A 101,021-nucleotide genomic window follows, 5' to 3' on the forward strand; every position below is an offset into this window, starting at 1 on the left:
CCTCAGCCTGGTCATGCCACACTACTTGCAGAGTAAGCCAGGGGACTGGAGTTTTTTGGTTTCTCTTTGCCTCTTGAATACATGTTTTTAAACACAACTACATGTTTTTATAAATTATCAAGTAGATACTTGAAAAGTTTTAATAGTTTCAAGAAAAACATAACGGCCGCAGGAAAACTGGGGGAAAAAAAGTTCTTAACTAGCAGGAGAGGATTTTATCCATTCTGAAAATGGTCAGATCTCCAACCACCAGTCAGTCATTCCCAGGAGCCTCTTCAGGGCCCAATATCATGTCTTCTATTCCTTTAAATAACACTTAGGCCAAAGCTCCTGCCACTGGAAATCCCACACTCAGTTTGGAGTAATTAAAAGAAATGAGAAACTGTAGATTTCATTAGCCAGAAATTTTCTAACTCATAGGGTTTGAATGTATTTAACAAAATGTGAACTACTTTGAAATATTAAAACATACTTTTGAATGAAATACACACACACAGTGATGTGGACCAGATACTGGTTAACTCACTGTTTGACAAGTCAGAAAACCAATGGTTTCCTCTGGTTGTTATTTGATCCCAATTGGGTTTTCAATTTTAGCAAACTTTTGGCAAATTATCCTTTTTAGATAGAAGTGAAATAATCCAGATATTCAAGTAACCTATTTGCAAAAGAACACTAAATGTTCTATCATAGAACGCAGTATTTAATTTTGGCTTTGTTTTACATCAAAACTTAGAATTTTTCAAATGAATGCAAAAAGGTCAAAATGCATTTGCATTCTTTAATAATTTAATGTATAAAGTCTGAAGCAATAGAGCTGATTTCGCTGATGCCCAAATCATGCCAGGCAAAAATACCCTCCCATATTTTCAGGGAACCACAGAGGAGATTGGTTGACAATTTAGCTGTTGTTTTAAGAATTAATAAATAAAACTGTAGGAAAACATGTGAGTGTTTAACTTGGCAGGAAAGATGTCTGTGTCCCTCACAGGGAACCTTGGCTTTGTCCTTCCACTGGCTGGAGAGTTCAGCTTCCTGCTGATGCACTCCCCAGGACACAGCAGAGATGGTTCAGTGACCTGACTCTCTGCCACCCATCTGGGAGACCAGGATTGAGTTCCTGACTCCTTCCTGCAGTCTTCAATTCACATACAAATGTAAAAAGGTGATCAATTGATTTTTTATAACATAAATATATATATTTTTTTATTTGAACTAATTACACTCATAGAAGGAATTATATTATGCATGTGGTTATTATCCACACACATCTATTATCTATTTAATGATTTGATGGTCAGAAACATCAGACAATGAAGCCTGGTGACCAGTTTAGTTTTCCTTATCTACTCTGCTTTAACTTTTTAAATTCTACATCCTAGTGGATGTTTCTACCTAGTATTTTCACTTTCTGAAACTTGTTATTTAGATTCAGTCACTTCTAATGTTACCTCTACATTTGGGGTGTGTGTGTGTGTGTGTGTGTGTGCTGTGGTCTGTGTGTGTGTGCCTGTGTATGTCTTTATACCCCTTACTTTACCTCTGTAACTGCCATAAAGTTACTCATTCCTTAACATACCCAACCTGTTGATCAAAAATTACTTGTATCAACTCCCTGAAATATTAGGTGCACTTCTACGTACATAAGTACTTTCAAAGGAGAATCTTCAGAGCTTTAATTTGAGTTTCAAAGAGATGTAATAATTTTTAAAAGTTAGATATACAAAAGCACTTAGAATAGAGTTACACTGTAAGGCAGCAAGTTTAAAGTAGAGATAAATAGCATTTTTTAAAAATCCAAATATGTCCAATGGCATCTGGAGGACATCTCTTTTTGTACTGTTTGTTTCTTACGTGAAATTAAAATGATGTGCATTTTTACTTGCTCAGATACCCCAAGTTTAGAATGGCTGCAATAATCTCCTCCTATTCCTTTAATCTCTCTCCCCGTTTTATTTCCTAAAACATTAACTTACTATGTTTTTAGTTATTTTATTTCTGACACATAAATTTATACAACCTATTGAGTACTATATGAGGGTTTTAATCAGTGTATATTGTGTAATATTCAAATCAGAGTAAATGTATCTATCTTTTTTGTATTTCAGTTTCTGAAATTCCAATAGCTCAATTATTTCACTTCATTTAATCTTCCTCAGTTGTCAACATTAACGCTGTGCTCTGTGCTAGTTAGCAGGGTTGGTATTGCGACTCCAGACAGCAACTGAATAAAGAAAAGCAATCCTGCTTCCTTTATCTCAGAGGAATTTATAACTTAGTGATGAGAGGCCAACAGGTGGGAAGTAAATGATCAGCAAATAACGGGACAGGGACAGGTGGGGTGAACAGAGATCCCAGCTGTCTTTATCATGTGCCACACAAAATGCAGGGTTGCTGCATCTTCACTGTCATGAAAACACTGTGATGAAATCGAAACTAAAATAGATTGCTGGGGCTAAAGAAACTCTTGCTCATTGATGTCAGCCTGAATCAAAAAAGTATACTGAGTTATCTTGGGGGAGTCTCTCAACAACTTAGAGTTCACAAACAGGTGCCACACACACATATGGATTTTAGGTACTTATCTATTTCAAATGCAAAGAGAAAAACAGGAGAGATGAAGACTGAAAGATCTTCCATCTGATGGTTCAACTCTCCAAATTCCGTGAATGGGTGAAGCTTGCCCAGGCAGAAGCAGGAGTCAGCAACTCTATCCAATTCTCCCACATGAGTGACAGGGACCCACCTACTTGGGTTATTACCTGCTGCCTCCCAGGGTACACTTCAGCAGGAAACTGGAATGGGAAAAGGAACCAAGGCGCAAACCCAGGCAGCATCTCAACTGCTGCACCAACTGCCTCCCAAAACTCTCTGTAATGCATTAATTTACAATGCATAATGATATAGAGATTTTTCTTGTATTTACAGAAATATATCTTAAAACACTTATATAATCTGAACATTCATAAGCATTCTTAATGAGTAAAGCAAAATTAACATCTGCCCTGTTTTTAAAAATCTGTTTCTTGGGTCTCAGTGTTGTTGTGCAGTAGGTTAATCTATCGCCTGTATCCCATATGAGCACTGGGAGTCCCCGCTGCTCCACTTCTTGTCCAGCTCTCTGCTAATGTGCCCAAGAAAGCAGCAGAATATGGCTCAAATGCTTAGGTGCCTATCACCCAAGCTGGAGACCTGGATGGAGCTCCTGGCTCCTGACTTCAGCCTGGCCAGTGTGACCCAGCCCTGGCCATTCAACTATCTGGAGAGTGAATCAGCAGATGGAAAGATCTCTGCTGTTCTTGCTGTCACTCTCACTCTCTCTCCCTTTCTGTAGCTCAGCCTTTCATGTAAACAAATAATAGTTATTTCTTGAGGCCGGCGCTAGGCTCATCAGCCTGATCCTCCATCCTGTGATGCCAGCATCCCGTATGAGTGCCAGTTTGTGTCCCAGTTGCTCCACTTGTGATCCAGCTCTCTACTTATGGCCTGGAAAAGCAGCAGAGGATGGCCCAAGTCCTTGGGACCCTTTGTCCACGTGGAAGATCCAGAAGAAGCTCCCCAGTTCCCAGCTTTGGATAAGCTCAGCTCTGGTCATTGCAGCCATTTGGGGAGTGAACCAGTGGATAGAAGAACTCTTAGTCTGTCCTTGTCTCTGTAAACCTGTCTTTCAAATAAACATAAATAAATCTTTAAAGAAGAAAGTTGCTTCTTGTGCAATGTCTTTTTCACAGAATCGAAAACCCTTGGGGACAGGAAACCTGTGTCCTACCCTGACCTCATCACTCTCACATAACCACAGGAAGCAACTTGTCTTTGGGGAAGACAGGAGCATGGAGAGTGTCCTCAATAGAGAAATGCAGCGAACACAGACAAGATCCTGCACCCCTTTCCAGAATAAATCCACTGGATTTTTTTTCCTGGATATTGATTACTGCAACTTCTGGAGATACAGTATGGTTATTTCCTAGGAGGGGATGCCATTGCAGGTTGAACTGTATGTCAGCACACACACACATACACACACACACACACACATGCACAGACAGGGCAAAGTCCCAACCCCACTCTGCCGGATGTGACTTATTTGGACATAAGGTCCTAGGTGATACAGTCCTAAAGATGAGGATGTGCCAGAGCAGTATATGCCCCTAGTACAATATGACTATTACGACGGAATTAAATATGACAGAATTTGGCAGCATCCCATAGATGGGATTTCCTGTGAGACTGTAGATGTAGATCAAGATCATGAAACAGAACCCAAGAAATGCCAGAAGTTCCCAGGCTAGAGACACAAAATACATGCTCTTCCACAGCTCTCAGAGGCAGCAATCAACCTGTCTATGTCATGCTCTCAGATCTGCAGTCTCCAAAACACTGAGATAATAAACCCCTGGCATTTTGGGGTTGGAGGGGTACGGTGGTGGAGCAGGGTAAGCCACTGCCTGTGCTGCAAGCAACCTGCATTAGATCTAGTGCCAGCTCTATTCCTGGCTGGTCAGCTTCTGATCCAGCTTCCTACTAACTGGCACCCTGCAGGCAGCAGGTGATGGCTCAAGTGTTTGGGTCCCTGTCATTCACACGGAAAACCCAGATTGAGTGCTCGCTCTTGACTTGGGTCTGTCCTGAGCCCAGGTATTGGGGCCATTGGGGAAGGAACCAAAGATGCAAGATCCCTTTCAATCTCTCAAATAGATTAAATTAATGAAAAGGCAGCTTTGCTGGAACGGAAGAATCATTTCCTCAATAAATTTATAGAGTCTAGTTAAACCCTGCAAACAAATTTCTACCCAATTACAGGTTGCCACCATCCTCAGTTTTATTTTTTTAAAGATATTTATTATTTATTTTTATTACAAAGTCAGATATACAGAGAGGAAGAGAGACAGAGAGAAATATCTTCTGTCTGATGATTCACTCACCAAGTGACCGCAACAGCCAGTGCTGCGCTCATCCAAAGTCAGGAGCCCAGATAATCCTCCTCCGGGTCTCCCACGCAGGTGTAGGGTCCCAAGGCATTGGGCTGTCCTTGATTGCTTTCCCAGGTCACAAGCAAGAAGCCGGAAGGGAAGCAGGGCTGCCGGGATTAGAACCGGTGCCCATATGGGATCCCAGCTTGTTCAAGGCGAGGACTTTAGCCGCTAGGCCACGCTGCCGTGCCCCTCATTTTTCTGTCATTGGCTGAGCTACAACTAAGTTTATGAAACACAATTAAGTCAGTGCTCACATCCAATTCTCCTTTTCCGGGATCTCAGAGAGGCCACAATGTCTCCAGGCAGGGCCGGAGCACACACATGCCCAGCCTTAGGAAGTGAGGCTCCAGTGCATGATGGGGGATGAGTGTGCCAGTCTTCCAGTCAGGTTGGACACTTCCAGACTGTGCCCAGTGCAAGGGATGAGCCTTGGGATGTGCAGGTGCACAGGTGTTGCTGGTAGTCCTCAACTTTGCTTTCTCTAGCTACCTACTAGTGCACATTAGCAGTATTTGAGTATCCTACACACACGTATCGCTTTAAAGAAATCTCTAATCTGAACAGCACGGTTTTTCCTTTGTCACACTATGTACTGTTACAGAAACTTTCAAAGAAAACAGTTGACCCGTGGCTCCATTCTTCATTTGTGTACAGATTTCTTCCCACATTAGGAAACTACATTTTTCCACCTTGACATTTCCCGGACTGGGGCTCCTCACCCCTGTGGCAGCTCTAGGTGAACCCTTGCCTCAAGAACCCTTACCCTCTTCAATCACCTTTACTTCCCCAAACCTCCTTTAAAATCTCATCTCCATTCTGAGAATCATGGCTACAACCACTCAATGCAAGGTCCTCTGCTTGAATCACCTCCACTGAGCAACATAGAGGACACCAAAGCTTTAGAGGCTCCAGGCAAAAGGTGTAAATGGCAAAGCAGATTAAGAAGAATTTCCAATTGCCCATTAAGAGCTTACCACTCTCACTCTCAAACCTGGAGCTGCTGTGTACAAATCAAACTCTTCCGATTTTATTAACCTTGTGGGACACTTGAGAATTGCATTCATCTTTTTTTTTTGATACTATTTAATTTTATTTTTGATAATGTTTTCATAGTTGGTTAGGGTCGGATGGATTGAGGATTAGGGGAAAGTCAGTGAGACCATTGTTTCCAAATTTTCTTTTTCTTCTTTCTGTATCTGGGGGAACAGGAGAGATAAGGGGAGAAGCCACACCCAGCCTCCCAACTGCCTCAGCACCCAGGAAGGGGGAACGGTCATCCAGTGTCATCCCAGGGTCCCTGATATGGAGCATGCTCCGAGGGTTCTGCTCAAGTGGTTTCGAAGGTTCTGAAATGCTGTAGGACTCACCATTCCAAGGATGAGGAAATCCTGCCAAGGTCTATTGACTGACGTAGTCCACCTTGGAGTCTCCAATCATCTATATATTTGCTGTCAATGCCTGTTTGGGGTAGTTGATCAATTCATTCTGTTTTCCTTCCATTGCTATGGTACTGGATGTCTTCTGTAGGTCCCAATGGACTGCCATATCCCCCATGTGCATCCAGGCATGCCGTCCACTGTTCCACCTCAGTCATTGAGGAGACTGTTCTGACACACGCATTGTACGGTCAGCAAGTACAGTGACCTTGTCAATGAAAATCCCTCAGAAGTCATTCCTCACCTACAACATACTCCCCCAGAGGTCTTCCCTCCCACATATCCCCTTGCCTCCCTCCCTGGTCAATCCACAGTTCCTGCACCCAGGAGCACATGGTTACAAATAGGTTACTGTGCTGGCACACTAGTATAGTTAACACGAATTTGGCATTAACCAGGCCCAGAATGCCCACCAGCTATTTGCTGCTTTTCTCCCAGCTGTGTAACACTTGCCTAGATATAAGGCAACCTCGGCCATTGCCTGTGACTGGGGCGGGGGGAGGGGACTGTATTCATCCTAATTGTTTAACTCTTTGCCATCCTAAGAAAAATTGCTGAAAAAACAAACAAACAAAATAAAACCCCCACCATTTTCCCAAGTAGATGCAGTTTTACTTGTTTTCATGAACAAATTTGACATATAATAATCTTTAAATCACATAAGTCACCTATAGACTTTTAAACTGGACTAGAACTCCAGTAGAAATGCCTTAATGATTTGTTTCAAAACATTCAAACTCAAAAGTGCAACACTGGGCCCAGCATGATAGTCTAGTGGCTAAAGTCCTCAACTTGTATGCACTGGAATCCCATATGGGCTCCAATTTGTGTCCCTGCAGTCCCGCTTCCCTTCGAGTTCCCTCTTGTGGCCTTGGGGAGCAGTGGAGGATGGCCTTGGGACCCTGTACCTGCGTGGGAGACCCAGAAGAAGCTTTTAGCTCCTGGCTTCAGATCAGCTCAGCTCTGGTCGTTACAGCTACGTGGGAAGTAAACTAATAGATGGAAGATCTTTCCCTGTTTCTCCTCCTCTCTGTAGATCTGATTTTCTAACTAAAAATAAGTAAATCTTAAAAATAATAGGGGTGGGGGACCAATACCTAGTCAGTTTTCTGTCTTCGCTTGTTGATGGGGTATTTCCATGCTGGAGGTGAGCCCCCAGGGGGAAGCGTTCTGTGATGGGACGAATAATGGTCATTTCAAAAGAGAGCCCCGGGTAGGCATTTATGTCAGTGTGTAAACTCTGAAGATGCCCATGAGCCAGAGGTGCAATGCCCGGGTTTGATTCCAGCTCCAGCTCCAGACTCTAGCTTCTTGCTAATGCAAACCGGGAGAGAGCAGTGATGGCTCAAACGATTGGTTTCCTGAATCCCATATGAGATCCAGATTAAGTTCCTGGCTCCTTGCTCTTCTCTCTCTCTCTCTCTCTCTCTCTCTCTCTCTCTCTCTCTCTCACACACACACACACACACACACCTTTCTACCTCTTTCTATGCATTTCAAATAAATCAATTAAAAATAAAACGTGGAACCAATGTTGTGTCATAGCAGGTAAAGCTTGCATCAGCACAATGCCAGAATGCTGTATGGGCTCTGATTCTAATCCCAGCTGCTCCCCTTACAGTCCAGCTCCCTGCTACTGTACATGGGAAAGCATCAGAAGATGACATGAGTACTTGTTGAGCCCCTGAACCCACATGAAAGACCCAGATGAAGTGTCCAGTGTCAGCCTGGCCCAGACCCAGCTGTTGTGACCATTTGGGATGAACCAGGGATGAAAGAGCTCTATCTGTCTATCAATGATCTCTTTCTCCATCTCTGCAACTCTGGCTTTGAAATAAATAAATAAATCTGTAAAAAAAAATATTCAGTGAAAACTTAAGGGATCAGCACAACGGTGGCCACCACTTGTAATAGTAGCATTCATCTCCAGGCTGCTCCTCTTCCTGTCCAGCTTCCTACGAACACACCCTGAAAAGCAGGGGAACATGGCCTAGAGCTTGGACCCTGGCACCCACATGGGAGAGCTGGATGAAGCATCTGCTTTGTGGCTTCAGCCTAGCCTATCCCAGGCCGTTGCAGTCATGTAGGCAGTAAACCAGAAGGCTGACTTTCAAATAAAAGTAAATAAATATTTTAGAAAGATTTATTTATTTTTGTTTAAAAGGCAAATTAACAAAGACAGAAGAAGAGACCAAAAGAAAGAGATCTTCCATCCACTGGTTCACTCCCCAAATGGTTGCGATGGCCAGAACTAAGCAGATCTAAAGCTAGGAACCGGGAGCTCCTTCCAGGTGTACCACATGGGTGCAGGGGCCAGAGAACTTAGGCTATCCCCTGCTGCTTTCCAGTTGTGTTAACAGGGAGCTGGATAGAAAGAGAAGTAGCCAGGACTCGAACCAGTGCCCATATGGGATGCTGTCACTGCAGGTCCACCCAGCCAGCTCCAAATAAATTTTTTTAACTAAATGTAAATTCAATCCCCCCCCCCACACACACACACACTGAGCAGCCTATTTTCTATCCTCCTCTGTGCACCTGCAAACAGGAACAGGAAGTGAAGCAGGATGTCAAGCTGTGCACCTGCTAGGAACAGGAAGTGAAACAGCATGTCAACTGGTTCATTCTAGCTCATTTATCACTCGCATTGCTCACACTGGAGTGGAGAATCCACGAATGTGCCCACAAACCACAGGCAATAGTGCTGTAGCCTCTTTCTGACCTCATTGCTGTGAAAAGCCCTCTCTCTGGGAATGTGAAAGTAATCTTTATGAGGTGCGTCAAACATACACACCCTTTTGGAATTTTATCAGGCAATCTTAGCACAGGGCAGGTCAAACAAACTAGGGCCCCACTGTGGCCACTGCCTGACCTAGGAGCCACAGAAACAGGATCCCAGCCCATATCCGTCTTCTTAGGGCAGGTGCTGGCTCCATTCAAGCAGATGGTGGATTTATGATTCTTACAGGCTCTCAACTTCTCAATGGCCAAATATTTGTACTGGACCAGAATAAATAAGAAAAAAGTTTCCTCAGTTCCCAAAGTTCTATCTGAAGTTTCAGGACACCTCAGCATTTAAGCCCTGGGAGCAAGTCAGGGAATGAACCACATTGTCCTTCTTTGCTCTGCTTTGACCGGTCCTCATCAACGAAAGGAGAAAGTTGGAAAGGCAAAGGCATAGTGAGGACACTCTACCTCTGTAGGTAGGGTAAGTGTGCTGGCTTCTTCTCCAAGGGCTGGTTTTTCATCTACTTGTGGAAGAGGTAGAGTTGAATACTTGGCATATATATTAGACTGATATATAATATAATATAATATAATATAATATAATATAATATAATATAATATAATATAATATAATATAATATAATATAATATATCAGTATTACCTTTATTGACACATAGGGACGCAATGGACAGCAACACAAGACAGAACAATCTTGGTAGAGCAACCAGCGGTTGCAGACAGGCTAACACTCATGCTCATCCTCTCCCTCAGCATCGTCTGCTGCCACCTCCTCACAATCCTTCTCCAGGTCAGCCATGTCCTCGCGAGCCTCAGTAAACTCTCCCTGCTCCATGCCCTCATCCACATGCCAGTGATTGAATGCATGCTTGGCATATGTGAGGTCAAGCTTGTGGTTCAGACGAGCCCAGGTTTGGACAATGCCTGTGGTGTTGCTCAGCATGCAAGCGGCTTGTGGGACCCTGGCCAGGTCTCCACTGGGCACCACAGAGGGAGGCTGGTAATTAATGCCAACATTAAAGCCAGTGGGGCACCAATCCACAAACTGGATGCTCCACGTGGTCTTAATGGTAGCAATGGCAGCATTGACATCTTTGGCAACTACGTCCCCATGGTATAACAGGCAGCAAGCCATGTATTTATTCCCACCCCACATCACTTTTTTTGTAAGCTCTTCAAGGCAAAATGGGCTCAAATTGAACATTTCTATTTGGAGCAGACAAATTACATTTCCAAATAACATTTCTGTCCCCCCAAAAATCTTAAGGCAAACAATTTCAAAGACAATTGAAATTTTCTCAAAAAGATCAAGGGGCAAGAAGCTCCCTTGTAACAGCAAGCAATGTATCTTTTCTTGAATAAAACAAAGGAGTCAGATGTTATACCAACACCAAACCCCTGTGGGAGAGACAAGGAAGAAGCTCCTAGTTCCAGATCAGTTCAGCTCCAGCCATTGCAGCCACTCAGGGAGTAAGTCAGTAGATGAAAGCTCTTTCTGTTTCTTCTCTCTGTAAATCTGACTTTCCAATAGAAATAAATAAACCTTTTTTTAAAAAAGAATAACCTTTTACAAAGAGCTAGAGAGAGAGAGACAAAGGGGCAACAGATATACAAATCTGAAGTTGTCTAATTAGGATAAAAATAGGTATGGCATCAGTGTTACTGGAGTTTAACATTGCCATTAAAAATAGACACTGATACCAAAAGATTCTGAAACTTTCTAACACTCAGACTTCTTGATGGAACAACTCCCTTCTTTCTCATTCTAATGTCTTTGAAGCTTGAAGTTTCCCTGAATCACCCCTTTAGCCATACTTTCCTGCAGTCTAAATTAACACACGCTCCCCAGTTTCTCCTGATAACCAAGTATTTTATGGAGCTAGTAAAATTTTGTTACTTGGAAACCTTTCTTTCAAGATAGTGCAATAAAAATTTTATTATGGCTTGACGTTTATGCCAAAAGGAATCCTGGATAATTTTTAAATGGTGTCACAGAACAAAAGCAAATTAGGAACCTTTACAAACAGTAATCCCCTCCTAGCACTTTCTTCAAAGTAGCACATAAAGCACTCTCATAAAGCTGGCTCTACCCAATGTCTTGCCAGGGAAGTTAGGAAGAAGCTTTCCTGCTTAAATTAAGAAACATAACCAATGCTTATGTTCTACCACAGAAGAACATTAAAAAGTAAACTAGGAAGACTAAACTTTTCATGGATCAGCTAGCTGTAACTTCTGAAAGGCGTATTTATTTGAATGGCAGAGTTACAGAGAGGGGAAGGGGGGAAGAGAAAGAGAGAGAGAGAGAGAGAGAAAGAGAGAGAGAGAGAGAAGCAAGCGAGAACTGGACAAAGCCGAAGCCAATAGCTTGGAACTCCATCCAGGTTTCCCACTTACGAGAGTAATGTTGAAGCATTTGAACTGTTTTCTGCTGCTTTCCAAGTCACATAAGCAAAGAGCTCCATTGGAAGTGGAGCAGCAGGTGAGATGCTGGTAGCACCTTAATCACTCCATTATAATGCCAGCTCCTTGTTCTGACAAGAAGTTGTTTCTTGAGTCCTCTCCCATTGAATTTATATAATACTGTCCTATAAAGGATGCTGATTCTCTAATGACTTTTGCAATATAAGCTATTGGGTCAGTTATTTGGTATAGTGGCTAAGCTACCACCCGACACTCAATGGCCCAGGTTCCGGTCCCTGCTCTGCTCCCCATTCCAACTTCCATGGGAGGTAGTGCTGGCTCAGGTTGTTGAATCCTGGCTCATCTCATCAGAGACCCAAATTGTGTTCTGAGTTCCTCGCTTCAGGCTGGTTTAGCTCTAGCTGCAGGTATCTGAGAAGTGAACCATTGGATGGACATTCTTTCAAATAAAGTTTTACAACTTCAAAGCAGAATTTTTGCTATCAATTGAACAGATGCGGAAGCTTCCTTTGGAGAGTAAATTTGAAAGTGTGCAAGTGCACATACATCCAAAGCAGGATAAGCCCAGCAATACAAGGCGAGGGGGATGTCCTTGGTTTTCATTTTTGTATTATGAAGTCTACATCCATCTTACTTAAGGCTAGTTATCTTTGATTTATGTCTTTCGGTAGTCAAACAGCCTCTACCTCCTTGCTCCCTCCCTCTGTTTCCCAAACCTTGTCCTTTAAACTTTAAATTCAAAACTTTGAATAACCAATTGAAACTGTTTTCTCTGCCATTTTATCAGGCAGAGAGAATGATCAAAAAGAGGGTAACAGCAGTACCTTATTCCAGCAGGAGCCCAGGGTGCACTCCGGCTGATCAACCAGAGAGATGCGTGTCTACAAGTCTACCCCTAGGTCTTGTGCTCCACCAGAGGAGGCACTTGGACAAAACCTCCAGGGACCAACTAAGCACTGAGTGGCCTAGGCCCCGCAAAGGGACTTCATTTCAGACCCTGATCCTTGATAAATTCCACTCCCCAGGCACAATGTCTTCTCAAAGAGTCCCTTCACCATCCTCAACTATCTCAAAAAGAAGGAAAAATTTAGGGGTCGGGGGTTCAGTCTAGTAGTTAAGACACCTGTGTCCCCATACCAGATTGCCTGGGTTCAATTCCTTCCTACAGCTGCCCATCACAGGGAGGCAGTGATAACGGCCACCTGTGGAGGATACCCAGCTCCCTACGAGTGCAGGCCCCTGGAGGCAATGATAACAGCTCCAGAGTTGGGTTCCTGCCACCCATAGAGGAGACCCACCTATCAGTTCCCAGCATCAGCCATGGTGGGGTGGTGGGCATGTGTGGGAGTCAGCCAGCACTAGATGGGAACTGCTGTCTCGTAGCGTCACCAAAACAAATGTTTTGAAAGAGGGAAGATGTTCTCTTTTAGCAATGAGCACCACTATTCATTCGTACCTAAAAAATCTCCACTCAAATACACTGTTGTGTAGGCGGTCATTGCAACGAGTTTTCCAAAGCTCTGACTTAGAACTACAAATGCAAAGTAACGAAAAATCTCACCCTCAGTTGCTAAGGATGCCTCTGCTTGGCCAAACTCTGGTCTCTGCAGCCATTGGAGAGCGGACCTATTTTGATGCTTTGATTGCAACAACTCTAATGGAATAAGGCTCTTCCACTCACCCCTGGCACGAATATTTTCTGCCAACCCACAGGTACTCCACACAATGGTCTTGAATGTGACTTCATGCTCTCCTTATCTTTCTATTTTTGTTACAGGCATAAAACTCAGTCTTGGGTCAAGCAGGGGTTTGATTCCTGACTCCAACATTTGGTACTTGTGGAAGCTTCAGATATTACTAAACTTTATGAACTCGGTCATCTCATCTAAAAATAATGGAATAATATAAACTTCCTGGGGGCTTATTGGTTGGTTTGAGCCCGTTACTCTAAGCTTTGGATCCAGTTTCCTTTTAGTGAACACTCTGGGAGATAGCAGACGATGACGAAGTGCTTGGGTTGCTGCCACTAATGGTGGAGACCCAGATGGAGGTTGAAGCTCCAGACTTTGACCTGGCTTAGTCCTGACTGCTGCAGACATTGGAGAAGTGAACCAGTGGATAGAAGATGTCCTCCCTACTGCACCTGCTAAGGAGGTAGAAAACAGTCATAAAATCCTGAAAGGAAAAACTATACATCTAACATCCAATATCTACTGAAGTATTGACTCGAAATTTTAAAAGACAATTAAAACATTCTCCAATGAAGCAAATTACCCTAAAAGAGTACTTCAGAAAATTCTTTAAGCAGAATGCAAATGACAAAAGAAAATAATCTTGGTACTGAATTCAGCAAGAAGAAAAAAAAACCCTGGGGGCCAGTACAATGACTCAACTGACTAATCCTCCACCTGCACATGCCAACATTCCATTTAGGCGCCAGTTCATGTCCTGGCTGCTCCACTTCCCATTCGGCTCCATGTTTATGGCCTGGAAAAGCAGCAGAAGATGGCCCAAAGCCTTGGGACCCTGAACCTTCATGGGAGACCCAGAAGAAGCTCCTAGCTTCCAGCTTCAGACCAGCTGTTGCAGTCACTTGGGGAGGGAACCAGCAAATGGAATATGTTTCTTTGTCTCTCCTTCTCTCTGTGATTCTTCCTTTCCAATAAGAATAAATAAATCTTTAAAAATGAGAATATGGAGAGCTACAACAGATTTGCTTTCTCCTTTTCAGTATCCCAAATTATGTTTGATGACTTAAATAAACTATCGTATGATGTGGTGCTCCAAGATATGGAGAGGAAATACAGGATAAGAATGTAGGGATCATGTCATAGTAGATTAAGCCTCTACCTGCATTGCCAGCATCCCATGTGAGCACCAGTCCAAGTCCCGACTGCTCCACTTCTGATCCAGCTCCCTGCTACAAATAGTAAGATACATAAAGTCAATACTCAAGGAATTCACTACTACTCATTACACTCATAAACTTGATAATCATCAAAAGATGCATTGAGAAAAACAATACCCAGGACTGATTGTCAGAAAAGAAGCAGGCTTGGTTTTCCAGAGTCAGTAGAGCCCTGGATTCAGATGACACAAGATAAGGTATTTGGACTGCCCTCTGTTATACTTCTCACCCCTGTCCCCCAACACACCCAGAATGCTGTGTTCCACCTGAGTATAGAGCCATCAGATACCTTAACATGAATACTTATCAAAGAGATGCTCTGCAACTAGTAGTACAATAATGATATGATACCTTCCACATATGGGACACTTGTATCTACCAGACTGCTTGTATAAATCACTATTAATCCTTAAAACAAACCCTTCAAGGCAGATACAATCTCAACTACAAGAGTTTGGGCCAGAAGGTAAACTTGTACCTGTGTTTCTCCACTCATTCTTTTGTGACAGTCTCAATAATTATATTGTGGTGTTTTTATTAGGGTTATTACTTCACAATGCTCTCCCTGGGAAGAGCTATGAGAAGAAATTCTGAATTCAGAGGGGAGAGAAATCACTGACAGGATTTAGAACAACAAGGCTGACAAACACCCAGAAGACTGTGTGGCTAGGAGACTGGGCTGAATCCACAAATACCCAAGGAAGAGAGATCGACAGAAACATTGATATGACTGCCAACAAGCAAGAGAATAGGGTGCCAAGATGCACTGGTGCTGAGTGCAAGGGCTTCCTGGGTGTCATGTAGCCAGGAACTCATCCCACATCAGAGTTTTAGCAAGCATCGGCTAGTGAGTAATTAAATGCTCCTAGATATAAGGGAACAAAGAAGCCATGTCTTACAGCAGGTTCTAAGGCAGTGTATGGGTCTCTATTCCTTTTCTAGAAGGTTCTTAATGTGTGTATAAACCAGAAACACTCTAGATCTGATCCTGGGAATTCCTCAAGTTCCACTGTTGTTAAAGACAGCCTTTTCTTGGAGAACAAAGGAATTAGGGACCTTATTTTGGTTTGTGCTAAAGCAGTGAATGCTTGCCACTCCACTCTGAACTAGTTTCTCTATCTGTAAAAATGGATGCCTAGACCCAGTGTCAAGTGAGAAATCCCATGATTCTGCAGAAAGTATTTTAGGGGCAAACTTCCTTCCTACCTTTTGGAAGAATATCTTCATCTCTGACAACTTGTGAGCCATCACTCTGTCCAGTCATCCTTGTGAATTTTAACACGTCCTCCCAAACGCCACTCTCAAAGAGACATTTTAGTGCTTGGTACTGGCTAATCATTTCAACCAATAACACTGTTTAGCTAGACCATTTCTTGCTGTTTTCATTTTTGTGGCCATAAACATGTCCTTCCACAACAGCCATACTTTATAGAAGAGGTATCCCACCAACCATGAGTGGTGATCATTAGTGGATATTGATCTCCATAGTACCCGATACAAGACTGGTAGAGTTGTGTGTCTACTGCCTACAGCACTGGAAGCTAATGTTAATTCCCCTCTCACCTACCTTATTGCTGATACTTTTCCCTGTACTCTGGGGTCAAGCCTCCTTTTTGGGTGTTAAGATTGGCCCCACTGCTTAATGAGACGGGGACTGTTACTCAAGTGTTTGCACATCTCGGAGAGGAAGGTATAACTGAAAACGAACTACTTATCACTGCCATATCAGGGCCCTGATTTCTAGTGGCAATGGCTGCTTTGTTGTTCACTCATTGTCTTCCCTTGGACATTTAATAAACTTTATCTAAAAGGGCTCAATGCTTCCTGTGTGGGATATTTGCATAGCATTTAATATTTAGCCAACTCTTTACAGTCCCACTGTTCATTTTCCTCCTAGAAACCCAACATAGTTCGTTACCATCATACTTTGCTGAGAATGGGGATGCTAAGGCCCCAAAACATACACAATTTAGCCACTGAAACCTTATCTAGCCTCATCTTTTTAGTCAAGTAACATTTTTAGTTTGTTTTCAAACAATTTCCCAAGCCTAATTACCCAGGCAAAAAAGATTTAACTCAAACTGGACAGGTATAGAGGGAGAGGAGCTCAGTTGTGATATATAATAAATGTGATAAAAGATTTTACTATTATTTAATATAAAAATTGGTCTTTCTCTCCCTTCAGTATCTTTTTTGCTTATCCTAATTATCTGCCAAATTACTCAATATAATGTGCTGTGAGCTTGTCCCATGATCTCGTGAAATTACCAGAGCAAAAAGATTCCAAGCAACTGAAAAGTTAACTCTCTGCACAATAGCCTAGTGGCTAAAATCCTAACCTCTTGCAACCTGGATCCCATATGGGTGCTGGTTCATGTTCTTTCTGCTCCACTTCCCATCCAGCTCCCTGCTTGTACCCTGGGAAAGCAGTAAAGAATAGCCCAAAGCCTTGGGACCCTGCATCCCACACGGGAGACCCAGAAGCAGCTCCTGGTTTCAGATCAGCTCAGTTCCATGTGGTCCGTTGGAGAGTATACCAGCAGACGGAAGATCCTTCTCTCTGTCTTGCTTCTCTCTTCTTCTCTGACTTTCCAATAGAAATAATAAAATAAATCTGGGGGGAAAAAAGGTAAGTTAAAAGGGAATGGAAAAAGTCACTAAGTGAGGTACAACTCCAGGACCTCTGGGATACAAGTCCCTGGTTCAGAAGCAACATGTCCTTTTGAAGAATGATTAAACATCCTGGGTGGCTGACGTCACTTGCAAATCAGGCCCTCCTCTCACAGAGGGGCCCTTCCCAACACACTGAATTCCCCCTTCCTGAAGCTCACAGTCACTCAGGAGTTTCTTCCTTCTCCAGTGCTTGACTTCGCTTACATGGGAAAACCATCTCCTATTGGCTAAGAAGATTTAAGCAAAACACTGCATTGCACCAGCTTTCTACCCTCTCTCTGCCCAATGTCTTCCTGTCATTGGGAAGAACTGCTAGCTAGTTTTTAGTGCATATTTTTCAAGATTATTCATTTACTTGAAAGAGTGACAGAGGTGGAACTAGAGATACACAGAGATAGAGGTGGAGATGGAAATGGAAGAGAAAGAGAGCTAGGAGAGAGAGAGAGAGAGATCTTCCATAAGCTAATCACCCCCACAAATAGCCCACAATACCCGGGTCTGTTCCAAGCCAAAGTCACAAGTCAGGAACTTCACGCGGGTCTCCCATGCAGGTAGCAGGGACCCAAGCACTTGGGCTGTCATCCATCCACCTTCCCAGATGCGTTAGTAAGGAGCTGAACTGAAAGCAGAAGAGGTGCTGTACTCTCAGGGCAAGGAAAATCCCTTCCACCAAGCTCCTCCCTGCTTCACTAAGCTTCTGACAGATGGGCCCCTGTGTCAGAAAGACCAAGGCAACATCACAATGAAAAGATATGGTAAGAAATAACCCACAGTTCCATTCACCACGACCGAGGCAACTTGTAAGTGTGAGGGAATGAACCTTAGGGAAGTTCAGATTCAACCACAGTTCTACTGTGTTTCTAGCTGTCTTTTTTCAGCCTTTGGCAGCCACCGCCCTGAAGATGCAACAGATCCATGCCAGACTTGCTCTTTTCACTCCAGGCGCTAGAAGCCTTATAGGTTAAACATCGTGCATTTGCCCCATTTTACACGGCATTGGTTGTCAATTCAATCTCCTTTGTCCCCTTTGTCACGCCCACTGGCACACTCCAATTTACTCCAACCCCCAAAGTCTCAGCTAGAATGCCAATCCTCCATGTTACATTTTCTCCCAACTCAAAACAAAGGAACCAGTTTATTCTTCTTGCTTAAAAGCCAGAATGAATCATGAGTCTCCTTTTTTGATAGTCAATGTTAAAAACATACTTACACATGAGTTTTAATAGGGAATAACTCATAAGTCAGACAATAAGAGGTTCCAAGAGCTCCACCTGCCTTACGGGGTCACGGTGTGATGAGCTGACTGCCTGGGATTGGCTGAAGCTTAGTTGTTTCTGATTGGCTAAAGCCTTGTCTGGCTACTTCCTACAGAAAGTACACGTCCTCAGTTAGGTTTCAGCTTATTTGCATACTAAGCTAGGTTGCAGCTTGTTGCTGCAGACTACTGTTTTTTGAATCTTGGAATTGCAAGAATAGTGCCTATTGCTAAGCAAATCAGGAGCAAACCACGTCTTGAGCAAATCAGGTGAAAATTAGGGGGACCAATTGCCCTCTTTAGGGTCTTGGTTTCTGATTTCCCCATGCACATAGTGTAACGGCTGCAGTCATTTGAATACAATTTGAATTCATTTGAATTTCTGTCTTCTCTCCTTTACTCAGTATCTACCAATTGAACTCCTGCTATGGGCCAGGTGCCATGCTGAGTACTGGCATCAGGTGGTAGGCAAAACAGAGGAGCCAAGACAGGTTCCATCTAACCAGTGGCTTTCAAACGTTTGTCTCTAAAATAGTTTGAAATGTTTACCCTCTATGTGAAACAAATAACAGCGTTATTCTGAATGAGTGTGGAACCTCAGTCTCCCCCAGAGACTCAACAAAATGTGTTGGGCATGCTTAGTTTTTCCTGTAGGTCTTCTGTTTTGCAATACACACCCTTCTGTAAGTAGACTCAAATTTTCTCCCATGTTTGCCCACTGTATACTATGTTTTGCCCTCTTCTGAACATGTGATCCTTTATACAAACTTGGGGCCAAGTATTTTGCAATCCCATCTGCACCACTATGAAGAGACATGTATTTTTAACATCTTCAAGCACAAATTGGGTGTGCTGTCAAGCTGTGAGTTCAGGTACTGGAATTCCTGCTCATGGGAGACTCACACTGAGTTCTCATCTCCTGGCCCCCTCCTGACCTAGAAGGGCCCTTTCCACCATGTGAGGCGTCTATTAGCAGATGGCAGCGTTCACCTGCTCCCGCTCCCCCAACTGCCTCTCTGATAAGAATGTTTAAAGTTCATGGAAAATAGAAGTAAAAGAGAAGTTTATTATTCCAAGGGGAAAAAAAGAAAAAAAAAGTGTCTGGGAATGGCAGGTACATCGTAATTATTTTTTGGTTGAATGAAGTTTCCTGTTACTCATGATTCATCGCCATTTATGGTACAGTGTAATCACACACACACATCTGGATAGCACACTAGATATACTGAGAATGTGCATGTCCTTAGCATAAAGACACCCTGAGATAGCGCCTCACTTCCCCTCTATGGCGTCAGCTCACTTTCCCCCTTGTTTGCAGTAGGACACATAGATCCTGCATGTTATCATTTCTCATGAATCAATATAGAGAAGCAGGAAATGAAGCCCTTCTTCCCCTTGCACAGAACATAATAGATGCTACGGTCGGCCTCCCGCTGACGAAGCCTCTGCCAGGCCTCCACCTGCTCTCAGCACCTGTGAGTTCACCACCAGATGACCCAGGTTCACAACCTCCCCCCGCCTTTTCCTTCACCTCCTCACCAATCAGAATGAGCCACGCCTGGAACTGACTCCACCTAGACTTTCAATAAAGTCACTCCCAAGTTACCATGGCAACAATCACTCCTCTGACAACACTCTGTCCCTCTAAATCTCTTTTCCAGGGAACAAATGTTCAGTAAGGGGGAAAAAAAAGTAACTGGAGGGCTTGAATCAGTTCAGTCGAGAACAGTTAAGGAGACAGAATGGCTTGCTTCCTACTTTTCTTCCCCTTGGCAGCTCCAGGGAAACTTCTGGAATGTCAGGTGGGTACAAGAAAAGATTTTGCTGCAAGGAAGACCAAAGCTGACAGCTCTGTTAAAATCAGAGCAAACAGACAAAGGCTAGAAAAGAGAAGTCATACAGTGGCCTAGAAGCTCAGGAACATCTTATACAGAGACGCACTAAAGAAGCAAGTCCAACACACTCATAGGAAAAGCAAAATGTGAAATCTGTCCCCTTTGTGGAAAGAAGCTAATACTGCCTGCTTTGTGCTGGAATCTTCGAAAAGAGATCGATTAACATAAAAATGCTTGTGACAAAGAAGTATGATTCAGACAACTATCAGATTGTATGGAATCAGGTCTCAACCAAGCACCCTGGACTCTAACAAAAAAGCAATCCCCTAGGACAAAAATTCACAAAGCATAGACCACCACAAGAAAATGCCCCTTCCCTTCACCCACATAAACACCCCACCACCTGCAAGGGAGAGGCAACAAGGAAAGCCAAAAGATCTCTTTAGAAATTACCATTGAAATATAGTTAAACTTACTGGGGAATTGCCTGAAAGGGAAAGAACAATAAAACCAGACTGTGATAAAAATAAACCAATGGACTGAGAATAAAACTCCTGGCAACACAAAATAAAATCATCTCTACTCCCAAATAAAAAGAATTCCCAATGAAACTGCTAAATATACTTTAACAGCTAGCTTTTCTTCCATTGCCTATACCTACAATGTTGTAATATACTCAAACAGCAGAATGTTGGAATTGTGACGATAGGTGAAGGACTGTATTATTGTAATTAGGAGGAGGAAAGAATGGGGAGGGAGAAAAAGGAGGGAAAGGGGAGAATCCCTATGTCTACCAAACTGTATCATGGAAAACAGTAACAGCATAAAATTAGGGGGGGAAAGCCATTGCAACATATTGGGAGTGTCTACCAGTCCATGCAATGGGGTGGTGACTGTGGGTCAGCACCCAGAGAGTCTCCTTGGGAGGACACAAAGTCATCTGCACTCTATGAAAAGGCAAAGCTTACGAGCATAAAGGAAAGATAGAGGAGGGTCCTGATCCAGTCCTGGCTGACACACTGACTTGTCCTGACACAGCCCTCTCTGCCCACTGAATACTCGGGCATCCTGGCGGGACGAGGCTGAAAGATCACAACTTCAGCTGCTGGGACTGAAGCTGGGGCCCCAGAGCAGACCACATGTTGAGTGAAAGCAACATTATCTTCTCCTTCTGCATTAATCTCCAGGCACAGGCATGCCACTACTCCTTTCCTGGGATGTAGATAACACAAGGGAGGCAACACAATGCATTTCTGTGCCCATATCTTTCATGCTGACCTGTGGTTGGAAATAAAATATAAAACCCTTCGTGCTTATCCTGCAGCCCAGAGTTCTGGCAATCGGTTAGCATCCAGCAGCCTCTCCCTCCCCGCTCCCCCTGGGCTGCCTCTTTCGCGCTCATAACTTCCTCTTTCTGAGCTGAATCAACCTCTGTTGGGTGATTGCCTAACCTGAAATGCTCCCCCCTGTGTATCTTGCAAAAGGGAAAAAGACACAAAATCCGAAGTTCAGAAGGATGTCCACCATGTTTCCGTTCGTGAGTGGCTATTTCTGAAGACCGTACAGCACGGTCACTCTTTCAGGCCCCCTGACGCCACGGTGTCATGAGTGATGCCACATCGTGGCATGGGCTGCCGCTAGTCTAACAGGCTTTGGGGACTGGATTTTCAGTTTAATCTTCCTTGCACCCCATATGCCAGAATAAATATATCATCACTTCATACATGCTCTCTGATTTACTCTAGCTTAGAACATGAAGTTAGTCAACAAGAAGAAACAGCTCTGCCAAAATTCAACAGTGTGTACACTTCAAAATGGCGACAAAACACCTGTAAGTCATAAAAGCAAAATTTCAATTTTACTTATAACAGGTAATTGTATAGGAAAAATATTCCTTAAATTCCATGCCATAGTCTATTCCCAAGGCAATTATTTAAAGTACTTTTATTCACTTTTCTATAGCTCATAATACTGTACTGTCTAAATTACTCTAATAGGCAAAATTATTCTGGAAAAATCTATCTTTTGATAAAAAGATACTGACTCAATGTCTGTAACCATGGCAACCAATTCACTACAAAAAAATGCAGTCTGTAGAACATATGTAATCAAATGCATTTTGAGAATGCCATGCTTAAAGAATATCATAATACAACTTCAGAAATGTTACATGTAGTTTCTAATATCAATTTAAGACCTACATAAATTTTACTGTCAGAAATTCTTACGTCAGCCAGCGTTGTAACAGAAGATAGAGCCACAGCCTGTGACACTGGCATCACATATAGTGACCAGTTTGTGTCCCCAGCTGATCTAGTTCCAGTCCAGTTCTCTAGTAATGGCCTGGGAAAAGTAGAAGAGGATGGCCCCAGTGTTTGGTCCCCTGCCACACACATGAGCAGCCTGGATCAGTCTCCTGTCTGCTGGCTTCCACCTGACCCAGTCCTGGTCGTCGTGGACATCTAGCGAATGAACCTAAAGATGGAAGAGCTCTCTTTCAACATAAATAAATCTTTTTCAAACAAAGAAATTCTTGTGACAATTTGCATTTTTTTTCGGTTTCATTTTCTTTCCCTATCTTGGGAAAGTGACTAGACAGAGCTATAAACTATGTCACATAAGAGTCTAGATTTTCATTTAAGAAGAGTGAAAACAAGCCTGAGCCAAGCTACTGAAGTGAGTCAGATGGAACTAATATTTAATTCATAAAGAAAACATCCATATATTCATCTCAAAATTGTTAAAGTATTTTCTTGGTAATAGTTTGTACTTTAGAACAAATCTCCTTGTGCTAATTCTGGCATTTTAAGCAAAGTGGCTGGAACGATTCCACACGGGATGTCTCCGCTTCAAGCCCTGGATGCCTTCAGGTTCCTTTCAATCATAGCGGCAGCCCCAGAAAATCCACCAAATTATCAAAGGAGCTAACAATTACAGCGGAGAATCAATAGAGTTATGTGCACTGGGAATGCCTTTGATTTACTAACACAGCAGAAAATGGGAATAATAGAAAACTGGTTTAACTGTAATTAAAGATACACTTCTAAAGTTACATCCCATGTATCACCAAGTGGAAACCCATCCCTTTCCCACAACAGAGTCTGAAAGCCTGTAATGAAAATCAGTGGTGGCTTCCCAGTAGCACAGATGAGGGGAGGGGACAGGCAATGCAGGGAACAGAGCACAGTTTTGTCTTGAAATGATGACGAGGTCTTAAAGAAATCAGGAAGAAAGTAAAGGTGGCAGGCTTCTCTTCTGTTTGCTTTCTGGGCTGGCCCACACTGAAGATTCTAAGAATACAGTTGTTTCAGAATGAGTCAGGTGGAAAACGCATGCAAGCAAGAATACGGGAGAACAACGTACGTGGTACTCTCTCATTGACTGATTCTTCAAGGATAATGCAGAATGACCGGACACTGCAAAGCACCCTCAAGTTTGTGAAGGCAATAGGGATCCTGTTCCTGTAGGTAACAATCATAGCAGTTTTTCTAAAAATCCAAAAATTACCCCATCTCTGATTTTTCAAACCAGTTCTTTCATTTCGTATTGGTATAAAAGATACACTCATTAGAGGCCAATTTGGAATCACGGATCTCAGAAAAAGCATGTTGATCTCCCAAGAAATATGGTCAATTAAATGCACATAGGAAGTGGGGTGTTAAAATTACCACTGCTTCACAGATGAGAAAATTACAAGCCTAACAGGATTTTCCTTTTGAGCTTGTTTCATAGTAAAGCACGCTTTCTACTATTGATTCACAATATTGAGATTTATGATGTTTGACCCGATAAAGAAAAATCACAAACTCTCAAGCTCTATATTATGTGACACAGCGCTCTTGCACCGTTACAATATTTATCCTATGTGATCAACTTATTGCTAGATAATATTTTCCTATGTATGCCTTGCTAACATTTATTTACCACTGTCCCTTATAATTCTGTATACAAGGCTGCAAAAGAAGATAGAAAACTCGGGTCATGGCCTAAAGACCATCAGTTTAGATGGGAGCAGGGAAAGGTGATAGACTAGCAAAAACGTGGCAAAAATGTATTAGGTTCCACAAGAGCTAAATCTGTCCAAAGTGATCTCCTATAGAACCAGCCCCAGGGGAAATGACAGCTCCCACTGCATCTCTGCTTATTCCGGGCTCCACCCTAAGGAGTGTAAGGAGTGTGTTTGCCCTCTAACAATATTGACTGTAGGGCCAGTAGCCAACTGCTAAGGACACGTTGCCTTAACATATAGGAAATCTCCCTTTCAGAGATGGCTAGAGCGGTTATGAGACCCTGGGTTTCAGGAAGATTTTTTTTTATTGTTTTTTTTTAATTCATTAATTACATTGTATTATGTGACACAATTTCATAGGTATTTGGGTTCTCCCCACCCCTCCCCAAACCCTCCCACCATGATGGATTCCTCCACCTTGTTGCATAACCACAGTTCAAGTTTAGTTGAGATTCCCCCATTGCAAGCATATACCAAACATAGAGTCCAGCATCTTATTGTCCAGTCAAGTTCAACGGCTTCTTAGGTATACCCTCTCTGGTCTGAAGACAGAGCCAGCAAAGTATCATCCCAGTCAATTGAAAGCTCCAACATACCATCAGCAAAAATTTACATCATTATGGAATTAATTGACATAGTAATGAGTAACCAATATGGTAAAGGTAAATGCGAGTTCTTAATCACCCTCTGTGACCACCTCATTGACATTTCAATTTTAGTTTATACACAACATATAACATACATAACATAACATGTTATACATAACATCATATCATCTTAAATTAAGGCAAACATGTGGTATTTAACCTTTTGGGATTGGCTCATTTCCCTTAGCATTATGGTTTCCAGTTTGGCCCATTTGGCCACAAAGAACTGCATTTTGTTTTTTTTTAATAGCTGAGTAGTATTGCATGGAGTAGATGAACCATAGCTTTCTTATCCAGTCCTCTGCTGATGGGCATTTTGGCTGCTTCCATGTTTTTGCAATTACTGATTGTGCTGCTATGAACATAGGAGTGCATGTTGGTTTCTCATAAAACAAGTGTTCTGGATATATTCCTAGGAGTGCTATTGCTGGATCATACGGTATGTTGATTTTGAGTTGTTTGAATGTTCTCCATACTGATTTCCACAGAGGCTGTACCAGCCTGCAGCTCCACCAGCAGTGGAGTAGGGTTCCCTTTTCCCCACAACCTCGCCAACAAGTGAAGATTTTTGCTCTCTACTTAACCTTAATAGTCGTATGTCATTTCAGAGAAAAGTTCTACGTGTTTTGTGAAACGGCTTGCTTCAGATTCCTGTCCGCCTTCAGGGACTGGCGTTGAGGCACAGCGGGTCAAGCCAGCATCCCCTCGCCAAGTGGCTGCTCTGCTTCCGATCCAGATCCTGCTGATGTGCCTGGGGAAGGCGAGGCTGGCCTGAGAGCTCTCCATCATGACCAGGAGGAAGTTCCTGGCTGCCGGTTCTGGCCTGGCCCAGATCTGCAGGCAACTGGAAAGTGAACCAGCAAATGGAGACACCTTTGCCTGTCTTTATCTCTCTCTCTCATCTGTCACTCTGCTGTTCAAATAAATTTTTGTTTTAATGAGAAAGTACCCACCTACAAAACAATTTAAATGCACAGGGAAAATGATTGAACCGCTTTGACGTCCCTTTTATAATGTCTTCTGGCTTGTCACAGCACACCTCGCCACGGCTTAACAGGATGCCAGGCTGTAGATCATTATTTGAGGACAACAAGATCTCTTGCTTTGCTAGTTAGAGTTAATGAAGTTACTCACACCTACAAGATTAAGTCATTTATGTTAAGTTTGAAACATATTGGAAGACTATATGTCATTTAAGTGTGTGTAATTGGAAAAGCAGTTTATTTTTTGGTAAACTGAATCTCAATCTTATGAATTTAGATATGTCTAGAACTAGGATTTTAATTTGAAAACTGTAAAATAGTTCATTGCTGATGAAGAAATCTAAAATCGTTAGTGAACTGTCCAGTAATTTTGTATTTATGAGTTACCGATGTTTAGACAAGTTTTGCTAATTTTATTATATGTTGTTAAACATTTACAAAGTTTAAGAGAATTAGGTGCACTGGTAGCCAAGTTAAAATATAGCCTTAAATAGTTAAAGAGACTTTATTAAATTTGTTGTTGAATCCATTGATTGTACTCTGCTTAATTTAGATTAATATAATCTATTGAAATCTAGTTAATCGCTAATAATCAAAGTAGGTAACACTTATTTACAGGTTTACTATCTTTTTTTTTAAGATTTATTTATTTTTATTACAAAGTCGGATATACAGAGAGGAGGAGAGACAGAGAGGAAGATCTTCCATCCGATGATTCACTCCCCAAGTGAGCCCCAACAGCCAGTTTTGCGCCGATCTGAAGCTGGGAACCTGGAACCTCCTCCAGGTCTCCCACGTGGGTGCAGGGTCCCAAATCTTTGGACCATCCTCGACTGCTTTCCCAGGCCACAAGCAGGGAGCTGGATGGGAAATGGAGCTGTCGAGATTAGAACCGGCGCCCATATGGGATCCTGGCACGTGTAAGGCGAGGACTTTAGCTGCTAGGCCACACCGCCAGGCCCCAGGTTTACTATCTTAATAACGGAATTTTGTATACTTTATATAAATACATATATTTGCATATTTTAACTTAAATTTGCAGATTTGGAAAAAATAGGTTTAAAGTTTAAAGTTTTAGGTGACTGAATATCAGTTGAATCTAGAATATTGGAAACAATTTTTGCTAAATAAAAAGTCCTCCTCAGACATTACAACAAATTCAAATAGTAACACACTGTTGCTATTCAGCTCCAACTGATACAAGAAGACAGCCTGATGAGCCGAAAAGAATGGGTTAATTTTCATCAATCAAAACTTTTTACTTTATCTCTCTTCTCATTAACCTTGTGATTTTGGGTCAGTTGTGTCCACTCACCTGAGCTCACTTTCTTTTTTAAAAGGACACAAAGAAGTCGAGAGAGACTGTCATGATGAGAAATTAATTCCACTAAGTGCATGTTGAAAAGTTAAGCTTGAGGTTGGGTTTTATAATCACAAAAAAATCAAAACAAAGATTCTGCTGTCACAGACTTGATACACGGAGGCCTTGCTGCTCATAGCATGCGCAGGCACACGGCCCTCCCTGTATTGCAAACCAGGACATTTTGGAGCTCTACTTGCCATGTGGCATCCCAAGGACTTACTTAATCATCTGATACACTTGGCACAAATTCTAAAACACAGATCTCACTATCCCATTTTACAAGAGAGATGGCCAACGCATAGCGCAGTCAGGTCAGCAAAGCTGGTATTTAGTTCTACTGTGCTACACATGTGTGAAGCTATAGCTTGCCCCCTACCCACCACACACTTCCTGCTAAAACTCTGAAGAAATAGAAATACCTATTGCTCCTATCACTAACATGGCCCATGTTTCAAGTTCTTCTCACAGGGACGGTTAATGTTCATGTAGTTCTGCCTTCATGATCATGACCAACCCTTAGGGAAGGGATGACATTGTTAACATCCATGCTTCCCCAGAGGGGTGATGTATCCCCCTGAACTGTCAGTATCTATGCTTATGTCTGATTATCTCAATGACTGATGGTGATTTTTCACCTATACATCTTTATTACCTGTGTAACAGTTGCCATACAAATAAAGCTGACGGATACTTAGTGAAGAAATGTGTGAGTGAATAGGTAAACAATAGATTCAAGGATCCAGCACACACAGGGTACTCTAGGCTCCACTCTGGGCCACTGCCTGTCTATTGGGAGCATTTGCAAAGTTAACCAGCACATGGACGGCATCAGGCACGTGCATGTGTTTGCATGTGTGCAACCATGTATATGCACATAACTTTGTATTTCTGTGTCTCAAATGTTTTAAGTTTAAGAAATAACCATGCGCCAAGTATTTAAAACACAAGGATATAAGCCACTTAACTGTAGCTTAACACTTAACACTTAACACAAGCCACTTAACTGTAGCTACTGTTTAGGGAAATTGGCAACTTTAACTTAGCAAATATTTTATATCAAAGTATCCTATTCTACTCCAATATTATTAAAATATCTACCTAGTAACCAAGAATAGTTCCAATACCGGGCAAATTACAAAGACTGATCACATAACCTCATTGCTGAAAGTGACCCTGTTCAACAAATCCAGCAAGAGCCCCTCAGGCACTTCTCTCTAAGCATCCCTGCACCACAAACCACGGCATCAAACCAGGACAGACACAGCTGGGAAGCCACAGCACCACCAGAGTTGGTTAGGGTTAGGTTGTGCTCTCATATTCACCAATTTCTTGTTATGCCTTACTGACCTGGGGTAAACGTAGGGTGATGATCAAATCATTAGAGTTTATTGGCAATAAGTCAGAATTGTGTCTAGTCATTAAACGTCATTGGCTGAGTCATAACTACCCAAAGTTTATGTGTTCTAGTAGTGGGGATTAGTATCAAAGGCAAAAGTGAATGCATACAGCCTCCCACAGGAAAAATCACATTATAGTAAGTCGTCAGTCTGAGCCCGAAGACAGTAACGTTGGTGTCTCTTAAGGAAATCAGGACACAGATACAGAGAGAAAGCCCTGCAGAGCAACAAAGAGAAGACCAGGGCCACCTACAAGTCAAGGAGGAAAATCTTAGAGGAAATTAATCCTGGTGATAACGTTGATCTTAGACTCATGGCCTCCAAACATGTGAGAAAATAAATCGCTGCTGGTTAAGGCCCATGCTCTGTACCCTTCTGTTAGGGCAGTCCTAACCAATTAAACACACTCCCATGTCATAACTCACGTAACGCCCAGAACAGTCATGCGTGACAATGCGATTCCCATTTTAGGCAAAAATCTGACGTTGCAGAGATGTGAAAGGACACCTCCAAACTCCATACACCATCCACGTCCCACTTTCTGCAAAAGACACTTGTCCTAAATGAGAACTCTCGAGAAGACCTTCATTTTGTGCTTCGTTCTTCCGCCTGCATAGTGAAGGGGTTCAACTGAACGTTCTAGCAGCTAAGGAGACTAAAGGTCTCCGAGCCAGTCTTTTGCATTGTAGAAGTTCAACTCAAACAACTGTTTTCAAACTCTAAAAGATATTATCTCTACAGATATATAATTGGGTTGAAATTGAATTTTGTAAAGGTTAGTTTACTTATTTAAAAGTCAAAATAACAGAGAAAAAAGGACACAGAGAAAGAGAAAAATTGACTACTTGTTAAGTCAACTTTTTGAACATTAACTTATTTATTTAAAAGAGTAACAGAGAGAGGGATACACGCACACGAGAGAGAGAGAGAGAGAGAGAGAGAGAGAGAGAGAGAGACAAGGAGACAAACAGAGAGAGAGAGATTTTCCATTCATTTTCCCCAGTTGATCACAAAGGCCTGGACTGAGCCAGGCTGAAGCCAGAAGCTTCATTTGGGTCTTCAGGAGTCCATGGACCATCGTCTGTTGCTTTCCCAGGCCATTCGCAGGGAGCTGGAGCAGAAGAGGAGCAACTGGGACATAAGCCAGCATGCATCCAGGATGCTGGTGTCATTTTACCCACGGTGCCACGGTGCCAACTGGAAATTCAGTATTTTCAGAATAATCATTTTGCTTACATAATTCAAACCTCTACTCAAATAAGTAATGAGAACAGTTCTGAAACATTATCACTGAAGTAGTTTAGAGAGAGATTTAATAAAGGTTGTATCCCTTTAGTTACTCCGGGGTTGTCCAGCATTTCCCAGGGTAGGTATTTGGTAAGCCATTTGGGATACCCTCACTCCATATCAGGGCTCCTAAGTTCAGATTCTGGCTCTGCTTCCTGACCAGCTTCCTGCTAATGCATTTTTCCAGGTATTTACTCATTTCTGAAATATTTTACAGGCCCTTGATTCATATGTTCTGCAAACTTGTAGTTAATAAAACTTTTTTTGCCAAAAAGTGGAAAGTCCATCATGAGAAATAATTTGTAATGTGATGGATTATGGCAGATTTTACAACTCTAAGGGTTGGAATGGTGAATCATTCAATGCAGATTTCCTATTAAATAAGGGCAGCCTGCCCAAGGGGAGGGAAGAAATAAATCTACAAACACACACCCCATCCAATCACATAAAGACAAATCAGCCTTCTGGCAAATCAAAGGTCTTCCTCTAAGCTTACCTTGGATTTGGCACCCTGCCCATCTTTACCAAGTCTCTTAACAATATACTTTCATAAACAGTTTTAAAAAGAAAAACCCTCTTTTTGCAATGTTCTTTTTTAAAGCAAGGAGCTCTTTAACTCAAGGAAGAAGATGGCTTGGAAAAAGGCAGGTTCATTTCCGAGTCAGCCACATGTAAACACAGGATTAGTGGGTGGGAGTGAGGTGTGCTGTGATGCATAAATAGAGGATTGAGCTCAAGTGGCACAGGCAGAAGCTTGGACTGCGTCCGGAGTGTCTCACACAGGCAGTGGGAGGGGAAATCCAGGTAAGATTCCCGACAACCACTTGGGAAGGGCACCTGCTGGAGGGAGCTTTGGCCTCCAGGTGCTCGCAGCCAACCGACAGAGAAGTCAGAGTGTCCAAGGGAGGGGAAAGTGGAATTTGGAGCAGGAGTTGTGGGATTTTCAGGGGCTTCCTGGAGCCCAGCTTGGGTAGTTCTGGCAAGTGGTGTATTCCCAAGCTGTCTCCTTTAGGAAACAAAATGTTGAGGAATGAGTGAATGGCAGGGGTTCTCAAAGCTGGCACAGAGACCCCAGGGGTCTCCACCTCAGTCCCCATCATCTGTTCGGTTTATCCCACCCTGACTAAGGCAATGCAAAGGCAGACAAGATCCTCTACTAAGGAGCCATAGCTCGGGTTACCCAGCGGCAATACGAGGCGAAACACTGGTGCGAAATGGCATTCAAAGATTAAGTTTCTGTTGGTGTAAATATATACATATGTATATATTGAAATGCAGAGATTTTTCATGATGTTCATTTTCATGAACTTTCTATAGAGCCTCTCAAATGCATGAACTTCGGAAACTTCTTGCGGCATCATAATCATATCTTTTTAACCCATTTTTCATAAACATTGGGAGATACCTTAGCATGTTGTGGCAATAAGGAAACGGCTTTCTTTTGCCTGCGTGTTTTAAAGCTAGAGTAGTTGCTCCTTCAGTCTCTAAGTATGTAGACTGGCTGTCAGACAGGAGAACCAGGGTGGCTTTCCTGATAGTAACAGAGATACTAACTGTCCCTGCAAGTCCCTCTCTTGATAAAGACAAGATATGGAGACAGTGATCGGTAAGACTGTGTGTGCCTGTTTGTGTGTGGGGAGGGGAAGGGGCTGATCCAAATTGCCCATGTGTCCTATGGTTAGCTTTGGGTTAAAGATGTTTTAATGCAGAAAAATTTCAGACCAGAGCCAGTTCAAGCTATGAATTTCAAAAAGCCATTCCAGAGCAGGAAGTTCATCCAGCAGGAAGTGCATTGGCCTTCCTGCATAATCTGTCATAAAATGCCTGTAATACATCTATTTACATCTATTTCATCAATAGTTCCAACCTGTAACCTGTGGAGCTGTGCTGCAGGGCAACCCAACAACCACTTGTACCACAAGAACTGTCAGTGGATTAATGAAACACTTCATCACCAATTTAGTATCAGCTTTTCAGGTGCACATCGGTGTCTTCATAAATAATGTAGAAAACCCAATGTTTGTTGATAAATTCAAAGTAGCTACTTGTGATGATATATTTCTGGACCAACTGATATTGAAAAAGTATCATTAGTCTCACATAGAAGTTCTTGATTATTTTTAACACTGAAAAATACAGTCACACGAAGAGGGCTGGGTGCTGTTGACTTACAGTACGCTTGAATGATTTGCAGAACTAAATTCTAGAAGACAAAAATAGTTAGGGACATTGCCGCATTCTTACAGGCATTAAATGTTCAATGTGTTATTTCTGCTTTTTTGCTCATGTCTTTTCTGAGGAAGGCACTTTGTGGCTACATACTATGACCCAAGGAATAGATGGATTTGGTAATTTGGCAACGTTTAGAGAAAAATCAGCTTAATGCTTAGCAAAGCTTCTCGGAGTTTCCTCTACCAATCATGAGACACTCTTAGAACCACGGAGCGATGAGAACTCACCATACATCTTTTGCAGAGATTATTGACTTAACTCAAACCCACACCAATATTAGAGTTAGATACCATTGTCCCATGTTTCCTTTTAGGCAGGTTTAGTGTTTGACTTTGTGAGAAATGCAGTTCTGCTTCCCACATTATGATCCCTTGCTAACCTTAGTACCTTGTTGGGGAGACCATCTCTGGTCTCCCCAACAAGCCGTTGAATTTGTCTGGGCAATGAGATGCTGGACTCTATGCTTGGTATATGCTTGCAATGAAAGAATCTCAACTGATTTTGAACTGTGGTAATGCAGCAAGGTGGAGGAATCCACCATGGGAGGGGGGAGGGTTTGGGGAGGGGTGGGGGGAATCCCAGTGTATATGGGACTGTGTCACATAATGCAATGTAATTAATAAAAAAAACCTTAGAACCTTGTTCAAGAGCCTCACTCCACTTCCCTCCCCTCCTCCTCACACACTCGTGGCACACATCTGACTCATCTGTACTTTTCTAAGAACTAACCGTGGAACACCAAAAGGGGGGAAGACTGTAGCAGAGAGGCACTCACAGGGTCTGCCGCACTGCATCATGAATCAGAATATTTTTGTGCCCTAAGGAGCATGCTCACGGAATCATCCACTAGAGGCCCACATAAAAAGTCCAAGGGTGATTTCATTGGAGGGAATCCCACACTGAGGGGCATCAGCTGACACGGAGTAAATACTGCTCTCGGGAGAGCTGGGTGAGGGTGGGGAAAGGCCGAGACTGGCAGGTTCCAAGTGAAATTGGGAATCACTCCACTCATCATGCATTCTTGAGTGGCAATGTCTACACGTGAACAGGAAGTAAGGGAAGATCCAAAAGCTTTTGTTCTGGACCTTTTTTTTTTTAAAGATGTATTTATTTTTATTACAAAGTCAGATATACAGAGAGGAGGAGAGACAGAGAGGAAGAGCCTCCATTTGATGATTCACTCCCCAAGTGAGCGCACCAGCTGGAGCTGAGCTGATCTGAGGCTGGGAGCCAGGACCTTTCCTCCAGGTCTCCCACGTGGGTACAGGGTCCCAAGGATTTGGGCCGTCCTCGATTGCTTTCTCAGGCCATAAGCAGGTAGCTGGATGTGAAGTGGAGCCACTGGGATTAGAACTGGTGCCCATATGGGATCACAGCACGTTCAAGGAGAGGACCCTAGCCGCTAGGCCACCACGCCGGGCCCCTGGATCTGTTTTATAAACCCTTTCGTTTCTCTGAACTTCAAATTTTTCATATTACACACTGAGGCACTGCTGTGGGAGTTGGGAGGGGAGTGGAAGAGGAAATAATCCCACAGGAATCTTCGTGAACCATTTTTTTGAAACATAGAGTTTAAAGGCAAATTTCTCTAGTTATAAGAGTATGTATAACTAATTATCTGATTTCTAACATTGAAATATAAACTTCTCTAGCTACAAGCAAATCTACTTCTAATTATTTTACTTTCTTCTATCAAATTTATTTGTTGCTAGACACATATCTGTACGGATAGCTGTGTGCCCTATGAGATCTACATCTCTGTGTCTAAATCTATGGGTCTATATCTATTGATAGATTAGTAGATGACTGGGTGGGTGGGTAGGAACAGAGATGAGGAAGTAACAGGTGGACAGGTAAGAAAGTAGGTAGGTAGGTAGATAAGTAGGTAGTAGATAGGTACATATGTAATTAAACAGGTAGGCACAGATTCAGGTGCGTAGGTAGGTATACAGGTGGGCACAGATTCTTCTGGATTCTCATGGGAAACAGCTTTCTGTTCCAACCTCAGCAGAAGCTCACTTGTGTCACATTCCTCCCTGCAGATCTTGCAGGCCACTCACTTCTTGTTGGTCCACTCTCCACGTCAGATTCACCATGGAGAAGATGTCCGTGTCAGCATTCCTGCTCCTGGTGGCCCTCTCCTGTGCATTGGCCAAAGACACCACGGTCAAACCTGGCACTAAGAAGGACGGGAAGCCCAAGCTGCCTCAGACCCTCTCCCGAGGTAGGAGTCAGCCGCTCGGGGGCTTCCAGCGACCACTTAGCTGGGCAAGACTTTCCGATTCTCTGTGCTGACATGCCCATGCTGAATAAAGGTGGCTGGATGTCTTTCTGACTTGATGACCATTGATGATGCTTTTTTCCTCAGGCTTTCTTTCCCTCTCAACCCATGTTTCAATGTGCCTTTCCATAACTTTGGGTCTGAAACTGTGGTCTCCTTATACACGTGGGTTCTTTCTGTTCTAGGCTGGGGTGACCAACTCATCTGGACTCAGACATACGAAGAGGCTTTATACAAATCCAAGACAAGGTAAACATGAAGACAGGCCTGGGGAAAAGCTCTCAGAGCACCCTCTAGTGCTGCATAGCCATACACACCTGTCACTCACTTGACTCATCCACTCTCTCTGATTCTTACAGCAACAAGCCCTTGATGATCATCCACCACTTGGACGAATGCCCACACAGCCAAGGTAACTTCTTTTTCCAAATAAGATTCCCCAAAAAGGAGCTGGATCCCTCATGTTTGTATCATCAGAACCCAACACAGTTAAATAAGATAGAACAGATCGTGTTTTAAAACATGAAAGCTTAAAGTCAGCTTTAAGTATTTCTAGACTTTGTGTGAAACATGGGTGCCTATTTTGAATAAACAAACCCTATGATTCAACTCAAATTAACTAATTCCACTTTCAGTCCACAAATAACGCATCAGGTAGATTTCCTCTGAAATGCAGCGTGGAGATTTGCACGAGTTAAACAGAGTAGCACAGTGCCCAGGGTTTCCCAGGTTCCCACAACAGCTTCAGTACGCCACTGTTACTGCCCTGAGGTTCTAATTCTTGAGCCAGAAGATCTGTGCTTCCACTTTTCCCTGGACACCATAGTCTCCACGATGCTGGCCTTGCCCAGATGCAACCTCTTCTCACGGCTTAGCGCTACTGTCTAGGGCCAAGCCCACCTCTGGGCTTGTCATGAGCACCGTAACAGCCACCGTCTGACCACCCTGCAATCAGTTATCTGCCAAGAAACCCAAGTGTGGTTGTGAAACAGAAACCAAACCTCACTACTCATGTGCTCGTGTGGTTTCACAACACAGCTGATCTTCAGGCCAGGCCAACTCTGGTTGGTGGCTGCCTTCCCTTTCAAAGAACCCTTTCCAGATCCTTCTCTCTCCTCTTCATCTGGCCCAGCCTCGAGTCATTTCTGAAGCCCCAGAGCTCACTCCCTGCACAGGGCTACCGCTCCTGCAGCTGCCTCTGTTCACAGCACCCGCCCTCCAAGCTGCATCACTACCTCACTGCCACATCACCTTTGCACCTGCTGAGATTGGTCCTGCTTTCCCCACAGCTCTTTAATCTCTAGTCTGGCTTTATTTTCTTTCACAGTGCTCAGTTCCACCAGAAATTATTGCATATATGTTTGCTTACTTACTTACGGTCTTTCACACAAGAACTTGACCCCTACGGAAATAATACTTGAGGGTTTTTTCCCCTCCACTGCACTTTCCCAGTGCAGAAAGAAGTGCCTACCAGGCTAGCAGCCATTCGGTGCTACTAAGTGTGTGAATGAATGATTAGAGTGATGGCATGAGTGTCCGGCAGAACAGAAAGGCAGTGAGCTGCGTTGCATTCCTTCATTTATCTGCTGAAAGTGCAAAGCAGAAACTGTATTTAAAATGCCATCCAACTTGGAGAATGGGCTGTGACCAATTTTCCTTATCTTATAGCTTTAAAGAAAGTGTTTGCTGAAAATAAGGACATCCAGAAGTTGGCAGAGCAGTTTGTTCTCCTCAACCTCGTTGTAAGTTCATTGGCATCGTGATTAATGCTTCCCCTGGCCACACACTCAGTGGCACCTCCTTCTAATCTTCCATCTCACCGACTGGAGAGAAGATAGGATACATCTATCAGTGATGTCTATGGTGTTATTTGGTCATGTACAATCCTAGGGAGTCCGAAGAAGACTCGCCCGTGGTCAGGATTGTTTCTGTTGCTGTGAGTAGCAGAAGCGTTCTGTACTTTGCACTTAACTTCCTGAGCCCATCCCCTGCACTCTAGGGCTGCACAAACCTAGCCATATCTCTTGTGACTTGGCTTCACACACGCCCACCTCACTACCACCTCACCGCCTCTCTGATGTGCGAGCGTTCTGTCTTTGCAAGTTCTCTCTACTTTTAAAGGCAAGGAAACAAACAAGAACTACCTAACCCGGGGAAAAGGCATTGGCCACAGCAATCAAGACGTAGCTTGGGATGCCTACATCCACATCAGAGTGCCAAGCTTTGTGTCCGGGCTCGACTTCTGATTGCAGCTTCCTATTGATATACTCCCTGGAAAGCAGCAGTGATGGCTCCAGGGATTAGATCCCTGCCACCCACTTAACCAAGATCCCAAGCTCCCAGCTTCAGCCCCGGTCATCACGGGTATTTGGGGAGTGAACCGAGGATGAGAGTTCTGTTTGTCTCTCTGCCTCTCGAATAAAATGGTCAGTGGCAGTGACCCCACGAGCTCCCCCTTTGCCCTCCTCTGAACAGGTCGCCCCCCAACACACCAGGAGCAGCCCACCCCAACAGGTGCTTCCTTGCCTCCTTCCAGGGGCTCCCCTTTCCCTTTCCACCCCTCCATAGCTGTGACTTGAGGAACCTCAACTTGACCTGCTTTCCATCTTTCACGTTCTCCATGGAAACAACTGTCAAACCCGTGTTTCATCCATCCCTATTCTCCAATCATTCCTTCATCTTACCCAAGCACGCAACCGCTTCCAACACATCCGAGACACAAACAGCCCAGAATTAGCTTCCACTGGCCATATTCCACACTGGACACCCCAAGATTCGGGACAGTCTGGAGCCTCTTCTCTGTCTGGTTCCTGCTTTGCAGTCAGAACAAGTGGTTTCAGGTTGGACTTCCCTCTGCCAGCGCAGGGAATCTCTGTGCTTCAATTCAGACTGTTCCTGCCATTTGTGGTGCCTCTACCCAGGCACAAGCAAGTGTTCCATGGCAAGACTCACTCTGCCGAGCTGACTATAGGGCTACCAGATGGCTCCAGGCCTGCAAGGCAAACGCCACCTGCCCTCACGCTGCCTCAGAGCAAATGAACCATCAGTCTGGGGAGCAACACCTCCACAGTGTGGTAGTTCACTATTTTGGCACCAATGAAAACACTGGGAACATGTGCCAGGCCTCTCTCTGGTGATCCAGCCCAGGGCATCTGGCATCTGGCATCTCCCCGCCTCTGCCCTCATGCATCCCCGAGCCTTTGTTCCTTCTGCAGCCCCTGACCACACAGGCAAGCACCATGCCTTCCCCCTCCGGGCCGGCTACCCCTCTTACAAAGGGATATCCTTTTCCTTTTTTTTTTTTTAAGATTAATTTATTTAATTTAGAACGAAAGATTTATAGAGAGAAAAACAGTCAGAAAACCTCCCAGCCTCTGTTGACTCTTCAGATGGCCACAACATCCAGAACTGATCTGAAGCCAGGAGCCTGGAGCCTCCTCTGGGTCTCCCACATGGGTGCAGGGGCCCAAGCTTTTGGGACGTCCTCACCTGCTTTCCTGGACCACAAGCAGAGAGCTAGATAGGAAGTTGGGCAGCTGAGACACGAACCAGTGCCCATTTGGGATCCTGGTACTTGAAGTGGGGGGATTAACCAGTTGAGCCAATACACCAGCCCCCATATAACTAATGTTTATTCACCATTTCAAACTTCTGCTAAAAGAAGGACTCAGGGAAACCTGCCCTGGGCTGGGCACTCCCAACACTTGCCCTTCTTCACTTCCTAAAAATTCACCTGCTGTCTCCTCAATATGAATTTTTCCTTTCTGTCCCTCTGTGCATTCCTTAAAGATAAGCATGGTGCTTGCTCAATCCGGAAAATCCTAAATGAAAATTAGCACACGGTTAGAGGCATGCTGAAGAGAAGTCTGTTTGCCCCTGTAATTTTTCTGAAAATGACTTCTGCTTTTTCTACCACGTCTATCTCCTCCTCCCTTATCTTCCCTAAAACCTGCAAACCCTCCCCCTCCTTGAGCTTTACTGTGTTCCTGTGTATCACACCTGTGAGTATCCCAGTCTCCCCACATCTCATCACCCATCTATGTTATCAACACTGATGCACCTGGTGACATCTGCAGGTACCTTGCTCCATAATGGACACACTCCGGGGTTTGCAGGCTTGAAAGTGGCTGAAGAGTAAACTAAATGCCAATCTGTTTGTTTCAATCCTAGTATGAAACCACAGACAAGCACCTTTCTCCCGACGGCCAGTACGTCCCCAGGATCATGTTCGTCGGTAAGTAAAAGGGGCTATAGGATGAAACACATTCTCAAAACAACACAGGCGCTGCCCTGTGCCTTCCTATCCCCTGCAGTTTGTCTGCCACTGCGCCACGGCCAAGGCCACTGCCACGCTGTAGCACAGGACATGATGTACCCAGACTACGACACAACTGCAAGTTCCACACTTCCATCAGAAAGTGGGAATTCTGTTTATTCCACTAGAGGACTTTTTCTCCTCTGCTCATTATAATTTCTTATTTTGCCGATACATCCAAGAAGGAAGCACCTTCCTGTTTAAATGCATAGATAATTTCCCTGAATACATCAGGTTTCTAAATGTTTAAGAGGTTCATTTTATTTATTTGAAAGGCAGTGTTCGAGAGAGAGTGATCTTGTATTGCTGGTTTATTTCTCAAATGACCACAACAGCAGGAATTGGGCCAGATTCAATCCAGGAGCCAAGAACTCCATCCAGGTCTCCCACATGGGTGGCAGGGGTGCAAGTGCTTGGGCCATCATCCACTGCTTTCCCAGTGTACCAGCAGGGCGCTGGATCCAAAGCTGAGCAGCTGCGACTCTCAAACTAGTGCTCTAATATGGCATTGCAATCTTAACCTACTGCACCATGTCAGACCCAAATGTTGAAAAAAAACAAAACAAAACAAAACAAAAACCTAGGGAACTGGTTGATCTGTGTGAGATATTTTTCTATTTTTCTGACATGGCTAATGACTATTTTCAGAATGTTAGGAATATGGACTAGGAATCGAATATCAAGGTCGCCAGGTTCTTTCTTCCCACTGGTGCTATTTCAGTGTTGCTCCCCAGCCTGCAAAGCTTCTTCTGCCTTCTCCATCTTCTCATGTCACCTAGTTAACGACCCAGTCATCGCTGATGAAGGTTCCAGTTGGGAAGCTTAGCTGTTTTTCTGCTTCTCTGCCATTGCCCCAAGACACTGCTGTGAGTTCTTGATTAGTTTTTGCTAAAAGGTCAAATGAACATGCCGTCTTTGGCTTTTAGCAGTCAGTTGGACTCAAGCTAAACCTATAGTTATATCCTACCTAGGGGTCAGCCATGTGGAACAGCAGGTTAAGCCGTGACTTGCAACACACCCCACAGCAGGGCAAGAGTTCAGGTACCAGCTGCCCTGCTCTTGATCCGGCTTCCTGTTAGTTAGTGGGCTTGGGATGGCAGCAGATGATGATATGTGTGTTCGGACCCCTTTGTGGGAGACCCTGAGCGAGTTCCAGGCTCCTGGCTTTGGCCTGGCCCAGCCAGGGCATTAAGGCCATGTAGGGGATGAACTATTAAAAGATTCTCTCTCTAAACCCTTCCACACTTGCACCCACCTTTTAAATTAAAAAAACAAACAAACAAAAAATCCATCCCAAAGCTGGGCACAGTCTATTCAAGTGATTCACCTAAGTGATTCATAAAGTTAACATTAATTACATAATACAGGATAGAAAACAAAGTGATAGGAGGAAAGGAGGAAGGCTGAGCTAAGGCACTCATGTACCAGATGTGCTTTGTCAGAACTTACAGAATCTCAGTGTTAGTAAGGAACAGGATAGCCATCTAGTCGTGCCTTGTACAGGGATGGGTTTTATGGCAATCTTGAATCCACACTCATTTCCTGCAGTCAGAAGCTCCAGCTCCAAGGCTGCCTGCTCCCCTGGCTTGGGTCCCCCACTCTGGCTGTTACAGTCACCTGGAGGGTCTTAAACACAGGTCACCCACGCCCCACCTCTGAACAATTCAATTCAAATCCAGTGTATATGGAGCTCTGCAGCTGATTCCAATGTGCAGCTAGAGCCAGGAGCCTTTTGCCGCTTAATTCATGCTTTAAAAGATTTATTTATTTTTATTGGAATGGAAGATTTATAGAAACAAAGATCTTCCATCCACTGGTTAACTCCCCAAGTGGCCTCAACAGCTGGAGCTAAGCCAATCTGAAGTCAGGAGCCAGGACCTTCCTCCTGATCTTCCATGTGGGTGTGGGGTCCCAAAGCTTTGGGCCATCTTTCACTGCTTTCCCCACCACAAGCAAGAAGCTGGATGGGAAGTGAAGCAGCTGGGACATGAACAAGTGCTGGTATGGGACCCCAGCACTTCAAGGCAGAGAATTAGCCAATCAAACTACCATATCAAGCATTAGGTTAATTTCTTATTAAGATGAGACAACTAAAGTTGGTCTTCCATCGTTGAATGAATCAATATCTGCCTCTTAAAACACCTGTGGGTCCTTGTCCACTCTTCTAGAATGACAGGTTGACCTTCTGGAACCGGCAACAGCATTTGCATGCATGTCAGTGGCTTTTCCTGGTCCCTTCCTCTAGTTCTTGTGTCTTAGATTCTACCAATCACCTCTCAGGGCAAAGTTTCTAGATCCTTCTACTATTTCCCTTTTGCATAAACATTTTCCTCTTAAAATACACTTTTTGAAAAGATAGATTTAGAAAAAGAGAATGAATGAGCAGAAGAACTTCTCAATCACTAGTTTAGTCCCCCAGTGCCCTCAACAGCCAGATCTAAGCTGGGTAAAGCCAAGATCCAGGAATTCCTTGGAACGCAGGAACCTAACCCAGCACCTGCTGCCTCCAGGGTGCACAGCGGTAGGAAACTGCATAACAACCAAAAGCCAAATAGCCAAAACGTGATCCCAGGAACTCCACCCCTAAAACAGACTATTCATAAAAGATAACTAGCTTTAAGCTAAGTGCAAAACAGGAAACAATGGGTGCCAGTCTAGAGGGGTATATGTATGTGTCAAAGGTCTACTGAATATCTTCAAAAGGTAACCAATTAACAATAAAAGGGAAACATCATGTGCTTAACGCTTGCATTCTTTCACTCATTAGACGTAACTTATTTTGAAAATCAGCACTGAATGTGGGCTTGTACTTATCTAATTGCTCTTGATAAAACTTGTCAACTGCAACCTAATCATAGGGGCTGGCACTGTGACATAGCGGGCAGAGCTGCCATCCACAGTGCCAACCAGCCCACAGGAGTGTTGGTTCCGACTGCTCCACTTCCAATCCAGTTTCCTGCTAAGGTGCCTGGGGCAACACTGGAAGGTGGCCTAAGTGCTTGGGTCTCTACCATCGGCATGGGAGTCCTGGAGGAAGCTCCTGGCTTTGGCTTGGCTCAGCCCCGGTCATTGCAGCTTTTTGGGGAGTAAATCAGAGAATGAAAGATTCTCTTCATCTCCGACTCTCAAATAAACAAACATTTTTTTTTAAAGCTGACCATAATTGTGGTAGAGAACATTGACATTTTCATCAGAAAAATGAACACTGCTCCCAAAATCTATATTCGCATTTCCACAAGTAGCATTACACAGCTGTCAAATACCCAGGTTCCGAACTTGGCACCAAGGGTAGCAGGTGAGGCAGCTGCCGGGCTGCAGGTGCGTCTGTGGGATGCACCCTGGGCTGCTTTCCCGGGATGTAGACACATGGTAGATCACACTCTGAGGCTCCTAGAGAACAGAGCATTCAACCCCCTTCTCTTTACAGACCCATCCCTGACAGTTAGAGCTGACATCACAGGAAGATACTCCAACCGTCTCTACGCCTACGAGCCTTCTGATGCAGCTCTGCGTAAGTGTCACCCCCACCATGGAGGCCCCCCGATGGCTGCGCATCTCCACCACGTGTAGGGACCAGTAGGGACCCCACTTAGTGCTTTGCTCTCATACCTTGCTGCTGTGAGAACAGTGATCTAGAGTCTGCACTCCGACACAGTAGCAACATCCCAGGTGACTCTGGGCTCTGACACAGCAAGCAGCTCCATCACTTGCTGGCTCTAATATTTTGAGCAAACCACTCAGCCTCACAGTGTCTAGTTCTTCATCCATAAGCAAAAAGGTAATAGAACTTGCATTGAAGGAAGTGTGTAAAGTGCTTGGCTTATTGCCATTGATGGTTTGTATTTCACCCACTTATAAACACTTTGTAGTAGCTACAGACATCTAGCAGCAAATACTTCTCACAAAAGTGGTTTAGAATTTACTTCTAAATCAGCCCAAACTGTCACCCGTTGATGGAACTTCCACAGGGATTTTCCGAGGAGTGTGGGCTGCAGAGGGAACAAATGAGAAGAAAAGCATTCACCAGAGAACTGGGCTATCACAAAAACACTTTCTAATTTACCTTAAGATAATCAACGATTTGCCCTACTCATTCAACACTAGAGAACAAAAGGCAGTCTTGGGGGGGGTGCACTGTTTCTATGTTGCTGGCATCTTAACTGTATTTTTCTACTTACTAGTGCTTGACAACATGAAGAAAGCACTCAAGTTGCTGAAGACTGAATTGTAGAGAGAACAATAGCATCTGTGAACTCTTCCTATTGGGCTTCGAGCTTTGGGACCAGAGATTTCAGAGGAGCAGAGAATACAGAAGTACAGGTGGACATATGCTAAAATTACATTTTTTTAAAAGTTGATTTCAAGTACACTTGTATGAAAATATTGTATGTTACCATGGTGAGCCATAATTTTCTAAAAAATAAATCCTTTTGGGGGTGTTCAGCTGAAGGTATTTTTTTTTTCTCAACATTATCTTTCACATAAAAGTTGTCTTGGTCACCAAATAATTGGATGCACAAAAGAATGCATTAGGAGGGAATAAACAAAACTAATCCCAACAGTGAGGATGGGAGATATGCATAATGATGGATCATCTCACAGCACTATAGGTTCCCAAGAGGCCACTAAGGTAGGCAAGAGCTTAGCCCGCAGAAGGGTCTGATGCCACATGCTGTAGTGGCGCAGGAAGACGCAGAAGGGCAGTCCTCAAGTCAGACCCCTGCCGGGAGACAGCCTTCACATACACTTCATGATGTATGCTTTATGATGGATTTTACCAAACTGAATGCTCTTGGGACAAGTAGCTTTCTCCTTTAAGAGACCAATTTTGAGGGTGAACATGAGGAATAGTGGTTAAAACACCATGTCCTGGGCTAGCACTGTGTAACAGGTGAAGCTGCCACCTGAAATGCAGGCATCCCATGTGGGTGCAAGCTCAAGTCCTGGCTGGTCCACTTCCGATCCAGCTCCCTACTAATGTGCCTAGGAAAGCAGAGAAGATGATTCAAGTGTTTGGGCCCCTGCAGCCACATAGAAGAGCCAGAAGACATGCCTGGCTCCTGGCTTCCACCCGCCCAGCCCCAGTCATTAGGGCATTGGAGGAGTTAACGAGAAGGATGATCTCTCTTTTCTCTCTCTAATTCTTCCTTTCAAATTGGTCAAATAAATCTTTAAAGAAGAAAATCAAAATGCCAAATCCTGTGGCTGGCAGGGTCACACAGCAAGTTGAGCTGCCACTTGGAGACACTCAGATCCCTTATGTGAGCCGAGAGTCCAGTCCCAACTGCTCCACTTTCCACCCAGCTTCCAGCTCAAGATCCTGGAAGGCAGTGGGATACAACAGTTCAAGTGTCAGGATCCTGCTAGCCACATGAGAGATCAAGATGGAGTCCCTGGCTCCTGGATTTGGCCTGCACCAACCTTGACTGTTGCGGCATTTGGGTAGTAAATGAATCAGTGGGTGAAAGACCTCTCTCTCTCTCTTTGTCATTTTGCCTTTCAAATACATTACTTTAAAAAAAAATGGAAAACATATCCTACATCAAAGTCCCTGGGTTCAATTCCCACCAACAGCTGGGAAGCAGCAGTGACAGCTGAAGTAATTGGGTTCTTGCCCATGTGAGAGGCCTGGATTGGGTTGCTGGCTGCCAGCTTCTGGCTTGGCCCAGCCCTGGCCACTATGGGGATTTGAGAGGTGATCCAACAAGTTGGTGAGAGTTTCTCTTCCTCTGTCTCTCTGTTTCTTCTTTTTTTTCTAAAGATTTATTTATTTTTATTACAAAGTCAGATATACAGAGAGGAGAGACAGAGAGGAAGATCTTCCATCCAAATATTCACTCCCCAAGTGAGCTCAACAGCCGGTGCTGCGCTGATCCAAAGTCGGGAACCAGGAACCTCTTCCGGGTCTCCCACACGGGTGCAGGATCCCAAATCTTTGGGTTGACCTCGACTGCTTTCCCAGGCCATAAGCAGGGAGCCGGATGGGAAGTGGGGCTGTTGGGATTAGAATCAGCGCCTATATGGGATCCTGGCATGTTCAAGGCGAGGACTTTAGACGATCTTTCTGTGGGGATCCTTCCAACTGAGCTGCTAGACTCTGAACTCCAACCATGGGAGAATCATAGGATCTGTGGTCTGACTGTGGAATGTATGTGTCAGAACTGGACCTCCTCAAGGCTATCTTGAAGCAATGCTTGGCATGCCCAGATGCACGTGGAGGATAAGGTAATCCACTGGGGCGTGCAGAGGACATCTGATACCGTAGTAGAGGAAGGAAAACAGAATAAATTACTCAACTGCCCCAGCCAAGCGTTGACAGCAAATATCTGGGTGAATGGAGGCTCTGGGGTGGACTGTGTCAGCAGTTGGACCTTGGAAAGAGTTCTTCCTTGGGTTGATGAGATCAACAGCATTCCAGAACTATCTAAACCACTCAGATGGAATACTTGGACCAGGCACCGCATTGGGACCCTGGATGGCATTGGGTAGCCATTCCCCATCACCGGGTACTGGGGTTATAGGGAGATTGGGTGTGGCTTCCCTCCTAATTTTCCTCCCTTCCTCCAGACACAGTAGGATGAGAGGTGAGACTGGAAACAGTGGTCTCACCTACACTCCCCTAGTCCTGACCCTTCCAACCCTGGTCAACTATGTAAACATCATCAAAAAAAACTTAATTAAAAAAAATAAAAAGCCTCCCTTGAGAAAGCATTAAAAAAATGCAGAACACCCCAGCTACAGGCAATGGCCTAAGTAGCATTGTACCTAGGCAAGTGTTAGTTGCACTGCTGGGAGAAAAGCATTTAATAGCTGGCTGGCATCCTGGACTCGGTTAATCTCAAATTAACTATATCAGTGTGCCAGCATAATCACCTGTTTTACATTTTTAAAAAAGATATGTGGGGGCAAACACAGGCACATCAACATACAGGGTCTAGGGACCCGCACATGAGTGTGTGTGCACCCTGGGATGGCAGGCAGGGCCCCAGGCTGGTACAGCACACTGCCAGAGGACCAGGCTTGAGGGTCTGCGGGCATGGAGGGCTGTGGATTTCTTAGAGAAGCGGGTCTGGAGATGTGTGAAAGGGAGGACTACTGAGGGAGAGCATGACTTCTGGGGGACTTCCACCAACCTGGCTACTGTTCTTGCAGTTAAACAAGGGGGCTAAGACTAGGTGCTTCACATGAAACTGGAGGACCTTTCAGAGCCAAACCAATACTGTCCATGTGGGAGACCTGAGCTGGGGTTGTTGGTATCAACCCCTGCCTATCAGCAAACTCAAAAGCCATGGCTGGGGGGCCTGCCTAGCAGTACCCACCAGCGAGTGTTGGAGGAGATGGTGGACGATGTTAGGCTGGCCCATGACACTAACCAGCACACCAGAAAAATGGGTCTGGGAGCAGATTCGGGGTTGAGGGGGCAAGTGAGCTCACCCTACAGGACTGTCATACCAGTTGGTTTGCTCGAGGGCTGGGGTGGTGATGGGCTAAGCTTAGGCATAAACATGGAAACAATACTCATAGGTATTAGGGTTGGGAATGGGCTGGGCTGGTCCAGGTTTTAGCACCTGCATGAGCACCCAAAAATTGAGTGTGGGATGGGTTAGGCTGCAACATCCACCAACATACACAAAGGTCGACACTGGGGGGTGGGTGGGACAAACTGCCAGGTAAGGGCCTAGCACCCACTGGCACATGTGAAATCTGGGATTAGGAGCGGGCCTGGTGGGGGAACTTGGGGAACTCCCCTGATGGGCCATCACTCGTGCTGATGAGCACTTGAGTCAGGGCTGGGTGTTGGTCAACCATGGCAGGGCTGCTTCACTTGTTGGCAAGTGTGAGGGTTGGCTCCATAGGGGGCAGACCAGGCAGGGCCAAGCCAAACCATAGCACACTGGCATGTGCAGAAGCCAAGATGGGGTGGAGGTCATTCTAACCTAGGTTAGGCTGTCACACCTACCAGTTTGCATGAAGGCCAAGGATGGGGGCGTTTTGGGCAGGGCTGAGCTACAGCACCCACCAGTGAGAGTTGGGTTGAGGGGCAGGACAGCCCAGGCCAGGTTTCAACATCTGATGGCAAAGGCCACACTGGGAGCCCTGAGCAATAGCCTAATGGCTAAATTCTCACTTTGCATGTACTGGGATCCCATATAGGTGCCGGTTCATGTCCCAATTGCTCCACTTCCCATCCAGCTCAGAGCTTGTAGCCTGGGAAGGCAGTGGAGGATGACCCAAAAGTCTTGAGCCCCTGCACCCACATGAGAGACCCGGAAGAAGTTCCTGGCTTCAAATTGACTAAGTGCCAGCCATTGCAGTCACTCAGGGAGTGAACTAGCAAACAAAAGATCTTTGTCTCTCTGTAAAACCTGCCTTTCCAATAAAATAAATAGTTAAAAAAAAAAGTCAAGGGCCCGGCGGCATGGCCTAGCAGCTAAAGTCCTCACCTTGAAAGCCCCGGGATCCCATATGGGCACCGGTTCTAATCCCGGCAGCTCCACTTCCCATCCAGCTCCCTGCTTGTGGCCTGGGAAGGCAGGGGAGGACGGCCCAATGCATTGGGACCCTGCACCCGCGTGGGAGACCCGGAAGAGGTTCCTGGTTCCCGGCTTCGGATCGGCGCGCATCGGCCCGTTGCGGCTCACTTGGGGAGTGAAACATCGGACGGAAGATCTTCCTCTCTGTCTCTCCTCCTCTGTGTATATCTGGCTGTAATAAAATGAATAAATCTTTAAAAAAAAAAAAAAAGTCAAGCTGGGTGATGGGTTATGCCTGGCTGAATTGGAGCAACCTTTGGCATGCACAAGATCTGTAGCCGGAAGAGAGCTGAGTTAGAGAATCTTCCATCTGCTGGTTCTTTCCTCACACAGCCATGGCTGTCAGGACTCGGCCAGGCAGAAGCCAGGAGCCTGGAACTCCAGCTGAGTCTCCCACATCGAGCCCAAGCTCTCGAGCCATCTTCTGTTACATCCCCACGTACATTTGCAGGGAGCTGGATCAGAAATGGAGCAGCTGAGACTCAAACACATGCTCATATGGGATGCTGGCGTCGCAGGTGGCAGCTGGGCCCCCGGGGCTTGCTTTTATTCCCCTCTGGAACCTTCGGTAGCTGTGGACATCCTCCAATTGGCAGTGACTGGTAAGAAGGGTAGTTAGCGGCTGAAAGGAAACTCTAAGGCAGGAATAAATCTTCCCCCACTCAAAGACCTTAACTTTGAAGCTCAAGTGAAGTCCATACAACTGATGAAATGATCATTACAAAGCAGGGTTTTAACACCATCAACAGCAAGATCCTCAAAGCAAGCACCAAAATGGCTTCTCCCCACCCCATCCCCCCGCAAAAGATGCCCAAGTCCACTCTTGGATACCTGTCTTAATTCAAAGGCAAAACTGCCCAGAGCTGTCATCTGAGAATTCCAGGAGCTGCTTTTTCTATAGATGAGAAGAACCTGGCACCTGGTACGAAGGCCGAGGTGCCCAGCTCCACTGTCTCCAGGGACAACACTAGATCAGCTGAGTTGCCAGTCAGGGTAGGTTCCAACATGCTCCTCCTTCCTCCTCTCTTCCTGCCCCTTTCTCTCTCTCTCTCTCTCTCTCTCTCTCTCTCTCTCTCTCTCTCTCTCTCTCTCTCTCTCCTTGGAAGTATGTGTTGGGTGGGGGAAGGCAGGGGAGGCTGATCACTCCTTTAAAATTGCTTCTGACACATTCCCCAGCAAATAAACTCTGAATTCACCAGGCATAGAGTGTGGTGTGATAATTACCTGCCAGCCCCAAACATCCCAATTACAGCACAATGACTTGATGCGTCTCCTCACCTACCCAGAAACATGGAAAATAGGGTGTTTAACATCACTGTCGCCTCTTAAAAGCCACATGTGAACCATGTGTGAATTCTCAAGTGCAACTACATGTGAGTTATCATGTTCACACAAGCATGCGAGTTATCATGGTTGCACAATCATGATCACATAAAGGCAAAAATGTGATTTGAATTTTCCCAGTACCAGCTCAAAAGCAAAGACTTCAATGGAGTTACCACATTTTCAAGAGAAGGAATGAGCTCACACAGGGTTAAAACGGAGGCGGAGGTGGTGGAGGTGGTGTTTTTGGCTCAGGGAGAGTGCCACAAGCCGCATTCTGGGTGCCTTTCCCTGCTTCTCAAAGACCCTATTCAGCAGGGCACTGAGTCCACAGGACATGCAGAACTGGTTTTCAGACCAAACACGCAGCTGCTTCGGTGACAGAGGAGTCCCTGATCTGAATGTAAGCCACAGTGGGTTTCGATTTTAGAAATCAGAGCTGAATTCTTTCTCCTTTTTATTAGCATTATGTTCACTAGCTTAAATTTCACGTTTCATAAGAAGGTTGCCTGGGCAAATGTTTTAAGGACCATTCCTCTACGGCAAGCACGTAAAAAGGGAATCAGAGAGCTGGTGTTTGGTGTCCTGTTAAGTTCCTGTAACAGTTCCTTGTTAAAGCAAGGCCAGCTTTAAGGATCTGTTAGGCCTGAGGGCTGCCTTGTGCTCACCTGCTATAGTTCAAAGGCACACCCTGATGGGATGCTCGCTCTCTTCTGACAATAGGTGTTTCTGTGCACACAGGCCAGGGCCCTTCTGTCGCTCTAAGGTCATCCTCACCATTGTCACCGTCTCAAGGGTCGTTCCGGAGTGGCAGGAGCTCAAGCACTCAGGCTTCATTTGCTGCCTTCCAGGAGCATTAGCAGGAGCCTGGATCTAAAGCAGAGCAGCCAGGAGGACTCTGATGTCTGCATCACAACTGGCAGGTGGCCCAACCCCCCTGAATCACAGTCCAGCCCCAGCCAGCAGGCTATGGGGGTTGCAGCGGCACAACAGCAAAGCCTCTACTCCATCATGCTCTACAGAGGGACTGGCATGATGTGCCTGAAAACAGAATACCCAGATCAACATGGCAGGACAGTAGTTCAGGCTGGAAAATGTGATGGAGTACCAACTCCTTCAAGTGTCCTTCTCCCCAGACTTCGAGTTTTTGACCCAGTTTGACCCAAATAAGGAAGTGTCAATGACAGCAAAGGGCTGCTACCACTCTCTGGAATAACCCTTTCTGTACAGCATCTTCTGCACTCAGGGAGGAATTACATTAGATTCAAGAACCTTGTGGGAATTTCTGGACATGGAGGTGATGCACCAACAAAATGCTCCAAAATGTGACAGGTGGAATATGATCTGCTCCCCTTGGCTCCTGCAGGAGCCTGATCCTCCCCAACTGATGTGAATGTAATTCAGAGGCTGCAAGGCCTCTGGACAGTGAAGCAATTAGGACACTGGAGGAGGTGCCCCAGGCCTGTGTCCTGGCAGCACCCCATGAAGAGCAAGGAAGACACCCCGATACCCAGGCTGTGCACCCTGAGGCTCTTACACTAAGGCCCTGCACCCTGTGGGCTCTGCCACCACAGCCATGGCCAGCTGAGATGCCTAGGCCAGGCACCTGCAGAACCATGGTCTCTAATTCAGTTAGAGAACTCCAGCATGTTGTGGCAGTAATGAGCAGATGGCTAAGACAACCATTTACTTTTTTTCTCAATTTAAAACCTGTCGAGATATTCGCTGATAGACTAATCACCATATGCTGCATTGAATGCAAGACAAGAAATTAGGTGGTTGGATAATGAAGAAGAACCTACGTGTTTTTCCAAATAAATATGAACAGCTTGTCTGTTAAAAAACAAACAAAAAATAAAACCCTGACTCAAGGCTGTCACTGTGCTAAGTGGGTTGAGCCACCTCCTGTGGCCCCAGCTGTAGGGCACTGATTTGAACCTTGGTTGCTCCACTTCTGATTCAGCTCCCTGTTCATGCTCCTGGGAGAACAGTAACAATGCTCCAAGTGCTTAGGCTGCGGCCATTCACAGGAGATGGGATGGAGCAGGTCCTAGTTCCTGACCTCCCTGCAGTCTTAGCCATCTCTCTCTCCCTCTCTCTCTCTCTAGCTCTGCCTTTTGCCTTTAAAATACACAAATATACCTTAAAAAAAAAAAAAAAACACCCTTTGGGTACTCTAGGGCTAATATCAATCACCAAAGCATTTCAAGAAAGGGTGTGAAGACGATTTCGCAAAACACATCAAAGAATTCCACCTCACTTCATTCATTTGCCAATTCTTCCACTCCTTCCTTTTAATTCAAACATGCATACACGAAAGAAAGTTTCCGTCCTTTAATATTTTAACATAATATACCACAGCACAATTTCAGTCTCAAATTATGGAAGAACACATTCAGAGATGTCTCAATTTGACAAGCTGCTGTTACGATACCGAGAAATCCCATGAAAAAGTATGTGACGATTTTTAAGATAACCCAGGATCGTTCTGCTACATGGGCCAACATGTTAATAGTAACTTGTTTTAAAAATGCAGTTTTGGGGGACTCTGAATTACTACAAAAGAATGTCAAGATTATCTATAGATACACCTTCGGAATTCCACAAACTCACTCCTTGCTGAGCACAGAAGGGAATCCAAATTAGCCCATTTCATGGGACTATTTCTCTTTTGCCCTGATTGGTAAAAGTCAAAAAAATCAAAACCTAGCCTGGTTTCTCTACAGACCTAGCTACGTCTAGAACACGTGGGTGTAACTATAAAAGACGACTACAGCTAAACGATCCATTTGTATTCACACTTTTCACCACGATACAGCTTTCCAAAAAAAAAAAAAAATTAAAAACAACAAAAGTTGGGGAGTGGGGAATGTGGAGTTCCCTTATTGGACTGGACATGAGAGAATGCCCGACTCTGTGGCTGCAGCCCTTGCCTCCTATCTGCACGGCACACTGCCACACACACTTACTCCAGGGAGATGCTCAGGGCGCTTCACAACGCGGTCGGCACAGTCAGCAAGGCCACGGTGGACAAGGCTGGACACTGGGCATCTACAGTAGGTTACAGTGACCACGGAGGGTCAGGGGACAGCACTAGGTTCCTTTTTTTTTTTTTTTTTTTTTTTTGGTTAGCGACAGAAGAAAAAAAAACATTTAGAGAAAAGTAATAGTAAAAATATAGAATTCTGCAGTCAACGATGTCATCTCAAAGACACCGCACCCTTCATCGCATGGGAAAATGAGCTTCAATTAAAGTTAGAGAAAGTGACCCAGGTTCGAAACGGGGAAGACGGCCCCCGTCTGCTCCTCAGAGGAAAGCACTGGGGTTCGCACGAGGATCCTTCTGGTTCCGGTATCTGTACGTGAGCCAAACACCCAGGATCTGCAATGGGAAGAAGAACACAACACAGTAACAAAGGTGACGTGTGTGTGTGTGTGTGTGTGTGTGTGTGTGTGTGTGTTTTCAGTTTATCACTAAAAGAGCTCTGCAGCCTCTGGATCACTCTTTTGGTTCCCAGGGCACAAAGTTTTCTTTGACAAAGGACACAGATGAAATGAGCATCCCTGAAAAAATGGACGTAAACGTGGTAGCAGGTGCCTGGCATCCACATCCTAACTCCCCAGGGGTAGGAGGGGTGAAGAGGAGATTAACTCACGGAGCAGCCAGGAGGCACTCTGAGTGACAAGGCCAGGGCCACAGAAACACATGGCAGAAGCCCTGGGCAGCAGCAGGGTGGCCTCACGCTGCCCCCAGAAGGAGTCGCTGCTTGCCAACTCCCGATTTCCAGCCGGAAAAGACAAGAGATGTGTGCTATTCCGGGCAGCCAGGCCTATGGCTGTTTCTGCAGCAAGAGACAACTAACAGAAGCATGGAGGAACAGGCAAGCTGAAACTCCATGCGCATTTATAACTTAGGAACCCCAAGTTCTGTAAAAATGAAGTAACGGGAAATCTTACAAATAGAAAAATGTCCAGCCACACAGTCCAGACACCCACCTCTGTGAAGCTGAAGAAGAGGCCGATGCCTCCCACAAACCTCAGGACCTCCCCTGCGTATCTTCCGATGATAGGAGCACACAGAGGGCAGGACTGGCTGCTCTTCACACAGCTCTGTCACAACAGAAAACACCCACGTCACAGCAGCTCTGCCAATGGTGTGCTGCGCCTGCACACGTGCACTCACACACACACTCAGTGTCCCGGAGTACCGGCTCCAATGTCACAGGGAGGCCTTGGGTTTGCACTATACCAGTTTTAAAGTCAGCCCCCCAAGACTGCTGCTCCTTTGTGTGCTTGCCCTGGATGACCCGACCCTTGAGTATGGCGGGAACCTGTTCCCGAGTAGCACATCACCCAAGACTGCATCTCCAGGGATTCTCATGTTGACTTGGGTGCTGTCATGTTGTGAAAAAGCCACCAAGTCAGGCCTTACAAACAGAGCCATCCATCCTACAAGCACAAGGAACCGGATTCTCCCAGTACCCATGGGGCACAGTGGGGGCAGACCCTAAGCCTCAGGGAAACTGTAGCCCCAGTGGACAGCCTGGGCAGAGGGCACAGCTAAGCCACAGCAGGCAGACTGCTGGCCTGCCTGCGCCAATGGCGAGATAGCGGAGGCTATTGTCACAACTGCTGCATCTGTGATCAAGCATCAGAGAGCCAGAGGAAAGTGGTACAGACTCCTGGGACAAGGCAATCCTGCAAGACAGGCTCACAGAGGAGACAAACGGGGCCCCGGGAGGTGCTAAAAGGAGTTGGCCCAAAATAGAAACACATGGGAATTAAGCCCTGGTATTTCTATTTCCACAACTTATTCTAGGGACAATGGAAAGGAAGGAGAAGCATGAAAGCCAAGAATCCACATGCGACAGGGCTCTGACATGGTCAGTGTTAGGGAAAAGGGAACGCACCTGCCCTCTCCACACCCTGCTGCTGTTACGTCTTACGGTGCAGCCTTTCACTAGCAAAAACAGAACTTGGCCAAGAAATAACGACTAAGTCAATCCTGGAGGCCAGGTGTACCACGGCCTGCCAAACACCTGTCCTTCAGCACCCTCGGGAGTGGACATCTCAGAACAGGCCGATGCTCGGCAGCAGATGCAGACACGTGAGTGGATCTGAAACAGTCTCACAACTCAGCATGGACCACCCACGCCCATCTGTTTCCTCCCCGGGACTCACCGCCAGACAGGTGTCGTTGAGGTTGAAACTCCGGAACCCACAGCAGTTCAGGTTCCTCTGGATGTCATTGCGAGCACTAGCTGTGTTGTTCCAACCAACCTCCAGGAGCTGGCGCTAAACAACACATAGACCGTGTACACAAACATGGGCCGTGTGTGCGCGGAACACACGTGGCCACAGCCTGTCACTGGTGGTAGGCTACACTCTTGATAAAGCCAGCAAGGCTTGACACGTCTGACAATCCTCCACCTTCAACAGTTTTAAAGAACTGCTTTCTATCCCAAGAACGAAAGGGTCTTAGGTTGACAGGTGCTTGAAAAGCAGTACCCAGCTCAACGGCGTAATTCTCAGAGGGCAACAGAGACAGAAATCAGACCTTCGGGAGGAAAGTGACTGCTGGGATGTGCAGCAAATGGCTCACGGCCTGAGAGTGGGAATCGGCTCTCAACAGCAGCGCTCTATACCCATCAAGAACTAAATCTGATTCAAGGACACAAAAAACACCAAGCTCACATGGGGGTCTTCAGCTTCCAGCAGCCACATAAATGCAACCAGACCCGAGAGGGACCAGTTCAGCCTACTGCCATTGAATGCTGGGTAAAAAGAAATTGTTCTGTTCTCCAACCAACCTCCCACCCCATTTTAACCCACGTTCCCAGGCAGCGCGGTAAAGAAGGAGTGGGGAGAGGGGAGGGAGTGTCGCTCACCTGCTGCTCCTGGTTCAGGGCCAAACATGCACAAGACACAGAGAACTGAACAATAAATACAAGTAAGAGAATAATCATATACTGAGGGTTAGAAGTCAAGGGCGTTTCTGAACGTTTGTAAAACAGTACAGAAGTATTAACATGTTTGCATGTCCTAGAAGCAAATCGTTGCAAAAATGTAACAGATGGCACTTGGAGAACACCCACAAGCATACATGTAATTATTCCAGTGACAGTGTGCAAGGCCATAAAGGAAAATACTAATAATGCTAATTAGAGAACTGAAACACCCAGAATAAAACTCACACACACATAGAAACAGGCAGTAAGGATAAATATTTGTAAGCCTTCTTCCTAGTAAATCAAAAACAACAATGGGAAATTCTCAACCCAAATATTAACAAAGTGGGAAAGGCCACAGAGGTGGCCAAGGAACATTTTCATTCCTACCTGCCGTTCACGAACAGGAGGGCTACGCTGAATGTGCCGAGGATTTCAGGATGTGACAAGGAGAAAGCGGGAATGTGCCAATATGCCAACCTTTGATGGCACAAAATGTTCCGAACATTAGGAGTTGGCTTTTTGTTATTTTTTTTTATCGTTAGCTCAAATCATCTGTATAAAGACAGTTATTAAGTAAGACTCCAGCTGGGAAGATGGAACAAAGGTCCTCCTTGCCAAAAGGATACAAAAAACAGCAACACCTGGTGGTGTTTCACAGCTCCGATCAGGCCCACCAGCGCAATGAGGAACAGGAAGATGCCCACGGCAATGACCACGCCAACCACTCGCAGGCTGGAGATCAGTCCGAAGCCGATGCCCCAGGCGGCGATGCCAATCAGCAGCAAGCTGACCAACTGCAATGGGGGAGAAGGAAGAAGCGGGTGGTGAGAGACCATCAGGATCAGCCAGGGGGCAGCACTGTGCGGCTCATCCGTAGCTGCTGATATTCAACACTAGAAGCCACCCCAGAGCACAGGGCTGCTTGAACAAATCAGGCTCCGGCAGAATTCACAGCAGTCCACCCAGCCCTCACAGAGCCTCGAAGGGCGCACGGTTTCCCAGGTCTTAAATGCAGGCTCCTCCAGCTGTGGCAGCCACAGTGTGTGCAGAAGTCCTAAACACTGCCACATCTCATTCTGTCACAGACATCCCTCCCCACAGCCAGCCATGACCAGCCCCTGAAAACCAGGGCGTCCCACACTTCCCTGCACAGTCTCCGTTCCCTGAATGTTGGTCCCCTGGCCTCACTGTCCCATTCCAGTTCTAGACCTCCTGTTCCCGATGTCACACTCATGTTCCAAGTCTTCCTCTCCCAGAGACTGGGAGAACTAGGGAAGAAGGGCCCACACTCTTCCTCCTTTCTGTCTCCTAGGAACCTACCACAGGTGATGACCCGGGAAAACACTCAAAAATTCTGAGTCAGTCATACACACACAAATAAAAACTCGAAGAAAAATTATGTACAGAAACAATGTTCTAGACGTCTATCTAGTCTAACAGATAAGAAAAGGATTCCTATAAAGGGGCACAGTGGTCGGGGCACCTGCCTTCCACATCAAACAGCCTGGTTAAAGTTTCAGCTCCCCTTCTGATTCCAGCTCCCTACTAACACAGCCTGGGAGGTGGCAGTGATGGCTGTGCAAGTCCTTGGGTCCCTACGCCTGAGCAGGAGACCCAGCACGTGTTCCAAGCTCCTGGTGTCAGTCTGGCCCAGCCCCAGCTGCTGGGGGCATCCGGGGAGTGAACCTGCGGATGGAATAGCTCTGTTTCTGTCCCTTTGTTTTTCAAATAAATAGAACTTCATAAAGAATGGATACAGAGAGAGAACTTTTAGCATGATGAAAAGAAGGCAAAGATGTTTCTCAGAATGAACTGGCATCCTGAGCAAGAAGTTACAGTTCAATTGTTTTATTTATATACGTGTTTGTAAAACAACACCAGCTGTAGAAGTAGAACCTAAATGGCTACTGGTTGACCTATAAAACTCAAAATTTCTCCTTTAAAATAACAAACAGGGGCTGACATTGTGACATAGTGAGTAAAGCCACCAACTGTGAAGCCGCATCCTGTATGGACATCAGTTGGAGTCCCGGCACCTCCAGGTCTGATCCGGTTCCCTGCTAATGCACCTGGGAAAGCAGCAGGGCTGGGAGAAGCTCCTGGCTTCTGGTTCTGGCTCCTGGCTCTGGCTCCTGGTTCTGGCTCCTGGTTCTGGCTCCTGGCTCTAGCTCCTGGTTCTGGCTCCTGGCTCCTGGCTCTGGCTCCTGGTTCTGGCTCCTGGCTCCTGGTTCTGGCTCCTGGTTCTGGCTCCTGGTTCTGGCTCCTGGCTCTAGCTCCTGGTTCTGGCTCCTGGCTCCTGGCTCTGGCTCCTGGTTCTGGCTCCTGGCTCCTGGCTCTGGCTCCTGGTTCTGGCTCCTGGCTCCTGGTTCCTGGTTCTGGCCTGTCCCTGTCCCAGCCATTGTAGCCATCTAGGGAGTACCAGCAAATGGGAGATCTCTTTCTCTATTCCTCTCTGTAACTTTTTCAAACAAATAAGAAAAAAAATCCCTTTTAAACAATAATCACTTACTGAAACAGACCTTTTTCTGTTCAACTATGTAATATTCCATACGGAAATACTCCATATAAATTTGAGTTGCTGTTACAATAGAATTTCTCACATATGGAAGATATAATAAAAGCCACTAGACATTGCCTATCATATGTATATTTTAAATAGATCTATTTTATTTATTTGTGTGTCATCCTTGCTCAGGGGCCATGATAATCTTCTCTGTATCGTTCCAATTTTAGTATATGTACTACTGAAGCAAGCACTAATTTATTTATTTGAAAGGCAGAGTTACACAGAGAGAGATCTTCCACCTGCTGGTTTACTCTCCAAACAGCTTCATGGGCCAGAGCTGAGCCAATCTGAAGCCAGCAGCCAGGAGCTTCTTCCATGTCTCCCACATGGGTGCAGTGTCCCAAAGACTTGGACCATACTCCACTGCTTTCCCCAGCCATAAGCAGTGAACTGCATCAGAACTGGAGCAGACAGAAAACAAACTAGTGTCCACACAATGTGCTGGTGCTGCAGGTGGAGGATTAGCCTGCTCCCCCCTTATCTCTATTTTTATCAGAAATATTTGCAACCTAGGTCAAACCTAAAAGTGACAGTAGGCTTCCTTCCAGGACAGAACCACATTCCCAGCCACAGATGGACCTGGTGCCTTCAGGTCAGTGGACACACACAGAAGCTTGGTCTTCTGCTGTGGGGGAGGGGCCCCACATCGATTCTGCCCCTCAGAAGTGTGCCCAGTGCCCCACCTGCTCCACAGCTCCTCCTCAGCAGGCTGTGTGGCTGCTTCTTTTCTGATCCTCCTCAGTTACAACTCACAAGCTTCCCTGAGAAACAGACCCCTGGTGTTTCACAAGTGAGCTTATTTCTGGCTTGGGCACATCCAAATATAGAACAGTTCCTCGCGGGGTCGACCCAGGCAGCTGAAGGAGGTGCAAAGAAGAGGCCCCAGGCTGAACCTCACCTGCACGAGGTGAGAGGGATGCACTGAGCATGCCCACTGCAGCTTGGTTCCTCCCTCCCCACTTCCACCCAGCAGCAGCACCTGCTACAGCAAGCAGGGCTCACCCGAGAAACACAACAGAGAAACAGGTGCCTCTATCCGAGAGCGAAACAGAGAGTAGGTGTCTGTGACCTGAAAGAACTGGCACAGGCAAGCTGGCTCACCAGCAAGCCACAAGTGAGGAACACAATGCCTTTGTCCTTAGAAACCACAAGCTTGGCACCAAAGATCAATTGCCTGGCAGAGGCCTGCCCACATCACGGAGGGCTCTCTGATTCAAACTGATCGTACCTGATCATGCCACTTACTACACACCATCACAGCCCCATCCAGACTGCTGTCAGGAGCAAACAGCCCGGAGGCCCCAGTGTGGCCCTGCTGACACAACCCTCCATGTGCCAATGGCAAGGGCTGGGCTGCAGCTGCCTTCCTGCCTCAGTCTCACTCCAAGCAGGCAGCAAGATCTCTCCCTGCTTCAGCCTTTTGCTCATCAGAGGCATGAAGAAGCTGTGATGTAAAATGTTCCCAACTCAACGGCTGTAAGGAATCCTGGGGGTGGGAGATGGCACTGTGGCACAGCAGCTTAAGCCACCACCTGCAATGCCAGCATCCCATATTGGAGCGCTGGTTGCTCCGCTTGCAGTCCAGCTCCCTGCTCTTGCATCTGAAGACATTCCCGAAGATAGTCCATGTACTTGGGTCCCTGCCACCCATGTGCAAGGCCCAAAAGAAGCTCTTGGTTCCTGGTTTCAGCATGGCCCAGACCCAGCCATTGTAGCCATCTGGGGAGTGAACCAGCATATGGAAGATATCTCTCTCTCTCTCTCTGTTGCCATTTTTACTCCCCTGCCCCCCACAAAAAAGACCCTTGAATTTCAAATAAATAAATCTTTAAAAAATTCCTAAAAAATTTTTCTTAATTCTTTAAAAGGAAGAATCAGAGACAGATCAGATTTACAGAAAGCTCTTCCATCTACTGGTTCACTCCCCAAATGACTGCAACAGTTGGAGCTGAGCCAATCCACAGCCAGGAGCTTCCTTTGGGTCTTCCACCTGAGTCTAGGGTCCCAAGACCTTGGGCCATCCTCTACTGTTTTTCTAGCTGGAACCTGAACCAGCGCCCATTTGGGATCCCAGTGCTTATAATTGAGGATTTAGCCACTGAGCCATTGTGCCAAGCCCTGGAAGAATCCTTTTTGAACAGCAGCCCAAAACCTTAACTCTACTAATGAAGGTGTTAAACATTAAGATGGCTGAAGCTAAATATCCTTGAATATTGATGAAAATGAATCACTCATCAGCGGATGGCTGGTGCTGATGACATGCTTAGAGCCAGGAGACAAAGGCTGGCAGGCTCCCCGTGCGAAGACCAGATGCTGACCATCAGGCTGGACAGAGCACAGGTCCCTACCACAGATACTCCATCCGCTGCCATGCATCAAGCAGGGCCAGCTACCACACAAATACACAACCTATGACCCAACCGCACCTGTGTGATAGATGCTGCAACTTGAGGAAACAAAGCAGTATTCTTCCTCTGACTTCTGTCTAACCCCATTTTAAAAGGAAAGACCGGGCCCGGTGTAATAGTCTGGTCCTTGGTTAAAGTTCTTGCCTTGCACGTGCCAGGATCCCATATGGGCACCGTCTCTTGTCCCAGCTGTTCCACTTCCCATCCAGCTCCCTGCTTGTGGCCTGGGAAAGTAGTCGAGGACGGCCCAAAGCCTTGGGATCCTGCACCCATGTGGGAGACCTGGAAGAAACTCCTGGCTCCTAGCTTTGGATGGACTCAGCTCCGGCCATTGTGGTCACTTGGGGAATGAATCAACAGACGAAAGATCTTCCTCTCTGTCTCTCCTTCTTTCTGTATATCTGACTTTCTGATATAAATAAATAAATAAGTAGGAAAGACCATAGACCTTGCAAAACCAGGTGGTGAGAAGGACGTGGCCTATGGGCTAGAACCCATAAAACGTCTCTGTTGTGATCATGTTTTCTCAAGCTGGGGAAGACAGGGAGTTATACGTCACTCCCTGGAACTCTGGCTGCAAGCGCCTGCGACAGTTCCAGGCGGTGGAGGCAATCTCTCAATGCAACTGCACAACACCATTTGCTGCTGTTGCTCTGAGACACTGAGAAGGATGAGCGCTTGTGCTAACACACCTGTGCAGCACTGCTAAACATTATAGAGTTGTTTTCTTCCAGTCCTGGATGTCTGACTTGGAGCTGAAATAGTGGCAACACATCAGGCTGCATGCCTGCTGGGAGCCCTCAGGGGAGGAATGTCTTTTCCGGCTGTGCCTAGCTGCTAAAGGCTCCTGTTTTCCTGGGTGCTCCTCTCCAAGGTGGTGGCAGCCATTGCAAAATCTGTCAGCCCACCACCCTCTGGCCTGCCTCTTCTGGAGGCCTTTCTGTTTCTAATGCTCACACTACTAATCGAGAATAACCCCCTCCTCTCCAGATTCTTAATCTCATCATTTATTGCTTTATTTTATTTTTTTTAGAGAGTGATTCAGAGATCTCCCATCCACTGGTTCACGCGTCAAATCCCTGCATCTACTGTGACCAGGTCAGGGTCAGTGTCAGGAGGCAGGACTTCAGGAAGCAGGGTCTTCAGCAGGAAGCTGACCCAAGCAGTGGGGAAGTGAGCCCTGACACACCCATGTGGCACAGGTGCATGCTGACTGGCCTCTTCCCCACTGGCCTGAACACCCCTTCCTGGAGGTAGATGCCTCTGATTTAGGGGTCAGAGTGGGAGGTTAGCAAAACCTCCTCCAGGCCACCCCCAGAAGGTTCTCCAAGCACGGGCAACAGCGTTCATGTGGCACCCTTCCCAAGACAAATATTTTTTAACCACTGAACAATGTCATCACATTTCATTTCAATATCTAGCTGAGTGCAGAGGAGCCATGAGAGATTCCAACCAGTCAGAAGCGAATGGAGAACTGAAAGGTCACATAGGAAGTTCACAGCGCGCACTGTGGGGGCCCATTTGATGAACGGCCCCCCGCCTGCAAGGGGGACTCAGGATTCCCAGCAGGCGGAGCTGCAGAGTGGAACCGAAACTCTAGCCCAGCCAGTTCCTCCAGAAAGCTTGATTTTCAGTGTTAAGATGCTCCAGAAAACACAACTACACCCTGGGGGCTGTGGGAGGAACAACACAGGTTCCTGAGAGTCTTCAAAAAGGAGTCTGCCAGAAATGCACATATCAGGAGCTGGCCTGGTGGCACAGCATATTAAGGTGCTACCTGCAATGCCAGAACGCTAAACAAGTGTGCGTTCAAGTCCCATTTCCTCCTGTCCAGCACCCTGTTAATATGCCTGGAGAAGCAGAGGTAGATGGTCCAAGGATTTGGGGCCCTTTACATACATAGGAGAACCAGATGAAGCTCCTGGGTCCTGGCTCCAGCCTGGCCCAGTCCAGACCACTGTGGCCATGTGGGGAATGAACAGGTGGATGGCAGGTGTTCTCTCTCTCTTTCTATAACTCTTTCAAATAAATAAAATGAGTCAAGAAAGAGAAGAGAGAGGAAAAAAAGAAGAAGAAAGAAAAGACACCAAGACTTTGGCCTGTATGCAGAGTCCCAAATGTGCCGAATCCCAGGCACCCAGCAGCTGATTCAGAAGGAAGTTGACCACAGGCTGTGATGGCATTAGGGCTGTGCCACACACAGAAGCAAACATGAAATAACTCAGGGGGGACACTTCCAACTTACAGCCCTCCACCCACCCCCAAGGAAGAAAATGCACACTTTACTATCAATCAAAAAAAACCCCATAACAATAACAATAAGAAACTTCACATGACAGAATTGCAACATGCAAAAGGAGGATCAGAAAACCCAAGAACTTGTGACAACAGAACCAAATTGGAGTAAAATTCACACATTTAAATTAAGAAGACAAACAAGGAATTAAAAACAACACGGGAAGACAACACCAAATTTTATTAAACCGTAGACATGAAAAGGATTCCAAGCAAACCCAAAAGGAAGCAGAAACACAAGAAATTTAATCCAAAGGAGGAAAGCATCGTCAAAGGAGAGGGGCAAAAACGACAGCTTCCCAGCAAAGTATTTTAAGGACTTATTCATTTATTTAATTGGAAGGCAAGCAATGTAGAGACAGAGCGGACTTCCATTCCCTGGCTCCCTTCCCAGGGCTGCACCAGGCCAACTCCAGGAGCCAGTTACTCCATCTCCCATATGAGTGGCAGGTGCCACTTCTCAGGCACAATAGCAGAGACCGCATGAGAAGCAGAACATCTGGAACTTGAACCAGTGCTCCCATTTGGGATGCCAGCATTGCGAGCGGACACCACACTCACTAAACCAGACTGATGATGATGATGATGTGTGTGTGCGTGCATAAACTATTAAAAACTCAGAGCGAAAAGTCACACTGTGACAAACATGAGAAGCATTGCCTCCAAAATTCGAGATGACGACAAGGATGCTGCCTACCAACACTTTTATTCAGCCGAATATTATCTGAGACACCTGATAAGAGGAAACACAGCATAAGTGAGGGGGAACTGTCAGGACTCAGGTTCACAGGAGTCTATGCATAGAGCACCTGAAGGTGGCTGTACATGATTCATAATCCATTTAAAGAAAAAAAGAAAAGCAAGGTTGCTAGAAACAATCATTTACATAAAAATCAACAGTATGCTGAAGCACCAAAAATAACTTTGACTAGGTATTGGAATGTTTGTAAAAGACCCAACATAAATATAAGGCACACCTGAACAAGTCTAAAACAAGTAGTGCGAAACCTTCATGGAGAATTGAAGAGCATAAAGATCTAAATTAAGTGAGGAGATATATGATGTTCATGGATAGAGCAGCACTTGTCATAATATAGTAGGAGTTCTCCCATTTAATACACATGTCTAATGTGATGCTAGTCAAAGGGTCAAGAGGATTTCCATTTGTGTCAAAGAACCAATGTCCCAGGAAAGCCAGGTGTGTTTGGGGGAAAGAGAAAGGCCTCCGTCCACTCCACCTCTGCCCCGCCGTTTCCACTGCCTCCAGCAGTGGGAAGAAGCATTCTCACTTTCCTGGTGGTGATTAAACCCAGGTGTCAGCGACTCTCTCTATAGCTGCTTTGATCATCTGGACAGCCTGAGCCTGACTCTACTCAGTAAAAACAAAAAGTATAGAAAAACTAGGTAAGTGAAAAATCACCCTAATCAATACCAAAAGTTGACACCATCATTCAGTAATTAAAGCTAAATAGCTGGGGCAGGCATGGTGGCACATCAAGCTAATTCTTCACCTTGTAATGTTGGCATCCCATATAAGCGCTGATTCACATCCTGGTTGCTCCATTTCTGATCCAGTTCCCTGCTTACGGCCTGGGAAAGCAGCGGAGGGCAGCCCAAGCCCTTGGGCTCCTGCACCCTTGTGGCAGACTGGCAAGAAGCTGATGGCTCTTGGCTTCCAATCAGCTTACGTCTGGCCATTGCAGCAGATGGAAGGCTTTCATCCCTCTTTCCCTCTCTTTCTGTAAAATCTTACTTTCAAATAAAATTGTTAGAACTAAATCTTAACCAAAAACGCACACTAAGTAACTGACAACACCCTAGCTAGGACACTGGTGTGGCCTGTGAGACCCATTTGTGATTCAGCGGAGAGAGTCGGTTGTGACAACATCTGCCCCATTTTAACAGGGCCAGAGGACAGTGCCAGCTCACTTCACAAAGCACAGAGAAACGATTTAAACTTGAGTGACTTTGTGCTTAGGGGTCTGCTTCTTAAACAAGACCCCAAAAGCACTAGCCCAGCTGCTCTAGCATTTCCTCTGGAGGAGACAGGATTGCCCGAGCTCCATCCCACTAACCGCATTGGTCTTCACAGCAAACCCAAGAGGCTGGCAGCATCAGGGCCTCTGTTTTGTTTTTGGTTTTTGGTTTTTTTTTTTTTCCAGATAAGGAAGTTGTCCATGGAGAAGAAACTTGCTCAGGGTTACGCAGGAAGGGAAGCTGTCAGGTTATGGATTCTGTCATTACTACCGTGTGATGTCACATGGCAGAATTTTGAAAATATAAACAAGGGAAGATATGCTAGACAAAGGAGCTAAGGCGAGGACGAGGACACACTGCCGCAGCACACAGAGCCCCTGCAGATTGCCGGCCTGCTCACTGCGTAAGACAAGAGGCGAAGCTCATGTTGTGGCAGAGCCAGTAAAGCCGCAGCCTGCAACGCTAGCACCCTATTATGTTTTCTGCAGGCAAAAAAATTGAAAACATTGTTTTCTCTGTGTGTCACTCGTGTTCTAGCACATCATAACAAAAATCCCCCAAACATGAATAAGCCCAACTTTTCCTATTAAATGTAATACCTAAAGATGAATAACATGTCTTTAAAATTTGGATATTACGTGTTTAATTTTCACCAAAAAGGAATCTTTTACAAATAATTATCGAGCAATCTATTTCCGAGTAATGGTGAAGCGTGTGTTATCACTGGTTCATCATTTGAAGAGAAGGAAATTATATAAAGCCTTACCAACTAGTTATCTAATAATTACTATTTCAAATAAAATTAATTCTGACTGCATCACCAGAAAGCGTCAGTCTGTCACTGGAACACAGTACACGGAGGAACTGCAAAGACTCCTTTGTTCAATTATAAGAACAGTTTCCATAGGAAATCAATTGTAGCAGAAAATAAATTTAGACTATGACAAACAGTTTCCTTCCTTTGGGAGACTGAAGGCTGATAAAGCCTGTTACAGATCTGTTCACTCGGTGAGTGATGGTTTCACAAGCAGGAAGCGCCAGTCTTTCCTGTTTTCTCTTCGGGTTAAAACAAAAGAGAAATCAATCCTGGGGTTTCTGGTTTTGTTTTGTTTTGTTTTGTTTTGTTTTGTTTTGTTTTGTTTTGTTTTGTTTTGTGTTTTGTTTTGTTTTTAAGGTTCTAACATGATCAGAGGTCAAATCCTGCAGGATTCTAATGTCTGAAACTCCTGGCTGCTTCCCCAACAAACCAAGACTAGCACTGCCACCATGACAGACTCTGATAATGCAAGAAACAGGTGCACCCAAGCATCCCAAGTTCACTGGATTCCACGGTCCAGGATCCGGAACAATGCCTTCCCTCCACAGGCGAGCAAATCAGAGAGGCAAAGTGGCAGAGGAATGGCACAGCAGCACAGGCTCTGTGCTGAGCACATTTTTGTTAAGTGATCAATTGTTTTTTTTAAATATTTACTTACTTTTCTTGAAAAGTCAGTTACAGAAAGAGGACAGAGAGGAAGATCTGATGTCCACTGATTCACTCCCCAAACGGCCACAATGACCAGGGCTGGGCCAACAAGAAGACAGGAGCCAGGAGCTTCTTCCAGGTCTCCCACATGGATATAGGGTCCCAATGCTTTGAGTCATCCCCCACTGCTTTCTCAGGCCACAAGCAGGGAGCTGAATGGGAAGTGGAGCATCTGGGATACGAACCGGCATCCATATGGGCTGCCAGCACTTGCAGAAGGAGCATTAGTCATTAAGCCGTTGTGCTGGGCCCCAGCAGAGGGAATTGTTTAGAACAACTGTTTATGCACCTTTGGGATTGATGCCTGCAATGCTTTAAAAAACAAAGAGGGGTGTTTGGCAGGGTGGTTAAGGAGCCATGTGGGACAGCCGAATCCCACATCAGGCTGCCTGGGTTGGAGGTTCAGCTCTGCTCCCAGCTCCAGCCTCCTGCTCATGTACACCCTAGGAGGCAAGCAGTAATAACTCAACCCTGTCACCCACACGGGAGACCTGAATGAAGGTGCCAGTTCCCAGGTTCAGTCTACCCCAGCCCTGGCTGGCTGCAAAATTTGTAGAGCCAATCCATGGATGGGAGGATCTCTCTCATTCTTTGTCATCTCACAGAAGTCAGCACTGAAACGTTAAGTCACTACACTAAGCCACTCAAAACAATTCAGAAATTATTTAAAATGAAAGAAATTACTAGCACATCCTAGAATGAAGAACAACCAAATTGTTTCTGTGGTAGGTGCCCATTGTCTTTGCAGCTCTGGCCATGTTTCTCTTGTACAACGCTTAACCACAGTCTCTTTGCCCTCTCTGACCCAAGACTCACACCTGTCCATCATAGCTGTCAATCTTTCCATCCAGAGTGACTGGCCCAATGGATGATGTATAAACCAGCAAGATAGAAAGATACAGAGAAACTGAAACTTAGCCAGTGCTTGGGCAAAATCTATTCTACAAGAGACCATTTACATATTAAAAGCTCTAACCTCAAACAGCTTTGGAGCGCTGTGCTGAAACTTGAATAGAAACACAGCAAATAATTTTCCTGAGTCCCAGTGATCCAGATAAAGCTTATGGAACTCCACTGAGGTCTCCCTGCAGCAGGGACCCAAGAGCGAGCTTCATCACTGGCTGCTTCCAAGGATGCATCAGCAGGAAGCTGGCTTTGAAACAGAGTAGCTAGGACTCGGACCAAGCATTCTGAAATGGAATGTGGCCATCCCAAGAGGCCCCCACAGGCTCCATCTTGCAAGTATTTATCAAGAAAGTTTTAACACCTGCAAACTGCCACTGCTTCTGCCTGTACTCACCCTGCATGGCCCCTCCCCACCAAGATCCAAGTCTAAATCCTTCACTTTGGCAATGAGCTGTAAAAGAACAAGAGCAGACCATCTTCCTTGAAAGACCTCCATAAAACTTGTTACTCTGTAGCCAAAAGAAGCAGAGAGCATTAAAGAGTCCTAAGCCATCTTCTTTCCACAAACATCCTCCGTAGACTTCCCATATTTAATTCCAACCTGTGTTGATGGCCCCCTGCAGGTGGGGAGCAGTAGTTGAAGGGTGGGAGGAAGGGGTTATGAAGGAGAGGGAGGATCCTCCGGGAGCTGCTGCCGTTTAAGGTCTTGAATGTGGTGACAGGTGCACAGGTATATACATTTAGTCAGCAATCAGACTCTAAGTATATGCCATTTAAATCTGTTCCTGGAAAGGACAAAGTTTTTACAAGGAAAAACATTTCGGAGCACTACCTCTTTGGCAGGGAACAAACAACGGTGCCCATAGTTGAAAATGTCATATGGTGACAACGAAGAGATTTATAGGCAAGGATGACTGGACAAAAGAGCAGATGGAGATAGGCCCATGACAATAGGCTTAGATTGTGCACCTGGCATGGGAGACTAATCTTTTTAAAGATGTGCTATTTGTTTGAAAGGCAGAGTGAAAGAAGCAAAGAACAGGAGAGGGAAAGTGAGATTTATCTTCTATCTGCTGGCTAACTCCCCAAATGCCTGCAAAAATCAGGGCTGGGTCAAAACAAAGCCAGGAGCCAAGAATTCCATCAGAGTGTCCCACGTGGGTACCAGAAACCCAAGCACTGGGACCATGATCCACCGCATCTGCAGGTGCATTCGCAGGAAGCTGGATCCTAAGAGGAGCAGCCTGGATTGGAACCACTGCTCTGATACATGATACAGCACCCCGGTAGCATTTCACCTACTGTATTACAACACCTGCCCCTAGGCTGCCTTCTTTTTGACTCTCTTCTACGTGAAAATAGTCAATTAAATTGACAGCCAGGCTCTTACTATTTGCAAGTAAATTCTATTATTCCTAGCTGCCGGGGTTTGAGTGTACTCTCTCACAAATTTCATGCACTGAAAACTCCCAAATTCATAGCATAATAACACTTGGAGGCAGAACCTTTCGGAGGTGGTTAGACTCAGAAGAAGTCACAAGGCTGGGGTTAGCAACCTTTTACCAAGAGAGACAGGTGAGTGTGTAGGCTTCCAACCTCCCGCCCCTTGGATGACATCCAGTGATGCTGTCAGGAGTCCTGGGGCTGGATGCAGCCCTCTGACCTTAAAGGTGGAGAGCCCCAGAACCAGGAGAATGCATTTCTTCCTTGCAAATGATCCAGTCCCTGGCATTCCAGTACAGCAAAAAGAAAACAGACCGAGACACTCCTCCCACACAAAGGCCCTTTGTTACAGCTAATCAGATCAGGTAATCCCTGGGCTGGCTCGCCTTGGTTTCGCAATCTGAGATTCAGACCATGCACCCCCATGGACAAACCCCAAGAGCAGCAGAGCCTGACTCCCCCTGGAAGCTGTGTCCCAAGTCACTCTTCACTCTCCTCAGCCTCACCATGGATTCCTGGGCCCTGTGCATCTGCCATGCTATGCAGTCAGGCACATGTTGACCGTATATTCCCAGCACCTGGCTGAGTGCCTGCGCGAGGAATAGTGTTCTGAACACACCACTGAGCGCAAGAGCTCTCGACATCACTCACTATGCTTTCAGAACCTCATCTCCAACCTATAGAATACTTGGCGGCAAGGCGCAGAGGGGTGGGAATTCAGTCTAATGACCTACCAAGTTTAATCCTTATCTACATCCTCAGATATCCTAATGAGATGAAAGTCAGATTGGAAAGTGGTTTTTGTGTTTGTTTGTTTGTTTAGGGTTTTTTTTTTGTATTTATTTTTAACTTTTACTTGAGAAAGTGTATGTCTTCCATCTGCTGGTTCTCTCCCAAAATTCTTGCAACAGCCAAAGCTGAGGAACCCTAAAGCCAAGAGCCTGGAACCCAAGCTGGGTCTCCCACATGAGGGGCCAAAATGCTTCAGTCGTACACACTGGCAGGAAGCAGAACAGCCACACAAACCAGGCAAGTGGGGTCTCTCTTGGCTGATGAGCCACTCACCCACCCATATTTGAATATTTCAAAGCAGCTACCTTGGTAGGGGAGAGGCACCATAATTGTTTTAGGCTGAGGGGAAAATGTAGAACACTCAAGAAGACCAGAGTGGATATTGTAATTTAATTGTAGCAACTAAAGCAAGAGAGGATTTCGAGCAGTAGGACACAGAAGGCTTACACCTCCAGCAAGGGTAAAGCATCCCCGCACTGCTAAAAAGGAGAGCCCAGAATGGTCCTGGAACATTCCCACAGTGGCACCTGCAAACAGAACTGCCTTCTGCACTTCCACTACCTGTGGAAACCAGGATAGCAATTGGAGAAGATCAAGTATGGGTCTCTCTGATGTCATCCGGCTGGGTGGAAATGGGAAAACCTGCCAACAATCCAGATATTGGTAAAAGGCCCAGCACTGAGATTTCAAGCCAAAAACCTCATTCTTTACTGGCTGTGCTTCCATCTAATCATACAGAGAGCCTGAAGTTCTTCGGCCCTTGCTTTTCTTTTTTATGGTTCTCGGTGGAGCCATTGCTTTTATAAGCACTAAGCCCAAAATACAAAGCGGATAATATCCCCTGGAAAGGGAACGGAAGGGACTTCGCCGTGGCATTTTCTACGGATAATGAGCTTTAACTGTCCATCAATTCCCAGCTCCACCCTCCCCCTTCCCTACCCTGGAGTTCTTCTTGGGAGCTACAGTTCTGGGTCCAACAGCCCAGTCCTGATGCCTGCATGGAATTAATTAAATGTCAGCTGAATGTGAGGCCTCACTGGGCACCCAAGAAGGCAGGAATGATCAAGACACACACCTTATTAGTGAGGAGCTTCCAGGCTGCTTCTTGTCAAGGCTTTCTGCACCTGGAGTCTGTCAGTCCTCCTTGTCCCGAGCTACAGCACCTGACATTTGATCCCTTCTCTCTGACACAGCTGCTCATGGCTTCCAGGACACCAACTGCTACTGTGCTTCCTCCCCTACGCTTGGCTCTTCATGGGCCTCTTTCCAGAATGCTGCTTGTCACCCGATCCTCTCTACGGAAGGATGGCATTGCCTTGGCCCAGGCCCCACTCAGTCACTGATTTGGACATTCTCTCGTTGAACTCTCCAGAGTCCTTTACTGTGATCTCCAATGCTGTCAGTCTAAGTGCTGTGTACTCAGCCATGGAGCGACATCCAGTCCTGAACCCTCCACCTCCGGCCTCCCACAGCCTTCCCCATTCCAGTGCTGGGTGAATCCATCCTGCCAGCTGTTTAGGCTGTAATCATGAGCTCTGTGACCTGTCCCTTTCCAATCCAGCAGGAAATCATGCCTAACCCTACACATGCAAATGCCCCCCCCCCCCCCCACACACACACACCAGGCCCAGAATCTGACAATTTCTCTGACCCATTCACATCTTCGCTTCAGTGGTCACTGCCTCCACCTGGGTCATCTAAATCCAGTCTCAATTCAGCAATAGACAATCTTTTAGGAGGACACACTCAAAAACTTCATGGAAAAAGGAAAGATTAATTTTATTTTGATGCAAATACTTTTGACATTCAGGGACGGCTTTTTCAAAAATCTGCATGTTTAATATTCTTTACATAGTTGAGAGGTATGTACGCCCATTTGGGTCTCCAATTTGGGTGGGGAAGGTCGGGGTATGGAAGAAGGTGGGTAGGACAAATATTTTAATTTCTTTTTCCTCCTGTGCTTGCAGTAGCCGAAGGGGAGGGGGCCGCTCCTTGCTGTCTATCAGCACTGGGGGATGGAGGACAGTCATCTGATGATGCCTTAGAAACCCCGATGTGAGGAATAGTGTTCTGAGGGGTTGCTTGAGTGCTTTTTTAGTTATGAGATGTTACCAGCTTCATTGTGCCAGGGTTAAGAAAACCTTCCCAAGGTCTACTGGCTGACCAAGTCTACCTTAGTGCATCCACAGACCCAGGAACATGTTGCAAGGCTTGGCCAGGAGAGTGGTTCAACCTGTTTTTGCTTTTTCATCCCCAGATGCGGCACTCTGCTGGGCTGCATGCTAGCTGTCATGTCCCGTGTGTTCATTTGAGCATGTTGCCCACTGCACAGACATCAGCAACTAAGGAAGCCCCATCCCACACATGCACTCCAAGGTTAGACTACATATCTTGTGATTCTCCCTGTGGCCACAGTTTGAGTCTTGCCATCTAGTTGGGGAGACCTCCAAAAACCCTGTCTGGTTGACCTCAGATTTGACACTAGGGTGTACCAGCCAGTTCAGTGTCAGGTTTGGTCCATCAGCCAATACACATATTGGTGGATGCAGCTGCCTGATCAGTTCCATCCCCAGCTCCACTGCTCATGCAAACTGATGGGTATTACTACCTCACCTAGCCCAGCCCTATCCAGCCTGCACCAGCCTGCTCTTCATACACACCAGCAGGTGTCGCAGCCTAGTCAAGCTGACCCTGAACAACCCCCACCAGGCCTGCTCCAAGCCCCAGTTTACGCAGGTGCTGGTATGTACTGCGACCTAGCATGGTCCATCCAGCTTGCCATCTCACTCTCGTGCACACCCATTGTTACCACAACTTAACTCTGCTCAACCCATCCCCAGACCTGGCCCACACATTTGCTGGCGAGTACTTCTTTTTTGATTAGCCTAGTTCAGCCCCAGCCCTGGCTCTCATGCTCAACAAGCAAGAGCTGCAGCCCAACAGTGGAGTGCCCACAGTTCCCCTAACAAGCTCCCAGACCTGGATCCTGTGCCCGCCAGGAAGTACTGCAGTCCAGCCTGATATGACTCATACCAAGTCCCAGCATTTGCCAGCAGGTGCTGTGGTCTAGCCCAGCTGGTTGGTAAGCACCCATCCTGGCTCTTGTGTGCACCAGCGGAGGCAGCAGCCTAGCTTAGCCTGACTCACTCCCAGTCCCAGCTCTCATGCTCACCAGTAAAAGCTATGGCCCAGCAAGGGAGTTCCAAAAGTTCCCCTACCAGACACACTCCTAGCCCCAGGGAGTGCATGTCGGCAGTGCTGCAGCCCACTTCTGAGATGGTCCACCTCCCCTCCCTTGCATAGCTTTTTTATAATACACATTTTCCTTGAACGTTTGAAGAGCCTTCATTGGCATGGATTTCTAATCTGTCTGCACTAAAGTACGCTTACTTTTGAATTCCATTAGCCATGAACCTTTGATGTATCCTCATACATAAAAATGAGACCATATCACCTTTCAGGCTCCCCATTTTACATAGTGTACAAGTTCAAGTTCTTGGAGTGTAATCCAGGACAGACAAAACACCAGCTCTGTAACTTCTCTGACCTCATTTCCTAACAAGCAAACACCACTTCCTCCCTTTGTTCAGGCCCTCCATTAGGTTCCTCTGTCCTCGCATATTCCCATCAGTGTCCTGTCCTTTCCAGAGGCCACCCCCTCTACCCGAAACACTTTCCCCAGATGTGTCCTTCTCCTGCCACACCTTTCTCCCCATTTTGCCTGCCCAGGCAGACCTACTGTGTTGAATCACTCCATATAAACCTGGGTGCCCATGTCCTCAATCCAGCCCCATCACTCACCCTTCACTCTTCCCTCTTGCCTTGGTTGGTTTCATATCACTCTTGCGTTCTAACATGATGGATTATTCACTTCTTTCTTTGCTGATCTCCTGCTGCCCCATAAACATAATCTTCCTGGCAGGGCATTCTGATATGCTCTGCTCACTGTAATTGGTGCTCAGTGTAGCTTATGATTGCAATGAGTAAAAGAAAGTGACTTAGGTTCTATCATACACTCATATTAGACTACTATACGAAGAGCACCAGCCAATTACATTAGCAATACATTTACAATCTTACTGACTTTATACAAAAGACTACAGGTAGGCCAACAAAGGAACCCAAGAAACAGCATTTCACAGCACATCATATTCTAGAAAAGATGGATCGAAGTAATTCTTACTTAATATGAATTTTTATCCAGTATTAATATACACAGCTAAAACTCCCATGCTTTAAAACATTTGGCTGTGCTTGGGATTTCATTTGGATGAATGAGGACTAAAGGAAAGAATCCAGTAAGGAAAGCAATATCCACTCGGAAAAGGAAACCGGGTATCATTTTACTCAGGTTTCCCCTAAGCAGGTTTTGACTGAGATGAAGAGCTGGAAAAGCAGGCAGTCAGCTCTGCAAATTCCATTCACGAAGGGCTCCATGTTAAACACGAACTACAGGGCCCGGCGTGATAGCACAGTGGTTAAGGTCCTCGCCTTGCACGCGCCGGGATCCCATATAGGCGCCGGTTCTAATCCTGGTTGCCCTGCTTCCCATCCAGTTCCCTGCTTGTGGCCTGGGAAAGCAGTCGAGGATGGGACCAAAGCCTTGGGACCCTGCACCCGCGTGGGAGACCAGGAAGAAGCTCCTGGCTCTGAAGCTCAGCTCTTGGGGATTGAACCAGCGGATGAAAGATCTTTCTGTCTCTCTTTTTTTTTTTTTTGTAACTAAGACTTTCTAAGAAAAGTAAAAATAAATCTTGAAAATAAGAAAAGAAAAAGAAAGGCAGAGTGGCCAAGAGAAAGGGGAAGAGCGACTTCCATCCGCTGGTTCCCTTTGTGGTCCGTAAGTGGCCACAGAGGCTAGGCATGACGCAGGGAAACCAAGACAGCAACTTCCTTCGGGTTTCCCACGTGAGCCCAAGAGCCCCAACACGTTCCCAGCAGGATCAGAAGTGGAACAGCCAGGAATCAACCTGGTGCCCACATGGGAGCTCGCCATGGCACACAGCAGTGCACTAAGGCAACATTTCTGTTACTGTAGCTTTACATCAAACATAGGGAAATTTTCAGAACTTTTTTTGGCACCGAAGTATATTTGGACATCAGCATAATATTGCAATGTCAAAATTCCAGATTCTGGAAAATTCATGATGCCAAATAGTCGCTTTTTTAATTCAAAGGGCACATGAATATTCAACAGTGATTTAAATATTTTAACTTAATTCAGTCATTTGAATACCAGAGGAATAACAGCTCATGTCTAACCACACATTAAAATATAAAACGACAATAATTCAATGACAAGAGTCTTGAAAGATGACCAGTAATCATCCAGCTATTGCCATCAGCAGATTTTGTCTGGCTGACATACTAGCTTTTCACTTGTTTCAGAGTTGACAATAAACAAAATTATAATCAGTTACCACTTTAATAACCAGATTAGGACTCCAGAAAACATGCAGCAAAATGTAAAAATTGCAATTCCTTAGGTGAGTCTTTCAAAAAAGCTAATGGGGAGGATTTTGAATGCTCATAACACAAAGAGATTTAAAAAAAAAAATGTGAAATGACAAATCTCTCCCTTACGCTGCCCTGACCACTTCACACTGTGTATAAGTACTGACATTTCACACTGGGGCAGGAGCTGAAGGCCTGCGATGTTGGGGCCGGTACAGGAATACCAGTGCGAGTTATCCTCTCCTGCTTCCCATCCAGCTCCCTGCTACCGCACCTTGGGAAGGCAGCAGAAGATGGCTCCGGAGTACCTGGGCTCCCGCCACCCACTTGGGGACCCCGGTGGCCTTCCAGGCTGCTGGCTTTGGGCTGGTCCAGCCTTGGTCATGATGGCCACTTGGGGAGTAAATCAGCAAATCGAAGAACTCTTTCTCTCTGTATGTCACTCTGCCTTTAAAAGGATATAAATATTCCTTTAAAAGGAGAAATGTGTCACATTGTACCTCCTAAACACATACAAGTACTTTATGTCAAGTTGATAAAAATATATTTTTAAGAGACTGAAATCCTAAATTTGAAAACTTGTGACACCTCCTATGTTTTTTTTTTTTTTTTTTGTGACAGACAGATTCTTAAAGCGAATCAGCGTGGACAGGTCAAACACTCACAGCTTGGAGAATCTCTCCAGGGCTGCATGCTGGCTGCTAATTCAGAGGCTTAAAATAAGTCAAGCTACCCACAGGGAGCTGTCAGGCTCTTCTAGTACCTCCTCAGCATTTACGCACATTCTCCCATCTTGTCCTCCCCGAAGCCCCACAGGGCAAGAGCAGAAAAACACGCCCTGATTTCTGTGTGAAGCAACTAAAACTCTCACTGCCGGCCCCAGAAACAGTCAGGAAAGCACAATTTGTCCGCAGAGTCAGGGAGGTGATTACAGCACCTGTCACCCACAGAGACGCATCAAAGTGCCTTAGAGTTTATATACATCAGTCAAATTTTTGCTGCTGCATGAGTATCTTGTCTAAAAGAACCAAAGATAGAGAGTGATGGAACAATGTTGAGAGTGGTGGATATTTTGAAAGGTATTCTGACAGTGAACAGGAAAACTGAACTTGCCCTCCTGGTTTCATGATTATAAATTAGGCCCTGTCCCTTACACCCAGTTCAAACTCTGCGTGCGCGCACACACAATTGGTAATGCCACATTTAAAAGTCCTATTTTTCAGTTTAGTTCTATTAACAAAGTCAACTTTGTTTTTCTTTTGGAGACTTATTTATTCACTTCTCTGCATATGTGTGAAAGGAAGAGACAGAGAGATCGGGCACCCATGGGTTCATTCCCCAAATGTCCATGACAGCCAGGCCAACGCTGGGCCTCAGCCTAAGGCAGGAGCCAGTACTCCACCCAGATCCCCCACATGGTTGTCAGGGGCCCAAGTACTTGGGTCACCACCCACTGTTTCCTGGCACATTAGCAGGAAGCTGGATTGGAAGTGGAGCAGCCAGGACATAAACTGGTGCCCACAGGGGATGCCAACACTGAAAATTAGCCGAGTATTAGCTGGCAACACACTGCATCGGCTTTATTTCCTTTTTTTAAAAAGAGAGCTTTCTTCTGAACCTGCAGCAATGATTCAGTGACTAAATCTTCAACTTGCAAGCACTGGGATCCCATTTGGGTTCCTGTCCCAGCTGCTTCATTTGCTATCCAGCTCCCTGCTTGTGGCCTGGGAAAGCAGTAGAGGATGGCCCAAAGCCTCGGATCCTGCACCTTGCTGGGAGACCCAGAAGAGGCTCTTGGCTCCTAGCTCCAGAGATTGCAGCCATTTGGGGAGTGAACCAGCAGACAGAAGATCTTTCTGTCTCTCCTTCTCTCTGTAAATCTGATCTGCTTTTCCAAAAAGCAGAAAAAAAAAAACAAACTTTAAAAAGAGAGCGAGCGCTTTCTTCTTTGGTTATCATACAAGGAGATGTGTTATAAAATTTCAAAATACTGCATCTTTAATGTAACATTTCACATTTCTTAATGTCTCCCAGCAATCATTCGCTATAACTTTTAAAAGCAATTTCTCACTCTCTGTCAAACATTTTGTCGAATATTTTGTCAAGCTGAAAACTTCACATAAAAAATAAAATGTAAACATAAAATATAAACATAAAAAAAAAGATAAAATGTTGTGGCTCAGCACACCAGGCGGCTTTCTGCAATGCTGGCATCCCATATGGACACCAGTTCCAGTCCCGGCTGCTCCATGATGAAAATGTCAAGGGCCCCAGCTCCCGCCACCCCTGAGGAAAACCCGGATGTGGATCTTGGCTCCAGCTTCTGCCTGGCCAGCTGCAACTGCTGTGCCCATTAGGGGAACAAACCTACGGGTGCAAGATCTCCGTCTCTGCCCTTCTCTAATTCTGCCTTTGAAATATCTCAAACAAATCTTTAAAACATAAAATGAAATATTTTCCCTAAACCAATTTGATTTATCTTTCTTTTTTTTTAAGATTTATTTATTTTTATTACAAAGTCAGATATACACAGAGGAGGAGAGACAGAGAGGAAGATCTTCCAACCGACGATTCACTCCCCAAGTGACCGCAACGGCTGGTGTTGTGCCGATCCGAAGCCGGGAACCAGGAACCTCTTCCGGGTCTCCCACGCAGGTGCAGGGTCCCAAAGCTTTGGGCCGTCCTCCACTGCTTTCCCAGGCCACAAGCAGGGAGCTGGACGGGAAGTGGAGCAGCCGGGATTAGAACCAGTGTCCATATGGGATCCCGGGGCTTTCAAGGCGAGGACTTTGGCCACTAGGCCACACCGCTGGGCCCTGATTTGTATTTCTATCCTGAACTTTACCAAAAAGACCCATACATCATTTCTCTCATCCCTAGATCAATGGCACCTCTTGCATTCTTCCCACTCCCCTATCCCACAGAGACCTCTCGCAGTCCTCAGGGTTAGGGACCCAGAGTCAGACAATTCAATTTTCAATCCCTTGTTCACAGTTCAATTTTCCTACTTCCTGTCTCGGACTAAATCGTATTTGCTCAGGGTAGGCGGCTGCCTATGGATGTAACTGTTATTTCCCACAGTTCTCAGGAACACAGTAGACAAATGTTTGTGAACTAAATATAGTGTTTGAGATCATCCGTCCAAAGGGTTGTAACTAACACGAAACTTCAACAAAGCATGTTGATTTTAACGCCTGCTCTATTTCCTCGCTGAGAACAGAGCCCAGTGCGTTATTAATATTAAACATCACTATGCAGGAAGTTCTTTTTGAAGACAGACAAAGAGAGCAAGATCTTTTATCTACTGCTGTAATCTCCCAAGTGGCTGCAGCAGCCAGTGCCTGGGTCTCCCAGGTGGGCTGACACGGACGTTACCAGGAAGCCAGATGGGCAGGGGAGCAGCCAGGGCTGCAACCAACTCTCCAGTGTGGGCTGCTGGCATCAGCATGGTGGGTGGCTTGAACAGTTATGCCACAACGCCAGCCCCATGTTATACAGGGAGTTCTACAGCGAACCCTGCCTCTCACACACCACAAAGGTGCATTCAGAAATGTGTCAATTCCTTTCCCTTCTTCACCTCCAAGTGGCCCACATCTACCACACTCACCCTAGAAGCTCCTATTCTTTTGGCAACCAAGACATAAGCAACAAAAAGGTGCCCGTTAGCCTCTGCCACATCATCAGATTTCCACGATTAAGTCGATTGCGTCGAGGGACTTTCCCTCCTGTTTAACAACAGGCCGGCCTTCCCTGTTGATGTCGCATCCAGTGCAGATTGCAGGCTCATCACATGTCCCCTGGGCTGTGCTTGGGCTGGTGTGGTCCCAGGCGCCCCACGGTGGCACACCACAGGGCACAGACCCTGGCCTTTACCCCGCCACTCCCTTACACGCTCCAGCTGTTACTGACACTTTAGCAATGACCTCAGACTTCCTTCCGCCTGGCGCGTCACACGGGCTTCAGGCAGCATCCAAGTGGGACTCCAACCCACACAGGTGCTCCTGATCACATCTTCCTCAAGCTCTCAAGTTCAAGTTCACCCCAACCACCATCACCCGACCTATCCCCCTCTTTCTTCCCCAATCTTGGAGTGCAGGCAGCAGGAAGACCTAGATAACAGTCCTGGCCTATTTTCCACATCTATTTCAGATCTGGTCCAGTCCTCTCTCATTCACCTCCAGGTAAGCCAATGAACTGATTTAACCCTAGCCACAATGTGCAAGAATCAAATAACCACTAATTCCTTTTATGAAACTCCCCTTTGTCTAAAAACTCTCTGACTGAAAGGGGGTAACTAACCATCTTTATAGTCTCATGAATCTCCAATTAATGAAGCTTCACTGAGCGCTATTAAGATCAATACAAATACATTCTGAAGGTCAGTCATTCAGAATAGGAATTAGGCCCTCTTAATATGTCCCTTAGGAATCCTTCTTTCATCTCCTCAATGTCCTGGTACACTGTAAATAAACTGGAAATGACGTATCTTTTCCAAACAGCCCTGCTATTTAGAAGGTAGCGTTACAGAAAGAAAAACAGACATCTGGTCCACCGGTTCCATCCACTCATTCCCCAAATGGTTGTAACCATTGCCAGGCATGGCCAAAGCCAGACACCTGGAACCGCATCTGAGTCTCCCACATGGATGTCAGCAGCCCAAGCACTTGGGTCATCCTCCGCTGCCTTCCCAGGCCCACTGCCGGGGAGTGGGATGGTAAGTGGAACAGCTGGGACTCCAACTGGTGCTCACAGGGAATGCTGGGGTCGCTGGCAGCTGCTAAGCCACAAGACTGGCTCCAAAACAATACATCTTAAAAGCAACAGGACTTGATTTAAAAATAGCCTGCCTTTACATACCTACTGACATAGCCACGTGGAGTGCATATATGTACCCTACGTGGCTATTGCACAGGAGGCAGGCTTGCAAGCCAACTCATGCTGCAGGGTCGACATGCCGTCGTGTGTTCTAACAGACACTGGCGGATGGAAATACATGGTGAAATGTTGACTGACTCTGTGACAGGTGGACTACTTCAGAAGTAGGGGACAAGAATGAGGGAGCGCTGGCAATGGCTTATCCACAGCACCATCAGCAGGCCTGGGGTGAGGTGGGCCTGGAGGCGCCTCTCCCAGGATTAGGATCTCAGCCCTCCCCCTAATCTGACATCAATGATTCAGCCATCTTCTCACCCAAAAGCAATACAATAAAATGAAGGGGGGGGGGGGGAGGCAGTAGCGGTGATGTGACCTTTGTCTTTCTCTCCCGCAGGAGACCACACGGAAGCCCCTGACACGCGGGGCTGTAACCCAAGCTGGCACCATTGGCCTCCTTCCCCACCCCTGGCTGATGTGGGGGAGCTGGGTTGGCTTTCAGTGTGGCGGTGACAGGCAGCAGGTGCATTTATAACGAAGAGCGCAGGCCCAGGGTGGGTGGACGGAGCAGGCCAAATGAGGCAGTTGCTCTGCCAGCTGGGGTCACCTAAGGAAACATGTGGCTTCCACAGCCATCCCGCCAGCCATGGGAAATCAGGAAAGACTCCCCTCTCTGAACAGCTGCCTCGGGTAGGACTTGGTACCTGTCCATCTGCCTCCGCATCCTCACCCCCAATGCTGGCTCGCACAAAGGGACCTGCACGTGGCACCTGTCCACCCTCCCTATCCTCGCCCCCCACCCCAAGCTCGCTCACACAAAGGGGCCTGCGCAGGCTCGCCTCTGTGGTGAGGAAGGGGGATAGAGGGAATCCACTTAGAAGGGAGGAGGCTGGGACTACGGAAATGGGGGAGAGGGGACCCAACCGCCGTAAACAAACCCGGTCCCCTCTCAGTAAGGCCCCCGAAACAAACTTGGGCAGCAGTGGGCACCCCAGGCCCGGGCAGCGTGCGCTCCGGAGGCCTGGATCCCACTCGCAGGCCTGGGCCTGGAGGGCGCCCGGTACCGCGCCCGGCCCAGGTGTTCACCGCACCGCTTTGCAAAAAAAAAAAAAAAAAAAATGTTTAAAAGTCCCTGAGCCCACCCCGCGCCCCAAGCGGCTCGCCTCTGCCGGCAAACCCAACCCCAGCAGCAGGCAGCAGGCTGGGTCCGGGAGCGTGGGCAGGTCCAGCCGGGCGCCCGGGGAGAAAGCGCAGAGCGTGGGGTGAGGGGCGGGGTGTGGAGCGGCCTCCGCACAATAAAGCCAAGGCGGCGACTGCGGCAGGCGCCAGCGCCGGGCAGCGGCCAGGGGGACGCGGGGACGCGGGCAGGTGCAGCGGCCCCACCGTCCCCACTACCAGCGCCACTGCCGCCCTTCCTCCCCCGGGGTCACTCACGGTGTAAAGCAGGTTGAGGGCGCAGAGGCAGTTCTTGGAGCACGCGAAGCCCCCGCACACCATGGTGGCGCCTCGTGGTCCGCCGGCAGCCGCCGCTGAATCCCAGCCCGGGATGAGGGGCCCTGCCCGCGGCGGCGGCGGAGGCGGCGGATTCGAGGCTGCCCTGTGCGGCGCGCACGGCTCGGTCGCCGCTCCGCCCGTGCGCACCGGAGAACCTGCGGCCGCCGCAGCCGCCCGCGCCGGCCCCGGACCCGGCCCCGCCCCGCCACGCCTCGCCCTCGCGCGCTGATTGGCCGCCGGCCGGGAACAAAGGTAGGAATATGCAAATGCGAGCAGTGCAGGCGGCCGGGGTCGGGGAGCGGTGGGGGAGCCGCAGGGGCCGCGCGCGCACCGGGGGCCCCGGGCCCGGGCTGGGTCACCCGGGTGCCGGGGTCGGTTCCCGGGGCAGGTGCGGGGCGCAGGGCCGGGCGCCGCACGGAGCCACGCTGGGGAGAGCTGTGACGGCGCCTCTCGCTGCTGGGCCTCGATGGATGACGTGGCACCATGTTGAATGACATTGAAGATCACGCACCTGGCTTGAGAGGAGGGGTTGAGGGCAGAAAGAATTGAGACCAAAGGAAAGAAAATAGGTAACGTGTGTGTCATTCGTTGTGACCCATGCTTGGTAAATAAATGCCGTGAACCCACGCAGGGACTGTGTGTTCCAGGCCTGGCTTTGTCACAGTTGTGAAGAGCGGCCCAGAGAATTCCTTATCACTCCCTTGCTGGTTGACCAGACAAGGACCTCTGACATCCCCCTCGCCTCACCAGCAAGCCAGGACAGGTGACAATGAGTCCCAGGTATCGGGCACAGCTGGTAGGACACAGTTCAGGACACCAATATCGGATAGCCTGGCTTCCATTCCCAGCTCTTCCCGTCTCAGCTTCTTGCTAGTGGGAGGTTCAAGTACTTGGGGTCCTGTCACCCTCATGAGAGAGCCGGATGAAATTCCTGGCTCCTGCCTTCGGCCCTGACTGTTGCAGACACTTGGTGCGCGCATCAGCAAATGGAAGATGGCTCTCTATACCCCTTCAGATAAGATGAAAATAAATAATTTGTGTAACTGTGTCAAGCACTTTGGATACACTTTGTGGACCATGGTAAGCACTTCTATCAGTAACTTCATTTGTGAGATAGCCAGTGTGTTCTGGGAAGTAAGCCAAGCCAACAACGATGGCACAGCAACTTCCAGCAAGAAGAGGTTGTATTCCAGTTTACAATAAATCTGTGAAACTTAGAGATTCCTAATGAGGACATACGTGTTAATACATTATTCAGCTGATTAATTTGTCCTGCAGTTTTGTGCTCCTTCTTTCAGCCTCTCTCTAGCAGCCCCCATCACCTTACCTAGGGAGGGAGGGCAGGAAGGGAGGAAAAACTAACAGAAAAGCCAAAGTCATGTAAAGAAGCTTACTTACAGCGGTAGCCTGGTGGCTAAAGTCCTCACCTTGCACCCTCCAGGATCCCATATGGGTGCTGGTTCATGTCCTGGCTAGTCCACTTCCCTTCCAGCTCCCTGCTTGTGGCCTGGGAAAGCAGTCGAGGACAGCCCAAAGCCTTGGGACCCTGAAGAGGCTCCCGGCTTCGGATCAACTGAGCTCCGGCCATTGCATCCACTATGAAAAGAAAACTGCTGTGGAGAGGGCTAAGGAGAAACCAACTGGACATGGAACTAACTTTTAGGGGAGGAAACTCAGAAACTTCATCTGGGTTCTAAGGATGCTTATTTGTAGGGCTGGTGGCATAGCACAGTGGGCTAAGCTTCAGCTTGTGAGGCCAGTACAGGTTTGAGTCTTGGCTGCTCTGCTTCTGACCCAATGTTGTACTCTCTTGGGAAGGCAGCAGATCATGGGCCCTGCTACCCTTGTGGGAGACCAGCATGGAGGTCTTGGTTCCTGCCTTGGGCCCGGCCCAAACCTGGCTGTTGCAGCCATTTGAGGAGTAAATCGAAACATGGAAAAATATCTCCTACTCTCCCTAGCTCCCGGTCACTTTGCTTTTCAAATAAATAAGTAATTTATTTAAGTGTCATCATATAGGTTTACCTTGACATCTCATATTTTTTTAAAATTGCTACCTGTTGCTCATTTAGAACATTCAGCACCAGCACTGGATTGTACCCAATAGGATGCCATGTGGGAGCCTGGCACCGCGGTATGGTGGGTTAAGCTGGAGCCTGCAGTACCAGCATCCCATTTGGGCATGGGTTGAAGTCCAGGCTGCTCCACTTGCCATCCAGTTCCTTACTAATGTGTCTGGGAAAGCAGCAGAGAATGGCCCAATTCCTTGGACTCCCTACACCAGCGTGGAAGACTTGGAGAAAGCTCCTGGTTCCCAATTTCAGATCATCTCAGCTCTGGCTTTTGTGGCCATTTGGGGAGTGAACCAGCAGATGGGAAGATCTCTCTCTCTCTCTCTCTCTTTAACTTGGCCTTTCAAATAAGTAAAATAAATTGTTTTAAAGCACTAAAAGATGCCACTTGGGGTACCTGTACCCCCATATCAAAAGTTTGGCTTTCAGTCCCAGTTCTAGTTTGCTGCTCATGTGTACCATGGGAAGCAGCCAGTGACTGTTCCAGAAAGTGGCTGGAGTACTTGAGACCCTGCCACCCACAAGACCACCTTCTGCGCTCCTGGCTGCAGCTTGACTCAGTCCCAGTGCAGAGGGCATTTGTGGTGTGAAGCAGCACATGGAAGATCCCGCTCTGTCTTTAAAAAAAAGGGGGGGGGGCCCGGCGGCGTGGCCTAGCAGCTAAAGTCCTCGCCTTGAAAGCCCCGGGATCCCATATGGGCCCCGGTTCTAATCCCGGCAGCTCCACTTCCCATCCAGCTCCCTGCTTGTGGCCTGGGAAAGCAGTCGAGGACAGCCCAAGGCCTTGGGACCCTGCACCTCATGGGAGACCTGAAGGAAGTTCCTGGCTCCTGGCTTCGGACTGGCTCAGCTCCAGCTGTTGCGGCTACTTGGGGAGTAAACCATCAGACAAAAGATCTTCCTCTCTGTCTCTCCTCCTCTCTGTATATCTGACTTTTCAATAAAAATAAAAGATAAATCTTAAAAAAAAAAGTTCATGGAGGGATGAGCCTTGTGGCACAGCACGTTAAGCCACCACTTGTCCCACAAAGGAGGCCTTTGGATTGAGTTTTCTTTTGATCCAGCCACCTGCTAATATGCATCCCGAGAGGCAGCACAAACATTTGTAGTCCTTTTACCTAGGTGGAGCTCCTGGTTCCTAGCTGTTTTAACTTTGCCCAACCCTAATTAGTGCAGGCATCTGGGGAGTGAACCAGCAGATCTCCCTCGCTTTATCTCAAATGAATAAACTACTTAAAAAGTTTTTAAATGGAATAAGATGTGTTTACTTTAGTGCAAAATACTGTGACATCTTTGTAGAATTTTTTCATAATATACATTTTCCAAGGACTTTGTAATGATTTCTCATGGTTTCTTAGCCAATACAATATTATTTCATGAATTAACAGCCAATACTTTTTTAAAAGTCCATCAGTGACGTCACGTGCACGTGATCCAGTTAAATCGTTTCTAATGATCGCTTTCTGTGACAACTATTTCAGTCCATTATTCTTCAGATAGTTCTGTGTCTCCTATGTACACAAAGTTCAGAACCGCTGTTTCTTTGTGATGACTTCTAGATTTTTTTTTTTGAAGATTTACTTATTTGTTTGAAAGGCAGAGTTACAAAGAGATCTTTCATCTTCTGGTTCACTGCCCAAAGGGCTGCAAGTCCAAAGCCAGGAGCTTCTCCCTGGTCTCCCCGGTGGCATCAGGGGGCCTAAACAACTTGGGCCATCCTCCTTTGCTTTCCCAAGCACATGAGCAGGGATCTGGATCAGAAGTGGAGCAGCCGGGATTCAAACTGGTATCTACCTGGGATGCTGCCATTACAGCAGCACCTCTGTCTGCTTCACGATGGCACCGGAAGCACTGGCAGGGAGTTCTGTGGCCCAGCAGGCAGCCCTCTCAAGAGCTACCTTCCCTTTCAAGTCGGCCTCTTGCTCTGTTTTTTATGTGTCCCGATCTTTCTGATGTTTTGCCAAACTTTGGCAATTAAGTACAACACATTAATAGCTCCTGCAATGAACTGCAGTCTCCCTCCTTGCGAAGCATGATGTTTCATTGCACCTGCCAGAGGACTTCAAGCCAGAAATCAATTTTGGAATGTGTTTCTGTTCCAACGGCAAGTTAAACTTCAGGCGTTTTCCTGCCAGTTGTTGAATATCAGTGCTGCTTTTCCCCCTCCTCCATATACCAACGACACTAAAATAAGCACATTTGGTATATACGGCTGCCTTGCAGTACGATATTGGCAGCAGTACCTCAATTCAGAATTGCTGGAAGTGGTCACTTTGTGTGGCATGTTTATCACCATCCCAGGACCTCGTCTAGTCTGACCAGTGAGTGCCTGACACTCCCAACAGGATAACCCAGCTTCTCTTTGCTTCATTTCTCTCCACCCTCCCTCTAAAACATTCTTTAGTCATACTGGCAAGGAACCAGTGAGCTTACCAAAAAGATGGAAATAAATGGTATTTTCATTAATCTATCAAAAGAATTTTCTGGAAACCTATCCTCATTAGATTGGGGCCTGAATCTGTTTCCATTTTGAATATTGTAGTTTAGCGGTATCCTATCTGTTTGTCCAATGGGTCCTTTGACAAGGATGGGTCCTTTGTTTTGAATGTTTTATTAGCATGGGTACACCAGAGAAGTAATAGGTGAGACAGAATAGGGAAAGTTGGAATCAACATGGCCAACCGGTTTTAGGTAAGTCAATCCTCATTGTGATGGAGAAAGCAGACGTAAAGTTGGCCATTTACAAGGGTGAGTAGATGTTCTCAAATTTGATAAAATGCACCTTTCTGCCTCTTAGCAACAATACGAAAGTCCTGAAAGTGAGACTGAAATTCTACAGCTGCTGTTCCTGTATTAGTATTGCTCCAAGCTGGGAACAACTCATACACATCCCTGAACGCGGGGAACTCAATCATGGCACAGCCACATAGTGAAATCCACCTGGGGCTGGGAGTTTGGTGCAACTGTTAAGACACCACTTCCTGTACCAGCATCCCCCATCAGAGTAGTGGGGGTCTCTAGGACCTAGCTGCAGCTTCCTCTCTGCACACCCTGGGAGACACAGGAGATGGATCCAGTGAGTGGGTGCATGCCATGCATGCGGGAGACCTGGATGGATGCCTTTCAAACAAACAAATAAAAATCTAAATACATAAAAAGAAAACCTAGGGGCCAACACTGTGGCATAATAAGCTAGGCTTCCAGCTGCACGGCTGGCATCCCATGTAGGTGTCAGTTCGAATCCTGACTGTCCCATTTCTTATCCAGCTCTTTACTTACGGCCTGGGAAAACAGCAGAGGATGGATTGAAGTCCTTGGCTGCTGCACCCATATGAGAGGCCCGGGAGAAGCTCCTATTCCCAGCTTTGCACTGGTCCAGCTCTGGCCATTTGCGGCCATCTGCAGAGTGAATCAGCAGATGGAAGATTCTCTCTATGGCTCTCCAACTGTCTTTAAATAAAAATAAATCAATCTTAGAAGAAAAGAAAGCCTTACTAACACCAAAAAGGAGCAACATGGTTGGGTCTTACAGCCATAAAATTGAGTGAAAGAAACCAGCAATATGAAGATACTTCAAACAGTTCATGAAAAGTGGGTTCAAAAGGAACAAATTTTAGTGCAAACATTTCTTGAAATCCATGTATGCAAGGCATCTGAGAATAGCTATTGGAAAACGCACTTTGTAAAAAACACTCTACTTCAATTTCAAACATTTTTGCACCCAAATGAGTTCATCTTATACAAACTTTTCAAAGCACCTGTGTATGAAAATGATACAATTGCATATGCATAAAACTTAAACATCTAAATTTCAATATTTACAGATGATGGTTCAAGTACTTAGGTCCCTGCCACCCACAGGGGACACTCAGGTTGAATTCCTGGCTCCAGGCTTCGACCTGACCTGCTGCTAGCCAGTGTAGGTATTTGAAGAGTGAATCAGGAGATGAAATATTCTCTCTCCTCTCTGACACATTCTGCCTTTCAAACAGAATGATAATTTTCTTTAAAATAAAATAAAGCATTGAATCTGTACCACTGAAGGACTGGTAATAATGAAAGTCACGATACTCCTGCATTTTTAGGAGGGGGTGTGGGATCGTGCTGGGGAAGGAACTGGAGAAATTCTCATGTTGTTGATCATGAACTAGATGGTCACTTTGCAATTAAGCTAGGAAGGAGTTGAGGCGGGAGAATATTCATACTTACCAACAATGTACTAACAATCTGAGTTTTAGGTTATATATGCACATCAATATAAGGAAAATCATAAAACCATACCTGTATATTTTTTCAAGTTTCATTCTGTTGCATGATTTTTCTCTGAAAGGGTAACTGTTATTTTTCAGCAATGCGCCTAGTAAGGTGACCACCGTTTCCCTTCACTGGGCTTTGTATATTGGATATCACTGTCCCAAAGTGAAAATCATGGTAATTCTGGCAAAATCTGCCATACACACCCTGCATCAAAGAGACAGCTTTGGAAAAGCAGGTGTGTCAGAGTGACGTCACATGCTGTTTATTTCCGTTCAGATAGGCTGGGACACACTTGTGTTGTACTTTCCCAAAGTAAGTCGTATGGCAAAATCTTTAAGCCCTTCTTCCTTCACTGCTCAGAAAGAATTCTTCTCTCACGTGATTCAGGGTTTCTTCATGCATTGATCGCTAGCTGGGAAATCATTTCACAAAGAATGCTCGAAAGCTTTTCTCTATTAAATTTTATCTTCCAGTGGTGTTGAAAAGTCCAAAGCCATTTTGACAACTTTGTGTGTGACAATTGTATGTTTTCCTGATCTTCAGAAAATCATAGAATCCTCTCCTTGATCAAAGTATTCTGAAAACTTGCCAATGGTCCTAACAGAAAGAATATCAAAGTGTAAAGGTGAAAATAAGTCACAAAACTTTTTTCTCTCCTGTTTTTGTTTTAAGATTTATTTATTTTGCTTGAAAATCAGAGTTACAGAGGGAGAGACAGAGCTTCTGTTCACTGGTTCACTCCCCAAGTAGATGTGACACCCAGAGCTGAGCTAGTCTGAAACTGGGAGTCAGGAGCTTCTTCCAGGTCTCCCATGGGAGTGCAGGGTTCACCCTCTGCTGCTTTCCCAGGTCATAAGCAGGGAGCTGGATCAGAGGTGGAGCAGCTGGGGACTGAACTGGTGCACCCGTGGGATGCTGCATGGCAGGCGCAGGCCGTGTGTGCTACACCACCATGCCAGTACCTGAATATGTCTCTTAAATGGACCAAAAAGCCATAACAAATTGCAAACTCTTAACAAATGATAGCTACTGAAAATCTCACAAAATCCTGAATAAACCATATTATTTTTACTAATTCACTCTCTTAAGCTATTACAAAAATCTGCCTTATAATAACTAGATACAATATGATTTAAAGGCTTATTTATTTATTCAAAAGATAAGAGAAAAAAAGAAAAATGATGAAGGAGAGGGAAATTTTGTATCTGCTGATTCAATCCTCAAATGGATGCAACAACCAGTTCTGGACCAGGCTGAAACCTGGATCCAGGAATTTCATCTGGATCTCCTAGATGGGGGCAGTGACCCAAGTACTTGGGCCATCTTCCACTCTCTTCCTAGGCACATTGGTAGGGAACTGAATTGGAAGCAGAGCTGTCAAAACTCCTCAAACCACCACTCCAATATGGGATGCATGCATTACAAGCAGCGGTTTAGCCTATGGGGCCACAACTCTGGCCCCTGTAATACGTTTCTACTACTTTTTCTGGCTTCCTACTTGGTTTCTTTAGATGACAACAGTTGTACAGAACTTTCCACCAAGCAAATGGAAAGATAATTCAGTCTTCCTTGATTGAAACTGATTGCTTATTATCAATAAATTAACATCTTTCTACTTTACAACAAATAGTCACTATTTATTATTGTTAATCCTTTATCAATTTGGGAGGTCCCTTGGCTCCACAAACTATTTACATACTTTTTATGACCCACTACTTTCAAACTTAGTAGCTTGAAACAATAGCCATATTATTATATCTTTCAGTGTCATGCTTGGGTGATTGGTTCTTCTATTTGCTATGGTCCCACCAATATGAAAATATTCTCTTCCCAATGTGGTCCCACAAAGGCATTCAAGGGATAGCCAGGCTGATCTGGGAGGCCTGATCCTGCATGCTGGAATGCACCTGGAGTGTTCTCCCTCTCCAACTAGTCTCTCTAGCAAGGTGGTTGGCTAGCGTGGATGTGGAGAGAAAGGTGCCCTCCTTCACTGCTGATGAGAGTGTGGAAATCAGTACGGAGAGTGTTTGGAGAATTGCAATAAATCTGCCATATGACCCAGCTATCCTGTTCCTAGGAATATACCTAATAGAAATGAAATCTGCATATGAGAAGGGGATCTGTAATATTATATTTGCAGCAGCACAATCTGCAATGGCAAGGACATGGAAACAATCCAGATGTGAGTCCAAAGAAGAATGATTAAAGAAGCTGTGGTACATCTACTCCATGGAATATTATCCAGCTATTAAGAAGAATGAAATTATGCCATTTACAACGAGGTGGTCCCAACTAGAGACCATTGTGCTCAGTGAAATGAGTCAATCACAAATGAAAAAATACCGTATGTTCTCTCTAATATAAGGAAACCATCATGGAAAGTGTAACTTCAATAACCCTATCCATACTGTTTAATTTGGCTGCATCCCATGAGTTTTGATGTTTTCAATAAATAATTTTTAACAGGCAGGTGTCAGTACTAGCATATCACTTCTGTGATAGTGTTTTAGGCAGAACAGTCACAGGCTAGCCCAGGTTCAAGGGCAGAGGGGAAAAGCCCACCCTCTTGATGGGAGTGGTACCAAAGACTCGTTGACTCTCCTTATTGCACCGCAATGACTCTCTCTACCTGCCCTCTAACAAGCCAAGCCCAAAGGTAGAGGCTTAAGACATTCGTTGGTTGCCATCTCTCATGGCTCTGTGCACTGCCCAGGCTCAGTTCAGCATCTCCCACTTGCAGGTGATCATTCTGTTGCACTCGGGCAGGAGCAGGGTACCAACAGGTTGGACATGCAGAATGGCTCTGCCCCTATCCACCCCCACCCCTTGTCTCTACAGCCTCAGCTAGGAAGGCAGCAGGAGCTGGGGATGCTGGTCTTCTGTAGTGCGTGGCCTTCTCAAGGCAGTTGGATTTCTGACCCAATATCTTGCTTCCCTAGGGCTTCCCTTGCTTCCATGTTCCAAGGGCGGCAAGGCGGGGGAGGGAGCGGGTCTTAGCAGCAGCTCTAAGATTTCTTAGCTGGTAACCCCAGCTGTCACTCAGTCACTTCCTCCACAGTTTTGCATCCAAACCAAGGAATGTGGCCAGTCCGGATGGAAGGGCAGAAGACTGTACAAACACACAGAGCCCAGGAGGCATTGGAAAGTGTCTGTGAGACCAGCTTTTGTGTGATCTGTGATGGCGCCATTGTGTTTCCTGGCCTGCATGGATGCTATGGAGCACAGGATCTTCAGGAAACCATTTATACTCAGGATCAACTTCATTGTATGACTGTGTGGCGGTGACTGCAGGCTACCTAACCATAACTCACCCAACCCAAACTAAGTACACTCCCAACTCCACAAACCGCTAATAGAACAAAGCCTCTACAGTCACCTGATGAGAGAGATTGGGACAGAGGAATCAGCAGTCTGAGCTGGTTGGGAACTGAAAGGTTTCAGGCTTATAAATCTTACAAAAGTATGAGGCAGTGCTGAGTTCCTACCCAAGGGATCACACTCCCTGCTGCGCTCCCCCACCAGCCCCTGCCTCATGTCTAGGGGATTTTCTTCTGACCATCCGCTTCGGCCCCTGTCCCTTCAGGTTTAGCTTAGCTTCGATCTATCCTCTACATTGTAACAAGAGCTGTCACTTTAAGAATAATGATAATAATAATACTAACCTGACCCAATTGTCAGTGTGGATTTAAATCCTCACTTTGATGTGGTTTCCAAAGTATTTTAAGGCCTGGACTCCCTCTGCCCTCAAAGCCAGTTCTTCCTGCTGGCCTTTCAGTGTCCCCTGAGCGGATCACACGGAACCACCTTGATGTCCTGACCGTTCCTTCCAGCCTGGACCTTGCTGCACTGTGTCAGTCAGATCTGGAAGACTGAGCTGTGACAGACCTGGTGACAGGGAATGTTCTTCGTGATGGCAACATGTGCGTTTACTCTTCACACAACAGCTGTCCTCCAGGCAAGACCCAGCCCTCTGAGCAGCATCCATCTCCCCACACACGTATACACATGCCCTGCCCTTGAAGCCATTGCTGCAGCTTCTGCTCCCAGTGCCTGAGCCAGAAGAACGGAATGACGCAAAGCATGGGTGAGCACCCTAACCCGGCGGCACTACCCAGCTGAGCTCCACCCAGCACACCCTCTGCCAGTGTCTTAGTGTCCCCATCAAACCCTGGACCCTGGCTTTTCACTTGCACCCCTAGCCTTAATGAACATTTATTACTTTCCCTGAGAGGAGAAAGCATATTGGTATGGTGGGACATTGTTTTCTCCCAGTCTGTGGCAAATTCTACTCACTCAAGGAGTGTTTACTAAATGAATCACGAGTGACATATGGAAGCTGTCCAATGCTTGTTACCAGGCCCCTAACCCCTACTTGCCACCAGTAGCTGAATATAGTGTATATCTGCATCCCTTCATGCCCTTATCACTTCTTCACTTGTTAACTCCATTGCTACTGAGGCTTTTGCAGCAGGATTTGTTATTTATCTTACTCCTAGGGGTGTTCCATCCTCATTCCTGGTTCTGTGTTACACTTGGGCATGAAATCATGAAGTCAGCAGTTGCTTAAACCCTGTACTTGCCAAAGAAAGGCCTGCCTTTAGAGATCTTGTTGGCTAGTTTTCAGGCTAGAACCCCCGTGCCCTGGGACTATTCTGCCTGGACGGATGTCAAATACTTTTGAGCCCTCGAGGCCTTGGCCAACACTGTGTTTATGGTGAGTGCAGGCTTGCTCCGGCAGAACCCAGGAGGGATTGTGCTCAGGGCAGCTGTGGTCAGTCCCGCTGGCTGCCAGGCTATGTAATGGACTCCCTATATCTGGACATAATAGCTAGGAAGGTTTGCAAAAATGCTGCACCTGTCACGCACCGTTGTTGGGTATTTAGCACATCTTGTAGGATGCCCTTGGGAATGAATGCCTTTGGAACAAGCAATCTGCCTGCTTCCCGCCTCCCCACCACCTGTCTCCTCTGGGAGGGGCACCTGGAGTCCTGGCTCCCAGTTTAGAACTGGCTCAGCTCTGGTTGCAGCTGTGTCCCGTGAATGAGGTTAAGCACCCCCAGGAAGAGAGATCTGAACGTTAAAGGAAGCCAAGTGACCTTTGAACACTTCTGGATTCATCTGTGCATGGGCCACCTTTATGTGAGTAAGATGTAAACCAGTTCAGGATTGCCGACCATTGTCTGCCCTTTGGACTTAACTGAAAAACCTGAAAAATGTCTTTGTGAAACATTAGGTGCTCTGGAAGCACTAGCTAGGATATGAGGTAGAATGAGTCAGAGCAGAGCCTCCTGAGCTGCTTGGGGGCATCAGCATGTGACAGTCACAGGAAGAAACAGTGCGGGAAAGCACCTGCTCTTAAAGGTCTGGTCATTCCTGACAGTGCCTTACCTAACATCATTACTGTAAGAGACCGTGAAGCTTTCCTGAGGGCCAAAATCAAGGGGTTTGCAGAAAGTCCATGGAAGAGGCATGTTATGGGGGATGGGGGAATAAAAAAACAGAAAGCAAAACCCAAACATGGGTTTCAGATATGTGTGACACCAAAACAGACTCAGCTTTTCATTCCAGTTTCCATAGGCTTTTTTTTGAAGTCCTCTGAGGTGGGTCCCATGCCAGAGAATCATCTCCAGTGTGGTCCTGATGTTACCAGCAGGTGACATTTGGCAAGCTGGCACACCCGTGTCTTCTCCAAACCCTGCTAAAACTGACTCAGGTGCACTGTGGTCCATCACGTGTTGTATGACTCCATGTCGTAGCCACGTGCTGGTTGCCATGGCACATGACGGGCTGGGTGCCTAGGTAGTGCTTCCCACTAGCTTCCCCTTGTGGTAAACACACACCATTTTCCATGGCAGCACACATAATCCCATCCATCTCTGGGAATGGGTCTTACGTGGCTTAGTGGCCTGCCTTTGGCCCTGGGCATTCATTCAGGGGGGAATCGTGTAAGCCAGTGGTCTGGCTCAGGTGAACCGCTGGGGTCCTGATGAAAATGCTTCTTTTCATGGTGGGCAGATGAGTGAGTCACGGTAAGGGAAACCAGCCTGGGAATGAGTGAAACGCAAAGAAGTCACAGGCAAAGGAGGGGGTAAGAAATGGCATCCGAGCTACTGGATTCAGCCAACTCACAGAACCGCGTCCTTCCCCTCCGCCGGCAGATGACTCAGCATGTCCTCATGCGTGATGAGTCATGACTTCTCTCATGCGCGGCCAAAGACACTTTCAGAGATAACACAGCCTGAACATCGAAAAAACACCTGGAGATCCACAACCTTTACAGTACGCTCCAGTTCGTACATGAGAAATCGTTCACACATCTGGATAAAACCGAGTTTCCATCCCAACACAGCTATCTGTGATCTGCAATGCCGAGAACTGATGACTTGATTGAAATACTGTAGTAAATGTTGTTAAACAATCCTCTCTGAAACTCGCTCGGTTCTGACGCTTTCCCCCTTCTTAGTTTTTGCTATTGATGTGAGACTGTCTTCCTCTTCTTAAAATGTCCAAGTTTCTAAAACACTGCTTGGTACCTGCAGTTTCTGCTTTCTTGTTGCAGTTGCTCAAGGGGGGATTATTTTTACAAGGGACAGCTGCGTGGACTGAGCAGTAAATTGAAGCCAGCTTACCTAACACATTGTTTTTAATCCATGGAATATACAAAGTCCCATATAATATGGCATCATTCACAAATAAATGAAAAGCATGTAAGAGCTAATTTAACATTAAATGAGAATGACCATTAGAAAAAAATTATACTATGAAGAAATTTAAATTAGCTGAGCATTATTTTTTCTTTTTTTAAGATTTATTTATTTTTATTGCAAATTCAGATATACAGAGAGGAGAAGAGACAGAGGAAAATCTTCCATCCATTGATTCACTCTCCAAGCAGCCACAACAGCCAGAGCTGAGCTCATCCGAAGCCAGGAGCTTCTTCCGGGTCTTCCAGGGGTTTGGGGAAACAGGGTCCCAAGGCTTTGGGCCATCCTCAACTTCTACCCCAGGGCACAAGCAGGGAGTTGGATGAGAAGCGGGGCTGCCAGGATTACAACCCGCACCCATAGGGGATCCTGGCATGTTCGAGGTGAGGAACTTAGCCGCTAGGCTACCGTGCCAGGCCCGAACATTATCTTTCTGATGTGAGTACTATATGATAATGCAAATTGTTGGGGGAATAAGATTAAGCAAAAATCTTCTCCCAAAGCAGAAATCTTCTCCAGCATGTTGGTAGAGAAAGGAAACAGCTTCAATACAGAATGACTGTAAAGTCCAAACACAGTGTGCACCACAGGTCATCTGCTAACAGACAGCAAACACAGGAGGGATTCATAGCACCACATTGCAAGCATGTTTTCAAAATGACCAACAATGAATCTCAGGTTAACCTGCCCTAGGAATTGGGCTGGTCATCTACGTTAGCTAATTGGCTTTATCCAGGAGAAAAATGAACTGCTGTCTTTGAGAGGGGAGTGTTTGCCACATGGAGCAAGGCCCCCAGAAGTGAGTGCGTGGGGGGACTTCTCCTTCAGGGGAGTCCTTTAGAGGGGCACCTGTATGTACTAGAGCCACGAAAATGCCTGTCTGGTCTTTGAAAGAATCTTTATGCACTACAGAAAGAGAAAACAGGATTTCCCGTGGCGAGTCTTCTGCAAAAGAAAAGTGCTCTAAGGAAAAGGAGAGGCTAAAACTCTCTTCCTTTTTCCACAGGGAGAATTAAAATTTGCACTTGTCTTTACACGATGCCTGTCTCTTGCACTTGATCTTACCTGAAAGGGCTGATGGGTTGCATGCACATGTCTTGATTTGACTGTGGGAGCCCAAGGCAATGAAGTTGAATTGCACTCAGCAGCCACACCCAAGGCTGCCTCCCACATGCCCAGTGTAGAATTCATTATCCTTATTCTAAAATGAAAAGCTCAGCAAATTGTGAAGATGTTGAATTTGGTGCCAAGAATCATATTTTGGTAGCAACTTTTGACCCCCTCAAATTGCTTGAGACTAGGTATAATATCTTGGTGGTCCACTAGGTAGGAAACTGTTATTTTGCTGATAATCATGAGTGCACTGTGCTTGAATTGGACAGCACTTCAGACTCTGCTTAGCTAGCTTCATTTATTGGTTCATTTTAAAAGAAAAATATGTTGGGCCTGGCGTGATGGCCTAGCAGCTAAAGTCCTCGCCTTGAAAGCCCCAGGATCCCATATAGGCACCGGTTCTAATCCCAGCAGCTCCACTTCCCATCCAGCTCCCTGCTTGTGGCCTGGGAAAGCAGTCGAGGACGGCCCAAAGCCTTGGGACCCTGCAACCTTGTGGGAGGCCTGGAGGAAGTTCCCGGCTCCTGACTTCCTGGTTCCTGGCTCTTGGCTCAGCACCAGCCATTGCAGTCACTTGGGGAGTGAATCATCGGACAGAAGATCTTCCTCTCTGTCTCTCCTCCTCTCTGTATATCTGACTTTGCAATAAAAAATAAATAAATCATCAAAAAAAAAAAAAAGAAAAGAAAAATATGTTTATTTTTGAAGGAAAAAAAAGCCACTAAAAACATGGGGTAGGAAGTTAGGTTCAATGGAGAGTTACTTTCAAAATGGTGTTGAAAAATGGAATTAAAAGATGAGTTGGAGGCAGGCATGGTGGCACAGTGGGTTAGGCTAGCATTTGGCCCCCATCACTTATCAGCAGCTAACATAGTTGGGCCTCTGTTGCTTACATGGGAGCCCTGAATGGCAGCTGGCTGGGGAGAGAGACTTGAAAGAGCCAAGGGGAGGGCGAAGAGGAGAGACTAAAACCACAGAACGGAGAGAGGGAAAGAGGGAGAGAGAGGAGAGAAGCTGGCTGGGGTGACCTGGGTGTCACTGGCTGCTGGCAATTCTACAGGGATTCCCCTTCCAACAATCTGTTATCTTTGATCTTTGAAACGCTGAGTCAGTGATTAAAGGTTTCCGAATCATTAACTTGCATTTGAGGAGGAAGCCTCTAAAAGGTCACAGTGCTCACCAGGAGTGAATTTTTCTTGGGTGAAACTGACAGTGAAAGATGTGAGGATGGGGTAAAGTCCTCCTGAGGCTGCCTGCACTTTCTACAGAAAAAGCAAACATTCCCCAGGGTTGCATTTCAAAGGAGATGCTACAGGGCAGCCCCTGGGGCATTACTCTGTCTCACAAGTTTCCTTTTGAGGGGTGATATAATTCACAGAGGTTTTTTTAAGGAAACCTCTGAATAGTCATTAGTCAGGAGGTCTCTAAATCTCCTAATTGCTTCATTAACACGTTTCCACTTTTGGTTTTTGTCACTGAGCAATTTTGTTGTTGTTGTTCTTGCCTGACCCTAGAAGATGTCCTCTAGGCCAAGAGGAAAAACAAGAACCTTAGATGTAGAGCTAGAATCCGCAAGAGACAATGGCTGGGGAGGATGGATCTTCCTCATTCCGTATGTGGTGCCAGCCCTTAGATTCAAGGGACTGGAGAGAATTGGAAGGAGCCGGGGAGACAAAGGCCTTGTCATTTCAGCTGCCAGTTCTTTGTCTTGGCTGCTTTTCAGAATCACTAGGGAACTTTGAAAAAAAATTTATTTATTTTTATTTCAAAAGCAGTTTTATAAAGAGAAGAGGAAGAAGAAGGAGGAGGAGGAGGAGGAGGAGGAGGGATCAGATATCTTCCATCTGCTGGTTCATTCGCCAAATGACTGGAGCTGATCCAGTCTGAAGCCAAGAGCTGGAGCTGGGCTGATCTGATCCAAACTCAGGAGCCAAGAGCTTCTTCCGGGTCTTCCGCCATTCCTGATTAAGCTTGGTGGATTTCCTCCTCAGCTCAGTATAGAAACAAACAGCTGGGAATCCATTGCAGACAGAGAAATTTTCTTTGCAAAGAGAACATGTGAAAAGAAAGAAGAAGAAACCACCTCCAGGGAGAGACTCAGAGGATAAGATGTCTGCAAAAGTAGTAAGACCCCAGGCTCCAGGAAGTGTCCTGGCTTGTAAGGGTCCCCTGACTCCTCTTTGTCTGGGTGGGTACCTGCAGAAGACCTTCCCCATTGGTGGTCTCTCAGCCACTTAGGAAACGCCTGGGTAATTCCCTTGCTGCCCATACAAAAATGTGGTTTCATGACCACGATTTTAGTGGGCTTGGATGGTCTCACCACATGGGTACAGGGGCTCAAAGACTTGAGCAACTGAGGAGGCCCAGTCCCAACACATATACTCCAAGGTCAGACCACAAATCCTATGATTTCCCAGAAAAACCTGCTAAGTCCTGGGTTAATGTCATTTTAAGATGGGTATCTGACATGTAGGGCATGGTGCAGAGCATGGGGCATTAGCCACGGGGTAGGAGATAAGGGTGGAGTGGCCTCGGCTTCACCTGACCCATGCCAACAAAGCCAGAGATAGCCAGTCCCTAGCACACATGGCAAGTGCATCTCCTGCTCCAGCGGTGGCCATAAGTCACTCATTTGGAGGAGCTGAGCAGTCCAGCATCATCCTCACCAGTTGCACGGGCCTTTCTAAAGTTCCTCTGGTATCGCACGAGTTTCTATCTAATTTGACTAGCTGAGTCGTTCCTGTTCCAGAGGGTCTTCACAGAAAGCGAAATGCTTTGGCCCAGTCGTCCACAGCTTGAGACTAATTTCCTGGTCCCAGAGAACCATGGAGATTGGAAATCAGGCCACAAACTGCCTGCAGATGCCAAGGTCAACAGCAGTCCAGGCACCAGGGCACCCCCAAGGTCCTTTCGATCAACCTGGGCCTCTTGGCTCTTGGGGAAATCCCTAAAATGAGCAGGTGAACCTATTAGAGCCCTGTGAAAGGAGCCTCCTGTGTGTGACACACTGATTGTGAGGCTGCCTGGGGAGCAGAGTGGTTGGTTCCAGTCCTGGCTCCTATTTCAATTCTGATTTCCTGCCCATGCACACCCTGGGGACCAATAAGTGATGGCTTAGGCACGTCGGCCCCTGCCTCCCATGTGAGAGACCTCAGCTAAGTTCTGAGCTCTTGGTTTTATGCTAGTCCGGTCTGGATGTTTGGGCATTTGGGGAATGAACCTGCTGATGGAAGACTCTCTCTTTTACTCGCTCTCTCGCTCTCACTGTTGAGTTCACTGTTACTCTGTCTCAAGCTTGAAAACAAAGAAGTATTTACATTTTTGTTTTTAATTTGTTAATATGAGCTCAAAATGTCATTTCTCATTTAAAAACAATTGTTTAATTAACTACTACTACTACAACACATGCTATATGAGCCAACAAAACAGCCTAAAAATCTTTAATTCATCGTTAAGAGAATCTCATTATTGTTCAATTCTAGGCGTGTAATGAAGTGCCTATTGTGTAACTGACAATGTGTTAAGCAAATCACAGGCATTATGTTGTCAAAGTGTGTCTAAAGTTTTGTGAGAGCTGAAGTCATTTTGACTATTAGATTACCGACTGCCCGTATAAAGGAAACCTTGGCTGAATATAGAAAGAATGCAGAAAGGCCTTACTTTGGGAAGATCCACTCTCTGGCCTTTCCTCCGGACAGCCGAGAAACAGGGAGAGAGAAGCTGCAGGAACAAGGGCAGGCAGGGAAGTGTGTGAGGGGCCTTAGACCTCCGGCAGCAGAAGCTGGCACTGGCTCTACTTAGGTCGTAATCAGGTAAGGTGTGTCTGTCTGAGTCTATTATTGCTTCGCTGGAGCTTTGCTGCCCTGGTGACGTGCTGGGCTTCTGCGGCCCCTTCTGATCCTGGGCTGAGGTTGAGTGACGTGCTGGCTCCCCTCACAGCAGCCATCACACATCAACTAACGTGTAACTAACTCATTAGTCACCTGGTCCGTTTGTAATGCTAATTAACTTAAATTTTAAACATTTCATTAAGAGACAGCAAGGGGGAGACAAAGCTAACATTTATTGCTTTTGCTTTACTCTGCAGAGGCTCACAATGAGCAAAAGCCAGGAGCGGGAAAGAGAGCCCTGGGCTCCCGTGGGTGTCAGGAACCCAGCTTTTTCCTTAGCGTAATGGAGGGGCTGTGACTTCCTGTTGCATACACTTCACTTCACAGATAAGGACTTCATTTATGTAGCCATTGGCTGAACAATTTTCTTTCTCTGTCTCCACATTTTTAATGAATTCATTAATTAGTTTGAAAGGCAACGTTACACACACACAGAGGGGACTTTGATCTGCTAATTCGCTCCCTAAATGGCTGCAGCTGCTAGACCAGGGCTAAGTCAAAACCAGGATGCACAGGACTTCCTTCTGGTCCTCTGGGTGGGAGGTGGAGGTCCGAGGATGTGGGCCCTCTTTCCACTGATTGCCCAGGTGCCTTAGCAGGGAGCTGGGTGGGAAGTAGGGAAGCCTGGGCTCGAACTGGTGCCCATAGGGATGCTGGCCCTGCAGGTGGAGGCTTAAAGCACTGCACCATGGCACAGCCCCTCCAAGCTAATTCATGCATGCACCTATAGGTTGATGCCATACCTGGAAACTCTGATTAGCACTGCCGTGAACACGGGAGTGCAGGTAGGGTTCAAAATCTTATAATCACTATTATCAGACAATTTTGTCCATCTCTTTTTCTTTTGAGTCTCCCATCACATTGTTGCTTTTTCACACTTCTCGTGTCTCTTCATTGATCTGAGTGCATGCGGGGAGAAGATTGTGTGTCTCAGAGGGTGGCTTTCATGGATTGAGGGCTTTTCCTGCATATTAGGTTTCCATTGGTCAAGTCTTTCGCTGTTCTGGATGGCCCCTGAGGAGTGGTTTCCCTATGTCTTCTCAGTGTAGGGGACCCTGTCCCAGCACACATGGCTACCCACTCCCTGCAGGGCAGAATGGCAGTGCCTGCCCAAAGGGTGGAGGCACACAGCAGAGGGCGCGACCTCATGTCTGCAGAGACTGGTTCTCCTGCTCCTAGGTCCTGGGGGCAGGACCTCCAGCTGTGCCAAGCCACTGGTCTCATGCAGTGCAGGACACTGAGCGAAGGTGTTGGAAGTTCCTGTTGCTTCTGCATCCAGACAAATTTGAGGGGCTGCAGTACTGTTTGCTGCTGTGGTGGGATCCCTGTGGTGGGGTGGGTGATGCCCAGGGACAGAGAATATACAGGAGCTTCCGTTCCCTGGGGCAGCAGGGGTTCCAACAATGCCCCTTTTCAGGTGTGACACCCTACTTCCCCAGACCACCTGAGTTTCTTCTCAGAGGCAAAGTTATCACGTGCATTCCAGCGAGCTCCCGTAGCTGGGCTCGGAGTCAGTGGTGGCTGTGGGTACTTCTCTTGTGGTTATGATGGCCAACATCCAGTGTCCCTGGAGATGGGGTCTGCGAAGGCACTCCTGCCCTGGGGATCCCACCCTCCCAGATCCCCCAGCGGCGGGGCCAGGCTCTTGGCCCCTGGTGCACTTGATTCTTCTTCTCACGTGGCCATCCCAGGTCCCGTTGCCACCTGCTGAGCTGAAGTGTTCTTCCTTAGGCACAGATCTCAGATCCTGCCTTGTTAGAGTTCTTCACTGTGGAGGAGGAGCCCAACGCTGACACCTCCCCCTGGCCATCCTGGATCATCACAACCAGCGTAGAATTCAGACTCTCAAAACAGACTCAGAGGGCAGGACATCTAAATAATTTTAAATTGTCCCAGTGATTTATTTATTTCAAAGCATTTATTCTTCTGAAATAATTGAATTATAAAATTGCACCACAGCTCTTGATCTGTCTCATGCTTGGTGTCCTCCCTGTGTTGGTGGCCCATGGTGTGCACGCTTAGTGCAATACAGGTTAGGTGAAGTGTGATGGTTCTGAAATCCATTTTGCAAGCAAAAATCCCAATATTATTTTTAAAGGTTTATTTATTTCCAAAAGTCAGAGTTACAGAGGCGAGGGAGGGCACAGTGGGAGACAGAGAGAGAGATCCTCCACCCACTGCTTTACCTCCCAAAATGACTGCAATGGCCAGAGCTGGACTGGTCCAAAACCAGGAACTTCTTCCAGGTCTCCCACATGGGTGCAGGGACACAAATACTTGGGTCGTCCTCCACTGCTTTCCCAGGCCAAAACCAAGGAGCTGGATTAGAAGCAGAGCAGCCGAATCCAAATTGGCACCCATGCAGGATATCGGCCCTGCAGGAAGAGGATTAGTCTGTACCCCCTCAATATTATTTTTTTTAAAGATTTATTCATTTTTATTACAGCCAGATATACACAAGGAGGACAGACAGAGAGGAAGATCTTCCGTCCGATGATTCATTCCCCAAGTGAGCCGCAAAGGGCCGATGCTATGCCGATCCGAAGCCAGGAACCTGGAACCTCTTCCGGGTCTCCCACGCGGGTGCAGTGTCCCAAGGCATTGGGCCGTCCTCGACTGCTTTCCCAGGCCACAAGCAGGGAGCTGGATGGGAAGTGGATCTGCCGGGATTAGAACCGGCGCCGATA

The 101,021-nt window shown here is 46.2% G+C and overlaps 3 protein-coding genes and 1 non-coding gene across 4 annotated transcripts; 1 reads left to right on the forward strand and 3 right to left on the reverse strand.

Moving 5' to 3' along the window:
* Positions 1-9,876: 9,876 nt before the first annotated feature.
* Positions 9,877-10,287, reverse strand: LOC101533970 (tubulin alpha chain-like). The gene has a single exon (XM_004582569.2). The coding sequence runs from the start codon at positions 10,285-10,287 to the stop codon at positions 9,877-9,879; it is 411 nt and encodes a 136-aa protein (XP_004582626.2).
* A 20,288-nt stretch (positions 10,288-30,575) lies between these two features.
* On the forward strand, positions 30,576-43,201 carry AGR2 (anterior gradient 2, protein disulphide isomerase family member). The gene is made up of 8 exons (XM_004582467.2): positions 30,576-30,734; positions 34,250-34,386; positions 34,629-34,692; positions 34,803-34,855; positions 36,112-36,185; positions 38,614-38,677; positions 42,186-42,269; positions 42,940-43,201. Exons 2-8 carry the CDS (start codon positions 34,257-34,259, stop codon positions 42,987-42,989), a joined length of 519 nt encoding a protein of 172 aa, XP_004582524.1. The 5' UTR covers positions 30,576-30,734; positions 34,250-34,256; the 3' UTR covers positions 42,990-43,201.
* An 8,553-nt stretch (positions 43,202-51,754) lies between these two features.
* On the reverse strand, positions 51,755-80,435 carry TSPAN13 (tetraspanin 13). Its single transcript, XM_058678099.1, has 6 exons — positions 80,239-80,435; positions 55,193-55,360; positions 54,504-54,584; positions 53,797-53,910; positions 52,612-52,725; positions 51,755-51,997 (listed from the first exon to the last, which is right to left on the reverse strand). Exons 1-6 carry the CDS (start codon positions 80,299-80,301, stop codon positions 51,923-51,925), a joined length of 615 nt encoding a protein of 204 aa, XP_058534082.1. The 5' UTR covers positions 80,302-80,435; the 3' UTR covers positions 51,755-51,922.
* LOC118758189 (U6 spliceosomal RNA) lies at positions 57,217-57,323 on the reverse strand. The gene has a single exon (XR_004995582.2). It is a non-coding gene; the product is annotated as a U6 spliceosomal RNA (small nuclear RNA).
* Positions 80,436-101,021: the final 20,586 nt, after the last annotated feature.

Source organism: Ochotona princeps, chromosome 20 (assembly GCF_030435755.1).
Source record: "Ochotona princeps isolate mOchPri1 chromosome 20, mOchPri1.hap1, whole genome shotgun sequence".
Lineage (NCBI taxonomy): Eukaryota > Metazoa > Chordata > Mammalia > Lagomorpha > Ochotonidae > Ochotona > Ochotona princeps.

Excerpts from the sequence above, each read along its gene's own strand:
- LOC101533970 (XM_004582569.2), bottom strand. The coding sequence starts at position 10,287 with ATGGCTTGCTGCCTGTTATACCATGGGGACGTAGTTGCCAAAGATGTC.
- AGR2 (XM_004582467.2), top strand. The coding sequence starts at position 34,257 with ATGGAGAAGATGTCCGTGTCAGCATTCCTGCTCCTGGTGGCCCTCTCC. Across the intron at positions 34,387-34,628 it reads GCCTCAGACCCTCTCCCGAG|GCTGGGGTGACCAACTCATC; the intron begins GTAGGAGTCAGC and ends TTTCTGTTCTAG. Across the intron at positions 34,693-34,802 it reads TTATACAAATCCAAGACAAG|CAACAAGCCCTTGATGATCA; the intron begins GTAAACATGAAG and ends TGATTCTTACAG.
- TSPAN13 (XM_058678099.1), bottom strand. The coding sequence starts at position 80,301 with ATGGTGTGCGGGGGCTTCGCGTGCTCCAAGAACTGCCTCTGCGCCCTC. Across the intron at positions 55,361-80,238 it reads CCCTCAACCTGCTTTACACC|TTGGTCAGCTTGCTGCTGAT; the intron begins GTGAGTGACCCC and ends CCCCCATTGCAG. Across the intron at positions 54,585-55,192 it reads ACCAGGTGTTGCTGTTTTTT|TATATGATTATTCTCTTACT; the intron begins GTATCCTTTTGG and ends TCTAACCCTCAG.